The 144,179-nt window shown below is 37.4% G+C and overlaps 8 protein-coding genes across 12 annotated transcripts; 5 read left to right on the top strand and 3 right to left on the bottom strand.

Moving 5' to 3' along the window:
• The first annotated feature begins 8,641 nt into the window (after positions 1–8,641).
• On the top strand, positions 8,642–14,251 carry LOC100888895 (TLC domain-containing protein 3A-like). Its single transcript, XM_030991324.1, has 4 exons — positions 8,642–8,723; positions 10,348–10,549; positions 12,604–12,699; positions 13,778–14,251. The coding sequence occupies exons 1-4, from the start codon at positions 8,689–8,691 to the stop codon at positions 14,147–14,149; spliced, it is 705 nt and encodes a 234-aa protein (XP_030847184.1). The 5' UTR covers positions 8,642–8,688; the 3' UTR covers positions 14,150–14,251.
• A 2,946-nt stretch (positions 14,252–17,197) lies between these two features.
• On the top strand, positions 17,198–27,741 carry LOC115926406 (mediator of RNA polymerase II transcription subunit 15-like). The gene is made up of 5 exons (XM_030991091.1): positions 17,198–17,301; positions 22,512–22,599; positions 24,897–24,951; positions 27,124–27,183; positions 27,560–27,741. Exons 1-5 carry the CDS (start codon positions 17,198–17,200, stop codon positions 27,739–27,741), a joined length of 489 nt encoding a protein of 162 aa, XP_030846951.1.
• Positions 27,742–28,625: 884 nt separating this feature from the next.
• LOC115926707 (mediator of RNA polymerase II transcription subunit 15-like) lies at positions 28,626–44,521 on the top strand. Of its 4 annotated transcripts, none has more exons than XM_030991844.1 (12): positions 28,626–28,767; positions 29,378–29,607; positions 31,097–31,195; positions 34,180–34,233; positions 37,270–37,346; positions 38,325–38,470; positions 38,989–39,168; positions 40,138–40,277; positions 41,131–41,351; positions 42,030–42,208; positions 43,186–43,284; positions 43,729–44,521. In XM_030991844.1, the coding sequence occupies exons 1-12, from the start codon at positions 28,737–28,739 to the stop codon at positions 43,881–43,883; spliced, it is 1,611 nt and encodes a 536-aa protein (XP_030847704.1). In that variant the 5' UTR covers positions 28,626–28,736; the 3' UTR covers positions 43,884–44,521. The 4 variants fall into 4 exon arrangements, with proteins under 4 accessions (XP_030847704.1, XP_030847705.1, XP_030847706.1 ...); XM_030991845.1 differs by having other exon boundaries at positions 40,138–40,268; XM_030991846.1 differs by lacking the exon at positions 34,180–34,233.
• A 3,815-nt stretch (positions 44,522–48,336) lies between these two features.
• LOC100888169 lies at positions 48,337–65,651 on the bottom strand. The gene is made up of 8 exons (XM_030991848.1): positions 65,560–65,651; positions 62,977–63,195; positions 61,874–61,948; positions 52,100–52,153; positions 51,325–51,459; positions 50,430–50,558; positions 49,495–49,689; positions 48,337–48,979 (listed from the first exon to the last, which is right to left on the bottom strand). The coding sequence occupies exons 2-8, from the start codon at positions 63,193–63,195 to the stop codon at positions 48,854–48,856; spliced, it is 933 nt and encodes a 310-aa protein (XP_030847708.1). The 5' UTR covers positions 65,560–65,651; the 3' UTR covers positions 48,337–48,853.
• Positions 65,652–67,952: 2,301 nt separating this feature from the next.
• On the top strand, positions 67,953–70,782 carry LOC115926407 (tripartite motif-containing protein 2-like). Its single transcript, XM_030991093.1, has one exon. It carries the CDS (start codon positions 68,770–68,772, stop codon positions 70,780–70,782), a length of 2,013 nt encoding a protein of 670 aa, XP_030846953.1. The 5' UTR covers positions 67,953–68,769.
• A 7,940-nt stretch (positions 70,783–78,722) lies between these two features.
• On the bottom strand, positions 78,723–106,719 carry LOC115926709 (PHD finger protein 12-like). Of its 2 annotated transcripts, none has more exons than XM_030991850.1 (16): positions 106,257–106,719; positions 105,809–105,984; positions 94,885–94,957; positions 92,539–92,765; positions 91,500–91,780; positions 90,745–90,856; positions 88,218–88,350; positions 87,383–87,541; positions 86,803–86,943; positions 84,817–85,765; positions 83,990–84,106; positions 83,627–83,706; positions 82,569–82,929; positions 81,957–82,039; positions 80,815–80,943; positions 78,723–80,166 (listed from the first exon to the last, which is right to left on the bottom strand). In XM_030991850.1, exons 1-16 carry the CDS (start codon positions 106,305–106,307, stop codon positions 79,729–79,731), a joined length of 3,510 nt encoding a protein of 1,169 aa, XP_030847710.1. In that variant the 5' UTR covers positions 106,308–106,719; the 3' UTR covers positions 78,723–79,728. The 2 variants fall into 2 exon arrangements, with proteins under 2 accessions (XP_030847710.1, XP_030847709.1); XM_030991849.1 differs by having other exon boundaries at positions 91,500–91,813.
• A 3,360-nt stretch (positions 106,720–110,079) lies between these two features.
• Positions 110,080–118,119, top strand: LOC115926710 (probable protein phosphatase 2C 64). The gene is made up of 4 exons (XM_030991851.1): positions 110,080–110,569; positions 111,920–112,303; positions 113,414–113,604; positions 113,975–118,119. The coding sequence occupies exons 1-4, from the start codon at positions 110,110–110,112 to the stop codon at positions 114,875–114,877; spliced, it is 1,938 nt and encodes a 645-aa protein (XP_030847711.1). The 5' UTR covers positions 110,080–110,109; the 3' UTR covers positions 114,878–118,119.
• A 3,151-nt stretch (positions 118,120–121,270) lies between these two features.
• Positions 121,271–131,563, bottom strand: LOC590824 (replication factor C subunit 5). The gene is given in 11 exon segments (XM_030991852.1): positions 121,271–121,422; positions 123,116–123,170; positions 124,248–124,325; positions 125,069–125,198; positions 125,887–125,968; positions 127,134–127,185; positions 127,188–127,292; positions 128,119–128,272; positions 129,435–129,571; positions 130,751–130,815; positions 131,493–131,563. Coding segments are annotated over 11 exon segments (984 nt in total). The 5' UTR covers positions 131,528–131,563; the 3' UTR covers positions 121,271–121,331.
• Between the last annotated feature and the right edge of the window lie 12,616 nt (positions 131,564–144,179).

The raw sequence follows: 144,179 nt of genomic DNA on the forward strand, positions 1-144,179 counted from the left end.
TTGGATTGTTTTGTAATGTGTATTTGGAGAAACCTGCCATCTTAATTGCCACTGTAAAATAGAACTGTAAAATATGTATTTTATAGTTCTGGGATATGACCAGTAATTCCTAACTATATTATATACGGTATATAAGCAGCTTTTTTCAGGCTAAATTCGATCTTATCAAAGTTGTATGATATCATGCAGCTATATAGTTTTCATTTATTTGATTGATGTCAGACAAATAAAACAAATGGTATGATGGTATGGTATTTATTTGCCAAATCACAATATAAAAATAATGCAACAAAATAGAAAAGTACATAAAAAATCAACAACAATTTTTTTTTGAGGGGGGAGGGGGCAGAAACAAATTCGCATCACCACCACTCTTACATGTTACGCAGGCCTGGTAACGTTTTTTAAAGTGGGGAGGGGGAATAAAGTATTTAGGATCAGGTAGAGCAAAGCGAGCGAAGCAAGTAGAGCGTAAATTGGCATGGGGTCCAGGGACAAAGCCCCGGCGGGGGTCAAGGGGCGGAGCCCCATGAAACTCGGGGGTTCTAGGCATTTAATTAAGGTCAGATGAGCATCCAGGGGGCGATGCCCCCGGAAGCCCATGGGTTATAGGCATTCATTTAAGGTCAGATGAGCATCCATGGAAGCTCAGGGGTTTTAGGCATTAAATTACGATGAGATGAACATCCAGGGGCAGCCTAAGGGCCTTTGGTGGGGTCCAGGGGGGCAGAGCCCACGAAGCTCAGGCGTTTTAGGCATTTAATAAAGGCCAGATGAAGAGTTTGTACATACATACAAAATTGTACATGTTTTTACTGGTTATCAATTACATATATCAGTATATATAATTGTACGTCTTAAATTATATGTAAAACATGATCAGACATTATATAATATATTTGTCAATGATTGACTAAAAAACTATAAATCACAAAATTGATGTGCATTGTCACATTTGCTTGATCAGATCATGATGATTATGTTTTGTGTGAAAACATGCAAATTAATCATGAATATGCATAAGATACATTGAACTGGTTTTTCAACTGGTATTCTACTGGTTTCAACTGGTAAATCAACTGGCAATCATCAATTGGTTTCAACTGGTAAATCATCTGGTAATCATCTACTGGTTTAACTGGTAATTCAAGTGGTTATCATATATTGGTTTTCAACTGGTAAAGCAACTTACTGGTAATCATCTACTGGTTTCGAACTCGAATCAGCTGGGTTTACCATTAATGCCAAATGGTTTTAACTGGTCTAATAATATACCAGTATACGCCTATAGTTAATGGCTTTCAAAATAATGAATCAACTGGTAAAAAAAACCCATTGGGTTTCAATATGTTCCAATTGGAAACAACTGGTCTCAAATGGTCCACTTTGGTTTGGTTTTAAACTGGAATCAACTGGCAGATGTACCAGTAACGCATATATTGTTTTTAACTGGTGTCAACTGGTGTAACAATATACCAGTATGGTTAATTGGTTTTAACTGGAATCAACTGGTTTGTTTTCAGCATGTGCCAGTAGAGTCAATGGGTTTCAACTGGGATATACTGGTGCGTGTGAAGTTTACCAGTTGTGTCAACTGGTTTCAACTGGATTCAACTGGTACCAGTTGATTCCAGTTGATACCAGTTGAAAATCCAACTGTTTTCAACTGTTTTTCTGACCTGGGCAACCGAAGTGAAGAGCTGAATCAGGGCTCTCATAAAAGGTTAGCATTGACTATTTTGAAGAAGAATCATATTATAATAGTGTTTTGCGGATCGCGTGTATATAATATATGTATCAGTCACCTATTTAATTACCTTGTTTGTGATTATTATTTGCTGCTTGCTCAACCGGGGTGAAGAGCTGAATCGGGGACTTTCATAAAGGGTCATCATTGAATATTATAATCATCCCGGGGTATATCAATAGCCTATCGTCTACGTACACAGTGTGTACGTAGAAGTCGCTTACTAGAAAGACAGCGACTGAATATTGCGGCATTTTTTCAAACCCCCCTTACTATGGATTAGTTTAATGTGGAAGCGCCCCTTTACCCATTGCTATGGGCCCTTTTCATGGCGGGCTGCTTTTTCTGGCCGGGACTTTTTATCGTTTTCCAGTGGATCTTGTCGAGGAGGTACCCTCCACATCTAGCATACGGAACTGCCATGAGGTAACATTTGTTATTGTAAATATTTATTTAGTCTTTATACTCATAATGATAATTATGTAGAGTGTCGTTGTCCAGTGAATACAGGCGTCACCAGACTGTGGATTACAAGGTTCGCGGTTCGAGTCCCAGCCTCGGCGCTAACGTCCTTTGGCAAGTACGTATCGATATGTGAATGGACGCCAAAATGCTAAGAAATAGGACACCACTCCTGACGACGGATAGTCAACCTGTTCGAAACGTCGAGCCCCTTCTACTATCCATCTCCCAAGCAACCGTAAGCTTTATACTGTATATCACTGGACTTCATGAAAAACTGGATACTGAATGAAGTACCCTGTTTTTTTTTTAATTTGCGAAATATATATATTTTTCGATCAGCTATAATCATCATAAGCTACGACTCTCGGACAATTATAAGACCTACTATGCATGTAAGTAAACGAAAGTACATCTCAAGATGCTTGGTCTTCAACAAACAAGGAAGTTAAAAATACACGTGAATACACCGCGACATCTTTTTCTCCTGTTGGAATGCCATTACGCTACGAATGTTTCTTATACACCGCGACCAATCGAAAGCCATTTGAAAAGAGACGTTGATATAGTCTAGATAGACAAACCACAAATCTAGGGGCGGATCGACATGAAGGATGGAGTCAGGGGACGGGGTGGGGAGGGGGAAGAGGGGGTGCATAGAGACAGGATCAAGGCGCACCCGTATAATAGTTTTTGGGCCATGCTATTTCTTTCTAAATGCAACGAGCCATATTGCTCCGTTTAGTCTCATTTCACAACGCCCCCTATCGTCAGAGCATGGTCAGAGTCAGCACCATAACATGTTAGCCTATGGACGCTTTTTTTTAAAATCGTTAAAAATTCATTTTTTGTTTAAACGAAAAGCACATCCACCCCGACGTACGTTATCACTAGCTCTTTCATTGGAGCCCTCATGTCTCATTGACTTTTGAAAGTTCACCCATCGTAATTTTTCAAAATAGGTTGCAAGCTCGTCATTGCCTATAATACACATGTGAAACAAGTCTAACTTTGGACTCAGTTTGCTCAGCGATTTGAAGATTATAGGTCGAGCACACGAAACATAAAAAGCATGAATTATCATAGATCACTTCTGCCTATTTCATTATGTCCATTTCATCCAACCCCCCCCCCCCCACCGTAATTTTTCGATTTAGTAAAAGCAAACATTTAGCCGAGGTAAGCAAAAACATGAATATTCATGACACACCATGGACTATTCGGTTATTAACAGAGGGGTGCAATCGGTCATCACGTCAAACTCCCCTAATTGCCACCAAGTATTTCATATAATTATATAGTTTGGTATGTTTCTTTTACTCACTCATGAATTATTAAATATCAATGATGGTTTAAAGAAATGTAAAAGAAATTTTAGTTGATATTTATTAACAAAGTAATTTATATTTAGCAAAGCAATCTCACATACAAAATTACTATCAAGTGTCGTCTGCTACGCCGATTGTCGCCTGCTTCGTTAAAGGCACATATTTATCGTTTGGACTGTAAGGTATACCAGGGAGATTTGTATTTTCATACAGTACAACGTATAGCAGGAAAATGTTGTATATGCGGATCCTTTTAATGATTACGTAATGGAAGTGGCGAGGCGGTATGGTTTGAATAACTTAGGCAGGTGAAAGTTATTGTATTGAGAAGGAGAGGAATGTTCAGAAAGGCATAGAGAGGGAAGTGGGCGTGGTAGACTTTGCACCTACATATACGAGAATACACCCGACGGCGCGGTGGCCTGTACTTATAGCGCGCGAACACATCACACCCAATGGCATACACCGTATACCCTGCAACACAGTGGAACATTCTAAGAAATTAACAAATTATCTACAAAATGGACCTCTTGAATCATCTGAGAAGTAACTTACCCTATTCTGATTACTTCAATGAATGTCAAGATAACAATGGCTGCTTTTCCATCCAAAAATAAAACTAGTTTGCAATTAGAAATAGTCAATTTCTCGATAATTTCACAAAATATATTTGCCGCCGCATTCAATATGACGTCATTGACAGCTGATTGGCTAGTTTGGTAGTGACGTCGAACGAGCTATGTTTGTGCTGCAGTGATCGAGCGAGCGAAAATGAGACAATCGGAGCAATATGTATGGGTTTGAAACATCTTGTTTTCCAAACTGACTTCAAAGATTATAAGAAAGCTCGCAACTGAATAAAAAAGATCTTTATTTCTAGAACTCAACCTTCTCTTTAAAACTCGTGCACGACACTCCCTGACCGATCCTATTTCTGAAGGTTTTTACCTATCTCCTGACCATCTGGACTATCCAGGGTATACGGATAGTACCATACGCAAATGTTAGTTTTTTTTTCTGCTGAAAATACAATAATTAACAAGTTGTGATGATCGTATACTCTAGTTGTTAAATAAACTTTAAAGGTAAAGACCAGTTTTGGAAACGCTCCCCTCTCAAAAAATGAAACGGAAGCTCTTATTACCAATCATGTGAAAGAATATGCTTTGACTAATACGTGATGATACAAATTTTGCCGGGAAACCGCCTACTAATTGATATATTTGGTAAATTATCATATCTATGCGGCCTGGATTGATATCGCGTAGTCCCATATACATCTTTCTGTGTACAGCGCTTGTAACTTTACCAAGACTGGGCCAAATTTCTTATCATCCTGTTGATTCCAGAACCTTGCAGTACACGCCAAAATGCTAGATGATCAACCTTTTCTGATCAATTCCACAATTTTTCTTTCACAATGCAATCGCAGGACCAGAACTGGTCTTTACCTTTAAACCAGTCTATAGATTTGTCAACTATATACCACGGTTCAGAGATAAAAGGAGTTTTGGTATAAATGCCGGAATAAAACTTGTCATGTTGTAAATCAACGAATACCGCGAATATTATTGCCCATTATCCATGGCTTGGGGTCAGTCATGGCAATCGCTTGTTTTCATCAATGACGTCGAGATTGAGTGACCCTTTTGCTTTAAAACCGAATCGCTCTGGTGTTTATGCATTTATTACTTTATTGTTGGTTCGGATTACCCTTTTCAAGAACCTTCGACATATATTTAAAAGATGGGAAAATAGGTTATTATACAAATAATACACAGCAGTGAGTGCATTACTAAGAATTACCCACGCAAGGTACCTTTGGAACACGCCCGATGCGAAAGCCGAGGGTGTTTGGACTGTTTTGAAGGTACCGAGTGTGGGTAATGTTATATGCCCGAACAAAATGATGTGTATTAGGCCTATTTGTTTTATAAGATTATGTTTTATTTGTTATATCAGATGATGTTTTATAACATGATTTTACTAATGACCGGTCATTACCATTGGATAATGACTGGTCGTTTTCTAAATTACGCGTTAGGCAAAATAAATGCCTGGTCACGTGTACGCTCTCAACCAATCATTTGATTAGGATCGACGTCATCATCTTATAATAAAGGTTATTAGGATTTGATTTGTAACATTTATAGGCTTTATATGTAATTATCTTGGTTATCTTTCATGAGGCTGGCATTTCTCCGTCTCGGATCTACTTATTAATAATATTATGCATTTATAGATTTGATTAATTCGTTTGCACAATGTTTTTAAACTGAAAGTCGAAATACTATCAGCAACAATCACCCTTTGGGGGTAGGGTCAATAGTTTAACTTAATTTCTTTCTATAATATATTCGCTGCTTCATCGATATAGTTTGGTTTCACTCCAGTGGCCTTGCAACAAATACTGATGCTACCATAACCAATCAATCACCATCAACTTCTGTAGTTTGAACAATAGAAATTAAGTTTCGGTTTTATATTAAGTGAGTTCACTTCAGATGTAAAAGTGGAGGAGGTGATCAAAGATGTGGATGGTCGTTTTATTTTATTAAAAGGTTTAGTTTTGGATATTAGGCTCTTAATAGGGAATGTGTTTACTTCCCAACAAGAGGAAATATTCAGCAACAAAAAAAACTCCCTTGGAAAAAATAGACTCTCGTATTTTAAATTTGGATTATTTGAATTATTCGATTATTCTAGGGGAAGACTTTAATGTTATTTTTCATGAAAACATTGATGACATAAAAGCTACGAGAGTAGTTAGATCAACCGTTGTAAATTATTTAGAGACGTTTTTTGAGGAAATTAGATGTGTGATGTATCGAAGATTAATCCGGATTTAATTAAAGTAGTATGCGTTTAGGCAAAATACGCCATGGTTAATAGGCTATTGGTTTATTTCAAATCAATTATTGGAACAAGCTGTAACTACTTGTGAAAATATGCAGTTGATCACTCCTGACCATGCTGGAATTATTCTGGGAATTATTCTGGCAAATTAGTGTTTGAAGATATGAATGGAAGATCATATTGAAAATTTGATAATAGTCTTTGTTTAGACAAAAATGTTTTTGGAAGGTATGATAAATGAAATTAATTTGATTAAAAGAAATTGGGAAAATATATTTGACAAGAGAATGTTATTTTGGGATTATTTGAAAATGAAAATGACAGCATACGCAAGTAAATTTTCGAAGGAAAAGGCAAAAGAAAAGAAACAGAACATTCAAAGGCTAGAAAATGAAGTAAAACAGCTGAAAGGTGAATTAGTTAGGTTTCCATTGAAGTTGGAAGAATCGGAAGAAAAGAAAAAACAATTAAATAAATTGCATGAGGAGTCTATAGAAGGAATAAAGATTAGGTCACGAGCTGCGTGGTACGAGGAAGGAGAAAAGAACAAGGAGTATTTCGAGCAACTGCTTAAGTCAAAATAAGAAGAAAACCGTGGTAAGGGAATTGCTTGATGCAGGCCTGATAACATCCCGATTTTTGTTTGGATTTTTTTTTTTAATCATGATTTTTTTTCTTCCAAAAATGGACAGTTCCTGAGATCGAAGTAAATCCGGTTTAAAATTAGGGGGAGTGAGGTGGGGTGGGGGTGTTGTTCCATGACTTGCAAGCGCTCAGATTTCTAAAAACCTTTTTTTTAACTCTCACTTAAACCCTTTTTTTAGCGCTCACTATCACCTCTGATGATGAGAGTGAAAGTGTTGTATATAATAGGAACATTATTTTGGCAATGAATAGAAAGTCGTCTACAAATTCATATGAGGAAAAGATAAATGTTTTTTAATGAAGACACGGAAAATTTGTTTTCCAAAAATTAAGAGAAGATGGAAGGAAAGCATGCATGTGAAGTTAAAATAACAAAAGATTAGTGCTTTGAGGTATTAAAGGCAATTAAATTAAACAAGTCTCCGGAGAATAATGGCCTTACAGTTGAATTTTGAATTACGCTTTGGTTAAATATCGGAAATGTTTTGGTAGATGCTTTAAATGAAGGTTATGAGATGATCAATATCACAAAAAGGGGTTATTACTTTGATTGAGAAGGAATGGAAAGACCCTCGATACACAAAAAAAATATAGGCCAATGATATTATCAAATGTTGATTACAAAATGTTGTCAAAATGTTAGCTATATGAATAATCGAAATATTGGAGAAGCGATACTTTTAATTGATGATTATGTTCTGTTTTTTAATGAGGATTCAGATGATAAAGCTTGTAATTATTAGATTCAGTTGATTTGAAAAAGTATTCGTAACATTATCTAACATATTCAGTTTCTCATACTTTCCTCTTTAGAAATATTTGGGTTCGGTCCCTCATTTTGTTCGTGAGTAAACACTATTTATAGTAATATAAGCAGTTGTGTTATGAATGGGAATTTCGCTACTGGTTACTTTGATATTAGGCGAGGAGTCAAGCAAGGAGATCCACTCTCGCCCCATCTATTTTTTCTCGGAAGAAATATTGGCAGCAGTATAGTGAGGAATGATGAGGTTATTAAGGGCGTTAATATTGGAAGAATTACAGTCAAACAAGTTTTATATGCATATGATAAGACAATATTTGTTCGAAATAAAGAATCTGTAGAAAAAAAAATTTAAGGGGGGGGGGGGGGGACATTTGCTATTTACCCTCTTCCCTCAGTCCATGAGACGTCATAGAAACAAGCCCTTTGATGTGAAACAATGGTATTTTAAAATTTTACTTTAGAGGCGACTCTTCCTCAAACTCAAAGCCAGCTTTGGAGGGCTGATGAAATAAATGATTTTCATATTATGGATCAAAAGAAAAATGTGAATACATCATCAAATTAATCTTCATTTCTTCATTTCTTTTCCCCTACACAAATTTTCCCCCGACATATTTTGTTTCTGGGGAAGAGGCGCGGATGTTTCAACCCCCCGGATCTACCTACGTTTAACATTATATTTCCAGAAATGTTTTCATCTCTTTTTGAAACAACATAAACCCATTGCTTACTGGAACCAAGGGGTTCCCGTGATAAACCGATGAGAAATCAGAAGTCAGCTATAGTTAATTAGCCTTCATTTTTCCATGTCTTTTTTCCATTTCTTTGACAGACGTGTGTCCTGTGTTCAAGCAGCGTTTCAATTCATCCTCGGATCACTAACCATGTCAAGAACGTATACTGATATATTCTACAAAGAGTAAGTCCTTTTTTACGGAGCCCGGAAAGGGACATGTGAAAAATATTTGTATCTCATTAAAACGAGATAATATTTCATTTTAATGAATTAATAAATTATCTCTTTAAAACGAGATAATATCTCATTTGAGTGAATTAATTATCTCATTAAAACGACATTATTCTGAATAGGTGAATTTGTGCACCGTACCATATACCAAGCAGCTATAGCTATCTACGACTTCGCACATATTTTGGTCATGGCGCTGACGTACGTGTGGAGGGGATCGGGGTCGCTATTCATAAACATGACGAAGGGGTCACTACTCGTAAGGACCGCTATTCTTAATACGAAACGAGCGTCTCTATTCATAAAACGAGGAAAGGGTCGCTATTCATAATACGAAATAAGGGTCGCTATTCATAATAAGAAATGACGGTCGCTATTCATAAAACGAGAAGAGGGTCGATATTCATAAAACGAAATGAGGGTCGCTGTTCACAATAGGAGTAGAGGGTCGCTATTCATAATAGAAGTAGAGTGTCGCTATTCATAATACGAAATGAGGTTCGCTATTCATAAGATAGAGTTAGGGTCGCTATTCATAAATTTAAATAGGCCTAAGCAATAAACAAAATGCTTATAACAAAGGGAAATATTAGACGAAGGACACCCCCAAGGCTATGGTGTAGCTGTGGGGCGGGGGCGACACAAGGCCCTTGATATCTGTCCTTTTTAAGTAGGTATATTTCACCTTTCATCTTTGAAAATTATATGGAGACATCTCCCGCTCCTGTGGTAACGAAAAAAAGGAAAACATTAAATCATATTTTTTTTAAATAAAGCCTGTTTCCGAATAAAACAAAAATTCTGACATTAATCGCAATATGTTCATACACAAAAATTAGCACAGTATGTGTTGAAAATTTTGCTCTTTCTACTCAAGCACCTTGTATATTTTTTAGTTCTAAGAGCCAAAGTTAAAACTGTGGAATGAATGTCTTGATAGGTAGATAGATAGGCATCGTGTAAGAAAACAATTGGAAAATGTTGCTTATGCAGTAAGTAAGAATACTGTGAAGTTTTAGAATGATCACAGTGATGAGAAATTGACTCATATTTCCTGAAACATGTATATACTGCACACAGAAACCGGCCATCACACCATCTGGACAGGTGGCATAAAAGTTTTGTCAGAAATTTATAGCTTATTCTCGTCATAATTGAAAAGGAGGTTATTTGAAGAGTAATCCTTTTCATGGGACTAAGAAAAATGACACAAAAAGATAGAGAAAGCTCACCAATTATTTTTCGTCTTTAGTCAAACTCAGCTTTGTCTTTAATTCTTCTTTTTAAAGAGGAGAATGAAATGAATGCCTTTAAGAGGGTGGGGGGTGATGTGACACCCCTTCTCCCAGTGGTGTAGCGTGGCCCCAGATTATTACAATTCGATTTTTTTTTTAAAACTATAGAAGCTAAGGTTTTTTGTATGACTAGGAATTTATTTTTAAAAAACCAAAGATCCCACATTTCACCTGGGATCGTTTAGCATTTTTCACGCTCCCCTCCCCCCTTTTCCATTCACCTTTTCCCTCTGTTTTTAAAAATATTTTTCTTTCTTTCGTTCCCTTGTGTACCGCCATAGATGTAAACTGTTGGACCAAAGCTTTGCCTTCGCCACTTCGTATTGGTTTTACGACGTGGTAGCTATGTATATGGTTTACTGCAGGGAGAAACAACTGATGGAAACAACCTGGTCGACGTCTCTGAGAAGGTTTTTGCGAGAACATCCCTTGGTGTGTGTCCATCATGTCCTGGTCGCTGCTGGGGGCTACCCCCTCGTACTGGTAAGTACAGTCAAACCTGCTTCAGCGACCACCTGTATAGAAAGACCAGCTGTCTACAGAGACAACATTTTTTGTTTCCCATGAAAATGGTTTATCATTGAAACATGTAATTTAAGCACCTGGCTATAAAGACCACTTATCTTGTCTCCCTTGTGTGGTCTTTATAGACAGGTTTCACTGTCTAACGATTAAACCCATATCAGGCCAGTTTTCTAAAAATGTAAATAAATGAGCTTTTCGTCCTCGAAATCGGCAGTTTGGCACCATGCAATCATTTGAATTTTCCACAATTTCATAGTTAAAACATAGATGTATGTCACACGAGCCAATAAGAATAGAAATTATATAAAATCAACAAGAAATTAATAATAATAATAATAATAATAATAGCCTAATAGTCCACTCCAAATTTTATTAAACCGAAACGGAAATTCTTTTTGCCCAATTGATCGTGAGCCCGGCAGCCACTGTGCAGCGCCAGATCGACGTTGCTCTATCCCTTATTGTTGAACGCCAAACAAGGTAGCAACAACTCCCATCTTTTAACGTCTTTTGGTATGACGCGGCCGGGGTTAGAACCCACGACCTCCCGGTTGTGAGGCGGACGCTCTACTGACTGAGCCAACACTCCGGTGGTTAAGTTCTAATACATTATTGACGTAGAGATTTCAATGATTATATCAATTAAATCGCTTTTTAATTGCTCTTATTCATGAACAACACAATTTACTGCTACATAAGTTGACTTAAAATATCCAACCATAGTTTGTAGGCCTACTTTCTGCTCAGGTATAATTTGTAATTTGGTGCTTTCAGTATCAAAAAAGGGGAAAACAGAGAAAGCGTTCCTAAATTCTAAACGGTCACATTTAGCTGCTATATAATAATTAAGCATCTGATTTTTGTTTAAAGGTCGAGTTCCGATCAAGGAAAAAATGATTTATCTTTCTTTTTATGTCAGTTTAGAAGAATATCTTAGAAAAAAATAATGTAGTCTTTCGTCTTTTTTGTGCATGGCTGATCGTCAACGAAACGGAGTAAGGTCTTTTGTCAGCTCTGTTTGTTACTACGGCAAGCAGCCAGTGAAAACGGATTTGTTTAACCAAACTGATGGAAATGCAAGCATTATTTAAACAAACGGAACTTTGGTATTTCTCATTTTTCCTGATTGAGAAAGGGCAGAAAATGATCTTTCTAGAAATGTGATTTTCTCTTTGAAATTCAGATACCGTCCGCCAAATGAATTTCTGGTACCCTCTCTTCAAGTGTTTTAATCAATCGTGCGTGAAATGTGCATCATAAGAGTTGCATCAAATAAAAGAGGGAGATCTAAGCTTTACAAATATGTGTTATTTATTCATTATGATCGTGATTAAGTTATGAAAACACATCGATAATTCTCGGTTTTGTATATAATGGTCTACTCCTTCCAGCGACCACCCTGGTGTGTGTATGCGTGCATGTGTGTATGCGCATTGGTCTGCCTATACGGATAGCTGAACATTAATTTTGCTCAGAGTCAATTTCCTACACTAACCGAATTATTAACTTCAACCATGGACCAAACACTATATATACCTAACTCAACCCTAACTTAACATAAACCCCACTGACAACCCTTATTCTCACCCTAACCCTAACCATATTAACCCTCGACCAAATGCAACTGTCACCGGAACATTATTTTGTGGGATCACCTTACGCGCATGCAATATATCCTGGGGAGTGTTTCACAAAGACTAAGATCGACTTAAAGTTGGACTTAACTGTGGCAGGCCGTTCATGCCACTGGTTGCTCTCACCACTGGTCTCTCAATTATGATCTTTAGATAATATTTTTTCCTTCAATAATGAACTATCAAAAAATGTATATTCTGTAGATTTGTGACCACGGTTGGTACATCCATTGAGAAACCAATGCCAGTGAATTATGAGAGAAAATAGTGGCATGAACAGCCTGCCATAGTTAAGTCCAACTTAAAGTCGTTCTTAGTCTTTGTGAAACAGTCCCCAGGACATATATCGAATCCATTATTTGCTCCTTTTCTCCGCAGCATTATCGCTTTGGAAAGGCAGCTTTTATGATTGCTTGCGTGCAGGTCACCGAACTTAGCACACCGTTTATCAACATCAGAAAGATCCTAATCAAGGTAAGCATATCAATTAAGAACAAAAAATGAATTGGGGGGGGGGGGGGGGGGGGGAGGGGGCATTATTTTTTTTGGTTGTATCTTAAAGTTGTGTAATTCAGGTTTAAAGGGAGGGTGGAGGATGCCAGCGACTGTATAAAGTGCGGTCTTACCTTCGAGAAATAACTTTACTTATTCTGAGAGATTTATTATAATCTTGCCCATTAAACTACAAGATTCTCCACCAAAAGTGTATGAGAGAGAGGCATAAATCAAGAAAAGTGTACAATTTCTCAGTATGACATGGGCATCGTCATTTTCTTGATAACATTACGTACGATGTGAAATCGTTTATCAAGTAAATGTATACAAATGTATGGATGCTTCCTTCCTATAGGTGTGTGTGGTGATGAAGCATTTCATTCACAATACTATTATCCTTTGTACTACAATTACGAGAAGTTAAGTTGCATGAATAAGTTGGTGCTCTCCTGGGGTGAAGGTTTCTCATAAATGAAATAGATTTGTGAACTGCTATATTTTAGTATTTTGAATGATAACAATATATTTGTTCCTCTGTTATATGTTTTTCACCAAATATAATTTCAAATTTTTCAGCTATGATTTATCCTCATCGAAAAGTAAAGATTTTATTTTAAAAGTCTTTCCAACTAAAGCTTGGTGCATGGTACAATTACAACTTCAACTGGTATACGTCACATTAAATTTTTCCGAAAATGGCTGCGCCCATGTCATGCTTAAACGCATCACAATCATGCCAAGAATATCTTCATAGTTATTATATCTTGTACATTTTCGTAAGGAATATTGTACATCAAAGGGCAGGGGGGAAATCTCATTTTCAGAATACCTACACTCATTGTTTAGGGTGAGGTTTCCTCTAAAGACTGTGCTAGTTGCCGACGCACTCTCACTTGGGAGAAAGATTGGACAGCAGAGAAAACCCACTTAACCTAGAATCGGGTTGGAACTTCTGCGCTATAGTAGGCCTACCCATCCAAGTTGAAATTAGTATTCCTTCAAGTCAGTTTATCCTCACACTTATCAATAATGCTATGTCTTTATATTCCTTTTACAGCATTGCAGCATGGATTCGATGATGTTCAAAGTCAACACTGTTGTTGCCTTAGCGACTTTCTTTCTGACGCGGATTGTGCTCTTCCCAAACTTGTACGTCATCTATGCCTACTCATACCACCTGACTTTGTGGGAGGTCGCGACCTCGATGTATTTTGGCTGTCATCTTGTCATGTTCTGTGTGACGTTAATGCAGGTCACGTGGTTTGTGGGGTTGTTACTGCAGTTTCAAAAGATCACAAACCGAAGGCAATCAAGAACGGATACCAAAATGCGCACAGTGAACAGAATGGCCCGGTGCAGAATGGGCACCAAAACGGTCGTGAAAACGGGTATACGAAGAAATCGGAATAGATGTCTGCACTCTCGGTAGTGATTAATTGCGGTCATGTGATGCTTGACATCATATGCTTTTTATGGTTTCATTTAGTAATACATAGAAATTATTTCCTAATCATGTCAATTGTAATTATACCGAACTAGAACAAGTCAACTGCACTACATTTCTGGGACTTTATATCGATAGTGATTTATCTTGGAAATCCCACATTAATAATTTGAGCAAGGCCCTCTCAAGAAATACTGGTATACTCAATAGCCTTAAACACTTTTTCCCGAAGTAAAATGTTATCATCAGTTTATTCAAAAACCAAGTCACTCCCTTCCTCCATCAATTTAATGTATGCACTGTATACCTAGTGTTATATCGTGACTTTTACCATACAGTTAGTTTTGTTTGTTTGTTTAATTACTGTAGTCTGTAGTAGTTTTATTTCTTACCTTTTACCCCTTTGATTTTATATCTATGTTTATGGCATGTGTATTTGTATTTTTGGGGTCATTCTACTTTGTATCAATTATGTTTAATATTTTAGGCCTTATGTTCATTTTGATCTAGTTTTTAATTTGTTTTTAGTTTTTAATTTGTTTTTTATTCATTTGATATAATTTTCTCAATGTCTTACTGTATGTTGTTTGTCTTTGTTTTCTACAATGTATTCTATTTTTTTGGGGGGGGGGGGGTAAATCTTTGTATGTACAGGGTTCTTTTGTAAAGCAGGCCTTTGGCAATGAAAAGACTACCCTGTTTTTAAATAAAACTGATGATAAATAAATAAATAAATTCTGCTATAATGACTCCATACCTCACCTATATGGAATTTTTGCCTGGGGTAACACTTGTGAAAATTTAGTGAATATGCTTTTATGCATTCAAAAACGCGCTATATATTAGAAATATAAATCATGTAGGATATCACACCAACAACCTGTTCCATGAAAACAGAATCTAAAATTACCAGACTTACTCTACTACAATGTTGGTATATTCATGTATAATTTATCTGCTAATAACTTACCTGAAATATTTTTACAAAATGTTTCGGAAAAATAGATCCCTATATGCTTATCCCACACGTCAGAGCAACGCATAACACCTTCCACGTAGCCGAACTGTTTTTGCCCCCAAAACGATGTTTACAGGACCCAGATACTGGAATGCCCTACCGTTAGAGTTAATTGAAGTCCTTCCTTATAAACGTTCAAACGTTAACTGAAGGAACTGCTTTTCAAAGCATATCTTGATGTATAACTTTTGCGTGCAAGCGCGTTGGGTTTGGCTGTCGTGCTTTTGAAAATACGTCTAAAAATAAAAATAAAAAAAACAATAAAACATCCTTACTTTTAAATCCGAGAGTGCGACGGCTGACACAGTGTGCTTGCTCGCTTCGTTATTCTTAATTGTATGTATGTAATATACAAATGTAATCATTTTATTATTATCTGTAATGTTCGTTTACCAGCTGAGCAACCATTGTACAATATTTAAATACGTGTACTTTTGTCTACACTGTAAGAAAGGAAGGGACAGTATAAACAGCACCACTGCATGTTTCTTTCTAATTTCCCTTTTTATTTTTTGATTCATTTAGACTGGTCACTAAATAAAAGCCTATAAATGTGAAAGAAAACACGCGGTTTAATCATTGGTATGTTTTGTAAACGAAAAACCAAACCAAACCAAACCAAGAAGGTGGAGATAATGAGCACGTAAGAGAAAAGTAGAGAGAGGGGGAGAGAGGGAGAGAGAGAGAGAGAGAGAGAGAGAGAGCTAGGAGAGTGAAAAGAACAGAGACAGCTAGGCGGTGCGTCAATCAAAGTGGGGGAGCCGATGCACCAACACAAAGGGCATCTTTTGGAAAGAAGGGGCTCCTGCAAAGTGTAACCTCATAGCGACAAAAATATGATTTAAATTTGAGATGTATAATAAGATTTTACATATAACCCCTGCAATTCAATCTACAAGGAATCTTATTCCAAGATTTTCTCTCTTTACGTTATCAAGATGCTGCTTCAGCATCGTCGGCTTTGGAGACGTGAGTTTTGGTTTTCAAGATTCATTTGCGAGTGAATAAAGTGAGCGAGCTAATTAAAACAATTTAAATTGTGGAGTATACATGGAACGGCTTGTCACATAATTTATGAAAAGTGTTACGGCCGGGAGACCTAGCTATTATCGATATATAAGACTCTGAGGGAAGAGGCCGGGCACTTAATTCAGAGGTGCAAATTAAGGAAATGCATGGGCACACGGTTTTTAGAAGTAAAATGGGGCACTCTTCCTGAAAATGGGGCAGTTTTGGAGGTAGTCTACTCTGTGAAAAATTGGAAGAGGCACGACCTTAATTGCTCGATCCCCGGCCTCGAGCGGCCCCTTCTTAAAAAAAGAAAAGAATTAAAACATGCTCATCGTACCGCGTGAAGAGTTCTATAATTTTATAAGAGTATAAATTAGGCATGCATGTTAGAAATATGTTTCAAGCTTCGGCGTTCTTTAAGAAAATAAGTGTTCAGTGTCGGGGAAAAAGTTTCTATTTAAAAATAGTATGATTACCATAATAGGCCCAGGTTCTAGTATAGAAGAGCGAATTCAGCTACATTCAGAAAAGAAGCCAGTAGGCCTATGGAATGAGATTGAAAATCGGTTTCATGTATGGTTTTTATTATTACGATTGAGAAATATTTGATAGGCATTATTATTAATTCAGTTGAAAAGAAAGGTTTCTAAAAATAATTAATAGCAACGCAACCCTAATTTCAGTGACCCCAACCTAACCCTAATCATAACCCCAATTGTGTATACGGCATGGATGCAAATTAGCTACCGAAGCTACTTACAATTTACGTTGTGGCTATATTTTGTATAGAAATAATGCGTCTACCCATTTTAATTGAAGAAAATTGTCAAGATAAAGGACTTAGATAATTTGAAAAATAGTCAAATTGGCAATGCGGGTTTTCTTACCGTTTTCTCTCTTGTATTTTAGCGGACATCTTCAGCGTTTGGCAAAACGGGGCTTTTTTCGGACATTAAATTAAAATATTTAAATTTTATTGTTCGAAAACCTGTAAATTCCACGAAATGACGACACCTGGAGCAGGAGCAATGAGTGCTGCGGCAGCGAGCGGAGGTCCCGATGGAAATTGGAGATCGACTCAGTTTAGATCAAAAGTCGTCGCACAAATGTAAGATTAAGAATCATTATGATTTAGCCTCGGCTCGGCTCTGGCCCGGGAGCGTTATTTTTTTATGCGGCACAGATTGGGGCTTTTTTTTAAAAGGGGTCTTGATTTACAGACTAATACTGGTCGTGTGCGTACTAGACAGTATAAGTAGTAGAGGTCAGTTTTTAATAGTGTTATATTTAATCCACTACCGCATGGAAAATCATTATATCAACAATTAAAATCAAATTGGAAATCTGAAGAGGAGGCAGCACGTCAATAAGGAGAACATCACAATAATTAGTCAATAAAACTTAACTAATTTAAACGAAGAGGAATGTTATCTAAACACATAGTTCGCGATGGATATACAAACTTCTTCGCAGCGCTAATGCGCTAGCTATAAACATGACTAGTCTCACGTACGTGCAGACACTATTCAGAAGGGAAAGAACGTACTTCCCATAGGTTTAACACGCGCCATGCCCCAATCTGTGCCGCATAAAAAAATAACGCGGCCCGGGAGCGCGGCCCGGGATCGGAAGCGAGAGCGGAGCCCCTGCGCATCCCGTCCCTGTGGTGGCTATCACGATCACACTGCACTGGGTTAGGGTCCCGCAGCGATGGCGGACTTGTTTTCCAGAAAATATTTGTGTGGGGGGAATAAAGCCGAGTTATTTATTCGTGAACCAACAATTTAAGAATTTAAAATAAAATGACCATGATGAGGAAGAATATGTTGATCAATCTTACCGATCACCATTCATCAATAAATTTGTCATTCTCATTGGGAAATTGACTTGAGCTGAGCTAAGTGAGATGAGACATATATCATTGGCGCTTGGCATGGCATTGGCACGGCATTGGCACTTTCATTTAGTCTTTTACTTATTTTTTTGTCACTTTTGAGTTTGAGTTTGACTTTGTGAATTTGTCAACCTTCGTGTTGGCACAGTTGTTTTTTTATTAACATGACACCACCCATATATTGATATAATCTTGCTTCATTTAACTTTTCCTTTTGACTGGTTTAAATTGTTTGTTTTCATTATTTTAGAGTACATGAGTTCAAGTTGGTGTTAGTGTATGTGTGTGTTGAGAGCGTGGAAAGGCTGCTGAACTGAGCTCCAACACTGACGGTCAGTTTAGAAGGACAATAGCTCAACACTGAGTGACGTCCTACTCTACAGGCGAAAAGTCTTGCAATAAAAGCATAATCCATTCAGAAATTCAATAGATAAAATGTAATTTCTCTTGAAAAAACATATAGCTCCCATGATTTACAGCTGTTTTGGATAATGGATTTTACGTTTTTACCTTGGCATGATCGTGACGTTCGTGCCAGATATTTGCATAGTTACCTGCGGTATACTGCAACACCAACACCAACACCGAACTTGAAATCATGAATTTCCCAATCCCTAGGGCAGTAGGGGTTGGTGTAGACCGAAAGCTTCAGTCTCTATATCGTCGGTTGTTCCACTGAGACTACGTCTGGCTCCACTAGACCTTTGGATATACAGACTGAACGATCGCCTATGCCATCGTATGTTGAAGATATCACGGCTAGATTTTAGCCGTTAGGCCCCTCCCACAAACATGACAAACTTGAGGAGAAATACATCATTTATCTTCAATTGCAGTAATTTTCTAGGCAATTGTCAGTCCCTAAAAGTTCCCTTTTTACCCCCCTTCCCCACGAAATAGAAATATAAAAGAAATAAAAGGACTTACCGAGCTTTTGGCTGCTTCTCGATGACCCACGTCAAGCATTCTGACCGACGGAAATAAAAATGGCGGCTAATGAATATACAAATACGATAATGGGGATGGTTGACCTCGCCTCGGCTAGCTCCTCCGCGCGGCACATCGAGGATAGCGCGCGCAAGTGAAGCAGACAACACAAGAACTCAAACGATGCGAGATGTACATGTACGTGCACGTACGTGCACGTCTATGAATGAGGTCAATGGGGTGGAGACTAAAAAACTTTGTCATGAATATTCATTACTTTGATTCAAGATGGCTGACGTCTGAAGACAGTCAAGTGGAAGAGATAATAACACTTTTTTAAGAAGATTTCATATGCAGAGGTCCAAGGTACATATTTTCTTAATGTTTATCATGTGTGGTTTAATTCTAAATGTCAATTTTATATGTTAGTGCATGCGATTATAACAAAAAAGGATTTAACTTAGCGTCAGGGCAGTATCGTCTTATCGTATACCCGTAGAGTGTATCTTCAACGTACGATGGCATAGGTTCAGTCTCTATATCCGGAGGTCTAGTGGAGCCAGACGTAGTCTCAGTGGAACAACCGACGATATAGAGACTGAAGCTTTCGGTCTAGGGTTGGTGTAGCCTATAATCTAGGCGGAGTGCCGAGCTTTTTTCTTTGCTGCTAGACTAACCCTGAGCAGAACGTCTGATACGGCGAGACTACGAACCGTGAGTCGCGAAGCGGCTCACCGCCTATAATCACTGGTCTAGCTAATCAATATTCATATATATTCAAAATGGCGGATCTATGAATCATTCAACAGCCCTACCAAATAAGGTACACCTATGTTACGTTCGACCAATCAGATATAAGAAACCGCAACGAAAAAAGATTGCGCTCGTCCATTACTCGAGTAATCATGATCATAGAATCCGTGGTCGCGTAGAAAATCACAGCACAAGGGGATTGCTTGGTATATTGCACTCTTTCCAAAACCAGTAGGTAATGCAACAAAAATATCCCTGCCGGCTTCACTAACGCTACGAATAGCGGATTCCTGCAGTTCTCTGAATTTTCCATTAGGAATGCCTAGTTTGTTGGCCGCATATGATAAACTTTCTCGCAGAAGATCGTCGTCGCATGAACTACCCGTCATCTTGGATGAAGAAAATGACGTATGTCACGTGATTTATAATATGCATATGCATAGACTCTTCTCCATACGTGTTTCTGATTGGTTGAGTTCATTTCGTATTCATGAGGTTTTTTCGTACGAAAAACTGCCACGGATTCATGGTCGATAATAAAAAAAACAACGACTAAAGCTAGACCAGTGATTATAGGCGGTGAGCCGCTGGCTCACGGTTCGTAGTCTCGCCGTATCAGACGTTCTGCTTAAGGTTAGTCTAGCAGCAAAGAAAAAAGCTCGGCACTCCGCCTAGATTATAGGCTAGGGTTGGTGTTGGTGAATGAAAAAAATTGTCAACACCAACCGCGATACTCGGTTCAGCAGACGACATTAAACACTAGCTAGCCAATCCTCAACACAGACTACTGGAAATAAGTCATATTTCCTGAGGTCAATCCCAACACCTGCCTGATTTCAAGTTCGGTGTTGTAGCTGGTGTTGGTGTTCTCACAACACCAGCACCAGCTTTCAACACCGAACCTCAAATCACTCCGTGTCTGTACACACATACCGGTAGCTGCATTAAAATCCTGGTTGTGTATTAAAAACTGTTCTATTGATTCTCAACAATTCAAACACCACTTTACAAAACTCAACTGAGTTCACTCAAAATCAGTACTTTAGTGACAATTGATGACACCTAAATAGCAGTAAAATACAATCTTTTCAACTTACCAATGTTAGAAAGAATATTTTGAAAATTCAAATCGTGAGTCTACTGTCAAAATTGCAGATCAGCCACATCGTATTCATTGTGTGCATTAGTGTGCAATTGTGTACTGTGTTTAATTGCTGCCTCTCCGCACGTAGTACAGCGCTAGAGGTCAATACGCATTAGCATTGATTTGACTCTATGCTATGCTAGAGTGTGTCTGTATAGGTCTGTAGCACCTTCTGCACTCACTCTAAGAAAGTTGTTTTGAAGACCTTAATTTTCACGTACTTGTACCCTGCTGTGGTAAAAAATTGTGAGATGATTGATATTGCAAAATAGTGATTTACCAATTGAATTTGGCTAGCATCTATAGAAATTGACTGTTGTACAAGAATCAAATCATAATTCAAAGAATTAAAGAGAAATCATGGCAAAGTTACTCTTCTTTTTTTAAACAATTTTTGAGAAAATGAAAAAAGGATCAGGAAAGGGATTTTCCACTCAAAAATTGTCTTGGACTAATAAATTAAGGGGATTTATAGATGGAACAAGTGAAATAGAGTCCTAACTGTGTTATGATCTTTTGAGATGTGGTACCATCGTCCAATCATTCAATGCTTTTCATTGAAGTGCTGCCACATGCTAATTTCAGAGGAAAAGATCTAATAATGGGTATATCACAACTAAAGATGATACCAAAATATATAGCAAATAAAAATCTTTTAGAAATGAATATAAATTGTTTTGTTTTTTTTACAGGCTAAAACTGTTTGGAACCTAAAAGTTAAAGAAAACTTGTACTTGCATCCTTAAATGATGTGGCAAGATTTGAGTCCGATGAGGCACTTAATTGCCACAAAAAGGTATCACTGGGCTTGCAAAGAGCTCTGTGAACCATATTTCAGATTAGTAGAGGGAAAATATTCTTAATCTAAGGGTGCGTTCATCATCTTTTGCCACTCAGAAACGGTGTTTCTGTACATTCATATTAAACCCACTATTCGAACATGATTTGCAGGATGTCGCGTTTACCAACTGTTCACGATTCAAAGGCCTTGTCTCTGCACAACTGCTTTGCGCCATTTGACCTGTGAAGCAGAGAGTTACTAGGAGGTCAACTAGGGCACAGCACATGGCGGGCACTATTTCTCCGAATCGGAAATTAGCCTGGGAAGGTCTGATATGTATGTGTGCTTCAAAACAGCCCCGCGCTTATCATCTCTCAGAAACGTGATTCTGGCTCATTCTCACATTCAAAACACACTCTTTTTGGGGCGTTTTGATATACCCCGGTACCCATATCTGAAGACATTTAAAACAGGCTTGCGTTTTTCACCATCCAAATTCGCCTGAAACACGTTTGAAAACGCTGATTCTAGGGATGATAAACGCACCCATAGAAGAATACATGGAAGGTTTTTTGTAACAAACCCCATTTATGAATGTAAATTTGGATGTATTGAAATGGAATGCAAGATATTTTTATTTTCATGGCTCACCATTGCCCTCATGGCTCTTCTATCTGATTGCATGTAGTTTTATTTTTACCAATACCTTTACTTTTTGTTGTTGGACTTGTAGCCATGATGCCATGAGAAATGTGCTGATAAATTCAATAGTTTGTTGCTTGTCATTACGACACTCCCTTTTTTGTCTTCCCTTTATAGCAATGATGCCTTACGAGATGCATGCAACCCAATAGAGAAATCAGGCAGCGAGCTGGAGGAGCACATCTTCAACAGGGCAAGGGATAGGGTAAGATAGAACCTTATTTTATTTCATTTCATTTTTACTTAGAACTCAAATTGATACATGTACATGAGATTACCCTGTGAAAGAAACTGTCTAGAAGCAAGTGGGAAAAAGTTTAATAATTTATAAAGAATATGTAGTACGTTCAAAGTAAGAGATTGTGAGATTGTGAAATGATCAAAATGGAAAGAAATTGTTTCTGTCTTGCTGAAAAAATGACATTGTCATTCTGCACATGTTCTAAATTAGTATTATCTTTCAAATGCCATTGGAATTTAACCTTTTCATTTTTTTGGCCTGCAAAAGGGACATAGTACCTTTAAAGCCCCACTGCACTACTTATAGCTACTTGCGCCCTCTATACAGCAAACAATGCTTAAGCGGTACCTTTTGATCCCCCATGATGCCCTTTTTCTTATGTTAATTGAGAGCTGATTTGATGAGATAACCACCTGCCAGTGACCTTGCAGGGAGGTCTAATCCCTCCATGCCAAACTAGTGCAGAGGGGCTTTAATGATGCAATTACAATTAATATGCATGAAGGTAGTGCACAGTGTTTTCAATTGCTGGATGAGAGTCAAACAACTGCTAAACAGTTTGCTCCAGAATGTCAAGAAATTAAATTGTTTAGTATTTAGTTTTTAGGATTTATCTGTGATCTGCTACCTACAGTGTATCAATACTTTTTGTGTCTCGGTCCATCTGCTTTATTATGATGTGCATGATATTGTTTTTGACACTCTGAATCACTAAAGAGCTTCTATTGAGTTGATTTTCTTATTTGAAGAAAGAAGAAAGAAGAACAATTCCTGAAGAAGAACTACATATAGGAAATACATGTAGAAAATAGATTGTCCACCATTGGCCACCTAGACAGCCAGATAAACTAATTTATGAATTATTTTGTTGCAGGAGAAACTACATTGTCTTACGGACATGGTTAAACTGACATTCGGCCACCAGATGCCCTGAGAAAAGCGATTTTTGTCAAATCCATAACCTTGACAAAATGAAAAACACCCTGCATTAACCTTTACTAGTGGTACTGAGTATAAATTTCACATACAGTTTGAAATGAAGATGGTACTATAACTTCAAGTTCATTAACAACAAAAAATGTTGAAAAATTTAAAGCAAAACATTCATTATTGAATACCGGTATGTTCAAAGTAGACTTTGCCTCTTTGTTTTCATATCATTATTATAGCGAATGCTCAGACAATATTTACCCTTGATCGTGCCCCTACCTACATGTATGAATTCAATATTGTTGAAGATATTAGATTCAGTGTTTTTTTAATTGAGATACATGTATGTTGCATCCAAACAAATGATAGGATTTGTGTCATAGCCAAATGTAATGTATTGAATAATATGTGTTGGATGGCAATTACCACATCATATGAGATTTTGTATCATGTTTCTTTAATACCTGGTATTTGAAATACCATTGTAACAATGGGTACTGAAAGTGAAAGATCGTTCAAGTAGATTGAATGATAAAATCCCTGTGTTAAGTAATCACTTGTTTCTGTTGCTTCTTGAGTGCTTATTTGACATAAATCCTGTAGTATTCAATTTCTAAGAAATATGCTTTACTGCGTGACAGAGTACCAGTAATTCATTTATTCATGAACTGAGAAATTGTATTATATTCTCTTGTTTTGTTGTTCTTCCAGTCCCATGTGTTCAAAACTGTCACAACTAACCTTTGAACCATCATCACCCCCCTCCTTCAATAACTACTCCCCCCCCCACCCAAACCAGCTAGACTACTAATTGTACCTCCCCCATCAACTCCCCAGTCAAAACTCCCCCTAGGTATAATTATAGATGGGCAAGGAAAATTGAGGTAATTTTTAAGGGAGTTGTCTAGCGTAGCAGGAAATTGTCAGAGGGGATATGTGTAATTTTACTACTGGAAAGTTATAGTGAGTAAGTAAGTCTGGATATAATAGACCAGACCTAGGAAGAGGGGGGGGGGGGGGGGGGGGGGGGGGGTGGGGTAGTCATCCTGATGCAGGTAGTAACGGGCATGATGTACTTTTTTGTCCAAATGTTTTTTCTTGTTATTTAATCGTCCTGATGTGAAATACCCTAAAAAATGCTCAACCGTGTCGGACCATCTGTCTTTTGGTAGACCTTATTTACACTGTATATCACATGCATCCTGTTGGAAACCAATTCTATCCTGCCTGTTACATGTAGTACGTAACCCAAACCAGAGGCCTACGTTTAGAATGTGCTACATGGTCAACTTCCTTTTCCACTTCTCTTCCTACTTCCTCCCGCTTTGTAGGACAGTTACCTGAGTCTCGTAGCTCGTCTTATCCTCCATATGAGAGACAGTAATGGTAAGTATATTTATACCAAATGTTCACCATTTCACAGAGGTAATTCATGCTCATATATTTATACCAATCGTTCACCATTTCACAGAGCTACATGTAATTCATGCTCATATATTTATACCAAATGTTCACCGTTTCACAGAGCTAATTCATGTTCAGTTGTATTTATCATTTGACTGTTCATATATATTGTTGTTTTCATGTTGTGACTTTCTTGTGTCAAGTTGTAAATTCATGTTTCAGTTCTCATGTTGTAAATTTATTGTTTTTACTGTTACAACTGTAAATACTGTATGTACCTGTACTGTACATATTATGGATTATATGCTGTAAATTTCATGTCATGAAGTTATTGTGGGCAATTACATATTGCAGATTTAATGTTGTTAATTTCATGGTGCAATGTTCATGTCATAATTTTGTTGTACAGACTACCATGCAGTTTGTAAACAATATGATTTTTAATGTCTGGCCAGGCACCGTGTTTTTATACAAACATGTATATGGTCATAGGATGGTCTGGCAATTCGGCTGAAATAAAGCAGAAAGAAAAAACAGATCAGGAAAGATTTTAGGCAGATCGGTTCCATTGAAGAATAAGCCAGTTTTTAAGTTGAAAATGAAACGTTTATACTTTGGTTTTCCATATATGTACAGCTCTAATTTTTTACTTTGAAAATCCTAAATTTTCCTCAAGAAAATATATTACCGGCATTTTTCTTTTGTGTGATATACAGTGTATATAGTTTTACACCCAATGTAGTAGATTTTTTCTTTTATCTTAAACCAAGAAGAGGGACATATTCTCAGTACAAACAAACACTATAATGCACACGCTCCGCACCCAGGGGAGTATTCTGGCTAGGCACTATTTTGCAAGTGTGCACATGCGTTTCCAACCACATTAACGTCTTACCAGGTACCCATTTAACACCTGGGTGTTGTGGGTATGTGCTGCTGCAGTTGGCATTTAAGCAGCTGTTAAAAGATGAGGAAGTGTGTAATTATACAAAGTAATAATGACTGCCATTATGTGCCATTAAGATATGAATACAGCATTAACCTTTCAAGTTCCAGCCAATCATTGGTAAACACATGTAAGAACCATGACCTTGGTCTGTGAATATACAGTTGATTGTATTGAGAAGGAGCAGGATGTAACTCCATCAGCATATAAAAAAAAGTTATTGAGAGATAAACATGGTGCTTTGATAACTTTAAAGGTCAAGTTGAGCTATTGCTTTGTGAAAGAAACTGTCTGGAAGCAATTGGAAAAGGTTGACTATGTGGGGCATAAGAATCAGTGTATACTCTAGGGTTTGGGATCATGAAAATATACCAAATGGACCCAATCTCTATGAAAATCACATGCGTTGCACACAGAATGGGCATATGGGACTACATAAATACTGTATGTGGCATGGATGTTTGGTCCAAACCTTTGAGCTTTTTCACATCTATTTCAAATATGAGGGCACTCTAGGAGCAATCCCCTTCAGGAGACTTTCCTACAGTAGATAACAATCTTCCGAAGTCACGTGCAAAGAATGAGAATGATCACAATTTTGTTGTTGACCTTTGTCAGAACTCGGCTTTCTCTTTAAAAGACTAAATCTTTTCATCTTTGCAGGAATCACGTGCAGTCAAACCTGTCTATAAAGGCCACACAAGGGAAACCGCCAAACATGGCAACTGTTGAAAGTGGCCTCTTTAGACAGGTTCATCGATCAACACACATTCCTTCTAGAGGGGGCCAATATGAATTACCTCTCTTGACTGGTGGCCTTTTTGTAGAGATGGCCACTAAGTGAGGTTTGACTATGAAGAAAGATGAGAACACTTTGTCTCTTAAACTTACATATTTCAATTCTACCTCAAGAACTCAAAACCCGTTTTGATGAAGTTGTGCCTTTCTTCCTCTCATGTAATCAATGTCTATCATGCATAGAATTGGTCTCGATATCCAAAGAGGAAGCCACACCTTTTATACTAGCAGGAACAAACACAGGCTATACTCTGCCAAGGCCAAGACATCAGGTTTACTGAGAATTTTTGAGGAAGCAACTGTTTTTTTAATGGGTACATGTATGATGTAGTTTCATAAAGCAGCCAAGCTGTGTACTTTCAGTTGTTGTGTGGAGACATTGTAAGTTTGTTTTTGTATTTTCATTCCAGCTGCCAAAGAGAAAGGTCTAACTGGTAGAATGACTCCCAACATGGCAGGTCAGCAACAAGGTCAGTTTCTCATTCAATTCCTAATATTTGATATGTCATTTATTAATTAATTGCAATTAAACATACCTGAAATATACATTGTTATTTACAATTTTGATAAAGCCAGGTTCTGTAGTGCATTCACGCAAAATTTGCATGGTGATATACATGTAGACGTTACATGTGTATTTTCAACTGAAATTGTACGCGACGTGTAAGTATTTTTCTGGAGTAGATTTGTGTTGTTATCTATTAAAGGTAATGTTTGCTATCAGTTTCACTGAAGACATGTTTTGTGAAAAAGGGCCCTGGATGGCTCTCTCGTTAAGTATAAGAGACTGAGAGAATTTCATTTTTCACCATCTTAAACCATTTACCACCTCTACCATGTTCCTAGATCCAATGGTAGCTTTGCAGGGGCTAACTCAGATGGGCCAGTCCCACAGCCCCGGTGGTCCCAGTCTCCAGATGCAGCCCAACCCTAATCAGATGGTTCCCGGAGTCGGTAACCAAGGCAACAGGCCCATGATGAGGAACCAGATGGGACAACCACAAGGTCAGCATCTTCAATATTTCTAATACAGTCTTGAATAGGCCTGAGGTATAACAGATTTTAAAGCCCCTCTGAAGTGTTTGGAGCCCCCAAATTTGCCAACAATTTCACTTAAATTGTATCATAATGTGTAAGAGGATGTCATTGAAGACACACTTCTGCATAGATTGCCCCCTCCCCCCCCCCCCCCCCCAGAAAAAAAAGAAAACAAATTGGGGTATTCTCATGTTGTAAGCAGAAAAACCTACATTTTGTATTCTTTAATCAATATTCGACTTCAAACACATTTGTTTTGAAAATCCTTGCAGAAATGGTAATACCCATGAGTGATCGTCAAGTTGCCTGCTTCACGAACTACAATATACCCATGAACATCTTTAAAACAAAGGAGAGGAAATATTTTTGTATTAAAGGGATCCAGTAACTTTGTCTCAGATTCTGAAACAAAATCCTGGATTTAGCCCATGCTGCAATAATAATTATAAACCTTTAGGTCAGTCAGGAACTCCATGACTTTTACAAGCCGATCATCTGTCTGATTATCAAGATATTTATGATTGGAAATTGAAACCAAATTTTGCATTTTTTAACGGTTTTCATAACACTACAGTCTTTTAGAGAAAACGAGTACGGTAAAACGGGTCACTCAAAGATTTTTAATTTTTTGAGGCACTTCATGATCATTTTGAGGCACAATTTTTTTAGGGCTTCAATATAACATCATATCACAGACTCTGGTAGCACGTAGGGCTGTGCATGTCAGATTTAACATTGTTAAACGATGCCTTTAAACAACTTTGTCAACTTCTTCAAAGTCCCATTAAACATTCTGCTCTGTGTTGATTCCAGGGGGCAATCTGATGGACCAGCGTCAGCAGCAGCAGCTCCAGAACCTTCAGAAGCTCATGAGTAACCCCAGCCAGCCCGGTGGGGGTGGGATGGCTCCAGGCTCTGGTGGCATGCATCAGGGCGTCTCACAGCAGGCGGGCAGACACAACAGTCCCAGCAACAACCTTCCCAGATGCCCCACTACCAGGGAGGGGCAGTCGGAGGTAGGGGTTGAGCAGATTTTTTAAAAAAGTGAAGATCAGTTTTCCCAATTTTTATCATTAACAATGGTCCATTTCACTCAAAATTTCAGATGATCTTTTATTGTACATCTAGCATTGAAGTCACTACCTTAGCACCATTTTCTCTCATCCAAACAATGTTACCAAGTCCCTTTAATGGAAGGGGCTGCATCATTAACCAAAGCTAATTCAGAGTGATGTTATTTTGCATGTAATGTGAGGAAAATTTACCCTTACATGACCGTAGAGGTGCTCCAAGTTTTCAAAGCTTGTTTGAAATGTGTTATTTAATGTAACAGGTTAACATTTTATAAGATCATTGTCCTATCTTCATCTCGATACAGATACCATGGCATAATATTTGACTTGAAAATTCTTGATCCCTTTTTGAATTTTTAGATAAAAACATGCATTTCTTTGCTAGGACCATTTTACACAATATGAAGAATTTGCTTTTAAAACTACCTACAGCAATGAAAGTATTAAAAACTGTAGAAAATATGAATGACATTTGTTAACCAATTGGTGATAGTTATATTTGTATGTGATGTGGATTTCCAAATTATTATCATTATTTTCTTGTCATTTCCAGGAATGCAACAAACTGGCTTTCCAGGTCCTCCGGGAGGGGGTGGAAACATGACCCCTCAGCCCCAGACTGGTGGCATGCCCGTGGGTCCCCAGGGGGGTCCAAACCAGATGCACGGCATGCAGCAGCAGGGCGGGGGCCAGATGGGCATGCCCCAGAACAACATGTCCCAGAACAACATGATGCCACAGCAGCAGATGAACCAGATGGTAAGACCACAGCAGAACTTTCAGGTAAGTCCTGGTCCTACTCACTCAAGACCAACTCTATTTCCACATCTTGTTTTACTCTCACAAGTCCATTTCCACATCTGGTCCTACTCACCCAAGACCAAGTCCATTTCTACATATGGTCCTACTCATCAAAGACCAAGTCCATTTCCACATCTGTTCTTACTCGCCCAAGACCGAGTCCATTTCCACATTTGGTCCTGCTCGCCCAAGACCAAGTCCATTTCCAGTAGGGTCAGTTTGCTGTGTCCTGTAAGAACAAGGCTTTTTTCTTCTCCTTTTTTTTAAACACTATGTTAGCAAAGATGAAGGTTATAACCTTTTGGTTTAGACACATAGACCAACAAGGCAACCCTAGACTAAATGCTCTGATAATTTTGGCGATGTAAACGTGACTGTACCCATAAAATGTTGAAACAATCCCTGTAAAAATTGAATTAGATCCAAATTTCATTTTATTCATTTGCTTTTAGATTGTCATCGTTTTAGACTCGTGATCAATGCCATTGTTTTGCTGAAATGTCTATCCATGTCATGACAAAATAAATTGAACATTATTTTGTCACTCATTTCTGTGTTTCAAATCAGGAAACTCAACCATATTTCAGATTAAGACTAGACATAAATCTCACAAATGCAAAACAACCTTTCACGGTTACAAGAGTGTGCAAGCGCTGACATTAAATTACAAGTAAACAAAGTTGTTTACTCGTAATTTAAAATGGCGCCGATGTCAATATGATGTGAGCGCACAGCGTAGGCAGTGATGCAACAATACATGCGCATCTGAAAACATTGATGACGCAATGTTTACTCGCAAATTAAAATGGCGGCCTTAACCGTGAAAGGGTGTATTGTGTTTTTATCAAAATGTGTTTAACAACCTTAAATGTGTTCTTTAGGATACTATGTCCCTTTTGCAGCCAACATAAAATTCTGTAGAACTTTGCATGAATTATGAATATGTCATGTATGTCCTATCTGTGAAATTTAAACATTAGCAGTGTCCTAATATTCAAATTATGCAGGGAAACCAGTTTACTTGCTAGACTTCATTTGAGTGACTGACTGGCTTTTTTCATCTTTGGTATTAACAAACATAAAATGAGCTGTAAAGGGTACATGAGCATTTGTCTACATCAATAACCCACTTCTTGTAATGGCCAAAATTAAACTGATTGAATCTTTGCGCAGCATAAAACGTACGACCATCCGGTACAATGGTACAAGCCCCCCCCCCCCCCCTAGGGACGTTATAAATTAGTATTATCTTTCAAATGCTGTTAGAATTTAACCTTTTCATTTTTTGGGCCTGCAAATGGGACATAGTACCTTTAAAGGGAAACCTATGAATGTAGTCTCCAATTATTAAAACGACATCAGTGGAGGTCTGCATTGTATTATACTTTGCTTGTGGCTTAGACATAGTCTGTTCGTCTTGTATTGCTTGTACATGTATGCATCTGTAATCATTGTTTTGTTGTGTTGGTAGAATACTATGGTGATGCAGGGCCAAAAGCCCCAGGCCCCGATCCCGCCCCGGGCTCAAGTACCCCGCTCTTACCCGGTCCAGTCCACCCCGCCCATACAGGTAAGAATGGTGGTAGTCCGCCTAGAAGTGTAGTAATGTGTGTTGGTATCGGCCGGACACTTTACTGATCTCTCTGCAATCCCGTCAAGGGTTCTATGACACATGCTCCGTCAACAGTTTCTCAGATGTCATTTTGTAAACCTAACCAAATTCTTTTCTTCGACACTAACCCTAACCTTGACCATAAACCTAACACTGACCCTAACCCCGATCTCAAGTACTCTGCTCCACCCTACATTTAGGTACGAGCAAGTATAGAGTGTCACACCTAGAAGTTTAATGGGTGTTGTTATCATCAGGTTCCTTTAATAACTGTCTATAATCCCTACAAGGAATCCATGACACATGCTCCGGCTAAGGCGCGTACGCAGGGGGGGGGGGGATTTTTTATGTGTGTATTTTGGAGGAAACCCCCCCCCCCCTTTGTTTGTTTTTTTAATTTAAAAAAAAAAAAAAAAAAAATTATACCAATGGCTGACCTAAAAAGGTTGACCTTACCCCCCCCCCCCCCCCAACGGAGCAAAATGTCAAATTTTCAAACTTTGAGACCAAAAAAGTGTCCCCTCTTACCCCCCCCCCCCCCCCCCCGCTTATTCAGCGGCTGGCTGAGTCGTTGCGAAATTTTTGGCCCGATTTAAAATGTTAAACCCCCCCCCCCCCCCCCCCCCCCCCTGCTCCGGCAACAGTCTCTCTGCCATCATTTTGTAAACCTACCCAAAGACTAAACCTAAAACCCTATACGTAGCCCTGACCATAATTGTAGCGTTAACCGCAATCCTAACCCTAACTCTGACCCTAACCCTAACCCTAACCTAACCCTGATTAATTAATCATCTGTCACCTTCCCCGGGTCCCTCCCTGACCATGTTATTTTGAAACATTCTGTACATATCCTATGTTCATTAATTAATCATTCATTCAAATGTTGAGTCCTGTTTTAAACCTCATTCATTAATTTTCCTTCATGTTAACTATCTTCAAACATTCCTATTAGGTAACTAGCATTTTATCAGTCTAGAATTTAATTCATATTCGTTCGCACAAACTCTTCAGACTTCACCTGTGCTAAATATGTTTCCAATGGAACCATACCCTTTAATTGATACCTGTTGTTATTTCGTTACCATATTCACCCATCATAATATATCTCTTTCACTGTTTACATGTATAAATTCTAATGCATGTATAACTTATTCTCCTTTGATACTAGCAATAAGACTTTTTAGTACCTAGTCATTTACAGATCCAATTTCGTGATTCTGACCCCGTCTTTCTTCATATTGCCCCATTCTAACCCCAATCGTACCCTGTCCATTCATCAATCCAAAAGTTAGAGTAATTCAATACTCTTTCCACTTTAACATATGGTCCCATGTATTCATCTATTTGTTATTATGAACTCTGTACTGAAAGGATCTGCAAATAGTGTGTATATTTGTGTGCATAAATATTGCAGTGTACCTCCTCTTTGTTCATAGCAGTGTTTATATTTTCTTCTTACATGAATGTTTTGCTGTGAATTTAAATATCAAACCAGTCTTGACCTCTAGCTTTGCTAACATGTTTATTCATTTAACCTCTATTTCATTCTTACAGCCATCTTTTTAGAAATGATTGATTTGTGCAATTGTTAACTGTCTTGACAAGTGTTGCAAAAGGTTCATTTCAAGCTAGAATATTTATATAGAGCTTGTTTTTCAGAATGATTTCTCCATCTGTCATTCATCACCGTCTAATCACATCACTATATTTCTGACCTTTAACAATCTACACTTTTCAACCCAGCATATAATAGCCTGAGGTTTTGGGTATGGCAATACTAAATGGTAACATGCAGGTTTTTTTCTACAATATAACTTTCATAGTCTTATTTTCTCGACCGAAAGTTTCCATTGAAGAGGTTTCAAGTTTATTTTGTATTTGTAATTAAACAGCGTTTAAAGTAAATTCTCAAGAATATGCACTTTTTGAAAAGACTGCTAAAGAAATTTATCATTGTATCTTTTATGATATTTATGATATATGTAAATGTGCAACAAATTACACAAACCTAATTGGGTCCAATGACTGAGAACTCTAGAATGAAATAACAAATTATCCTTTTTTTTTCCTGCTTTGTGTAGCCAAAGGTTACTTTGATATGTGTAATAAATTAAGTTTCTGCAAATGTTTATTGTAGTTTGGGCAAATTTCTATAACTAAATAAGAACACCAGTAATTATTGATACTTTGTTTGATGGAATACTCAGAAGATGTACAATGATGGAGTTGAAGCAATAATAAGTGTAACCCATGAGAACTAACCCTAACATTAGATCAAATGGGATGAAAACTAGGGACAATAGGCCAGTTCACACGCAAAGTAAAACTGAGGTTTGAATCGTGATTCAGATCTCACTATTTTTTCAGTACAGGATACATTTTGAGGGCTAAGTTGATCACAAATTGTTCTTTAGATTGGCAACAATAATACATTTCTTTTGTTCCTACATTGTTAAAATAAACTGAAATATCTCTGAAAACATTAATAGGTGGGTGAGAAAAGCCGAGTATGTTATCAAAAAGTTTTTTAAATGCTCAATTTCGATAAAAAACATCGTTTTGAATCTCTCAATGTTTTTGCCAATTTAAGGGTTTTAAAGCTTATTTTCCTTTTTGAAATACTTGCCATCAAACACAATATGGTCTTGAAATAAAAATTGATGCAGTGTGTGCAGAAAATTTTGCTCCTTTTACTCATGCATCTGGTATATTTTATAGGGCTTTGAATCAAAAGTTATCACCCCAAACCACTAAATGTGGAATGATTGTCGTTAGGATTAAAGGATTAAATTAAGACCCTCCTCATTCTAAGAATTCTGAGAATTGTTTGTTTATGAACAAGCCTATTGTCATAGAAACAAATGAGTTGTGACCCAAGCCGTCAACTATTAGAAGCCTATTAACCGCAATCACTATTTAATCTGCTGCTTTATACCCCGCAGTCCAGGGCACCTATGTCTCCTTATGGTGGCTATCCCTACATGATGTCCCCTCAGGTGTGTAACTAGTCATGTTTTAACCAGTTAACTATTTAACCCATTCACCATTGCTAGTCAACTGCAGGTTTGTATCAAATCTAGTCAGCCTGTGTATATAGTTGTTGAAAATCATGGATACCATGCGGTTTAATGTCTTGTCAGGTCTTGTTTTATTATTTTTTATTTTTGGTCTGATCGTAATGTAAGTAGAAATAGCACGGACTCCTCATTTCCCCCCTCCCCACCACATCCCCATATTGTTATGAATTAATGTAATAGTAATCATGATCATGATACCTAACCTCGGCCTGTTGCCCACACTCATGACCATATAAGTACAATCATTTTTTGATATTTTTAATATAAGCAATGTTGTCATGCACAAGTTAGTGCCTGTTGTTAGTAGATTGACATGGTTTTCCCCTGCATGTAACCACCCTCCACCCTCCCCTCCCCCATCAGCCCATCCTCACACACATAACTATAGATGCATCGTTCATCTATCTAACCATTACAACATATGATAGTATCATGCTTTGCTATTGTGTCTCATGCACTGATATGATGAATATTAAATAGTATTCAATTTTAATGGTAAATATGCAATTAAATTGATCATTTAATGATGTGTTCAAGTGTTATGCACACATATAGATAAGCACTCTTACATTTGATATAAACTTCAGATTTAGTGATATAAAGAGGTAGTAAATTAAGCCATTTTTAATGTGAAAAATGACGAAATGATAGTGAAGATAACAATTAAATAAAATCATACCTATCACGATCAGAAAGTCATGTCAATGGAATTACACTATTCTAAAGCATTGTCACCGCCATTGCATTTTTGCCCTCTATAAAATATACATAGTACCCATATTCAAGTTGAATTCATGAGTCATTTTAGTTTGTGGAATGGATTGTCATGAAACGGAATGTTCTTTGGTTCATTCATATCATGTATCATGTTTGTATGAATGTTTCATGAGTAAACCACAAGAATGCTGCCCAGCGAGTAAATATATAGTGCACATATGTTGAGGCATGAAATTATTCTAAATATAGGGCAACGGGTAGACATTACTTTTAAGTGTACTTATTGCAAGAATGGATGAAAGTTTGTCCACTCTGTGAATGTTTTATGTAGAAATGTAAATTGTATTATGAGAGGTGTAACTCCAACTCTTCACTTTGAAACAATATATTGAAGTCCAAGGTAGTCAAAAGCATGGATAATTACTGTCTTTTGTGCAATTCATCATGGATCTAGTCCTGAATATGAAGTTTTATTTGTATTTTTTCACTGCTATTAAGATTGTATTTTTTTTTCTTTCTTGAAAATGAAAACCTTTTGAAATACATTTTAAATCAGAGTTAGTCATAAATCCATTTTCAGATATTGTTAAGATATCAGAATCATCTGATGAACCGCTTACCATGTAACTTGAAAGAGCAACATATCTAAGTTTGCTAGAGAGATGTAGAAAACACGTTATGTATTTGAACAAATTTTTAAAAAGGTAACGCCATGGAAGTTATTTTTGTTAATGCACAATTTGCAAACAATCCTACAAAATGATTTAATATCATTATATGTTCAACGATATATAAAGTAATTAAACAGGCATGAAAAAATGTTCAATATTATTTTAACTTCGGCTGAAATAATGTTATGTTACTTGATGACAACATCATTTATTTTCTTTCCTAACTTAATTCTTGCTTTGTTCATAGTCTCACCTTAAGTATTTCTTTCAATATGATTTTTCTTTTTTGTTGTGATTTTGTTTTACTCCTTTCTGCCTTATTTTATTACTGCAATCCTTTTCAAACTTGTTTAAGCACTTCAAAGCTAAGTTAATGAAGTGTCTCATCTCGTAATAATTACATGTCCAACGATTTCTTGGTCAGATTTACTTCTCTTAAATGGTTTCGATTTTATTATTTGTGCATTCTACGTTAGTGTAAATTTCACTTTCACTCTATCATACAGCACTGCATCACTAGTGTATGTTGCACCTTGTCACTGCATGCTGCACTTTTCTGCAGATTTTAACATTGAATCAATTCTTATTTTAGTCTCTTTGATCAAACTGTTTCACATTTTCTCATGTTCAGTGCATGTCACAACATTCGTACAAGACTTGTTGTATTTTTTCTTATTGTATTTTTACAGGTTGCCTTCTTTTTAGTGTAGTGTAAATAAAAGCTAGTGATATTTAAAGTAACAGATTTACAGTACCAGTTTTAGCCTTGATGTGCACTATTTTTCTCTCCAGAAGTCCCTTATTGGGGCCTGTTTATTCTAAGCATAAACAGATGAAAAATAATAAAACCACAGTACTTATAGAGACCATCCATTTCAGGTGCACACAAATAAATAATCACTATGAGAAATGTTCATTTAATATTTATCTTTCTTGTTAGTTTTTAACATCATGTGGTGCATGGGAAACTATTAATCTTAATATCACGCAACCACCATTGGTATAATATCATCCAATGCTAAACTTCATCATAGTGAATCACCATTTTACAGTGCACACAAGTTTATAATCGCTATAAGAAATGGGCAGAATATTCTTTTAGATGTGAAAATGGATTGTGGAGCTTTTAGTACCCTTATGAGTTGGGTTTATCATTTAATGATCACCTTTCTTATTAGTTTCTAACATCATGTGATGCATGGACACTAATAATCTTAATATCACTCATGAACCATCGGCATAATATTATCCAATGCTAAACTTCATCATAGTAAATCCACCATTTTTTGTTTGTTCTAATGCATTACCTGAAACGTAGAAATGTTTGCGGTACATTGATTTTCGCAGATTTCGCGCTCAGATCGGCAAGCTCCTATTTTAGAACTCACGAAAATATAAGCATGACTTCTTATGCGTGTTTTGAATGGGCTGAATTGCATGCAACGCAAATTTAAGAACCTGTGCATATATGTTTTAGGGTCGCTCAGCGCGAAAAATTAATCACACGAAAATAAACAGCGTATACAGTCGATTCTTTAACCGTTTTTCCTTTTTGTTTGGATTGTAGTCTGTCGTGACAGATTCCCCGGTGTATAGACAGCAGCCGTCACCAGCTCAGCCAACTCAGCAGGGATCAGCTCCAGGGTAAGAGAAGATGCAGTTGTCATGGTGATGATGATGATGGTAGTTGTGAAGGTGATACTGATGTAGGCTAAGTTTGGAATAGGGAAATTGGAGGGTCGATTTTGGTAATGTCATGATGATTATGATGAAGATAATAATGGTGTTACTGTTGATGATGGTGATGATAATGATGATAGTGATTATGATGAAGATGATGGTGATGTTAATGGTGTTACTGTTAATGATTGTGGTGGTGATGATGGTGATGATGGTGATGGTGATTATGATGAAGATGATGGTGATGTTAATGGTCTTACTGTTAATGATTGTGGTGGTGATGATGGTGATGATGGTGATGGTGATTATGAAAATGGTGATGATGATGAATATGGTGATGCAATGATGATTACATAATGATGATTATGAAAATGGTGATGATGATGAATATGGTGATGCAATGATGATTACATAATGATGATTATGAAAATGGTGATGATGATGAATATGGTGATGCAATGATGATTACATAATGATGATTATGAAAATGGTGATGATGATGAATATGGTGATGCAATGATGATTACATAATGATGATTATGAAAATGGTGATGATGATGAATATGGTGATGCAATGATGATTACATAATGATGATATAACTGATGGTGTTGATGATGAGGTTCATGATGACGACAGTGATGTCAATAATGGCATTAATAATAATGATGATGACATAAGTACTGATGAATATGGTGATGATGATGATATAACTGTGATGACAGTGGTAGTGATGATGATGATGGTTATGGTACCAGTAGAAGTGCTTATGGTTATAATGATGATTATAAAGATGACACAAATAGTGCTGGAGGTATTATGGAGAAGAGTTACAGATAAGATGATCAAGAGGGTTTTAGATTTACATATGTTAACCTTTGTCAAGAGAGCATAACATAAATTCATTAGATAATCCAGATTTCTTATTCCTCTCCCTATGACAGATCCAACGCCATGCATTCCCCAGCCAGCTATTTACAACCATCACCCTCCCCTCAGGGCCTCTCCATCCCCTCCCCAGCAAGTGCAGGCTCCCAGAGAGGAGGCCCTCCCAGTGTACCTTCCCCCAGCAGCACACTCAATACACCAGGTGAGAGGGGTGGTCAGCATTGTTATGTGTGAGGGTGAGGGTATTCCTTGAAAGCGACTCTTTCAAGTCAGTTACTCAATGTGGCTCCAGCGAAGAGCAAGAATATTTCGCATGAACCTGATATAATTTAATTTTTCTTCCCATGCTGCTTTGCATTTTGTGTTACTATCTAAATGTACCTTCTTCCTACCATTACATTTGCCTTCCTGCTCTACTCCCCCAATTTTTTTCAAACTCGCTCATTTCCCATCTTTTTCTTCATTCTTCCTCCTGCCCCTAGTACCAAGACCCCCTATGTTCTACAATAAAACCAAAAATGTATGCATGTATGAAGTGATCCCGAATTTCGGACTGGTTCATATTCATGAAAGTTTAATTAGTAAGTGATGGAATAAGTGAATAACAACTGATACAACAACAATTTTTTACAAATTCACAAACATTTTCATATTGTGAACATTTCTGGTTCATCTCGTCAGTAGATGTGTATGTTAAACATCCTTTGGTATCATCTACAGGTAATCCAGCATCAGTGGGGAGCATCAACCCCAGCCCCGGGGGAGGAATGAGAGGTGGACCGGGGTCCAACCAGGGCCAGGCAGAGCTGATTGCCTACCAGGAGAAGATGAGGTTCCTCTCAAAGTACATTGAACCCTTGAAGAAGACCATCCTGGCCAACAGCAACAGAGAGGAGTCCGGTAAGAGTCGTTTATTCTGGTATCTCATTACACCGAGGCCCTGTTTTCATTACCGTATATAACGGTGTATAAACCGCACTTTTTTGCCGCCGAAAAAAATTCAAAGTCGGGGGTGCGGTTTATACACGGTACACCAAAAAAAAAAAAAAAAAAAAAAAAAAAAAAAAAAAAAAAAAATTTAAAGTTTCAATTTATGCCCCTCCACCTGGCGCTATGCCTGGCAATGTCTCCCAGCTCGGTAATCGGTGTGTTGACTCACCACTCGGAAACTAGAACAACACTCAAATTTGTCTGTCATCTTGGTTTGAAAGTAATCTTTCTGATAGATCTCAATATGTAGTTTATAATAATAATTCCTCCAATTTTTCTTCTATTACATGGTGTACCACAAGGTTCTATCCTAGGTCCCTACTGTTTTTTAATTTACAGTACCGTAATGATCTTACACAAAACAAAAAAAAATCTCGGCAAAAAAAAAAAAAAAAAAAAAAGTTTTTTTTTTTTTTTTTTTTTTTTTTTAAGGGCGAAAAAGAGGGGTGCGGTTAATACACGAGGGCGGTTTATACAACGTTATTTACGGTAAATTTGTTATCAGTGACCAATTAAAGTTTTCTGTTATGAGCTACTGAAATCCTTGCTTCTGATTGGTTATCAGCAGATTTGTCACTGATTTTTGTCATTTGTCATTGATAAAAAGGCCTTGTGAAATGGATCCCAGGGCCCTATTTCGTAAAACCTTGTATCAATACCGAATGCTAAATTTCTGTGAGAAATTTGCTCTCAGCCAATCAAATGCAACGATTTATTATAACTTGTAATCCTGGCGTTGGGTGGAACTGAATAACATGAACCAATAAACTCAGTTAACTTGTATGTAGTAATGTACTTACTCTTCGACTGAAAAAATTGAGAACATTCATAGAACAGATTATACGTTATACAATCTTCTATATCTTTAATGTTTTGTAGGTGGACTCAGCGCAACCGATGTAAATAAGATGAAGGGTCTGCTGGAGATCATTGCCAACCCCAACCCTAACAAGAGGCTCACTCTCCAGCAGCTCACCAAGTGTGAACAGTACCTGGAGGGCTTTGAGCAGGTGAGGAATGTACGTTCACACCGCTTCATTCTTATTTCATTTCATTAGTTTAACTTTAATCCCCCTCCATATCGCCATGATCATATAATAAGATGAAGGATCTGCTAGAGTTAATTGCTAATCCCATCCCTAACAAGAGACTCACTCTTCAAGTGTGAACAGTACCTGGAGGGCTTTGAGCAGGTGAGAAATGTATGTTCACACTGCTTTATTCTTATTCCATTCATTAGTTTAACTTTAATCCCCTTCCATATCCAGCAGCTCACCAAATGTGAGCAGTACCCGGAGGGCTTTGAGCAGGTGAGAAATCAACGTTCACACCGACTTATTCTTATTCCATTCATTAGTTTCATCATATCTATCGCCATGATCATTTTCGCCTCAAAGCACTTGCTGTACTAAACACATTTGGGCTCGATTCTGATGTGTATTGAAAAGTTTGTATCATGTGCAGGATAGACAAAGAATGTTAATAGGTGTGGGGTGCAGAGAAGGGGGGTGGGGGTAAAGGGGAAGAGAGAAGGAGATCGTAGTGAAAGCTAGATGAAGTGGAAGAGAGATGCAGAGAATTTACCAAATATGAACAGTACTTGGAGGGCTTTGAGCCGGTGAGGAATGTACGTTCTTAGCCCTATGGGGATATTGGGTGTTTGGGGTTAATGAATGTGGCATAGATGGACCCAAGTTGAATCTATTTACCGTTTTATTACAGGAGAAAATGGCACTGATAAGATTTGTCAGATATGACAGTGGGTTCTATAGTGGGGTCGAAAAGGTCAAGAATCATAGATGATCATAACGAAACTGCAAGGTAGATTTGTGCGCCTTTATAATAAACATCATTGTCTTTCTTCTTATACAGCAACTCGCAACCTCTAACTCAACCTCCGCTGCAGGGACATCGACAACAGCCACGTCCGCCAGCGCGACGTCGACATTGGACACGAGGATCATGGGGAAGACGAACATGTTCCAGCCCCTCTTGGACGCTGTGAAGGCCAACATCGATTCCCCTTACATCAACCACACCCTCCAGAGGACGTTTGGCCCCGCCCTGACGACCCTGCAAGGGAACCCATCCCAGTGAGTGGTCAATCCATGTATCAGTTAGCTTGTTGTGACGTAGAGGGAGAGGGAGAGGGAGAGAGAGAGTGAGAGAAAGAGACCTGTTGCGAAAATTATATAGATATATCGATTGCTTTGAGAAGCCTGGCCGTTTTATAGGCTCAAGGGGATGTGCACGTCTCTGAGAGCCAACAGCCAGGCCTCGAATATTAAAGCAGTCGATTTGTCTTTTATTGACACAAAAATCTACCAAGAATTCTTACCTTATCCTTTGATTGAGTAAAGATTGGTTGAAATATCACAGGAGCTCTGAGACACTGTCTGTCAATCTTCGCTGGAAAGATGACTGAAAGTTACAATTATTTGGGAATCGCAGACAAAAAGCGCTGTTTGGTGTCCGCGCTCGCTCAAAGACAATTTTAATACGTAAACCAATGGGGATCTCATCAAAATTTTACTATTTTCCCGGTACCCGTAATCTTTAGGGAATCTCACTCATGACTATTGACCGTTACTGGCATTGTTCGTTTCTTTACGGGAATGGCTAAAATCAAAACTCCAATTTTGACCAATCAGATGGCTAGATTTCTAAAGAGAGGTATATAATTGCTTCTATGTGATGTAATTTTCTCCTTACAACTATTGCTTTCAACCCCAAAGTCATTGTTTTCCATGGCTTCCGTTTCCTTGTTTCAGTTTCCCATCCCCGCCTGCCAAGAAGTTGAAGACAGAGCATGACCGTAGCCCGACCACTCAGACCGCTATCCCTAACATCATCCAAGGGGAGGTGGCCCGTCTTGCCCCTAAGTTCCGAGTGAACCTTGACCCCATGTTCCACACCAGTAGCAAGGATGTCCATCTCATTTGCAGACTAGGTAGGAATATATTTAAATATCTATGATATATATGGAAATATTTATTTTATATTTTTTTTTCCTTCTATATGGTGCATCTCTTTGCTTTAAGTGGGGCTTTAATCGTGAAATGTTCCATTTTCAGGCATTAGCAACCTGTTCGAGATTGGGTTCATCATATATCATGCTTTTACAATATGTATATTCCAGACTTATATTGTGCTTTAGACTTTCAGGTTTGGTAACAGTTCGAAAATAAATTTGAACACTATAGGCTACTTTACTAACATATTCAAATTATATGCATACTTTTAAAAAAAAGGTTGTTCTCGACAACCTGAATGCTTGTCTGAGGCTTAATCAACATAGCAACAAGTAATTTATGCAGACTGGATTCCAAGTATTGCAGTTAATTCATTAATAACAGGTTAATGGAATAAATCGTCACTAGGTCCCTAGGAAAGAAACATTCGTAAATTTGAATGTGTCAGTAAACCGATCCATTACCACCAAGTTTTCATATGTATAGATGAATCACATCTGCCAAATGAATCTCACAGACAATGTGTGTAATGAGCAAATTTGAGACATTTCACAAAATGTTTTGGTGATGCCCATGACTTGTATGTTACCTTCTTTTAACACTGTTCCATTTGTACATAACCATGCTGGTGCATTTTCAGCAATATTCTGCTATGTTGTTGTGCACACAGTGTGTGCGGGCAAGCACTGAATCTAATGACCGGGGTAATAGTATATCTGTAAAGCGCTTAGAGACATTTGTAATAAGCGCTATATACAAATTATTATTATATTATTATTATTATTATTGTTAAAATTTGCCCCACAGAAACTATACCACAACTTGTAATGATTACACAATTACATTTCACAATTTCCTTTTTTTAATGAAATATTGAAATGGAGCTTCATTACATTAATTGAAAATTAGCTTTCATGACCTCGGGAACAATTTTGATCTTAATTTCCTCTGCTAGATGACAAGCATCTGCCGAGTGTTCCTCCAATCAACGTTGCCATACCAGAGCAGTATCCAGAACTCAGTCCAAACTATGACGTCTCGCAACAAGAATATGGTGAGTTTAACCATCAGTATTTGTTATTTGTTCTAATTTTCTCTTGATGTATGAGTAATTCTGTCTCACTCCTTCTCTTTCTGTGTCTATCTCTTTCTCTAAATTTTCTATTTTCTATCTGACCTCCACATCTGTTTCTGTCCAAACTCTTCGTCTTTTCTCTTTCTTTTACCTTTTCTCTCTGTTTCACATCTTTCTGTATCTCTCTCTTTCCCTCTCTCTCACACACATCTCTCTCTCTCTCTCTCTTTGTCTGTCTGTCTCTCTCTCTCTCACTTCTCTCTCTCTCTCAGTCTCTAAAAGTGATTTCTCTGATAAAACCTACATCCTGATAATCACTTTCTAATAACCTTCCGTTAATGTCCAATATTTAATTTCTAAATTTGAACGTGTTTGGTCATCATTCTCTCTTTCTTTCTTTCTTGCTTCTCATTACTTCCGAAGGTCAAACCCCTTTCCTGAAGCTAGTCCAAGCAGCCCTTCAAAACCAAGTCATGCGCATGCCTGACCGCTACACCCTCACACAGATCCTCGATGCCTGGGAGATGAGCGTCAGGAAGTCCTGCCTCAAGATGATCGCTGCAAGAGATGCAACATGAACAGATATTCCTCAGATGGACAGGATGAAAGTTTAATGGACTGGAAGTTTTGGGGGCAGGCAGATTGGTGCTTTGTATGCCAGGACTGAGACAGGAATACTGAGAAGAGGATGTTTTATTTGCAAAAGAAGGACTGAGGTGCTATGGATTTGTGAGAAGTGGATTTGAGCTCGTTGTAACAAAGTCTTGCCTCTAGATGATCGCCGTGAGAGATGCGTCATGAGCAGATAGCTTCAGGACGTCAAGGACAAACGTGTAATGGCCTGGAAAATGAGTGAGATGAACGGGTCGAAATGCATTAGAGTAACAACCAGAATGCCAGGAAGAGGTTGTCTTGTTTGATGAAGAAGATGCGTTGAATTTGTTCGACAAGAAGATGAGCGTAAGATAGGAGGTTAATCCTCAACGATTGCTGCGAGATATACAACATGAACGCCGGCAGATGGCTCTACATGTTTCCGTTCAAGGACAGAGGTTTAATGAACTGGAAAAGTTGCGAGACAGGCAGATTTGAGTATATTGTATACTTGAGAAGTGACAAGAATCCTAGAGGAGGTTCCGTGAAAGAGCCTAGAGTTGCAATGAACTTGTTAGACAAGGAGGGGATTATAAGAGAGTCATGCCTTGAGATAATCGCTGCGTAATGTGTGACATGAAGTCGGGTATTAGATATTGCTTTATTTGTCCGTTGAAGGATGAACATGCATTGAAATGAAAGATCTTTGTGACAAGAAGATAAATTTTATATTGTAGAGGAGTATCGTGAAAGCTGGAAAAGGGATGGCATTTGTAGCAAGTATTGAAGGTGAAATGAACTGATAAGTTTGTGAGATAGGAGATGGGTGTGAAGATGGGTATGAAGATGTGCCTCAAGATGGCCACTACCAGTGATGCAATATGAAATGCTATGGGGGGGGGGAGATAGCATTTGCTGTGTTTAAAAGACAAGGTTGTAATGGATAAGACTTCCCTTAGACTGAGGTTGGATCTACGGATGGCCCTGCCATATGATGGCAACTAGAAATACATGGAAAGCCAGGAAAGAGAGCTTTGGTAATGTGTTCAAGGGCGAAGATGCAATGGGTTCCTAGTCTTAGGAGATTGGGAGATTAGTAACATCCTAATTCAAGTGTAGGAACTGTCGATGGGCAGGGTAGATTGATGATAGCCATCGAGGAGGACAGAACACCTTGAGTAACATGCCATAAGAGAGCAGAGCAAAAGGAGATGCTGGTTTGGTCATTTCAAAGACAAGGTGTGCATATCACATTTGAAGCCTGTCTGCACAAGTTTGGCCATGGGGGATTAGACCTCCCTGCAAGGTCACTGACAGGTAGTTATCTCATCAAATCAGCTTTCAATTAAACATAAGAAAAAGGGGATCATGGGGGACCATCAGGCACCGATAAGGCATTGTTTGCTATATAGAGGGCCAAGTAGCTATAAGTAGTGCAGTGGGGCTTTAATAGTACGTTGCAATCTTGTACATTGCAAGAGAGACCTGCGGAGGTGTCCTGCCTTGTGGCTTTGCAGTCAGAGATTAGAACAGTGCTACAGAGATTGAAGCAGATGAAGATCATGTCGGGAAATATTATTTTGTGCTGGCTGTGCTATATTAGCATGTTGAATTGAATGCACATTGATTTTTTTTTTGGAACCATCATTTTATTTGAATTAAAAAAAAAAAAAAACACTTTCAGATATTCTGAAGGTGCCTCTGAGGTGTTTGGTTTGCATGATTTATACAAAGATGTGACAAGGTTAAGCTACTAGACAGTACTGGCTTGGAATGCAATGTGACATGTACAAAATTGCACCAGGACAACTTTATTTAGAGTTATAGTGTATCATGTATCCAGAAGTGAATATCAGCAGAAAGTTGGGAAAGCAAGGGCTAATGCACTATGTAGGGAGATAGATACTTTCTATCTCCAGAAAAAAAAAAAAAAGAAAGGGTGAAATATTCTGGATATCTCTTTAGGTTGATTATTTTTGTGGCTGCTATTCCATACTATATAACTGACTGCTAAGTATTGTATTCAGATCATGTCATTAAGTCTGATCACGTGCCTCCAAATTTGTTTTATTCATCACACCATCAAAGTATTGCCTTAATTGCCAAATCAATCTTCAAGCAAACTTTTGGTGTCAAATCTTGTAACCATGCATTTTTTTATACATTTTCATGAAAAGGTAAGAATTTGTTATAGAAATAGTATGATCAATTTGTAATACAATCTTACATGCCCCTTCCCCCTTACTTATGTTTTTCTCACCTTGTCATAATATTTGTGAATCGTGTATAAACAAACGTGTCTAACACGCTTGTTTATATTTTCACCTATTGTTCACCTTCCTTCATATGTTCAGTTTGAACTCGTTATAAAGAGCTCCGATATCAGCGGTTGATATTCATTTTATTTATTTATTTATTTACCCATTGATATGCCAAGATGCCTGAGATAAAAAGTAATTTTCATGGTCCCAATGTATCCACTGTATTCCTTTCTCTTCTTTTTTAAAATCTGAAGTAATAAAGTTAGTGGAAATCACTAAGAAATGAATTTCATCTCATTTAAGAACAGATTTAACACTCAAAACGTGAAGGGTATAAAAACTGATCTGAAATTAAAAATTAACAAATGTTATTTGTTGCATGATTTAAGAATTAAATTCTTTTTACTACAAGTCACTACATCTGTGTGTTATGCGTGTTGCTTTTGGAAATTTTGTATCTATTCAAATTGTGATTCAGTGCTTAATTGAATTAATGGACTTGGACATTGTAGCAAAAAGGTCTGTGGTAAAAACAGGAAAAGTGTATTGTCTGTTGAGAAATTTTGGATGGAAATGCTTGAGTGAAAGAAAGATATAGGGAAAGAAGGAGGGAAAGATGGGGGGAAAGATGGGGAGAGAGAGGAAAGGGAAAGGAGATGGAGAGAGTGAAAGAGGGATGAGAGAAAGAGGAGAGAGAGAAGGAAAATGGAAAACTAGAAAGAGAGAGAAGGAGGGGGTGGGACAGAGGAGAGAGAGAGAAAATGGAAAACTAGAAAGGGAGAGAGAGAGGGGGAGAGAAGAGGAGACAAATCAGATCACACTATTCATTAAATATTCAATAGCATTTATTAAATGCAAACATACAGGTATATAGAGAAATATATTGAAAGGAAACACATATGTATACTAAGGCAAATAACTTAACAGCTTACAATTTAAATTTGATAACGGCATATTCCTAAACAATGAAAGATATAGAACAAACTCCAAATACGAGGTATACGTATAAATATAGTACAAGTTTAGCTGACTGCATTACATTTTGAATCTTAATACCATACAGAGTTATACATGAAATGTGGATAAACAATTTACATTACATAGTATTTCTGAATCAATCAAAAGCAACTGCGACACGGACGTTTCTGTTATCAGAAGCTACAAAATACATTTTCTGTATACGGACTGTATGTTATGCTACAGGGCTAAAACTGTCATGCGAGTACATTAAATTAAATAAACCACATGAAAAAAAATGGGAATAAATCAGTATATCATTATCATTCACGAAACAAGTATACAAACATACATTCAAACCAGCCATGTATAGATACGTACACAGCGGCAGTATGATTACCTACACATTTAACGACAATAATGCTTGATTTTTATAGCGGGATATTTTTGGTCATAAGTTTGAAAGCTTGCACATAAATGCTGCGTCTTAAAACATGGCAAATATTCACGGTATGCCAATCTATAGCTTAGTATAACACGTACGTGGCTGAATACTGAGATGAGTATATACGAGATGAACATTCTAAAAATACTTTCCTAAAGCTGGTAGAACCTACACATCGAATGGTTGATGTGAGGTCGAAAGACAAAATAAAATAATAAACAGTAAAGTGAATGAAACTTTAAATTTGTTATAATGCGGGTATAGTTTATCCTTAGAAAAATCTAAACATGCATTTGAACCTTTTAACTCAGAGTAGATTTTTTTTTCTTCATCGAAAAATCTTGTTCACGCTCATACCCTGTCATAATATACTTTTTTTTAAAATCACATTTTATCATGGAAATACCAAAAAAAATCATAATCAAATATGTCGAGGCTGATTGTGCATTTTAATTGTGTGTTTTGTAATTATGTGTGTTATCTCTGTTGTACCTATAGCATTATTGACTAATTTGACTTAGTATTTGGTTTTATGTATTTATTAGGGACTGAATTTACAATCGTATAAAATATATGGTTAAACCTATGTTTTTAATCATTTGAAATTCGTAACCCCCAAAACTACAACAAGAAGGCAATACTTCGCAAGCAACATAATGTATAATGGTATTGCCATTTTTGTGTGTAATGTGATAACGAAGTTTCACTGATTTTATTGCCACAACCCGCCCCCCTTCCCCCCCCCCCCCCAAAAAAAAAACTCCACCGTAAATAATGAAGAAATAGAACTCGTTGTTTTATTGAGACCAAACAATTCGCCCCTGAGTAGCAACATATTAGAATCAAAGCTGTGTATTTACCCCGTCTTTTGCGCGACTCGTCATTTCTATAGGTCGAAGATGTGCACTGATCTTATTGTACCTTATAATTTCCTTGTCCCAAATCGTAAATAATGAACAGATAAACTTCTCAAAGTAATGTTTAACCGAGAAATTAAACTCCCAAGAATCTATTCTCCGTCACCATAGCAACTCAGTGGATAGCATCCTAGTCAAGTATTTGATTTTTCACTCTCTCTCGCATGGTTCAAAACTCTTGTATCGGTTTTGTTTCGTTCATTGATGTCTACTGATGATCGATGCATTATTCCCCCCAAACAAAAATAACAAGCAAGATAATGAGAAAGAAAAAAAATCAATTCAGATATGGTTGTTTGATCGAGACTTTTCAGCCCTCCCCCACAAATTGTATTCCCTCTTCGCTATGGTAACGGAATCGCATCCAGGCCAGGCTAGTCGTGAATTTTGCCTTGTCTCTTGCGTGGCTTATCATTCTTGGGTCGATGATGCGCCTTGTTGATCGCCTGTCTCGCTCGGCCAGCATGGGTGTGGTGTCCGGGGCAACCCTCGAATGGTTCCTGGGTAGAGAGAGGAAAACAAATAGAAGTTGTGGTTTAGGATTGATGTTAAGACGAGATGGTAAGAGTTTGAGGGGCGTAGGCTAACTGGTGGGGGGATGCAGGTGGTGACACCCCATCGTTAACAATTTCCGTCGGGACAGTATGCGATCATTGAGAGCAAAATAATGTCCTTGTTTCGTTTACATACATATTGGCAAATCGGAACAAATACTATTGATCTTTTTTTTAATGTTGTTGTTGTGGCTGTTTTGTTTTTGTATTGTGGCTGTTTATTAAAATATTTAAAGTCTCCGTCTGATAGAACTTGTTTAAGTTGTCGGAAAATTTGATAAACTGAACATCGAATGAAACAGAGGAGGGGAAAACGGGATCAGGAGCAAACGGTTTTTCTGGAATCTGTTTCGTTTTTTCTTTCTCCCCCCCCCCCCCTATTTTATATCCCTGGAGGAATGCAACTCCCTCGTTCGTCGGGATCTACCAAGTGTGAAATTAAATCATTTTAGCTTAATTACCGCAGGACAGATCATGCAGTCGTTAGCATTCGAGATCGTCTTGGCTCTGTGGATCTGCTGCACGCTGAACTGCCCATCCTCGGCAACCCTCCTCTCGGGGGCCTTGCCCGCATGCTCCCTCAAGAAATCCCGTATGCGATTGGAAACAATGTAGGGTAGTTCCAGTTTGCATCCGTATGTCAGGACTGCAAACGGCTGAAAAGAAAGTAAAAGATATTTAATTTCATTTCATTTATTTTCATATTTTCATGTTACATATACATTTCGAAATACCCTACAATTTAATGTTGTTGTGATGAAATCACAATCAATGATACATAATAAATAATATAAAGATATACATTCAGCAAACATTTATATTCACTTGTATTTGATGTTTACTTACAATATATCTCGGCTAGACCAGATTCCTACTTTATGTCCGATATAAAACGAAAGCGCATAATGGTTCTGATTTGGTCAAGCTGTCTCATAATTTTAAAGACGTTAATTAAAGTAAACTTAAGATTATTCCATGTTATGTAGAAGCCTGTTTCCTAAACGTCTCTTTTATAGAGAAGTAGATGAACGCCTTGTCTCAGGAGCTTGATTAATATATTATATTAAAAAATAAATCTTGTGCAGGGATTTGAATTTACAACCCACGTAAGCCTTTACTGATCAAAAGTCCCGAATTGATGCGCTCCCCCCCCCCCCCCCATTTCGCCAGTGATCCCAACTTATATAATTCTTTAGTGCGATGATAAGTAATCATGAGAGAACATCAAAGCTTGAAAGCCCTTTTTTTTTTTTTTAAATGTCATCCTTGCATAAGTTCCCCCTGTCTCTCTTGATGTAAAATTCGTTTAAAAATGAAATTCTTGGCGATTTTGTTATATCAAACTTTTAAAAATAATTAATAGAACAATAAATAGTTTTCATCCATCTGTACTTACTCTTTCCTTAGTGAGTTCTTTATAAGGAGTGATGATGTGTTTTCGTAGGCAACCTCGTGCGATTCTTCTAAATCTCGTCACTTCACTCATATCGGCACATGGATGGTAGAGAAAGACAGCCGCTCCATGCTGTGATAAATTGTTGAAGAAAGGTGATTTATGTGATTTATTTTTCGTTTCTGCATTCCATAGAAATATAAACAACTTTCGGTAACAACAAAAAAACATAATATACAAAAAAAATACTATCTGACAATCATAAATAAGCAAATAAACATATCATTATTTATATTAAACAATTATTATAGCAAACAAATACTGTCAAATTCTCATATTAGACAATAACATGAAAGATTAGAAGATTAGATGTAGAGGGGAAAAACAATGTACGTGCATGAAAAAGACGATGCACTGTTAAAATCATTCATTTTGCCAATCAATGAATTCAAATTGCCCAAATAATGTTTGTTCTCCGGAGCGTCCATGAATATAGTTTATCTTGATACTAATTTAATCTGTCATTACATATTGTATATCAAAATGAATGATACAAGAGATAACTAGTCCTAATTGGCTTGACCTAAAAATAAATCAAAGTGAACGCTTATTTCAGTCATTTGAAAGTTGATCCCTACGATCATTCCTAATTAAAAATGAGATCGACTGAAATGAAATTATGCAACGTTTTTGCTGTTGTTCTGATGAAAGCGACTGACACAAACCTAAAATTAGATCAGTTATCATATAATATGAAATGAAAACATAAATAATAGTGATTTCTTTAGTTAAAACAAAAAGAGCCATAGGCGATAACAACTTATTGTAATAAGTACTACCTTGTTGTTTATATTGTTTGTTTTTGTTTTAATTAATTAATCTAAAATGTTATGCTCACCTCTAGATTATGTAACCATCTCTGTTTGGGTAGATACCTATATTCTCCATACTTGGCCCAAAGAGGGCGATGTGCTCCGCTAGTTGGGATGACGTCATGATATACGATGGCTCGATTCATGCAGACGTGGATAGGCTGAAACGAAAGAAATATGAAAATATTATTACATTTTTTTCTTCTTCTTTTTCTTCTTCTTTTTCTGCTTATTTTTCTCATCATTCTACTTCTTCTTCTTCTTCATCTTTAATCTTCATCTTCGTATTCTTCTTCATTATCACAGGCCACCGTCTGATGAATGGTCGTATTCATCTAAACAATGGATCACATATCATTATGATATAATGTTAAGGTTATGTAATATGCCATAATAGTACTCTCACAGTTGAATAGATGACGCAAGAGGCTTTTGAAAAGCAACTGCTTAAGGTTGATTTTTCGAAAGTCTATGCTGTTGTGTTAGCTTCTCTTTTAAGCCCCGACTGCACTACTTATAGCTACTTGCGCCCTCTATATAGCAAACAATGCCTAATCGGTGACCATTGGTCCCCCATGATCCTCTTTTTCTTGTGTTTATTGAGAGCTGATGAGATAACCACCTGTCAGTGACCATGCAGGGAGGTCTAACCCCCCTGGCCAAACTAGTGCGGTGTGGCTTTAAAGGTACCGGCATAATTGTCAAATACACTCTATTTTTATTGCTTTTATTAATTCAAACCGACAATTAAATTGTATCGTTATTATTACATTTCCCCCATCGTTCTAGTATAAGACTTACGTTGTCGGTTTTTGTTGAGCAATGCTCGTCAATGCTTGATGTTACTTTGCTCGCCTGTGAGGGACAGAAAGAAAGAAAGGAAAAGGAGAACGGTTAAATCAGTGATCTTTACTCTTTTTTTAAAATCATTCATTCGCACTAAGACTTACCTATATAATCACATATATAATAGTAGTTATTGATATCCCCTCAAATGCAAGAAACATGACTGTATAAGTATTAATGGAAGAAGCTATAGGCCCCAAAGCCCATGCAACCCACCCCCCCCCCCCCCCCCCCAACCCTCTCTAAAAAAGATTCTGTAACTGCTTCTGCTCATAAACACAACAGCGTCGTTATGAATACAGATCGATTTCAGAAAATTACTGTGTTACTTGATACTGAATATAGAATGTACAATATCAATATAAGTGTTCATTGTTTGACTACAAAAATGTATTGTAGTTATTAAGTCATGTACTTATGTATATTAAAATAGAGGCGGATCCAGAAGGGGAGGGTCACAAGGGGTCCCTGCTCCCCCCCCCCCCCCCGCTAATACTTTGGAGCGTATTATTGCGCATGCAAAATTTGATTCCTTCATTTTGTGTGCCTCTATTTTTATTTCATATTATTATTTGAAACATGTAAGCCCCTGTATTTATACCTACATTATGTACTCATAATCTCCAACAACAAAAATATATAATCAGCATGAATTCTATGACTTTAAATCAAATAGTTTTTTTATAACTGAAATAGGGCCTGCGTTAATGCAATACAAATTATTTAATCAACCAAAAGTCAAGCGTGGAACATACTAATCTTAACGCTGACAATTACGTGGCCTATTAAAGATCATCGCATTATAAATTACTCATAAACAATTAATACTGTCACTCAATCACTTCAAATTATTGATGTATAGTGTTTGCCTTCTGTCTCCTTGTTTGATCAAAAATGGCGACAGACGGTGACTTAAATTACTCAATTTTCCGGCCAATATTATGCGCCAAAATTATTACCACAAATCAACACACTGTGTGGACATTTTTCCTTTTCGTTTTCCGAAATACGAAGTATGAAATGTAAATTGTTGTCCGATTATGAAGAGCAAAATAATCCGAGCATGAATATGCCCTGCCCCTCTCTCTATTTCTTCTGGTTGCGGTTAAGCTGAAAGTGCTTTGACTCATACAGATATGCCACAACATGATACTATAATGTCATGTTTGTGGCATATCCAGAAATTTATCTAAGAGAGGGGCGTAATCTTCCTCAGACGGGAGGGGCGTAATGTATTTGAGCAGCACCGCGTCCATTAGACCATTGCAAATTGTAATGGTTATTTCCAAGGCCTTAAATGTTTTTTTTTTCGTAGGGGGGGGGGGGGGGTGATATGTCGCTTTCATCCTTCTGCTATAGTACACTATAGTTGAAATTAAGACAGTGTCTTCCTTTTCTTCCCCTTGTTCTCCTCCTTATTTTAGTCATTAAAATGCCAAGAACAGTGCTTTACATTCAATGAATGCTTTGATCCCATCCTAAATACCTAAAAAGCTCATCGTAACATACAATCACGTATACTTTTACGTGCCGTTTGCTGTGATGTCATGAAACGGGACACCAAAAACCGCCATTTTTCGGATTATGATTTATTCAGATTCCATCGTTAATGACATGTTTGTGTGACAACCCCTACATTACTCATGAGTTATGAAATTTTGAATTGTTATACGATACCGCACTGCGGGTAAAGGAAGAATATATTTTGTACGTACATGTTGAACCAGTAGAAAAAGCGCATTGCTTTTATAGCTGTTTTTGTGGTTGAATTTTCATAGTTTTTTCCCCCTTCATTTTCTCATTCACATCTTTCCCCCTCTCTCTGTCTGTCTATCTCTCTCTTTCCGCCTCTCTCTCCCTCTCTCTCTCCCTCACCCTCTTTTCTTCCTGTCACTCTCTTTCATTGTTTTCCCCCTTCCTTTCTCTATCTTGTAACTCATATTTGATGAATGTATAATAAACAAGACAAGCCCTGCATGCTCATTTTGTACCGCTAGTTTTTATTTCTAAAAAACGATAAGAAACGAGAACATCGAAAATAATCGAGAAACAAATTTAAATGACACCGCAAAACCAATAATATTGAAGCAGGGTATTTGCAATTTTGTGTACCACCGATATAATATCGTTATGCGCGCTGCACATAATTCGCTGTTTCTTTCGACTATACGAAACAAACAAAAAAGACATTCCAATATAAAACACATGGCTTGCCTACATATTAAATCGCTTTCTGCTAGCTATTGGATAAGTTTTCAACCATTTCTATAAATGCAGCTTGTGAAAACAGCTGCCAAATATCCTTGGTATGATCAACCTTCTTCTGACTGAGGAGATATTATCAGTTATAGTTCCAAAATGATACAAGCTTTATTTATTTTTGGTCATTGCAATTAATTTCGATTGTTATGGGTCTCATTGTCAACAAACATAATTATATGATACGCCTATAGACTGGCATTATCATCAAACATTATTACGAGAATTAATATACGCACTCCTGTGTATGCATGCAGTTTAGGCCTTTATCAATGTTTCACACATCTTAAAATCAAATAATAAAAATTAAGTTATGATAATTATGCAATATAAACTGGTAAAAACAATTTTGTTGAACAATGTTTCAGAAAGCCCGACCTTTCCCAAATCCATCTTCATAGAGATCAAACTGATTGAGCCGAGCAGCTTGACGACCTATATCCATCGCCCTTGTACTGTTGCCTGGCAACGCAATTTTAGAACTCCGAGATAGGAATATTCCTTCAACGTACGCATATCAATCCTGATCGTCTGCTCGATCAAATTTCCAACCTAACAAATGCAGTTGTCTTAAGTTCTTCAATAAATCTCCATAGTGCGCTCTCATAGACAAACAATACATGCATTTGATTGGATATATCAATCGTCATCAATTATTGATAAGATAAAACTGAACAGAATGGCCCGCCTTGAAATGTCATTTGTCGCATTCGAAATTGGGGTAATACAGTGTAATTGTATTGTTATTATCTTCAATTAATTTCAATTCAAGAACGTTTATTAAATTAAGAAAAAGATCTACGTCATCAAAGCAGTGTCCTAGGCAAATATGAAGCAAGTTGTTTTGATTATAATCTGATTCGTTTCAGTGAAGATCATTATTATCAAATTCTCTTGGTCTGATAATGAAGATAAGTCAATTTAATATATATATATTTTTAATGGTTTATATCTAATAAATCGTTGCAATTCACATTAATCTATGAACGTTCACATAAGTCAATGGCCCAATACCGAATATACGACCTTTCTATTTTGTGCTCATAGTACAGATTTGAGCTTTTTGTTCTCAATTTGCTGAACAAATACACGATTATTGAGTACGGGCGTTGATCCATCTCCGGGATTGGAGGTGGGGCGGAGGTTCGGGGGGGGGGGGGGGTGCAAACGCACTTATTACAAAAAAAACATACGTTCTGTACCACTGGGATGGGGGTGGGGGGGGGGGCAAGTGACATCTGCCCCTAGAATAGATACCCATTGTTGTGTATGAGCTTCATTGAATATTTGGGGGAAATAATTATACAAAACGCAAAAGAAAATGTTTTATTTTTAACCAGCTTTTTTCTCCTGTCCTCCCTCCTCTGTATTTTGTTTCCATGCTCCCTTAAAGTAATTTACTGTATTACTTTAATGAATCAAAGTCATAGAGAGATACATTAATAAGACTGTTAGTAGTATATAGCTCTATGATCAAAGTACATATACCTTCAGGGCCACCATACATAATGCATTAGTGTGTTCACATCCTATATCTAAATTGTGAATTCTACTGCAAGTCAGTCCTAGCGTTGCAGAAGTGTATTTAGTATTCATGAATACAAATTCAATCCAATTCAATTACTGCAAGAACAAGTGCAATATGATTATGTTTATTATCAAGAACAATAGAGACTCCATTCGTAAGATAATCATTGTTAAGAGCAGTGACCCATCTTCTGAGGAGATAAATGGTTGTTGACAGCGTCTGAAAAAATAGGGAGAGGGGGGGGGGCGGGGGGAGGGGGCTATATTTACCCGTGCCTCGGCGAGCACCTTATTGGCCCACTGAATAGATTGAGAGAGACATTCACTCAGGCAGTCTCTATAATCTTTGCCGCGCACGAAATCTTAAAAATCTTCAGCCTTCTTTTCAGACGGGCTGTTTTCCTCCACCCCTCTCATTAATTTGTTTTATATTGAAGCAAGCTTCAATGAAATAATCAAAAATCCTGTCAGATGATTTTATTTTCAATGTATTGCAATTTTTGCAGAGTCAGCTAGAACAATGTATGTGAAAATATATTGTCAGTTGTTTTTCAGATAGAATGATGTTTTTTTCTTTATCCCCCTCTTATTTCTTTGACTGCCGGCTAACATGAAAATAATGACTACAAATGATGTGAGATTATTGTTAATGAATTGCAGTTTTTTTTTTACAGCGTTTTAAATATGTCTGTGAAAATATATTGTCAGTCGTTCTACAGATAGGCTGATACCATATAGGGCTATTTATTTTTATAGCAAGCTTCAATAAAATGATTTGACATTTTGTGAGATCATCGTCAATGAATTGCATTATTTGCACAGTCAGTTATAGTGCGATCTCCATGAAAATATATATTGTCAGTCGTTCTTCAGATCTGCCAAAGTTTCCCTTTTCCCCTCCCATATATTTTTCCCCGATCGCGGGCTTCAATAAAAATGATTACAATCGTTATATGACTCCATTGTTAATGGGTTACAGTCCTTGTACAATCCATTATTATTGTCTATGTCTATGAAAATAATGGTCATTCTTCAACATTCCGTGTCTTTCCAATGGGGATGTGTACTACAAATTCGCCGTAGGCTGTTTAATAATTAATATAATCATACATTGACATTTGGCAATTTATCAAATTGAACTTTGGATTTCCTACAAGGGACGTCGGGTATACACGTATGTATGAAGCATAGATATTCCATTCAATTAGAAGTATACATCTTTTTATTCCATACATGTACATCAACAAAATACTAAAGTAATACAATTCGTACTTACAAAATGACTAATCATAAGAGCAGAAACAGTTTTAAAAACAGGAAGAAGGCATAAATCCTAAAAGGCTAAAAGCATAGATTTGTCTCGGATTCGCCTAATATCGAACAATAAGCAACTACACAATAAACCATTTTGACATTTGTTAATTTCCAACAACAGACGCTGTGTTGTGCATGTATAATTATGTTATTTGACTAAAAATTTAACATAATATTTTATCGACAGTTTAGGTTCAGCAAAATAAGTCTGGAAAAGGCTAGTGGTATATGCATTCGAGTGCAATGTCACGTAGCGCGTGTAGTCATGGTAATTCTATGTCGGAGTTATTTATCTAAAAGGTCGGAGAATACTCCTATCTGATTGCAAATTTAAAGGCGCAATATTGGATTATTGTTTACAATAGTGTGTTCTTACCAGTGGGGGTTAATTTTGCGTTTTTTGTGTCCTGGCCGTCTATTGGGTTAAATGGAGAACATTTTACATTTTCTTTTGATGTTAGAGGTGAGTTTCCTAGAGACGTTGCTTTGAACATGCAGCCTTTGTTATGCGTCATCATGTTTTATGGTCATAATTAAATACCGTGAAAGTACAACAATACGCTTAAATTGTTCTTCTAATGAACACAAATCGCAAAGACATTCAAGTAGACAGGTGACTAGTGGATACGTCGTCGGACTGTGGAACACAGAGTTCGCGGTTCGAGTCCCGCCCAATGTCCTTTAGCAAGACATCACTCTACATTTGCCACATTCCACCCATGTGTTAAATGGGTACCGGTAGGATATCGGTAGCCTATAGCAGAGCTGGGTAATATTATGTGCCTCCAGCGCCTTGAATGGTGCATAATTATGTGCGCTGTAGAAATATTTAATAGTATAGTATTATTAAGAAATCAACTCATGGGCAATTCGAATTCCATATTGTGTATCCCATAGAAATAATGTTCAGATTACGTAATGTGTTATGTTTGCACTTTTCGACGGGTGAGGAGAAGGCTAATTAAATTGCCTATAGGGTTAATTTTTCGAAAGGTTTTGCGATGATCCTTACGGTGAAGCTCAGAGAAAGTGTCATCACCCAAACGCGGATCTCCATGGCATTTTTTTTTAAGACGATTTTTTAAAAATAATTTTTATTACGTAATTTTTATATTTTAATTTAGTGCTCACACTACCCCCCCCCCCCCCCACCCCCTCCCCCACTGCATGAGGTAAAATAACGATCTGCGCGATATGCAAATTTCCGGGGAAAAAATATAGTACTCACTGAGCGAAATATCGGGCGGTGCGATGTTCAAATTTCAGGCTCCCCCCCCCCCTATTGCCAAATCCTGGATCCGCCACTGTCATCACCTGTTACCAATATCGAGGAGGAATATCTAAATTTCCTCGGGACATGATGACATAATGATGGAAGGAAGATAATTGTTTACATCGTGAAAGTCTGTTCACTCTTCAAGGTTCGAGCTTTCCGATAAATTTTAATTTGTCTAATTACACTCCTCATTATATTATTAGTGGGATGTTTTATTATCTTTTTTTACTACAACTAATTATCGCCTTATCTGATATAATTAACTTTCAAGGCAATATCATCTACAATGATAATCTTGCATGTAGAATTATTTATATCCCACCAAATCAATTCGTATACATTGTCAGCTGCATGATATTACCCTCATTTATGTGTTGTTGTTTTTTTGTGGCTGTTTGAGAGATTGAAGGAAAAAAAAGGGTTCCTTTTTAAAAGAATCAAAAGACAATGTATCGGTTAAATTATAGACCTATTAAATTTCTTGAGCCAGCAAAATAAAATTCTAATTTGTTAGTAATTTCAAAATATGATCTCATTAAAGAAAGCCAGAATAGAATAATCAGTATATCTGTATACCTAATAAGTGAGCAAAGCAAAATAATATCGGAAAGAAATAAAAAAAAATCTGATCAAACGTTTTGAAAATCCCAAAACACTCAATATTTCACAGAAGAAAAAAAATGGCCAAGCTCTCTTAGGGATTTATGGAATAATACCTTTAAATATCTAACTAGCAACAGACCGTGTACAGGCATACTAAATGATGCATTCAACCTTACCGCTGTATATTGGGGCTAGACGTTACGGTTCATGACACCTCTCGCCTTCCCCGAGTCTTTCATATATATATATGCATAATTATGTTAAAACGTTTCTATCATACTGAAATGTTTAAGTGTCTCAATCAAAATAATGAATTCCATTTTATACTATATTGCGTTTACATTTTGTTAAACGCTTGTCCATTGAGTCAATTCAATATAGTGTATCAATTTAATTTATTTCATTATCGATCATAATGTTGTTATATAGATACGAGTACTTTAAGTCGCAAATGTTTTATTTCATAATATGCCAGTAAGGATAAACGCTTTTGTTAAAACGTATGCTTTGTATTTATTCTACTTCTTTCATGTTGCATCTGTCATGTTTGTCATCATTTTAAATAAAATTAGTAGTATATAATTATAGCAACCGCATCATGCTTTGCTTGTGTGGACACAAGCTTATGTTAGACGATTAAAATATTGTGGTATTAATTCATTTCTTTCATTACGCATCTGACAAAATGTTTGCACATCCCGAAAGATATCTATGGTAAACCAAATCGTACAATAGTCGGGTTTTTCTTTCAAAATCATAGTCGTTTTTATACCTTGTCAAATTATTCTTACATTGTTGTATTCAAGAAAAAATCAGCAAGATCTCTTTTTATGCATAGCTGCTACCTCTCTATTTCCATCTTACATACTTAGCCCATATGTTTGCCGCAATAAATTTCCATTACAAAACACATCACATGCGGTTTCTGCAATTCAGTCCTCAGTCAAGTGTACTTTGTCGCAATCAGCCCCGCACACTTGAAAAGCAAGCCAACATGATTACCAAGCATTGGTTTAAACATGGACCCTATACTACAAATAGTTTAAAGGCAGAATCTCGCGTTTAAAGTGAAATGAAAGTTGTTGAAACGTGCTTAAAGTTTCACCATGAGAAACTTGAAATAGGAGATTGCTCAGCTTCAAGTAATGTGATTATCATTTATTCTATTTCCGATAATATTACATTCCCTCATTTTGTATTATTGTGGTTAAAAAAATATGCGTATAATTATGACTGAAATTAATTATAGTTAAACATATTCCCTTTTTTTCTTTAATGAATAAGATTCTGCACGATTGTCCCTGAAATGATGTGACACGATTATACCTACAAGGTCAGAAGACACAACTGAACCCTGTTTCATAAATCTTTTTATCAGTAACAAGCTACAATAATGAATTGTTATAAGCTGCTGAAATCGTGGCATTTGTCTGGCTGAGAGCCATTTGACAGGCGCCTGGTTAGAATATTTTTTTCTGGGTTCTTTCTTCTCTTTACTTAAACACGTATTCTGATCAAATGTAATTTTTGATGAAAAATATTGAAATTGGCAAAATGAATAATCTTGTATTCTTTAAACTAAATCACTGGGACGATCAATTGTCTGTGATGGGGATTCTATCTCTAAATCCATTTTTACCGCACGTCAAAATCACATTAAAGTCAACACGGAACAAAATTAATGTTCATTTATATAGAAACACATGCAAAAATACTTCATCGTATGTTTTCCTTTTTTTCCTTCTTCTTCTTCTTCTTCTTCTTCTTCTTCTTCTTCTTCTTCTTCTACTTCTTTTATTTCTTCTCCTTCTCCTCCCTCTTCTTCTTCTCCTTCTTGTTCTTCTTCATTATTGAATTATTCATTTAACAACAACATGACAAAGCATAGATAGTATATTCTGAATCCGAATCTACAACGTAGCAGATTTCAAAAAACAGTAGTGTTCTATAAACACTGCTGAATTGGGCTTTCCACCGATTTTTGTCTATGTACATGTATAAATATTTCATTTTGTATATTTTACTATGTATAATATTTTTATCTGATTTCGGAAATAAAAACAACAACAAAAACAACAACAAAAGATTAAAAAACCCACATGTTCCTCCCATGAATGAGTCTGCACAGCTGAAATCAATTAAACATGATCCTTTTCCGATTGTTCATTGCTGATTCTAATTCTAATTTTTCATAATACCCTCAATGTCAGAGAGTTAAAGAAATCTGAATAATGCCAATAGAAACATTATGCCTGTTTCTTGTTTGTTCGCCAAGTATTGTTTTCGTTGATAAGCTTGGCCCAATTGCATAAAACTTACCATTGATGGTAACATGCCATCAATGGCAAGTACCATGGTAACAGGGCTCAACAGCCAATCAAAATCAAGGTTACCGTGGTAGTTACCATTGATGGCAAAGTTACCATCAATGGTAAGTTTTGTGCAACGGGACCAAGTTTATCTTTATTTGACCTGTCCTTTATAACTGAAGGAAAAGCTGTGATATTTTCATCATTTTCGCTTCGCAGATAAACAGATATAATGGAGAATAACATTTCTAACTCTAAACCTAAACCTAACCCTAGACAAATTTCTTAGCAGTTTATTAAATACGGGCCCATGTTCCTGCAGCGGTGCAAGTACGGTGGTGTCGCATGCTGGGATTCGAACCAGAGGGTGCAAAACGCAGTGCTCAACGAAAACCTCGCTACCTTTAACTTTATGAATGGTTGTAGATTATTTTCTCTTACCTTGTTTGAATTCCATCTTTCTGTGGTACACGCAAATGCATCATGGGAACCGTCCCAGTCAATGGTCAAATTGGTCTGCAAAGAAAGAAAATTCTAGAAGTTTTAAGACTACGAGCAGAAACATTTGTGATACAGCATGATAGCACACGAGACAGAATCATTGAAAAATAGTTTTTAAGACTTGTTTTTATTCTGAAAAAGAAGAAGGCTCTCATGTTTTACAGCTCTGTTAAGTTCAACCTTCCTGATTATGATGTTTAAGGTGGGGAACCTAAAATTATTTTGTATTATGTTTGTTTATGAAATTTTCCCTCGAATATTATTGTTGTAAAGACATCTTTAATGTAATGTTTAAATACAAAAAGTAAAAAAAAGTGCACCATTCGCAAATGAAACTCGCGCTTAAACTGCATGTGCGTTATTTTAATAGTGAGAATTAGAAAGGGATGCAGAGAGGCAAATAATGCCCTGTGCCCGCTTCATTTTTTATTCACATTAAGTAACAATAATAATTTCTTGTGTAGCGCTCATGCCTGTCAAACTGTCAATAAACAATATAACATTTTTATCTCTCTAGGCTTGGGGGAAAAGAGTGGGTAAAATGCAGAAGAGGTGAAGTGTAAAGAATTAAGGAGAGGTGAAAAGGGAGAAGGGGGAGGAGGAGGAGAAAGAGAAGTGGGATGGGAAGGAGGCGGAGGAGAAGGCGGAGGAGAAGGCAGAGGGAAAGTGTTTCGTCTACATGATATGGAAGAAAGGAGGTGAAGAAGGAGATGAAGAGAGAGGGGGGGGGGGGGGGAGAGAGAAAGGCGAGAAGAAGGGAGAGAAAACAGGGGCGGTTCTGAAAGCTCACTTAACTTTCCTCTAACTTTCCTTTTAAATCTTCATTCATTGAGCGCTCATGCAGTTGAAACGCCGACAATCATCCTACGTTGAGCAATGGGGAGAAGAAGTGGGAAAGATGAGGTGAAGGAAAGAAATAATATGAAGAAGCGGAGGAAGAGGAGAAGAAGAAGAAGAGAGGAAGAAAAAGAAGAAGAATGGGGTAGAAGAAGGAGAGAAGGAGGAGGGGATGATTAGGAAGAGGGACGCATAATAATTGTTACCTTTCCATCGTCACACTTGGCGTTTGAGACTCCCATGGGTATTCCACCATGTTCATCCTGCCCGGGTGCCAGTGTTCCACTGTAACTCAAAAACGGAGGCAGAGTTACCGTTGCTAAGGTAACATCTGCCAGGAGGATACTGCTAAGCGCGAAAAGAAGGAGGAGCGAGATGTTCGAGATAAATCGCATGTCGCTGGCCCATTCAGTTGATAAGCTCATCTGTATGAAAAACACAGCATCTTATATGTTATAAATTCAATCACCATGACTGCGCTACGTGTACGTTACAATAAGAAGTATAGAATCAACACCGTACGCGCAGTGAAGTTTTTATGACGTCACCGAATAAAGACCATTATGCGCGCACATTCAGGTTATTATGACATCATAGAATAAACATCGCACGCACATTAACATTGATAGTATTGTGACATCACAATAGAATACACAACATGCGCATTGAAGTAATTGTGACATCATAATACTAATAAAGACCAGCTGCGCATAAGAGTTATTGTGACATCATAGAATACACACCTTAAGCGCATTGGAGTAACAACGAATGAAAACACTAGATTTGTTGTTGTTACGATAACAGACGTATGAGCAGAAATAATTGGCTGATTATACATTTGATTCCAAATGTAGAGCAATAATAAATATCAATAATATTAAAATGGGACATGCCATGAAACATCATTTCTCTTAGGCCTCGAGGGAAAACAAATTGGTATGTTATGATTATTTTTTTAATAAATTTGGCGGAAGCATATTTGAGGCATTTCATGATTATTCTAAGCCATTCTTTTAAACAACCGCACAGTTCGAAACTCGAATCCACGCCGCAGCACTAACGTCCTTTTTGCAAGACATCATAACCTACATGTGCCACCCTCGACCCAGGCGTAGCAAGTCTTTACCTGGTATGATTTAATCCCGTAATGCACGGATGCCGGTTCTCAAACCTAGGTAATGATATCCAAAGTTCCTTTGGAAGCGCATAGAGACGTTATGCTGACAAGTCATGCACTATACAAAAACTTGAAGTTATTAATATTATTACCATTATTATAATTATTATTATTATTATTATCAATATTATTATTATCATTATTGTTATGCTTTCTAGTCAATAATCAGGATTAAAAAAAACATTTCTTAATATATTCATCAAAATATAAGCAAGAATATAAAAGTCTTTAAGTTCCATTATCTCACTTTGTCTTCATTTTAATAATGCAAGTGAATTCACTATAATAGATTTAAAACGTTACTTAGGCGCAAGTTCGTATTTTATTTCTTGCTCATAATTTTGATATTTTAGGGGAATTAATTAATCATTTTTTAATTTTTGACATATTCAATCTATTTTTCAAAATATTAAAAAAACAAGGCAAATCAAAGCAAATTCAGCTTATCGGTATAAAAAAAAATGGTTAAGCACAATAGTTCAAACAAGAGGAGGGGGAGCCAGTCCGTGAAGATGTACAATTTAATAATGCTTATAATTTATGCCAGCATACCGGTGTAATTCACAAATATTGCAATAATAATAATTGATGGGTTTCCGCCACATACCGACGTCTGATCTACCTCTGATGATTACAAACGATCGTTCGGAAGTGCGAGTTCATGACATTTGCCATTTCATTCATTCTAACCTTTTATCAGACTATTTACAAAATGTGTGAAAATGTATAGGCCAACACGTTTACCTATTAGCGACGATCAATTACAATGTCCTGTTACATATCCTTGTATCTCAAAAGGGAGAATGCAAAGTGCATTAACGTTCCTAGATCGGACAAAACATTACGCTTACCTATGTATGCAATTTACAACCTGACTACTGAAATACAATTATTCGTAGCAGGTTAATGACATAATTCGTCACGAGGCACTGAACAAAATACATCCAATTGTTGCCAGGTAGGGCAAACATTATGGCTTGTCTTACCTAGCAACAAATTATATGCAATACACATTCTGAATATTGAAATACGATTAATCGTAGAAGGTGAATGAAATAATTTGTAACGAGGCACTGAACAAATTTTTTTGCTTTAAATTTGATTACATTACGGACATGGCCTATTTGATTACATCACGAAAATGCATATTCTTGCAAAGCTCTTTATCATAAAATATGCTACGCAAGTAAGATTCCATCTCTTATTCTTCCGCCTGTAGATCTCTTATCCTCGAAGGTATTGGGTTATGAAGTATGCATTACATAGAATACATCTGACCAGGCACCAGTGGGGCTGCTCTTACAGCTGTAGGCCAATTTTTGATGTTTTAAAAAATTCAGGAAACGAAAGATCTATTTTCGAATATAATTATAAAGGCTCAATGAAATGTCTCGGAAGCGAAAGATATAAATAATCAGCGATATGCCCACATGCATGTTTGAAATGTTTTGGGTAAAATTGTTCTTCTTTTTTTCAATCAATCAAAAAAAAAAAAAAAAAATGATTACATAGATAAATACGAGAAGGTGGCTTTCCTCGAAATAGCTGGGAAAATTGGAATGTATGTGCCTTTAAAATGTGAAAAGTCGAAGATGAAGGATTAAAAACTTACCTGAGAAAGTAAATCGTCCGAATGTACTAACGATGGGAACAAACAGACTGAATATCTCAGATAATATGCAGCAAATCGTCTTTTTATTAGAAATCACAACCGCGGCAAACCGTAATGAGATGCGATCGATGCAAAGTCAGTGAGCATATGCTTGCCGTAAACAGAGCTGTCATTTGACACAATGCAAGTATCGCATCTCTGGCGAATCGCCCTGGGTTAACAAGGCAATACGGCACAGAACAATGCGGGCGGCGTAATCAGATGAATGTCGTAAATGCGAGCTTTACGCCTTGTGCTCGCTGTCGCCTCTCTCGGGTATCAATCAACGCGCGAGGAGAGTTGTAAAAAAAGAGTGCATTGCACGCCACGGATCGGAATTTGTCATGCTTTTTCGTACAGTTTACGCGGACCGTTTACGATGTGCGGAGTGTAGGTGGCGCCGTGCTTGACGGAGTTGATGAAATATCAACTATGGGCTGGTTATGAAATTTGAAGTTTTCTGAGGTTTTCTGGATATGAAAATGTTTCATTGTGAATCATGAAGAGCTAATGGAATTCGAATTGAGCAAAATTGTGACTCGATAGGGGGACCGGGGGCGGGGGTAGGGGCGGGGTTGGCACTTTCGGTCCGTGCCCCTTTAAAACCCAACCCGGAATAAAAGAGACGTGGCCCCCCGGTGGGGTCACTCAATGTGACTGTGTTCCTATATCCCTCTTAAAATCATTTGACCTCAATGCTACCTGGAAAAGAAAGAAAACTTCTGTTCAGAATAAAGTAGTGCCCCATTTTCTTAATATTACAAAATCAATGGCTCGCCCTTTCATTACAGTTCCTTTTCCTCTTAGTTATTGATCATCCGCGTCTCTATCCCTGCCCCCCCCCCTCCCCTCCCTCTCTCTCCTCTCTCTAGATTTGGCTAAAACTTTTTTATTTTTGGAGTGGAGTAGGCCTTTAACACATACGCAAACACAGAAATTCTCTCTAACCATAATTAATGTCTCTATCAGCCCCTGCTTCCCCAGCACCAACCTACGAATCTCACTGACAATGAGATACTTCTAGAACTTCGAATATGACAAGATTCCCATGCCATTAGACGTTATATAGTGTTACAAGCCAAGTCATCATTTTAGAGTTTAAATTGTTCACAATTTCCCTTATGAAACAGATGCAGTTATTAGATTTTGTGTGATTCACGATACTAACCTTTAAAGGTTAAAATGTGTGATTTTAACCGTTGCTAGATCTTTTATTATCATTATTCTAAAAATCGCATCACTGTTTAACCATCTTTTAAATTATTATAAACTAAGGATTTGTCTTTTGCATTCATTTCTACTTCACATTACATGCACTGCCCTTCTTCCTTAAAATCTCTTTCACTTCACGTTTTGTTTTCAATTTTTTCTATTTTCATCAACGAAGTTTCAGTCTTCTAATTCTAAGTTAGTACACGTAATAATTTGAGGATTATGGGAGGATTCATACATTCATCACATAGCAAAGTATGCAGGTAGATCCGATGGTAGTCTCGGGTCAACTGCCCGTAAGCTCGAGGTCTCTTTATTATTAATTTCCTCACTTCCGTTCTGCCTCCTCAGTAGCACACAGAGGATTTACGTAAACAGTCCGATGACTCACGGCAGACGACCAAAGAGTTTTTATTCGGTGATTCAGAGATTTATCCCGCACATTTCCCCTTTACCCACTTACTTCTTAGATGCTTTCAAATCTTATACAAAGTTTTGGGAGAATCGAAAGTGCATCGGGCGGATTGAAAACAATACAGATACTCGAAGCGATGGAGATGGTTTATCTTTTTGATGACTGACGTGTTATCGGTATTCATCGTACTGTTCTTTGCGCTGATCGTGCCGTTATCATCGTTGATCGTAACTTTGTGTCAGGATTTGATTGAAGTTTGATGGACTTGATTATAAACCCTTCATCACCGCCTTAGTGTTATCGGCAGCATCAGGTACGAAGTCACCGTAAAGTCAGTGGGGGTCACGTCGCATTTCATGGATATTAATTCAACTTTCATCACATGGGTCATCTGCCTATCTCCTATTGCAACCTGTATTTGTGACTGGTCTACTGTTAATTAATTATCTTAATCGTTCGTCTATAAGGAAACAGAGCAAAACAAGCCTGGATCTATATAATCAAAATGATGTCGAAACTACTAGTATGCTTAAGACAAAGTTTCAAGTTTTAAACTGTGACTTTTTCTTCTTTAGTGGTTTTCTTTTAAAAATATCTTAGACATTCGCTGGACACGCGAATTTCGTAGCAATTGACAAAGACTGTTTGGCAGCCATTTTGAACTTGAGTCTGGCCTGAGGACAATTATTGAGTTGGGACGCCGACGATTATCTTACGTTGAGTTAAGTAGAAAATAAGCTGGAGTAATTAGAAGTCTAGCTTAGGAATTACATGTTTTGTGTTTTGGATGAAGAGATCAGTGACCCACTATATAAGCGAGCACATGTTCGAATGTGGGAGGAGGGCTGACGTCACAATAAGCTCAGTGAGAGAGGGGGCTGGTGAAACGGGTCAGATAAAAATCATTGTGACGTCCGAACAGTATCAGCAGGTAACGAAAGGTGAGCGTCGAGCACACACCCAGGCACAGACGGACCAAGGAAAGAACCCTCTTTCGAAGAGCTGCCCTGGATCGAATAATTCAGCTGATGATTGTGATGCAAAGAAGACGGGTTTAAAAATAGCATAACTGTGGAGAACTTTCACGGTGAGCAGCCGCAACTAGCTAGATACCCGACTTTGTACCCGGCCGCGACAGAATGCTGTCTGTATTTCTGTTTGACATTTTGAGATGCTATTCATAACTGAAAAAGAGGCCGTCGTGTGAGGCGATGTCTGAGGAATTCTTCCGAATTCTACACTCATGAGACTTTGTTCAAGACAAGTTAAAGCAGTTTAACCAAACCTGTTCTCTATTTGTAAGAGTTTACTGTGACACGTGTTGAGTAGTTCCTGAAGTTTGCGACATCACTTGGCCTATTGGATACAAAAACCGTTTGAGCTTTGCTTTTTTTTCATTTTGTCGACGACTTGTTTCTTCGTCGTCTTTGAGTTTGGAAACAAATCGTCTTTGAAGAGTGATTATATGGTAATGATCAGTGAATTACTTCTTCAATTTTTAAAGTGACATTTGAACTGTGTAAGACAATTTCGCAACATTCAACATGAATCGGTCGATTACAAAGAGTTTTCAGACATTCGACGAAGAGTTGGAGTGTGTTATCTGCACAGGCCGTCTGCTAAATGCCAAGTTCCTCCAATGCCTTCATAGTTTTTGCGCCGAGTGCCTCGAGCGATGCGTGACAGTTCGAGGTAACATAGAAGGCACTTGCCGCCTCCGTTCCATCCCCTGTCCTCTCTGTCGCGAGGAAACCATTTTACCTGATAATGGAATCAACGGGCTGAAGCCAAATAACCTGGCAAACAAGGTTGTCCAGGCCTTGGAGGGCAATGACCACTGTGCCAAGTTGATGGATTCTGAATTGTGTTGTGAGTCGTGCCGTACGAAGCGTTCTCGAGCAGTTGCCTACTGTCAAGACTGCCGCCATTTTATCTGTCGTGATTGTGTGGGGTCGCACTCCTCCCTGAAACAGATTCTGAGTGGACACCGCATTAAGCCTCTCAATGACCTTCGAAGGAGTCTGGTAAAGACCAAGAACGGGTACAAGGACGCCAACCACGGGAAGACATGCTACCAGCATAACGGACAGGTCAAGACGCACTTCTGTGAGACATGCTCAATGCTTGTGTGTATCCGCTGCACAGGAGATACCCATCCCGAACCGCATCACGTGTGCGTTGAGGCAAAAGACGCGGTAAAAACGCGATTACGTAGCATTCAAGAGCTCGTCGAACAAGGCCACGATAAGCAGAAGGAAGTTGCAGACGCGCTACGAACGATAGATCGTCAACGCAACGAGGCGCGGCACGTCGTCCGCTGCCTGCAACAAGAGATAAACGATGCAGCTGACGCCGCGGTTGAGAACGCTCTCAAAAGCATTGATTTTCAGCGGTTAACCCTTCTCAAAGAAACAGACAGGCTGGACGAGTTCCTAACCGGAAAGTATGACGAACTTGAAGCAGCGCGACTTGGTGTAGGATCACTCCTTTCTAACGCGAGAAGCTTCGGTGTCAAATTGATGAAGAACCCAAGTGTCAAAGTACTTCTGACCTTCGACAAACTTAACACGACCTTGCACAATTTAGTATCGGAGCAGTGGGACAAAGCGTCGGTTGACTACATCCATAGTATCACCAAGAACGTGAGGTTTGAGTCACAGGAGAACGCACAGTGGGTGTCGGTCGGGACCCTTGTCGATCCAAATCAGTGGTCACTCTCTAGAAGTATCCCTATTCCCGAGTCTAAGTCGGGCGAGGTCTCATCGATGTCGTACTGCTCCAGCGGATCACTCTTCCTCGCCCACTTCAACGGCGTCGTCGAGGAGATGACCGTCGACGGGAAGATCACCCACGTCCTCAACACAGGTTCCGACATCCGTGACATGGCCGTTCTCTCCGACCGCACGATCGTCATTCTCGACGGGACATGGCAAATCGCGGTCTACGACCCAACCGGGAAAAAGTCCCGCATGATCCATTCGAAGAATGGCAGCACGGGTTTCACATGTCTTACCGCGGACGCAGACGATATGATTTTCGCGGGAGAATTCCATCGCGATACGATATCCGTCTTCGCGAAAGATGGGCGCCAAGTCGAATCAATACCCGCCGGTGGGATCACGCCGTACCGCATCGTTGTCGCAAACTCGGGCCAGATTGTTCTGTCCCATAGCCCTGCTTCCGTGTCCGTCTTGAATCGCGATGGAGATGTAGAGTGCACTGTCCATCGCAAGCAATGGCAGTACGCTCTCGTCTGTTGCGACACCAAAGAGAACATTTACATCCTCTCTGGGAGTCGGGATGAAAAGAAACTCATCTCAGTGCACAAATACACACTGGAGGGTTACATCGTCGAATGCGTAGTCCGACATGTTGAAGTCGACGTTGGCTCGTGGCATCCGAGAATCGACTGTACGCCTGACGGTAACTTGGCGCTTGTGACCAAAACGAAAGTCGACATCTACAGCAGCAGGTCTGTGATCGAGCGGGAAAGGAAAGAGCTGGAGCAGGAGGATTCTGAAAGAAATGAAATGCAAGAGGAAAATTCACAGCCCTGAATTATTTTTCTCATATCATTTTTTGCGTTTACGTCTCCCCAGTGACGAACTCTTGAACACCGCCATGACAGAGGTGTCGTGGTCGAGTGGATACGTCGCCGGACTGTGCATCACAAGGTCCGCGGTTCGAGTACCGCCGCGGTACTAATGTCATTCGGCAAGACATTGATCTACATTTGCCACACTCAACCCAGGTGATTTAAATGGGTACCTGGCAGGAATCAATTCCTTGAAATGCTGGAGCGCTGTAATGGCAGCTAGGCTAAAGCCGGGGTAATAATAAATGCGCCTCGGAATAGAACTTCTAGATATATGGCGCTATAGAAATGCCTATTATTATTGTTATGATTACTGCATGGACAGCAGAACCGTAAACGTGCCAGTTATTTAGGGCAAGATTATTGACAGCATAAATCAGTCAGACAAGAGGCAAGCTTGGCTGTTTTTAAAAGCGTTTTCTATAAAAATGTTGCATGGATCAAAACGACATCAATATAAAGGAAACTGTTAGAGATTGGGTGACGAAAGGTGCCGAAAGGTGACGAAAGGTGATGAAATTATCCAATCAAGACGAAGATGTTATATTCCTCAACGAAGTTTGGGAATGTAGTTATGATGTGATAAGTAATCCAATACAAATAGATGGGCATGCAGTACTCCCATATTTTAAAAACTTGCTCGGAATGAAACGTGATTACAAGACTATCTAATGAAATGGAGCAATGAGCACAATTTGTTGCAGGAAACGATAAATTTAATTTAATTTAATTTCGGCAAAAAAAATAACCACAGTTGTGATTAGAATTGGGAATACAAGACAATAGTGATCAAAAATTTGTGACCTGCAAACAATTCTGAGCTATATAAATCACAATGCATGCAAATGTTGAATGACGATAAAAGTGGTCCTTTAAATTCATGTGGTGTTTATCAAGTAATATGTATCAATGTCTTAAATGTTTTACATACGTTTCACCAACTTAGTACAGATATTAAGATATTATGCAGATCGAATAAATCTAAAACCTTGCAATTCGTGAAAATACAATTAAATCGGTACTCCTACATGAGTCAGCGTTTGGTATCGAATGCCCCGATAGTATTTCTGTTTAAATTTAAATTTATCAAACGATCCGGTTGTACGTATGGTAGTTTCTTTTGTGAAATATTGTTCACATCGACATGTCATTTGGTTAAAGTTGCTCGATAGCCCTACAATGATGTATTTTGAGAGTGCAATGATTTTCGATGGCCTATTTTTAGCCCATAACATCACTCCAAACCTCGGCGCGGCCGGTCAACTAGGGCAGCCAGTGACGTATTTTATGACGCATGGCATCGTCCTCCAATTACCTAATCAAGATTAGGTAATCTATTTCATTTCATATTGATCAATATACCTGTCATCTTTTGATGTATGTCATACTTGTGATGATAACTTTCATTTCCTACCCTCGATGATGGATACAATAGAGAAGTTTATTAATCTGGTGAAATTTCGACGACCCTGGGTGTGTTTCGTAAAGCTGTGCGTAAAGTTACGTATGACTTTACGAATGACTTGAATATGAAGAGCTAAATGGTATTCTCAGATCCTTTTAATTGTATAAGCTTAAGTTGAAATATGCAGATGTAGATTAACCTTATCATTATTAACACAATATTTTAACGCAAAGTGTACTTTGGGCTACAATTTAATTGAGATTATGGGAAATACAGTCACACTTTGTTAAAACGTCAGGAAAGCTTTGGGCATCCCATTCGGGTCTTCATATTCAAATCATTTGTAAAGTCATTCGTAACTTTACTCACAGCTTTATGACCCCCCCCCCCCCAGGTACTGTGTTCTATGAACCGCATGACCATGTTAACAAGAATTTAAGCATAACTTTTTAAATGGCTTCCTTCTATGATCTGCTTGGCACAGAACGTTGGGTATTTGCACTTTAATTTCTATGTTTAGACAGGTTATAGAACACCGTCTCTGACGAGCTTGCCCAAAACTTGGCCAAAATGCCAACAAATGCTTTCAAGGTGGAATCTCTCCCGATGTTCATGGGGTTATGGGAAGAAAATTCTTCAGAAATAAAATAACTGGTCTTCGAGGGTTGGTGTGTTCTAATTTCTATGGTATGCGTTTATTCAACGTACATGTAATCATTGACAATTGTACATACTGCAGAGAGTAGTTAAGATTGGTATATAGTTCATGTTTCATATCTTTAGCAATCTTATGTATTCATGGCAATCATGATCATAATATGGTTATCAATTACATAACAAAATTATCTTGGTTTTTAGTCTCCCGAGGAGAGATGATATATTTATATCAGTAATGTCATAATCGATCATGATACATGCATTTAGCTTTCAAATGATAATAACAAATATTTCCTTCAAGTTACTCAAAAACTGCACTTCATTTTCAATGTTTAGTTGAGTGTTTAAAGATATTTTAATGTATGAAACGTGTACATTATCTCGTTAAAAATATTCTGTTTTTCTTCCCCTTTGAAGAAAATGCTTTTTTCCCCCCACAACAGAGCATATTTCATCTAAATGAACATGCCAGTTTGTAGGAATAATAGAACAGGTGTAGAAATCGGATGTGGGTTCCGCCACCCCAAGGTTTTATTTAATGACGATATCATGTGTCATTTTGATGTTATATTTTCCAAAGGAAGTGGTTTTACTCGCAATGCATATTCCTTCGTTGTGGAAAATGTATCCTCTTTTTGAAGAACAATCATTATGAATGCTTTCATATTATTCCTTATTTGTTTACATCAAACTATCAATATTATGACCTGATTTGTACTTTTCTCTGTTTATAGTGGATGGAAGGTCTTTTAAACTTCTATGTATAAAAAGGCAAGACGAATAAGTGATCGTGTATCGACTAACAACTTATCAATATTTGACAGTTTCGACATCAGTGTACATGTATATACTAGTTCATGTTTTGTTACCGTTTGTATTAAAAGTTAGATAGCACACACACAAAATTGCTTTATTGACGATATTTATGTTTTGTTTAAAGCAAATCAGCAACGAACCATGTAAATTAACAAGTGGATAATGATGAAGAGAGTTTAGAGTTGGAGAGACAGCTAGAGAGACAGAGAGCGAGACGGAGAGAGAGAGAGAGAGAGAGGGGGGAGTTAGGGAGAGAGAGAGAGAGAAAGAGAGAGAGTGAGTGAGTTAGAGAGAGAGAGAGAGAGAGAGAGAGAGATAGGGGTGGGGCGGATAAAGATAGAGGGGAGAAATATGGAGAGAAAATGATTAAGCAAAAGTACAGCCAAGAATGGGACTTCCAAACCCTCATCTTTTACACCCTTGGAAATATATGTAATATTCATAAGATATCATAAGTCCCGACCCTCAAACACAGAATAAGTGTTAACTTGTTTTTGTTTCTTTGTTCATTATGATTTAATCCGGGGATTTAATGTTCCGTCTAGCGATTGACCAGATTGTGAAAGCGCACAATCACAAATCGCACATGCGCAGAAGTTTCCTGAATGGTGAAAGGGGTTTTCCCCCAATTGAAAAATAATGACCAGTGGGGAATTTCCCGGAAGAAGCGTGCAAACTGCACGATTGCTACACTTCCTTCTCATATATTTCTGTACTAAATGTAATTGGTGATGTAATTCGGCGTAAGTTGTTGTCTGATGGGGACAACTTCAAACTACACCCGTGCCGTTTCAGTTGACCAATTCAAAACGTGCATCGTTAACAGATAAGAATCTTTATCAGTTGAGCACGTGTCTGCCTTATATCAGCAGCATTGATATTAATTTTTCGTGGGGGGGGGGGGGGGGGGGGGGGGTTGGGCCCAGGAAATTTCTCTCTCAGTTGGCATGCTATTTATTTTTTCCGATATTCTCCCTTTCTGAGTAATTGATTACTTGTACATTTGTCATTATTCCCACTACTATTCATCCACATTCATAATGAAGAAGGAAAAAAAAAATCATCCCATGATTCAACTCTTATATGCCGCACAAGCAATATCCCTGTGCCAGTGTCTTTATCATGCGATACATATACCAACGGCTTCCGGACTACTTAACTGCCCAATGTAAGCTTAATCTGTGCAGGTGTTAAAATTGTTGTCATAGACCTAACGAAGACCGGAAATTGGTAATTTTGTCAAAGTCATTGTGTTGCACAGAGCAATCTTTCTGTCGATTGATACTTATTTTGAGTGTGCAAGATTGCAAGTGTGGCAAACGAGCGGCGACCGTGCAGAGAAGCAACGAAAGCAACCAAAGTGTTAATTCACCCCCGCACCGCCACCTCTCTTGCTCTCTCTCATTTCTGTTTCTTGTTTTGTTTGTTCCATTATATTTGTCGTTTCATTGCTTATTTTTTTTGGTGATATAATCATTCTTGTATTATATTTTACATGAGAAATAAAATCATTTGAATCAATTGAATCAATAAATATCCGTTCAAATTTCACACAATATCATTCCTTCCTCCACACTGCTACTAAACTCATTAAAACAAAGAAACTCACTTAGCAACGATGTAAATCTTTGGATAATAATGCATGTTGTTCATTGTATTTTTTTCTTCAAACCATTTACAATCAGCTTTTTTTCTTCAATTTCTTTAAAGAATGTACAAGTTCATTTTGTAACATTATCTGTACAATAATTCGACAAAAGAAGCTCTCATACTGAACAAGATTCATAGTAAATTTTGAAAGTGAAAAAAATTTCTTCACAGCACTATCTATAATTCTATACACATTTACAATTATCATTGGCATATGATATGATATAGAAAAAAAAATTCAACAACTCTCCTGTATCTGACATTCTGACTTAGTAAAAGAAAGCCATTACATCAGAACCTTCCAACACAGCTGCCCTTCTGTTTCTGATCTCTCATTTTTATCGCAGCTTTACTATAAAGCAAACCATTTTTGATCTCTTCTTGTTACACATTTCGAAATCATATATCATAATTATATACTGAAGAGAAGGCAATTTCTAAAGAAATCTTAAATCTATGACTAAAGAAGCAAAAAGCATCCCTCATGCTTTTCCTATCTCACACTCATGACACTGTTGGCAAACATCTCATGAAATTATTCCCGAGATAAAATTGTCAAAATTGTTGAGCTTAAGGTAAGTTACTGGCCAGTGGTCGTTCATTTAAAAGGAATTGGAATAAGAAAAATATGACTGCAAAGAATTCAAGAAATAAAAGTATAGGATATTTAAAGCCTTGTGTATCCCCTATTAAAATGTGTGGATATTGCAATGACATGATACACAATGGGGACATGATACACAATGGGAACATGAAATTTCTATGGGCGATTTGATGGAGTGCAAACATTGCCCGTGAGTAGATTTCTTGAAAGTCTTTGCGATCATGTTAAAAACAAAATCAGTGTCCAAGATCATTTAAGATTCAAAATACAAAATCAAATTGGCAACACCATGATCCATAGCCCGAGAAGTAGAGATAAGAAGGATTTTCCTCCACCATTTTTTCTGAAATCAAGGATTTAGGATGATTTTCTTGCAATTCTTTCAACTTCTTTCTCTACTTCCTGATGCAAAGTTTAATTTAAATCCCATATATATCACATAGAATCCTGGGATATTGATCTTTGTCTCCCTTTAATTGTTGAAATTCCTGATTGTGCATCCTAAAATGATCGATGTGGATGCAATTTCAATGCAATGAGAAAAATTGTTAACTTTTGGTCCGTATTCTACTTAAATTTAACCCTGATGCTGGGTTAAAGCTTTTGTTAAAATCAGGTTTAACAAAAAGAAGGTCCAAGTTTTCCTTTGTTAAATGTGATCCGAGACCCAGTTAACTGAATCAGTAGAATACAAACCAATTTGTGGAATAGACTATCAAAGAAAACAAGTGAAATATGGACCGAAGTTGAAACAGAAAGAAACTGAAACAATAACAAAAATATATCCCTTTGCACCGACATGTTGATTTTTTGACAAAGTGAACACACCCTGAAGATGACATTACATCTCTAATCAATAATACAGTACCTGTTCACACACTAAAACAAAAGCATCTTTTAAACAGTGAATATCGATCTGCGATCATCAATGGTTACGGTAATATTGTATGTATGACACGATCGTTTTATCACAGGTTTCGCTACTTTGATATTGTGCATAGTTGTTGACAGCTTATTTCCCTGAATACTATTACCAAAAAAATATATTAATAACCGAGGACAGAGATTATGGAGATACATATCTTCTACATATCTTCATTTTTAACTGCAGGGTACATTTACAGAGGCCTCTTGCAAAAAACTAATTAAACTCAAACAATAACATTTAAAGTGTGAAAACAATCAGCTTCCTATAATTTCTCTAAGTGTCGTAATGTTGGGTAAATGCAACAACGGCATCTAACAGAAGTTTGAATTGATTGCATAACTAAATGCATGTCCCTTGATAAAGTATCTATACAGCCGGGGTAATAATATAATTGCGAGGCCCTTAGGGAGAACAGTTTTTAGACTGATGAGGCTACCCTGGGTAAACAAGACATATTATTATTATTATTATTATTACATAGATACCACTCATGGTCATAATCTACATGTAGTCTTATCAGAAAACATTATTAGAAAGCTTTGGCTGGGAAAAAAAGTACCCCAGCAAATGTATGACCCTGTTAAAAAATTAAGAGTTTTCTATTGAAATCTTCATGGTTACCTAATTCATTTTAAAAGTTATAGGGTGTTATTCATAATGTTTGCATAATTTTGTCATAATTTCAATCACAAAATAATACAGTCAAACCTGTTTATTAAGGACACCCAAGTGAAATGGAACAAAAACTGTTGACAAGTGGCCTTTCTAGGCAGGTCCTATAACACACATTTCTCCCTAGAGGGGAATAATATGGGCAACCACTATAGACAGGTGGCCTTTATCAAGGTGGCCACTAAGACAGGTTTAACTATAGCCACTAAAATGTTAAAGAGTGATGCAGATCTATCATTAACCTCTTATCCAGGGTTCAAAACAACAGGACACTGAAAGTTTCAATTAATTTGAATTTGTCAAAGATTAGCAAATAAACAAATATTTTTTGCTTTCATCAAAACAAGACCGACAGCATTCTGCAGGAAAACACTTTATAAGCACACATTGTGGATTAAGCCTCTGAGGTAATTCATCTACTGGGGTTTACATTCACACAATTTGTTCACATTTTGATGATTCCAATACCAAACAAACAAACAATTGTTCCTATGTCCTACACAATCAACTTTTCCCCAAAACATTGAGACAATTCTGTCACAATGTAGTCACATGACCAGAACTCAAGCTGCATTTCACAACCACTGCATGGAAATAATTTTCTACTTACAGGTAGATTCTACCTATATTCAGATGGTGTTTGAACTTGAACTACAGAAAGAAAGTGTTTTCAGTAATGTTTTGAATATGGCACATGGTTATAAAATGCCCAAACGCATATATATACGGCAAAATACTGTTGGTGATTGTCCCCTTTAACACCGTGGCCATATCATCAAGGGGTTGCTCCTAAGACTGGGCCACGGTTTGTGCACACAACGCAGACAGACATGCCGTGCATTACCCTTATCACGCCCATGCCATGTTCCTCTAGCCTCAACATACCCTTCTACTGTCACCTTCAGGCCTTCAGGGGCACGGATGCAGGAAGCAGACTGCCCTGTCTGGAATGGTTCCAAGAAAGATTGGGAATCTAGGAGGGAGGGGGAAGGGGAGGGGGAAGGGGAGGGGGAGGGGAGGGGAGGGGAAAGGGGGAGGGGAGGGGGAAGGGGGGAGGGGGAGGGGGGCTGGGCTGGGTCGGGAAGGATAGGCGATTGTCGATAATCATGGAGACAAGGGGTTGCAGGCTTATCCAGAAGAGTCTTCTGGATAAGAAACAAGAGACTTAAAATGTAGGATGGGATAGTTAGGGTTTGGGAGGGTTACAAGGCTATTTTGAAGAAACTTTGAGACAAGAAACGTAAAATATGGGAGGGGAATAGGCGGAGGAGGGATGTGATACAGGGCTGTCCAAATCAACAATTTTTGAGACAAGAAACTTCCAGTGTAGGAAGGGGAATATGGTGAGGAAGGGAACCTGGCTGTCCAAAACAACAATCTTTCAGGAAACTTTGATTGTAGGAGGGAGAGAGGAAGGGGAAGGGCGAGGTCGGAGAGGGGTACGGGCTGTGCAGAAAACTTGTTGAGAGAACATTAAAATGAAGGAGGAATACACAGGGGAATCTAGAATGCATACTCTATACTTTCAGAGCTCATACTGATATAACTCATCCTTCAAACTCCAGGAAGTAGCAATGTCATCAGGATATGAGTGAGAATGTGTGAACATGCCATGATGTAATGTGAACACACCACGATGTAGCAAGTAAGTCTGAACCAGCAGACCGTTGAATACTTATCACCCCCAAAGAGGTTGCACAAGACATCATTGACCTCTCATAAATGAGATTGAGCCAGAGTATCATATTTGTATCTGACAGGAAGTTTACATTTTGTAGAAAAAAAACTAAAATAATGTTCAAACAAGAATATATTTACTGTAAGACCAGAAACTTCTGCGACCTTAAGCTTTCATGAATGTTATTTTAGTGGCAATTGGCAACAAGAATTGCAAAATAAAAGTTAGTGTTGCCATTCATGGATTTTGCTGCATGAAACTTCAGCGAACTTTGGCCTCTCGTGAAAGTCTCGTTGGATTTGAAACATGCAAGAGCTTCTGGTTTTATAGCAGCTCTCCGATGATAATTCCTTTGGAAATAAACTTTATTTTATCCACGAGGGTTGCCTGATGCTTCAAAAATTACATCTTCAGTTGAAAAGCCCATGGCGATCTTGGAAGTTTGAAAATGCCTCACATACTTGGTCACCGAAGCGGAGAAGTTCTAGAATTGCGTCACTACGGTAATGACGTTGCCGATTGTGACCTCACAATTGTCTGTGTAACTGTTTTCCGAGCAGGTATTGACGCTGATGATGAATTAACGACGACCGACCTCTTGTTATCCGGATGAAAACTCGCCGAAGACGATTTTGGCGCTTGCGTCATTTTCGTAATGTTTTCCGTAATACTGAATACAAAGCCGAGGCAGCCGATTCTGATGAAGCTCCCATGATGCAACAGTGCGGTGCCTTCCCAGCCTGCCTTGCTGTCGCCGAGCAGCGCCGAGCTGCTGCCGCCACGGCAACCGCACGGATGGAAATGGTTGTTGGTCGTGGCACTCATGCGTGTGGGTATCTCCGGTTCTTTCTCTTGTTTGATCTCATGACGACTCTTGCCATCTTTCATGAGTCTCTCGCTGAACCGCACTTTCCTCTTGTCGATGATCTTGCGAACCTGAAATATGAGGGAGATGAGATCATTTATCTTGATGTGAAACAAACTTAGATTAAGTTCCAAAACAAAACAGGAGAGATATGTTGCGCATCTTAATTCTCGAAATCTCTAATTGGAGAAATAATTACAAATACAGTGATATTTGATGTAGATATATCAAAAGATGTGTTCCTCATTATGCAAAATCTAATTCTTGAAAAAAGGGGAAAATAATTTATCTTTAATCTTGTGAATTTATTTGGCCTTTAGACAAAAGTAGGTGACGTTATCAAATGTTTGTTGATTATATCAACAGCTTTATTTGCTCAGGAAAAAAAATGTATTCAAAGCAACACAATGTCTTGTTTTCATGTAGCTTACACCATACAAATAAAAACTGGTTGTGCAAACATTGAGGTAATAGGTTTACTCAGAATGACTGTGAAACAAACCAATGATTCTACAACATTCAAACACCTCATTTTTCTCATCTCTCAAATGCACTACCCAATACATTGCGTTCAACTTGGAAAAGCGTGTTTAAAACATATACATAAGAGTCTGTACACCATCTGAACACCTCTTAATTTCAAAACACAAAACATGCACATTTTACATGCTGTGTTTAGATGGCAAGCATTTAACAATTAAGAAACGTAATTAACTTACATTCCTGACCATAGGGGACGCTCTTGGATGGTTGGATGACCATTTATCTGATGAGTCACAGGAGAAGATGACATTATCTACATTGGTGCCATACTCACTGTAGTTGATTAACTCATACAACCTCGTAGTCTGAAAAAGTATAAAATGGACAAAAGTTTAAAGATTATTTGTTAAGAGCCGGAAGCTGCATTTCTTTATTCATGTGGTTCTATGCACATCCATCGTCTTCGATCCCAATAGATTTTTGCATCAATACAACAAAGATCAAATACAATCACAGTTGAAATATAGGGACTGAAGTGATGAAAATCTAATGAGCTATAATTTACATTATTCATTAAAAACATACAAGAATATACATACAGTACTTCAAAAAAAAAAAAAAAAGTTTCATGTTATTCATACATAACCAGTGCCTTTTTATGCATACATGATGGAATGCTCACATTTTTTGTTACTAATTTTCTAGTTCCATTTCACAAACCTTTTCCCCCTCTATCTTTGTATTTTCTTATATTGAATTTGCCGATGGAAATCTAAACTCAAAAACATATTACAATATATCGAATCAAAACATGCTTTTGGTTTATTCCATTCTGATTTTTTTTTCTTCTTCCTTTGAAAAATCAAATGAGTCTTCCATACTTTTCAATTCTAACCCTAACTGAAAATAATAATCTAATAAAAAATATTCCCAGACACAAAAAGCAATTTGAGTCTATTATACAGGGTCGGTATTGAATTCCATACGTATGTTAGAAATATGAGTATTTTACTAAGTTTTCAGCTCAGATAAAATACTTAACGAACTATGGTATTCAATTGAAGCTTTTGGTCAAGTATTTTAACCTCAGTTTCAAACAGCTCCCGAGCAGACTTAAGCCAATAACTTTGGAGGCTTCATTGGGAGGCATATGGTTATCATAAGCAGTTATCTTAAGCGGCGCACAATTACTAGAGCTTGCGTTAATTGCGCATGATTTTTGGATAGACAAGGTGACACTGCTCACCAAGTATTTTGCCTTTACCGGTAACTCAACTTGCTTAAGTAAAATTCTAAGTGAAATATTAACTTAATCCGCGTACTGAATTGATTACGTCCCTAGGTACCTAACTGATCTAGGCTTTCATCCAAGTCTTACCTGATCATAGAATATACATGCGTGCTTGGGAGATACAAAATTACAATGCCCATAGCTCCCTGAACAAACATCCATGTCCTTTCCTGTGAAGAGAGAAAAAAAAGCATACAGAGACAAAAATATTAAAAAAACATCCAGTATATCTGCATTTATGATCTAAATATTCTTAATGTAATTACCTGGGATTAAAATTAACTTATTTCACACATTTTCCTAGCCATTGACTCTTCATACATGTTGATAGAAACAAATGAAATGTGGTATGAATCACAATATGATTACAATTTTTTGTCAACTACTGACAATGACAAGTAAATTCAATCACTAATCTAAATTTATGATTAAGAACTGGCACAGAAAGTCTCCACTCCATGAAGAGTGGCAGACATTATATTTCAAACCATCCCAAAGGTTTTCTAGTTATTGTCATAACATATCTATGACTTCAGTATTACACAAAACATAACACAGTAATCAAAACATCTAACTTGCCATTGAAAGTAAGTTTTAAAAAAAATATCTACAATACAACAGTACATATTGGTTGTATCATCAAGCAACAAATTTTATCTCTACAACCCTCCCCTTGTAAAAAAGGCAAACCAAACTGACCTGATCCTATATGCAACGCCCTGAAGCACATCGGTACTGGCGTACCGGGACCTCTTCCATTCACAGGACACACCATGGCCCTGGCCCGCACCGTATGTGATAGCCCGGTGGAGGGGACACCATGGTCGGTACCTGGTGATGGCAATGTGGAGGTGTGAAGCGGTACACTACCGACTGTGGTGGTACCGCCTGTGTTAAACGAATGCAGTGATGAGGTACCCTGGTTGATGACGGTGGCGTTGGTGCTGGGAGATGAGGAGTAGGAGGATGACATCGACGAGGATGATGATAATGATGATGATACTGTGTTGGTGTTGGTAGTGGTTTTTTTGTTGACTATTGTAGTCTGCAAGGTCTGATTCTGAGAGGGGTACAAGAAAATAAGATAATATAAAACCATCCACATAAAATCTGAATTGGCTCAAGAATCAACAAGGAGATATGCAAAAAATGTGTAATCTCCATTACAGTCATTACAGTCACTTGGCTTTGACATAGAATTAATGCCTCATATATTTCAACATCTCTAAAAAAAAGACTTCTGCTGAAAGAAAAACAATATTGATATGGTTTCAAATTTTGCTGTTAATAAAAGGCCTGTTGAAAACAGCTTCAAAGCATCATCGACACAAGTTTGGTCAGGAGCGATTAGACCTCCCTGCATGGTCACTGGCAGGTGGTTATCTCATCAAACCAGCTCTCAAATAACATAAGAAAAAGGGGATCATTGGGGACCAAGGGGTACCGCTTACGGAGTAGCGAGTTTACACAACTGGCGATGCGACCTTCTACAATGCTAATCTTAGCGGGGGGTCGCACTCAGAGCAAAAATGTCTGCGTAGCGTCCAAAGCTACGATGGTATTCAGCCATATTAGCATCGGGAGTCGAGCTAGTACGGGGTGGCGAGCTCATTTAAATACCCCGTAGTCAGCACTTGCGTCGTTGTGCGAAAACTCGCTATTGTTGGCTATACAGAGGGCGCAAGTAGATACAAGTAGTGCAGTCCCGCTTTAACAGAAATACAAATACAAATACGATTTCAAGAAAGTTGGGTTACCTTTTGAGGTAATAGTTGCTGCAATCTCTGCCAGGCAAGAATCTGGACCAGCCTCTCATCCAACTTACTCAATTCTACTTCTGTAAAGGCAATAACAAACAAAGAAAGAATGAAAGAATTAATTTGTCGTGACTGAACTTGCATCAATAAAATGTATCTTCCTCACTACCATGAACTACTCTTAACTTATTTACCATAAACAACTAGATGACATCATAATCACAACCATAATCATTATCTTCAAAAATAAGCAGAAGCATCAACATTGTAGCAGCCATTATCATCATTAATGGATAATTATAAAGACTTTACAAATTACTGAGAAGTAAAGTAAAGTAAAGTAAAGTAAAGTATAATGCATACCTCCAGTGCCATCAATACATGACTGTAGAGAGCTGTTGAGGTTGATGATAGCTGGTGAGGAGCCGAGGGTAGCTGGGGTGATCTTGCCAGAGTTCAGGGGTGAAGGGCTCAGCTTACCTGTGAGGGGTGAAAGGAGGGTGTGACCAAAAGAGAAAAGGATGTTACAAAACAATGTTACAATTTAGACAGAATAGTACAGTGGAACCTCATTATGTGCCAAATCACAGGTCGGTCGGTCAGAATTTTTTTTCTTTCTTTTTCTCCCTCTTTGGGCTGATATTTATCAGTTTTGAATGCTTTATAATAGATATTTTTTTATATACTAAACTTTTTTTTTCTAAAAAAAAACGGTTAAAATATTAAAAAAACCTTTTTTAGAAATCCGACCATAGATTTCAATATTTTGGGGTCGGTCGCAATACAACATCTTTTTTTAAAACGCCTTATAAAGAGCTCTGATGCAACCAGGTATCTGATATAACAAGGTGATTTTGCTGGTCCCAGCTCTTTATATATTTTTTTTTTAAAACTCTGATATAACAAGGTATTTTCTATAGCCCTAAGGACCTTGTTATAACGAGTTTCCACTGTATATGAAAATGTAATGTTTCTTTGCAACTAGAGGCAGAGTGATAACAATCCCCCATCATTACCTGAGGTAAACCATGGATTTGCCTCCAATGAAAATACAGAGCAGATTCATGAAAGAGAAAGTTTGGTTGGTACAAATTTCAAAAGCCTTCCGCCCTTCAAATAACCTTTACAGGTCCAACAATAATTCATTGACTGTAACTTTTGTTGTTGTTGAACAAACTAATTTTACTCACCAGAGGAAGCTGGTATTGTCACTACCCTCCCCGTCATTCCCGGTGACCCTTGACCCACACCAACGGCCATCTTCGTTGGCATGGTGATAGTGGTGAACTTGAGGTTCCCCGCCTGCGTCGTAGACACCACCTTGGCAGACGATGGCACAACCACACTCCCGCTACTAATCATGACCGTTGAGGGCGTCGCATTTGTCTTTGCCGTTGTGTAGGTCACCGATGGTGGTGACTTGACCCCAGAAGAGGTCACTCTCTGTATGGAGGTCACAACCTTTGACTCAGAGTTATCAATATTCGTTATACCGCCATTCACAATGCTACTCGCCGCAGGAGAGTCATGTAACGTCTTATCCTCAGGAGAGGGCGATGTTCCGTTGCTTTTCGTCTTGACCATGACATGATTGTTCAGGTGTTCAGCTGCTTCTAGGACGAGGTCCGTCTTGCTCTTGTACAAGCTCGACGGTCCGTTTGACACAATAGAGTTGATCGGTTTGAATGGCCCATTGTGCAATGCCTTCAAATCGGCGACCGTTCGAATTTTTGGTTCTCGCGTATCAATCAAATCATACTTGTAACCATCCCGCTTAGCAGTCCTAAATTCTTTACTCAAAGACTCAACGACACTTGCGGCATCTTTTATGCTGCTAGGGTTCGTGGCGGTTGCCGTAACCGTGGTAGTGCTTTTTGTTTCCTGGCTGGTGGACGCAATGCTTGATGACGTAACGCTGGATGGCGCAATGCTTGATGATGTAACGCTCGATGACGTAGCACTGCTGGATGCTGCGCTGTGATTGGACGGTGTGGACGTGACTATGGGCGGAGCCGATGAAGACTTGGAGAGCATAGACGCGGTGATGATTTTTGGTTTGATTGTCGGTTCTTTCGGTAGTGCCTTGTGAGCCAAATGCCTTGCTATACTCGTCTGCAAAGCCACTACACCTTTCAACCACTGATGATTGAAAAAGAAAGGAAATCATATTTCAATTGGATAATAAAATATCATTAAGTGAAAAGAATAGAGAAACAACAAATTTCAAAGAATAAATGAGATTCACAACATATAGGCATAGGAGACACTGGACAAAATGAATAACTGAGAACACAACAATAACACATACTATCCAGTCGCACCGTTAAAGTGACCTTACACAAACTAAATAAAGAACAACTCTTACTCCAGCTTTTTGATGGTATACGATCATTTGAACATGCTTTCATTTAATGTGCAGTCTCTTGACAAATATAAACATAATCACTGGTTTCTCTCTCTTGAACCAAATGCAACCATGAATGTGATTTGTACGACTATATGGCATTCGTTGTTAACCTCAAGGCTGTAACCATCCCCCATCCTTTCCGAGAAGGGGGGGGGGGGGGCAGTCACATCAAAGAAATGACAACTCCTATCTAAACCCATGTAAATTTGCTTACTATAGAAGTCACTATGATCATGACGGACAATGAAAGCGGACAAAATATACAGTTCCTCCGGTAGACAAAGGAACATCCCTTCACTGTTATTATGTAAAAATGTGTAGAACAGGTGATTATGTATGTGACACCTGTTCTACACATTTTTACATAATAGCAGTGAAGGGATGTTCCTTTGTCTACCTGAGGAACTGTATATTTTGTCCGCTTCCATTGTCCGTCATGTTCATAGTGAGTAGCATTGTTTTAGTAGCCTAAATACATTTAGGAAGTAACAGCTCAGATAAGGAAAGTCAGATGGGGTGATGGGGTCATAGGTCTGGGACCTGTTTCATAAAACTTATTATCAATAAATAAGTAAAAAATAACTGTTATAAGCTACTGAAATAGTGGCATCTGATTGGCTGAGAGCAGGTTTGTCATAGAAATTTAGCGTTTGTTATTGATAACAAGTTTCATGAAACAGGACCCAGACCAATGACCCCTGACCCAATGACCCCACAGGGACCTGTTGGTTGTATGGCAGTATTTAATCAAAAGAAGGTGAATACAGACCTCTTCTTGTTCCTCCTGCGCGGTGAGAGGACCCGGTTTCCTGACCTCATCCACAGGGCCTATCATGGGAGGGGGGCGCTCATGGCAAAGAGGGAGTAGTGGAGGAGGCAGTGCATATTGGCTCTTGATCGCTCCAGGTACCTGGTGATAAAGATGGTGGAGCGTCTTAATCAGTGATTCAATTTGCCAAATATCATTGATGGCATAAAGGATAGGAGAAATCCTCTTCTTTACATTGAACTTACAGAGGAAGTAAAAGGAACGAGCACATAAATTCATATGAAATTGGTCAACAAGTTCTAGATGCATTTATTCTTAACCTTAGGGGAAGTAAATTTGAACAAAAATCTAATTGTTTTTAGGTTCAAGTTTATATTTAAGTTCTGGTAATGGAATTGCTTTCAATGATATTGACTTTTGAGTAATTTTTACCAGCATTAATTTTTTGTTATCACCAGACCTCCATTTAACTTTTTTTCTTAAAAGGCTTCAAAAAATGGATTGCGATGCATATTCCTGCTCTTTGTCAATACAAATATCCAGTGAGAACAAAAAAAATAATGCAGAGGGTTTTTCCTACCTTGATTACTTTGCGCCATTTACACTTCTCCTTCCAGGGAGGTCCATTCCTATGTATCTTGTTGATGAACTGAAGCTTGATGGCCTGCTGGTCCACCTTGCCCTGGAACTGATTGAAGATCTTCACCCGCTCTGTGTGACCTCCATTCTGGAATGCTGGCTGTAAGGTCAAAGGTTGAACAAAATTTGTATGTATTTTTTGTTCATTATAAATGAAAATTTATGATATCACAATTTTGACATGGTACAAGCTAACTATAAGATACTTGTTTGTCTAACTTGTCAAAGATAATAGCTACCTGACTGGGATAGAAATGTATTTACTCACTACGTAGAAGCCTGCGTTAGACACACATATGAACAGATTTCCACACAAACTCCATTCTGAAATGCTGGCTGTAGGGGCCAAAGGTCAAAGGTCAAAATATGTTTAAATGCTTCTTTTCTTCATAAAACGGCAAGTGTTTACATCTTTTTGCAACAGTAGAATAGAATCATATCTAGACTGTACAAGATAACTGTGAAATAAGCAGAGAAGTTTGTGCAATGATTTACTCAAATAAATAAGTATCTGCAATTATGGATTGCAAAACCTCTGCTTTTCCTTTAACTAATGCTTTCCTTTCAATATAAAATTCAGACATAATCCAAACATGTGAAGAAACCTTACAAAGAATTTGGACCAAAGGGGTAAACTATTTCTAGTCACATTTGAAACATGAAAGCACAAACCAGAACAAGCTTTTTCATGTGACATTGTTACACGTTACAAGTTTTTTTTTTCTTTTTTTTTTCTTCAAAATTCACCATAAGTTCAATATTTCTCCATCACTTACCAGGGCAAATTCAGGGTGGTTCGGACACATCCATCTGCCCGTGGGTAGGGAGGTGATAGGGGGGTTCATGCAGTCTCGATGGAACAGCAGAGGGCAGTAGTCACACTGGAGAAGGGGAGCTACTCGGCATGTCCTGTAGCACAAATGAAACGTGGAAAGAAACGTTGAATGAAACGTGGAAAGAAACGAAAGAAACGAAAGAAACGTTGAATGAAACGTGGAAAGTAACGTTGAATGAAACGTAATAATAATAATAATAATAACTTTTATTTACCCAGGGTAGCCACTTCAGTTATGAAACTGTTCTTCCAGCGGGCCCTGCATAACATAATATGTTATTACTACCCTTCTCCAATCTAATATGCTGAGCGCCTAGCTAGAAGGCAGAAGGTCCCATTGTTATAAGTCTTTGGTATGACTCGGCCGGGGTTCGAACCCACGACCTCCTGTCATGAGGCGGGCGCTCTAACGATTGAGCCACCATGCCCGGTTAGACGTTGAATGAAACGTTGAATGAAACATGGAAAGAAACGTTGAATGACACAACAAGGCATTAATAAACTGTACGTGAAAAAGGATATCAAGTATCTCACACACAGCAGTTTGAATCCTACACCAGATTTAAGTTGTATGAAGATACTTGTTGGAATAAATGTGGCATTCTACATCACCTTGTATGAAAAAAGGTAAAGGTAAACTGTTGATTAAAGGGCATTCATGGAAATTACACTAGTTCATCCCAGAGCATTAGAAGGTCATTGATCCATATGTCTTTTAAGATCTGTCTGCCTTACTTCTAGCCGAAAATGCCGAAAATTAAAAATTAGGATCCCTCAACAAAAAAAACCTTACAAAAACACATTCCCCCCCCCCCTTTTTTTTTCTTCAAATATGATTTTGAGAAAAAAAAACATTGGTTCTGACTAATCTTTTGTTCAGAATAAAAATCAGACAGGTGGATTCTAAAGCTTGTTTCAAATGATATTCCCATTAGACAATTAACTTGCCCTGTACTAGTATCCATCGTTATTATAGCAATCCAAGGCTCGAAACTAAAATGCGCCCAGGACATATTGAATTTTACAGAAGGCTCATACATACAGAATGTAAAAAGTTCAATCCCTTCAACAACAAAAATGTGTAGAGCCTTGGGTCAATCTGTTCAAATGTGTGTCTAACGCAGGCTTCTAAATAGTAAGTTAATCCATGTCTATCCCAGTCATAGTGCGGTCAGGTGGATATTATCTTGCAACAAGTTAAACAAACAAGTACATCCTTCCTGCTTGGAGCAAACCTTAGCTTGCCATCTCTCTAAAATCAACACAAACAACCAGTCCAGTAAGTGGACCTCACACAAATATACATATTCTGTCATGTTTTATATCTCTGAGAATACAGTCAGACATATATTCTGCCATGTTTCAAAATATCTCTGAGAATTAAGTATCATGCGTGAAGTCAGTTTCCACATGGGGTGGTAAACTGTCGCAGCGGGATGAAAAGGGATAGATGTTTAGTCTGTGTCACACATGTACAGCACCCAACACAAGTGAGTACACCTATATGGGTTAAATATTCCATTGTAACTCCTTGGTGTGCTAGTCTGTTTTCATGGAATAAATACATGTATGTTGTACTTATACATATTATGTATCACAGAGTGACAACACTATTGCTTTACAGCTTGTGTTTTTAATACAACTTTGGAGAAAATTACATTAAAATATTCAACTTTTTGAAAAGGGGTGTTTTATTCATAATGTTTGATATTGTATATTAGAACACTCATATCAGTCAAGCGAAGCCTCAAGTTTAAACACAATTGCCCTACCCCCCCCCCCCCTCCCCCACACCAAGAAAACCTCTAAAACAACAACACAACTCCTGCCTTTCAAAAAAAAAAATTGATTTTCACTTTACCATTTCAGCAATTGACTGCTGTAATGGGAATTGGACTCAAATGAACACCAAGTTGTGTCTTAAACTATACCAACCACCCTCCCCCCCCCCTCAAAAATAAATGCATTCATCTGATAAGGCACTAAAGAAAAAAATCTAGCTAATGTTGCTCAGAGTACACTCTGAACTCTTGAGCAAAGATAGGACAGCCCCTTTCACACCATGAATTTTAAAGCGATCATTAGCAGCTGTCTGCTGTCTGCATGGGTTATAGCCCGATGTAAAAACCCTTCCTCGAATCAGGGGTGTAAGCTTTAACCTGTACCCGTAAGCAAACTGAAACAAATTCTGCATTTATCATGAATATCTTCATGAAGCATAACTCTGTGAGAGTGTTAACACCTCTGAATTGACCTCCATGACCTGGCATTCAGGAAGTGATTTGTTTGTTTTCTTTTGGCTCTCTTCAAGTGGTCCCTACAAGTATTGCCTTGACTTCAATGTGAATTTCATGTACAATTCTATCTGTTGGGGGAAACTAAACTGCTTTTGAATAATACCAGGTCTAGAAAGATTACTAAGAAGTGTATTGTTCAGAACTTTGCTGCTTCCATTAACTGGAACTTACTTGTTACATGTGAAGCAGACTTTAGCTGGCAGCGGGATCATCATGTTATCCAATTCATGAGGCTTTTTGTAATTCTTGGATAATTCTTCTTTCTTCTTTTTCTTTGTTGTCCCTGAACATAAACAGATGATGACAATACATGCTTTTTTTTTATACAAGAACTATTGTTTACCTGTTTACATATCAGGAATTTACGTTAATATTGTAGACCCGACAAATGTTGTTCCTGTAATATGTAGCTTTCAACTGATATTTTGAGAATTTTTCAGGAGTAGATAACAGATGGCTAAATTCACAATATTGTTAGTCTCCCGCAAGGCTCACTAGAGCAAAGCAGAACATCTACTGCTTCAAAGAAAGACTTTAAAACACAAATAGAATCTGCAATTTAAGTTAGTCATTGCCAAATGATTTATATTGTGTTCATGGGGCATTCCTTTAAGTATCATTGAAATTTCCTTGCAGTAGTTTCTGTGTACTTCTGTTCTCAACACGATTGCAACTCATGTCTACAAATAATATCAGGGACAATTTCACTATCCTCTCTCTCGTACAGTCCCAAAGAAGTCGGGTGCATATTACATACTAAGTCATTGTAATGATTGAATATCTCAAACGGTGATGGACAAAGCGATCATGATTTTTTTCCCTTCTTTTTAAAAACACTGCAAAGAGCTTCCCCCCCCCCCCCCTTTCAATAAATGGAACCATCTAAAATACATTTTCCTCATAAAAAGTGGGCCATCTCCACTTACCTGGCAGGGGTTCATGCTTCATCATCTCCGGAGGGAGAGAGAACTGCTTGGGATTCTGAATGGCCACTGCTTTGATGAGGTAGCTAAGAGGGTTCTCAAACTTGACATATACCTCCTCTTCCTCCTTCTCCTTCTCATCTTTCTTCTCCTCCTCCGCTTCCATCGTTTCCTTCTCCTTGTCGACATCCATCTTCTCTTCTTCCGTTCCATCAGTCATGTTGGTGTTATCGCCCTCTTCGGGCGGCTCCTTTGGAATGATCCCAGCCTCAATTTGTGCCTCTCTGGAAATAGGAATAGATTTCATAGAATGCATGCTACGTTTGTGGCACACAGAAAAGGAGTTCAATGAAAAAAAATCAATTCCTACAATATAAAATAATATCTTTAAATAAAAACTGAAAGCACATCTTTTCAATTTACTGTAAATCTAAGCATATCAGGAGCTCTTGTAGCGCAGTAGAATATATACTTAATGTTGGATAGTTTTTGCGCTCTATAAATGTATTATTATTATTATTATTATTATAAAGACAGGGGTTATTACGATAATCTCTGAAAAAGAGCAATTGATTACCATGACATTGAGAACAAAGCTGACAAATAATGTAAAGATCAAGACATAATTTTCAAGTCCCCTTTAAAATTGTCGATAATTGATAAAGAAAACTTAAGAAGTCCCACTTTGTGGAAACTGATCATAGTTATCAAGGGTCGAAGCAAATCAATCAATTCCAAGTTTTGTGTGTTTCATTTTAACAAAAAATTTCTTACTTATTCTGTTAGTTGCACTTGTAAGGTAAATTGCTGGTTTACAAGTTTTCCTTCGCTCTTGTCACCAGTTATCCACTTTCAGAACTCAACTAAAGACATAGCTATTTCAGATTGCTTACAATTAGTCATTGCTTTTTTGTCTTCCCCAAATAGAATCATGAACAGACATTTTTGGTAGTTTTTCAGTCTCATCAGCGCCTTTGATTAGGCAACTAGATATTGGCGCTTTATAAATACCTGGGTTGGATTGGAATAGGTAAATGCTTACTTGTAAGCCTGGATCTGGGCAAGTCGCAAACATGCTCTTCCCTCTCTCATCAGTCTGTCGTTCAGTCTATCATTGAGCCTTAGTGAGGCGGAGGAGGCTTGTTTCTCCTTCTCCTTGGCGGTGGCAGCACCAGCAGCAGCCTCCTTCTGCTTCTTCTCTCTCTCGGAGCGCTCCGCCTTCTCGATGGACTTGATGGTGTCGGAGAGGGTGATCTCTGTGTTCAAAGGCTATATGGTAAGAGAAAGAGAGAGAGAGATACAGTCAACTGGACTATCGAACACATCTGCTAACAGTGCATTTTCCTTTCATTGACTTTCTTCTCAGCGAGTATAAAAGATGGAAATGGATACAGTCGACCATATCTGTAGCCACCTGCATATGAAGGCCACAAATCTCCGAAGAACTGCAGTTTTCTTTTTCATATAACACACTCTTCAATGAGCATAAAAGATAACCTGTATACAAAGACCATTTTTCATAGAGATTAATGGACTTTGCCCCTTGAAGGCATCGTTTAACAATGTTAAATCTGAGATGCATCAGTGTCTGTTTTATGGTGTAATATTGAAGCTCTAAAAAACTTGCGCTTCAAAATGATCAGGAAGTGCCGCAAAAAAGTAAAAATCTTTGAGTGACCGGTTTCACCATACTCATTTTCCCTAATAAACTGTAGTGTTATAAAAACCGTTAGGAAAAAAAAAATGAAATTTTGATTTCCAATCATAAATATCTTGATAATCAGACAGGCAATCAGTTTGTAAAAGTCCTGGGTTCCTGACTGACCTAAAGGTTTATAATTATCATTGTAGCATGAGCTACAGTGTAAATCTAGGAATTTGTTTCGGAATCTGAGACAAAGATACCCAATCCCTGTTACACAATAAAGGCCACTTATCTTTAACTAGTTAATACGTAATTTACTATCTTGCCATACAAACTGAACCGAAACAAGCATATTCCCACAATCGCAACCACAGTTTCTATGTTGTGTCAACTGACAACAATGAACAAATTTTCAATAACAAGCATATCTAATGTAGAGAAATTATGGTAGATTCAATTATCGATACCATTGTAATGAATATATATTGGACTTGTAATTAAAATTCCATAAAATACAAAAATGAAGATGGACCCTGTTGAAGGAATGGTCACTATAACAGTTCCATTCTACATTCATTGACAAAGTAATTGACAACACGATGGTCAAGAGTGCAACACTGATTTTGTATATATGTATTCATTTGAATTTATGTTGAATGCATACAGCACATTGACATCAAAAGCATGCATTATGAGAACATCCCTGTATGAATATTTCTTATACAATGACAAAAACACTTGAACACACCATTTTTCAATCTTTTGGGGTGAAATTAACATATGATATTAAAAAGATGCAACAAATCTGTAAAATGTTCAACATGTAAACTGCCATCAATGAAGAAAACATGTTTATGATTTTCGTCTTCAAGGAACGATCTCCTAGCTCGGCTGCTACATTCTCTATGCACAGTAGAAGTATTAGTTACATGAAACTTGTTGAGGAATATGAAATCACCAAATCAAATGTGGAATAACATTAAAAAGATAATAATAACATTTCATCATATCAAATTGAAAATTGCAATCTTCTTCTACGTAAGGTTAGCTCATCTCTACGATCTTTGATATTTCACTATCACAAGATAAAGACTCAATCCTTTCATAAATGACGAGTTTATCATTCATTGCAAAATTCCTAGTGAAGCGGAGACCAAAACCAAAATAGAATGATCTTTGACATTTCCTTTTGGCGACTATTTCACATTTTAAAAAGAAAAATATATATTTTCTGCATTTTGGATGATTTCAGTTTTAAGTAGAAATCGCTGAAATACAGTAAAGACCCATTTTTTTTTAACCTAAACAAAAAATCTTTTACATGTATATTTCACTACAGTGGCTATGAGAGAAAAACAGAATAATAAATCGATCCTTTTCTGCATCTAGGTCGAGTTCAGATTCACATAGAAAATTGCTCAATGCAGCAGAAACTCAGTATCTACCTAAATCAAATGATCTTTGATATTTCTCTATCGTGACTATTAGATTAAAAGGGAATAGAGAATCAGCATTTTACTAGTACTGGGAAACATTGTAACAGCACACACAAGATTTAGCCACGGGGAAAACCTCTTTTTTTTTCACCACTGCATGAGGGAGTAGAGTATAATTGAATGCACTCATGTCATGCAATGATCAATGATTATGCCAGGATCTCGTGCATCCTGGCTAGTACCTTACTGGCATGCTTGGCCACCCCCGTGGAGGCACAATGGTTCGATCCATGATATTCAATCTTACCTGGGGTGCTACTGTGCATCTGTGGCACAACCATTCTCCAGAGGGTAGATCCTCTTCTGATATGGGAGGGTTACTGCAGAAAGAGAGGTAGAGGGGGGGGGGAAGAGAGAAGATAATGTTGAAAGTGAATTATATCATATCAGAAAACTTGAAAGTCATATCTGAGGGAAACTTGGATACATGAAACAATTCACATTAATATGAAATATATTATTGCAACTAGGCACATTGATAAATCCTAGAGTAAATTCATTATTGCACAGGCATCTAACTCTAATGATTTTCAAGTGTAAGTGAAGATGAAAAATAAATAAATGAAATAAAATGACCATGCATACATGTACCCCATTATGTTCATTTATAATGCATTAACTTCACAAGTGGGTTCCAAGGATAAATTGAAGTGCCAAAAAGCCTTTATAATGCAAGGCTTTTGTTGCAAGCGCCGGTGAACTGCTATCTCACATAATTCATAATTTATATATGCCAGGTTGACATTGAAATATAATTCAAGCTAGGCCTGGCCAGCATGAATATCATGCTATAGATGCAGGGCAACTGATGATTGCTGAAGATGTTGAACATTTTGGTCTGCTGAATCTGTGAGAGAACAATTATTACTAGTACTTCACATCATTTTGCATGGAATTTATACCCTCCTGGCTCTTAGCAAATGATATACACTAAGACGAAAATTTGAGTCTTTAAATTCTTCTTCTACAAGTACAAAGGGAGTGTCATGCCATAGTCTTAGTCATTTGAATAGGACTAAAAGTAGTAAGTCATCTGGTCTACATCACTACAAGCTATCTGTACTTGTTTTCATAGAAGTCAGGTTAAGTAATATTGATATTGTAAAGTACAACGACTTCAGTGAAAAATATCTTCACATAACATGCATACATGTACATGTAAATGAATGAATGGATGGATGTATGAAAAATGGGCCAGGAATTTGACCTAGAGGCTGGGAGCACAAGGCTAACAGTCTGCAGCGATTGACCCCATTGGGCTTCCAATGACCTTCTGAATATCCAATCCATTGGTTTGGAGCCCAACAAACTGCAGTCTGCACAGTAGATAGAAGTGCATGTTTGGTATACATGTACAATGACCCTGCCCACCAAGTTTCATGATTTTTTGTGAAATGTTTTTCAGGAATGATTCGAGCATCCATGTGGATTTGTTTAACCTTATTTGTTTATTGCATCTCCAAACATGTGCCTGCTAAAGAAGGCCTGCTAAAGAAGGCTTGAAGAAGAAAATAAATCTTCAGATCTGTTCATATTTCAGGAGTTAGAGGATCATGAAGTTTGCCAAAGGTTTACCCTTATTTGTTTATTGCATCTTCAATGCTGTGCCCGCTAAAGAAGACCTGAAGAAAAAAAAAATACTTAGATCTCTTCATACAATGAATGCATAAAACTGTTGCAAATTTCAGAGTTTGAGGTCCTGAGGTTTGCTAAAGGTTTATAATGCATGGTTGGATCAGACTATTGAATTTCTGCAACTCGTGAAAGATTCTTGAAGCAAAAACATGGGTCTTCAACAGTCTGGAAATGTTCTGGAATTAAATTAACAGCAGGCTCTTTCCAATTATGTGGAATGAACAAGCGGTGGACAAAAATCCACTCAATCTATTTACAAATGTGATTTTTTCTCCCCTCCCCCTTCTTAAACTTCATTGGTAGCATGTGACATATAATGGAAATGAAAATTTAATACCGAATATTACAATGTAAACTACCGTAATTTACAACCACAAGACTGAATATACTAGAAACAGTCGTCCATTGATTGTATTTCAAGGGCAATCATGCCACCGTGGTTGATAAAGACGTCACAAATGCAGACTCCTCCAAATGTACACAAACAATACAAAGAGGTGTGGAGTTGTTAAGTGATAACAGATGACTATAGATTTGTTTCAAATAGAAATGAAGAATTATTTGGTATAAATTATCATTACAGTGCAATTCGCATACAATGTGCTTTGTGCGTAATTTCTAAGAGAAAAAAAGGACAATCCTTCACCATATCCCATAATACAATGCAGAAAATCCACCTTTACAAACTAAAAACTTACAAATTATCCTCCATTTAGCACTTAGATAACATCCTTTTTTTCTCTCCAACAATCAGTTTTGGTTGAGTTCTACATTACCTCACACTAAAACATGTTACAATAATCAAATCAATGGAATTTGTTGATTGAACAGATCTTTCTATGGTAGCCTCGAAGAAAGAAAAAAAAAATATTCTGCCCATCCAACCAATAATAAAGTCTCTGCAGTCCATAGTGTGAGGTCTACCTTACATTAAAACATGATACACTAATCAAATCAACGGCATTTGTTGATTGAACTGATCTTTCTATGGTAGCCTCAAAGAAAGAAAGAAAGAAACTAGATGGAATTTTGACTGCGCGCAGTCGAAAATGATGCCTCCGCCATAGAGCAATTTAAACAAGTTTGGAGTTTAAATCTCCAGTGGTTCTTGAGATATCATGATAACAATCTCAATGTATGGAATTTCATAAGTTGACCTCTGTGACCCTTGACCTTTGACCTACGTGCTCCAAAATCTAATCAGATTGTCTTCCTATGGTGATACACACTATCATTAAGTTAGAAGTTTAAATCTCCAGTGGTTCTTGAGATATTATGATATGGTGATACATACTATCATGAAGTTTGAAGTGAAAATTCTCCAGTGGTTCTTGAGATATCATGATAACAATCTCAATGTATGGAATTTCATAAGTTGACCTCTGTGACCCTTGACCTTTGACCTACGTGCTCCAAAATCTAATCAGATTGTCTTCCTATGGTGATACACACTTTCATTAAGTTTGAAGTTTAAATCTCCAGTGGTTCTTGAGATATTATGATAACAATCTCAATGTATGGAATTTCATAAGTTGACCTCTGTGACCCTTGACCTTTGACCTACGTGCTCCAAAATCTAATCAGATCGTCTTCCTATGGTGATACATACTATCCTTAAGTTTGAAGTTTTTACATCTCCAGTGGTTCTTGAGATATCATGATAACAATCTCAATGTATGGAATTTCATAAGTTGACCTCTATGACCCTTGACCTTTGACCTACGTGCTCCAAAATGTAATCAGATTGTTTTCCTATAGTGATACACACTATCACTAAGTTTGAAGTTTAAATCTCCAGTGGTTCTTGAGATATCATGATAACAATCTCAATGTATGGAATTTCATAAGTTGACCTCTGTGACCCTTGACCTTTGACATACGTGCTCCAAAATCTAATCAGATCGTCTTCCTATGGTGATACATACTATCCTTAAGTTTGAAGTTTAAATCTCATATGGTTCTTGAGATATCGCGCTAACAAACTCAATACAAGGAATTTCATAAGTTGACCTCTGTGACCTGTGACCTTTGACCTACGTACTCCAAAATCTAATCAGATCGTCTTCCTATGGTGATAAATACTATTCCCGAGTCTTAAGTTTAAATCTTAAATGGTTCTTGAGATATTGTGATAACGGTCAAACGGGACGGACGTACAGACGTACGGACGGACGTACGGACGTACGGACGGACGTACGGACGTACGGACGTACGGACGGACAACCCGAAAACATGATGCCTCCGGCACCACCTTCGGTGGCGGAGGCATAAAAAGCATATTCTGCCCATCCACCCAATAATAAAGTCTGTGCGGTCCATAGTGTGACTTCCTCCCGGCAGAGTCACCAAGATCCCTTCCCAAGCGCAACTAATATCGTGAGTCATCAAACATTCGGTAAGTCTCACTGCCGCAGACGAAAGAATCCTCAGCCAATAAGAACATGTAGGGCTACTAGTTGGCTGGAGCATTAGATCGCTGATCAAGAATGATAGACAGACGTTCAATCTCCCGAGGAAAAAAATGTTCCGGACTTCATCAAGTATTAAGGATAGGAGCCTATTCTTTATCGCCACAGCTTGCTGGCAAAGCTTTCAAGACACTTCTTCCACGAGAGAGTTTAGCATGGGGAAGTCGTACGTCAACATTGAGAAACGGTCATATTAGAGTCAATGGAGTGCGTTTGATAATTCATGAATCTCAAGAACTCTTTTACACTCTCAACTCTCAAGTGTTCTTGATTTTTAAGGCATTTTCATCTCCAAAGATCTGTTAAATACAGCCCCAATTGGTGCCACTTCATGCAGTAAACAGTGGCTACAAAAGTAGTACCAGCAACATGGAAAATTACAAAGCAGGCCTTCTGTGTATGCCCTGTATAATAAATGGCACACAGCGTAAATCTATTTTATCATAATTAAAAACAAACCTTATTGTCTAAATGGTGGTTAATATCTTTTTGATAATGCTTATCATTCCAATCGCTGCACCACAAGAAACAATGAATATTTTATTTGTCTTTTTGTTTTGAATGCTAATCATAAAATGGTTAATGCAATGACCTGCATGTTCACTGATCAGCAATTAAATACCAATTAGTGATGATGCTAAATGATGTAAACAAAGGTTCACAGTGAAGAAAGCAGAAAAAACATAATTCAAAGCATTAGCACAAACAGTGTACATGTAATGTATGTCACTTTTTTTTTGGGGGGGGGGGGTACAATCAGCACATGCCCCTCTTTTGAAAGACAGACAAAAACTAAAAGGGACCAGAGACATGATAATATAAAGAAAATTATTATTAATTTTTGTTTTGCTTGCTTGCTTGTCACAAGAGATTTTTCAGACTTGTGCCCCCCCCCCCCCACCCCTGAATAATACTTGATCTACCCCAATTCAAAGTAAGATTATCTACTGTTTAGGGAGAGCTGACATGAGTGCATCGGACGTGCCAGTGCTGGAGGTGATTGGGTATACTTAATGCTCAGTTTGGGAAGGGATACCTCCTCGGCAAATGTTTCGTCTCTGGGCCTGCATAATGCATGCATGTACAAACATTTCTCGCGTGTGTGTGCAGGTGTTTGCTGCCGAGTTTCGGGCAAATAGTCGGAGCTACTTCTTCCAAGCTTTCATGCCTTGCCTTGTTGGAAGAACAGAAACCTACATCATTATGTACAAGCACAATCCATACCAGAAATACCACCTGTATGCAGAGTAGCAACACTACTACCTACACACCGATTTTGCTCACAAACCTACAGTATCTGCATGCTTCTCTTCCTCTTATCAGTTATATTATGGATGAAGGAGAAATTATTCATACTATTTCATTAAAAAAAAATTAACACTCCAATTGCCAAAACATTATCAAAAAAATGGACTTGTCGACTTGTCCAATATATATGGAAATGCTGTTGGTGAAATGCAGGATTTTTAAAGGATAGTATGTGAACATGTAAAACTCATGCTCCGGTTAAACCTGCTTTTCGGACAGTTTTTTAAACTAACATTATTCCTTCCTGTCACTGCAACTCTGGATCTACATGTAGCTCTGAAACTAAGCCATGTTTTCGTGTTTGGGTATCTTAAACATCAGATTACGTAGCTTTATTGTAAAAGTAAAGTATTGTTAACTACTTTTATATCCTTTTGTGTGGAAGCCAAGCAATGTTTGCAATAAATGAATGAATAACAACTTCAAATCCATTACTACAACCCTACAAAATAAAGCCTGATGTAAATGTCGCGGGAGCAACTGATTTTTAAGATAAGATTCTTTGTAGTGCTATTTTGGGTCAAATTTTGACCATAAGCACCGGAGATAGAAATCAATTGATCAATCAGACTTCCCATGCTACCCATTGCAGAGAAATGAGAGAACGATCAAAATGTCTGCCTGGCTGACACACGTTTCCCCTACATAATTGGGCGAGAGTTTACACTTTAGAGTTTAGGTAGCACCCCATGCATGTGTGTGCGCACTTCACAGTAGCACATGTGGATAGAAAAGAATGTTTGGTGAGTGACAGGTAATGAAATTAACATTCAAACAAAATGATGACAATGCAACCTGCAATACATTAGTATGCTAAGTTACATGTCTGTCCACTTGATGACCTTCAGGTGTGACCTTGATGACCTTCACGAAGTTCAATATTTCTTGAATCATTCAGAAATGTTTAATTTACTACATGCATGTTCAAGCACATATTGTACAAGGATATCTTGTAAAATGCAGCAATCAGGCATCAATACATGTAAGTGTTTTTCTTTTCATTCCTCAAAATATGAATTATTTTATCATTCAGCAGAAAAGAACATCCACAACTTCTGACACCATACAGTGTACATTATACGGGCATGATATGCTCTTTGTATACATAAGTTGATATTCCATCCATTATACACACTTGTTTATTGTCCATGTGTTCTTCAAAACTTGTGTGTATCATAGAAAATCTTACACACTGCATATACTTCAACTCAGATCGGCATAATGTTATAAGGTGGAATATCACATGTTCTTTTCCTGTTACAAATAAAAGATCTTATCGGAATTTAATTTAATGCACATTATTTTCTATGCAGTTATACATACATGTACATGTACACTCAATACAAATGCACACAGCACTGGTATTTTATTGGCATTTTGTTCCCTTTTTTATGACAGAAATGTGTAAGTAATTTAACAATTGTAAACCCTACAGGAGAAAGAAGAGACAAAGCCATCCACTCAATTTATGGATGTCTGAGGCATACATGTACATGTAGGCCTATGAACAATGTACAACTGTACGTACCTTTCTCTCTGTCACCAACTACAGCAGTTATTTTTTTTAAATACTGTAAAACCAGGAGCTTTCGCGTGGATGAAAATGTTCATGAACTTTGTAAGTGGTTAAGGTTCACGACAGTTTCATCCTACCCAGTCTTTGACATAACACTAATTTTTGCAATTCGCAAAAGTTTTTTTCTGTGGAAATAGCTGTCCTAAAAATTCATGATAATGTTGACGTCATGGAAGTTTCTGGTTTTTACAGTACGCCGAAACACAGGTGAGGGCACTATTGCTTTGGTAAACTTTTCATGAGCTTCAGAAAAATAAAAGGAGCTCTGGACAAAAGAGAAAATAGAATAAAAAATGAAATAAAAGACTCTCAGTAAGGAAACAGAAAATCCAAAAAGAGCTCCCAAGAACATGAACAAATAAAGTATTTTTCACACTGAATAGTGTTTGACAACTTTCAACTTCAACGAAAGTTGAACCACATGTCTTCCATACAATGTATGTCATGCGTTTTGCTAGCCAGTCGTAATACAGCTGAACAGAATAATCTATGCTGACAGGTGGCTAGTTGCCACATACTGAAACTTGGCAGACAAAGCAGTGCCTAGAACCTAATGCCTTTTCATTTCTCACACACTGTGCACATACACTGTATGTGAACAGCATGTGAAAAGTAAACAGTTTACAATGGCACTTTACATACATGTACCGGTTCTTCTTTCATTAAAGGCTCGTTCAGATATGACGCGACAAAACCGCAACATTTTTTTTTTAATGATGACGTAAAGAGTTGTAGTTAATATTCTTCACATCTCTGTATCTTACAACACAGAGCTCGCCGAGTGAATATGCGCAGGTCCTTTGTAGAACCCATGTGACATTCATATAAAGTTTATTAAAAACAGAAACGTGGCATCCTTTTTGTGGCGGTTTATTACGTGACACGTCATATCTGAACAAGACTTAAAAGTTTGAAAAGAATTACTTCAAGCATACTGTGATAAATCCTGTAAGTACTAATAAATACAAATACAATTTGGTTGGTCTCCACATTTTTTGTTAACCTGTTGACTGTTAAAGTCTTTCATTGCCCTGTGCTTCAAATGTTCAAGTACTATAGCACATGAATGACATGGATTCTGTAGGCTGTGGGTTAAAAAATATGCGATACTGCTTGACTACCTGTGTGTACATGGAATGTGGAATTGTGGATCACACAGTATGTGTGTACTGAAATGGACATGTGTGTCAATGGATCTTCGAACATGTCCTGATGATGGTTTGTTTCGTGAAATGCTGCCCTGTTCTTCAAGCTCAAATGAAGAACTTCAGAATTCCACAGGTATTTAAATGTACATGTTCGTACAGTGTAGATGAAATCTACTATGGTTTGTGAGTATGTCATGTAATTCTGTAGCACCAATCACTTGCTATGTTCCATGCTGTAACTTACACTTGTGATGAAAACTACATGCGAGTCGATTTCACATTCACTTCATTCTCTGCTTACAACATTCATGAAGACAAGAGTAGATTTCAAATGTCTATTCAAGCCAGTATATTTTGCATACAGGTAGGAAAAGAGAATGAATCTAGAATCTGAAATAAGCTGAACTGCATTTTGAAACAGTTACCTGTGGATTGTAAATTTACATGTCTCCAAGCAACCGTAGCAACGCTGACTAATGGCAAACAAAAGGCAAATCTAATCAACTTTTTCATAAGTAATTTCAAGTGTACACACAAAGCTACGGTATGCATACATGTGGTAGATGGGCTTTTTTTTGTATATAGTATTCCAAACTACAATTGTAGGCCTTCTGCATGGAACATTTAGGTGGACTAATGTACATGTACAATGTACATGTACAGGTATGTAAATATATTATTTAGATGTCTTGCAAGAGTCTATCCATAGTTAAGGCATATCATTTTTTTTTTTATATATCTAGAGAATTAATCTACACAATATACCCTCAAGGTTTGTTCAGATATGATGGGTTACCGTAAACCATCGCATAAAAAGCTGCTGTTTTTTCTTTCTGAAAGTTTTTCCCAAACGGCTCAAATGCTCGCCAGACAAAGTAAAGCCTAATGTATTCAAAGTGTAGTCCATCATTGAAAAAAGGCTTTGTGAAACACCCTCCATCTGTACAGATGCTATAATGTATAACAAATGAATTAAATAGTTTGTAACCGGAAGGTTCTAGAGAGAGACATGCATTAATTGAGGTACATTAGTAAACAGGTTTATGGTAGACATCTGCACCTAAGGGTCTCTTTAGCACACATGAATGAAAAGCTGCTATTCATGTACATGTATTCATGTATACTGTACATACAGGTGGTCTTTCACTCTATGTGGGTTGTTGTTTTATTTTCAGAATGGAACCATTTTCTGAACAATGAGCTCTACCTTTAAGGAGGCCCACATACCAGAGGTATAGGGTTTGTACTGTTTTTTTTTCTTATAAAATTATAACAATCTAGATTAATCGACACGTATAGAAGACAACACCAGCGCACCTTCCTTTTCTACAGAAAGAAACTGAGTAATTACAAATCATGAATATGTGCATGAATTGAGAATAATTCATGATTCCTCAGTTAAATGTTATTATCGTAAATTACCGGCAAATTACTGAATTTTTACCCCCATATTTTCTCAGGAAATGGATATAAATGCGCTTATATAGTGCAAGAATAAAAGCCACAAACCTTTAAATGGGTTTCACACCGAACCATGACTCATCTTTAGGTACAAAAGTTATCACACAAAGGCCATGGCTTACATTTGTATTCAATAATGTTAAATAGTGTGGAGTCCAAAGTTTAAATTCTGGACTGGACTAGGGTCGAGAAATGTGTTGATATACATTTTGTCATGCCTTCAATGTTCATTTGATATTTAGAAGAAAAAAATGATTTATTATTATTTTCATTTTTTTTAAATATTTTTTTTTTTTAAATCCTTTTTTGTAATATCACGCGATGAAAAATGTCAAATTGCATTTATTCCTGTACCAAATCCTTACAGTCTTAAAGGAAAAAGAAAGAAAAGACACAAGACCTGCTATCATTGCAATCACTTAAAGTCTGCCTGTAGCAAAATGTCTCCCTTTTTGTTCATGAAAAATATAGAGTTGATTATGCCTAATCTGGGGGTTGCATGTTAAGCTATAGGCTAGCTAATCATCAACACTGCAGATCCAGGTGTAGATTGATGAAAACTGAGGAGCCTAAGAAGAAAAAAAAACAGTCTAGTTTTTCCTCCCACCTACATCCTTTTCCCCCCGCCCACTTCCTTTGTCATTTATTTAGACATGGAATAAATTTGATTCTGAGGAACCCAACATCAAGTTTTAAAAAATCTGTACAATATCGTGTAAAGAGAGACAAAATTTAATGAGTGAACATGTAATAAAATTGTCCCGTAATGTGCATGAAAAATATCAAATATGAAGCCTGCTTAATCACAAAGAATCTCGTAAGAAACTTGAAATCAATTTTACTTGCGTATAAAGACCCGTCATTCAACATACATGGATATACATGTATACTGAGAGAGAGAGAGAGAGAGAGAGAAAGAGAGAGAGAGAGAGAGAGACCACCAAGGAGACTATTTGGGTGTGAAACAGAATCATGAAAGACAACAACAAAAACTTTTTGAAATGGAACTGTGCCTCTTCATCCGGCAGTTTCCAATCTTTGAAGCATTCACTAAACGTTCCAAAACAGAGAAGAAGATCATCCATTACTTTTGTTTGAAATGCACAAATGTTTCCATATTTACCAATAATATGGTAAGCTTTCATTATAAAAAGATTATATGTAAAGATCAATGTACAAATGCACATGTTATGTGCAAAACTCAACACGAGTCTGATATTTTAAAGAGAAAATGAAATGGATGATTTGGCAGCAAACCATTGCATGTTTCCAGTCCCATGAGGTTTATTTCACCAACAAGATATGTGCACAGCTTTTTTTAATTGAGCACTTAGAATTGTTGTTCTTGGATTTAGAAAGACATATTCGGGATTTTCTCATCGCTTTAAGTCTTAAGGTCTAGAGTATGTCAATTGCACAAAAGATATTCATGCACGTATTTAACACTTGAAAATTAACACTTGAAATTTCCCATCAAAAATGAAATTATGAACAAGATCCATTCATTAATCTCGAGTCCGACAGACCTTCAATTCGCAGACTTAACGAGTCTGAGTCTAAGGAAATAAGATTTACCAGCATTGAAGGTGAAAAGAGGCAGGGCAACGATCACAGCAAATAAGATCTCCTCCCTCAGTACAGCTATCACAAGAGTCTCTATTGGTTGCTCTTCCTGTTCTCCTTGGCTCTGTTCTTCTGTATTTTCTTGGAGGTTCATCACTTTGTGGTGGGGCAACCAAAGCCTGAATTTGCTGCAAGTATGACATGAAAACAGTTATGGATAGGTTAAGTAGGGTGACAGCACAATGTACAGGACGCACAGCAAAGAGCTCTCTTTCCTGGTACGTTGCGTCGCCATTTTGAAAGAAAAATAACGAGTTCTGTGTACAAGGGACGGCGCAGCAAGCAAGTTTTGTTGTTCGCACGCGTTTCAATGGCTGTGTATTAGCAAACGAGAACATCTGTCAAATCGAATTCGCATCACAAACAAGTTGTTCAACGGCAGAATTTCACTTTCACTTACCATCATGAGGCCTCCAGACGTGTCCAGATCATACTGGACAGTCGTAGCCATCTCGCAATTTGGTTTGCTTGTCTGCTGGTTGAAGGGTGATCCAGAAAACAAGATGCAAAAGAATCAATGATTTCCAACAAAGTCTCCAGCCCCGTGTGGTGATGCACGGTAACACATCCCCACAAGTAGCCGCCGCCGTAGTTATCGCACGACGAAGGTGCACCGAATATTATGCTCGGGTCGAGAGGAGGGTGCTTGATGGAAACTCTTGTCCTGAAGAAGTGAAACTATGAATTTTCTTCAAATTACGCACAGGCAAACATATTGTATACAGCTATCGAACATGTGAATTCGGATTGAAAACACATTTCCTACATTCAGAAATTCCCGAAAATATAATACAGCCTGACTGTACGATTTGATGGAGAGAAATTTACATCTTCGAGGAGCCCCGATGGTGGCGCACAACTGCGCATGCTCAGCTCATTGATTAGCATTGCGCATGTGTACCAGCCCCAACTTCAATAAATTGCGCGAAATCGAATTCATAGACCATGTGCATGGGTGAAAATAAAGATAATAATAACCTTAAATTTATTGTAAATCAAACAAAGAGAAACTATGATTATTTGAAAGAGCATAGTCAACCATGTACTGCTGCAGGTGGCTTAGAAGACACAGTATTCGTATGCACGGTATTTGTTAATGTTTGCTTAACGTTTGAAGTTTAAGAAACACCCCTGTCATTTTAAAGTTTATTCTTGTTTTACTTTTTATTTTACTTTTTAGTTGAGTGGGGGTTGAAGGGGAAACATTATCCTAGCTAGTGGCTAGTCTATTATACTTTTTTTTAAATTTTATCATTTGTGTAGAGGGAGGGGAGTGTGGGGATGGATACTCAATCCTATTTTAAAAATACAGCTTGATAATATTATTAATATTGAGATATTTTGCACAATATATTTCAGACTTTGCAACGAAATTTGTTATATAGGCCTACTTGCGAGTTGGTTATAAATGCCGGGAATTTATGGCTACATTTATTTCTAGACAGGTTCTTGATCAAAGCATGACTTGTTTTGAGATTTTATTTAAAGTCATATAAGAATTAAGGCATCATTCAACCGGGTCTGTTTTTTCCCCGTTCGAAGATAGTATATGGGTCCAGGCGCGTACACAGGGGGGGGGGGGGGTAAACCCCCCTTTGGTATTTTTCTGTGTGTAAACCCCCCCCCAAAAAAAAAAAAAAAACCTAACCCCCCCCCTTCAGATTTTTTTTTTTTTTTAATTTATTTATTTAAAAAAAAAAAAATATTCCCATGGCTGACCTATAGCTGACCTTACCCCCCCCCCCCCAACGGAGCAAATGTCAAATTTTCAAATTTCGAGACCAATAAAAAAAAAAAGTGTCCTCTTACCTCCCCCCCCCCCCCCCCCCCCCCCTCCCCCCGCTTATTCAGCGGCTGGCTGAGTCGTTGTAAAATTTTCGGCCCGATTTATAAATGTTAACCCCCCCCCCCCCCCTTGAAAAAATCCTGCGTACGCGCCTGTATGGGCCTATTTGATTTATTTGTTGTTTTCTTCACTCGGGTCGTTGTGCAAGATTGGCTTTGCTCAGCAGGTAATATGTATTATTAAAGGTACTATGTCCCTTTTGCAGCCAACCTCAAATTCTGTAGAACTTTGCAGGAATTATGAATATGTCATGTATGTCCTCTCTGTTAAATTCCAACTGCATTTGAAAGATAATACTAATTTAGAACTTCCCTAAAAAAGGTGGGGCTTGAAAATGTCTTCAAGTGGGAAAATAACGACTATTGTCAAATCGACTTTAGGGCTATAGAGCCCAAAAGTAATAGTCTTGATTTTCAGACAATAATTGTACCGAATGGTCATACGTTTTATGCTGCGCAAAGATTCAGTTTAATCTTGGCCATCACAAGAAGTGGGTTATTGATGTAGACAAATACTCATGTACCCTTTACTACTCTTTTCATGTTTGTTATTAACAAAGAAAAAAAGTCAGTCAGTCACTCAATAGTGTCTGACAGTGAAGTCTAGCGAGTAAACGGATTTCCTTGCATGATTTAAATATGAGGACACTGCTAACGTTTAAATTTCACAGATAGGACATAGGCTACATGACATATTCATTATTCCCGCAAAGTTCTACAGCATTTGAGGTTGGCTGCAAAAGGGACATAGTACCTTTAAGCTACAAGGAATTATAATATAATCATTATCATACAAACTAAGTTAAGAAAAAAGAATATCAATTTCGGGATACTAAACATTCATTTTTAACCCATAGTAAATCAATGAAAACGCCATGTTTGAACAACGGGAATCCGAAGCCCTCTCTCGCATAAACAGCGGTATGTCCGTAAAATTTTCTATATAGCGCCCCAAAGGGAACACGTAATCATTTTTCCGCCATTAATTTTTTCTCCATTAATTAACTTCTCTCTCTCTCTCTCTCTCTCTCTCTCTCTCTCTCTCTCTCTCTGTCATGTCCCTCTCTCTCTCTCTCTTTCTCTCTCTCTCTTTTTCACTCGTTTTCTCTCTTTTGCATCCAGTTGAGTGTGGAAGGGGTATCATAGTTAAACTATATAAACTAAGTTTACCTTTCATATAGTTGTAACTTTATGTAGATAGGTCAGCCCCAAAGTAAGTTCCCCCCCCCCCCCAAAAAAAAAACCTGATGGATTCCCGACTTGGAAACATTTTGGGACAGCCATTTCAGATAGATTATGCAGAGCAAAGCAGGGAAGTTCTGAAAATTAAATACAACATCGACATAAATGCAAACATGCATGTTTATACGAGGCGGGGAATCCCCACTATATACAAAAACAAAAATTGATGAGGTATATGGAGGTGATATATATATATATATATATTTTTTTAAATTATTGTTTATCTCCTATTTAGTAGGCCTATATCCCTTTGTCTTATTCGGATTAAAGAGACTAGAGCCCAGCCCTTGGCGAATACAGGAATATATGGGCAAAAGACCTGCATATAGGGACCGTGGTACTACGCAATTTGAGTTTACTGACACAAGAGACAAGAGCACTGAATTAATTAGTGAAACATTATTACGTCTAAAACCAAGTTCTACCCGGTCTTTCGGAATGGGGAGAAGAAAAAAAAGAATATAAAAGAAAGAAATAAAGGAGGAAAAGAATAAGAAGAAGAAAGAACTGACATAAGCACTGGGCTATAGCGGGCGGGGGTGGCAATTAAGTGCCCCGTACGTACAGCCGCCAACAGTTCATGAACGAACATGTTATTGTTATGGGAGGGCGTTGGCTGTCATGCACCATTTTGCTTAATACACAAATGACATGTGTGGCCAATAGTATATCATTTAATCGAATTTTGGGTCATTGATGATATGAAGACATCTCTTATTAATTTTAAAAGAAATGCGATATATACACGTCCATCTTTTAGCATCATTCATAGCTTCAAGCAAGTTTATTTCGTAACGAAAAAAACCTAACCGTGTTTTCAACAGTATTATTTTCACATTTTGCAGTGCACTTTAATTATCAGAATGTTCACTCTGACTGTTTTGTGACTTTATTCAAGTTCTTAGCTATTTTCATGTTAAATTTATTTTGAGTCCTGAACATGCAGGCAAAGAAGTTATGGTCACCTCCCCCTGAGTTCTAAACAACAACGACACTTTTCATGTATCGGCAAGTCATTGGAAAACGTACATAAGCCATTTTTGTTTATATTTGTGAAACGATGACCTTTGATCAATATATTCATTCGTCACTTCCGCCTTGGCATTGCTCTGCATTCATTGAATGAAATCAGCGAATGAGAGGCGCGGACAAGAACAAGTTAGCGCATGATTCAACCACAGCGAAGTTTACGTAGACGTAATCAACGTTCTGTGTGTGAAAATTGGCGCGATACAAAGAACATTTTCGATAGGAAACGGCGCGCCAGGAAGACCGAAAACATGGAAAGTGTGGAACAATATCGGACTGTTTCTAGTCCAATGAAGAAAAATCCGAAAAGAAAACGTGTAATAGGACTTAGGGTATCTAGTGATTCAACTCAGGGAGGAAGAAAATACATGGAAGACATGATCTGTATCGTTTTCGACAGAGAACAAGAAGCCGACTATGCATGCTTTGCTGTGTTCGATGGACATGGAGGGAAGGAGGCCGCAGTGTATGCCCGTGATCACTTGTGGCAAAATATCAAGAATCAAGATGGGTTCTTTTCCCGCGAACCAAACGCAGTTATGTCCGCGATTAATGAGGCATTTCGTGTCACTCAAGAGGGCATGTGGAAGGAGCGATGTGAGTATTAGTAGGAATATCAACTTTCATTCAAACTCTTTCAAACGGTCGCTAGAATATCACTGTCACAACACAAATTGAATGAATATCTCTAGAGCGGTAGTTTTCCACGTAAAGCTATTCGGGGTCACTGATCAGTGACGTAATGCAGCAGTTGTCCGAAATGGGTACCGCCGCGGTTGCACCGTAGTGTACTCATGTCAAATGGTACTTTGACTTACACTTTTTTAAGGGGGGGGGGGGGGGGGGGGGGGGGGGGGGGGGGGGCAGAGGTTCTTCTGATTTTGAGGGCAAGGCAACATTTTATTTCAATTTTCATTTTAGATCTATTTCTAGATTCTATAGGTCTAGAGTTGTGTGGCGTCATTTATCAAACTAAAATTCAATCTGTGTCAGTGTGTGTGATATGCGCCAGGTAAAAATTAAGTCATGTTTCAAAATTCAATCCTTATTACATTAGGGTCTAGAAAATCTACATGGTCTATTTCATACATGATGTAGATCTAGGATTAGACCTAGATCAAATTGTATTGTCTGCACTTGATCATGTCATCTGCTCATTATTTTATGAAAAACATGAACATTTTGTAAGCCTAAGCCAAGTTCAAATTTAAGAGAACATTGGTGACAGGAATTAATGTCCAGTCTAGGTCTACTCTAGATCTAGAAATCTATTTTTAGAATTTCTATATTTTTTCTGCATTTGGAAAATGAAGAAAAAATTGAGAAATTCTAGAAATAGATTTTTGATGATGTCACACTTCACCACTCTATTTGATGAAATTAAGTTTTGGGTAATTCTCCAGATTCTGCCCAAAGTAGAAAATAGCCTGGAAAGAGAATGGCAGTCGCGATACCTCACAACGCCTTAAATTCAACCTACCCTAAGCCTAAGTGGGTAAGGTAGCCGTGAAGGTGAGGTTTCGCAAGTGCGTACCTATTCTCTTTCCAGGCTATTTTTCTACTTTGGGCAGAATCCGGAGAATTACAGTTTTCTTCACCCAGTCCTAATAAAAATAATTAATTTTGCCCTCACATTTGCACCCATGATTGAACTGTATTTTGTGACTGTTCCAAAATCTCTATATAACTACATAGATAATCAAATAATTACAAGTTAAAGGGAATAAAGCTAAGTCATACATGTACATGTACCAAGTCTACATAATATCTACATGTACTCGATGAAAGACTAAACTTGTCCAATCATATATGGTGTAAATATTCACTTCTGAATGACAAACGCCTTTCGGTATACACTAAAACAACAAAATATATTGACATTTTTTGTGAATGTAATGAAGAATCCTCTAACCCTAGTGACCTCTTCCTTCTCCTTCCTTCATGCAGCCTCCTGGCCAAAGACTCTTTCTGGATATCCCAGTACAGCAGGCTCAACCTGTAGTATGGTCATCATATGTGGGAATGACATGTACACAGCTCATGTAGGAGACTCCAGAATAGTGCTGGGAAAGAGTGAACCGAGGGGCCTCAACACCACTAACGTCTACGGCGTAACCAGCCACAAGATAGTCACGGAGACGCTGACCGTCGATCACAAGCCAAGCGACATCGAGGAGATAGAACGCATTGAGGAAGCCGGAGGTCGGGTGCAAGACAAGGCAGGCGTGCAGAGGGTGGTCTGGTCCAGGCCTAAGCTAGACCACACTGGTCCTATCACGAGAAATACAGAACTGACAGATATACCGTTCCTGGCCGTAGCCAGATCTTTAGGTAATTATTCCATCTTGGAGAAACTGTGAGAATCAGCGAATTCGCTATGGGATTTACAATGACCTGTGAAATGACTATTGTTCATGCAACATTCGCACACCAAATAATTTTATCAAAGATAATTATAGGGTAAAATATGGCTCATTTGTCAGTTGGGTTTTTATCCCTCCGTTACGAAGTAGCCGGAGGCATTATTTGATATATTTTAAATCTGTTTAATTTCCAATGAACTACTTTTGTTTTATTGCTGTGTTATGCCTTAGGGCATTGTAAGATAATGTTTTGCATTTAAACACAAAAGAAATCAACACACTGCTGAGAGCCAAAAGGAATTTTCTTGTATGTAAAATGCTATTAGCTGTTACTATTGCTATTAGCTATTAGTGCCTGTTTTGTTGTCAAGGGATATTTTCTAATAGAGTGAACTCCAGATTGATGTTTTTATAATTTGATACATGTGTGGGTTTATGACATGTACTGGCCTCGAGCAGTCATCCATTCAGGGCTTGATGCCAACATGGGCCTCCAAGAAAGAGTTCAGAGGGGTGTTTCACAAATCTTGTCATCCGTGACAAATGACAGTTCTTGTTCTACTGAAATCTTTGCTTCTGATTGGTTATCAACAGATTTGTCACTGATTTTTTTTCATTTGTCATTGAAAAAAGGCTTTGAGAAACGGGTACCTGGTCATGCGATTACATTATGAAAGAAATGTTGTTAAATCGTTTAGAAAAGGTTGATCATCTAGCATACAAGTATTGGTGTGTACTGCAAGTTCTGGAATCATCAAAATGAGAAGAAATTTGGCCCAGTCTTGGTAAAGATACAAGCACTGTACACAGAAAGATGTATATGGGACTAGATGATGTATCTGATGTTTTCCACGCTTGCATAAAAACATTGAAAATGCTCACAAATTATTTTTCACCTCTTCCCAGAACTCGACCTTCTCTTTAAAGTTTTCTGAACCCTTCTTTTTTTTTTCACCAATAGTCTTATCCTAGAATTTTTGTTCTTCGTAAGTCAGGGCCCCTGTAAACAAAATGTCAGTGTGAAGCCCTGTATGAAGAAAATTGACTTTAATACATACCACCGTTCTTTCTCCTCTAGGTGATTTATGGAGCTACAACTTCCGTAGTGGCAAGTACATCGTCTCTCCTGAGCCCGACATTATGCACAGGGTCATCGATCCAAAATCAGAACGGTTCCTTATCTTAGGCAGCGATGGTCTATGGAACATGGTCACAAGTGAGGCCTCGGTACAGATTGTGGAGAAATACGACAAGACTCGTATTTTGCAGGTAAAAAAAAAGTTTGGTTTACACAAAAAAAATCAATGAAACTTGGTGCAATGACCAATGAGAAATGTGACCGGCTTATACTTGTAGGAAAATAAATCAATAAGTGTTTATAAAGGTTTTGGTTTACACATTAGACCAAATGATTAAGTGAGGTGTACTAAATAAGTTTTGGTGGTTCTATTCTAAGTAGAGGCTAAACACAGCTATGCCATACTTGGTGATAGTGTCTCTATCTTAAGTTACAGTTCTTGATATTTGTGTTGAGTCTAGATAACATTTTAAGTAAAGGCCATACAATTAAGGTACATGTACACCCTCTCCGATCAAATAGCAAAAACTTATTTGATTTGTTTGATTCTGTGCAATACAGGGAGAGCAGTCGTCAGAAACGGTTTCACATCAACTGGTAAAACGGGGAATGGATCTCTGGAACTACCATCTCTTGAGAGCAGACAACATCTCAGTCATCTGCGTCTTCTTCGAGTACCCAGACGTGATCGATGACGAAGGTGACCAGATCGACCTTGATGCCGTCAAGGAGTGGCAGAACATTGGACTCAAAGTCACGGGAGATGGCGATGACGAAGAGGTGGATGAGAACGGGGACAACTTCACCAGGCCGGCGTTGATCCGCCATCACGCCTGCACCAAGCTGACGTCCATGGAGAACTACAACCGTCTTTACTGTATGTCCAACAAGGAGCGCAGGCAGTACGGGAACATCCCGGCCCCTCAGTACAAGCGGCGCTACACGGACGGCCTCGAGCTGCCCAAGCCGAAGAAGCCTAAGCCCGATCCGGTGGTGGAGAAGACCAACGTCGGGGAGCGTACGAAAAGCGGCGACAAGATCTACAAGGTAATACACACCAAGAAGTGTGGCATCAGGGTGGAGTACACATACGATGTTGACAGGCAAATGCGACGCAAGGCCGCTAAAGCCACCCCGGTCAAGGCCAAAAGGACATTCTTGACGGCGAACGGACCCATTGAGGTGCTGTACGAATGTGAACCGCCCACTCCTCAGCATGACCGGAAGAACGCCCTCTCAGCTCCGGCCAAGGGAAGCTCATCAAGGCAATCCCCTAGGAGAAGGCTGAGTCTAGATGATAGTTCTATCTCAGGCTCGAGGTTGACCCGGTCAGCCACCAAGAGGTCAAGGGTCTTGAACATGCATATGACGCGGGCGAGGAGAGCATCAATGAAGGGAAAACTTTCACAAATATATGATGATATGAATGTGAATGGTGCTCAAAAAGCAGTGAAAATGAGATGAAGTTGTATATCTTAAGTGGTAGACCGACAATTCAATGTATTTGGATTCATATCGATGAGCAAATGCTGCATTGCTTGTATAGAAATCCTCAGCGGTGATCAAAAGAGAGAGTTATAAATATTTCTATAAAAAAATTTCCTTTGGACCGGAAAACCTCATACTTACCTGTGCCTCAAAATTGATATGAAATTGAAATTCTTTTATGTATGACTAAAGGTGAATAGGTCACTGAAGTGCACGTGTTTGCAAAACTCTTCAGAAGTGATGAAAATTGTTTGGAAAGAATTATCGTCTACCTCTACGCTGATCTTTTTAAACAGTTGTACATGTATATTTTCTCATATTTTATCCTCTCAGACGTGTGTGGTGTACATAAATGAAATTGAAGTACGTGGTGATATATTTAGCAACACGTGCTCATAAGGCATTCCATACCTGTCGCAATTATATGTACATTCAAATTATTGAGGACCCTTTTGTAGCATAATGAAATGAATTATTTTTCTGTAAATAACATTTGTAGAAAGTCCATGGTGAAATACGTATTTTATGAGGTGAGAATAATTCTTGGAAATATTTGTTACCCATCTTGAAGGAAAATTCAGGGAATCTACTTTCATTTTTATCAGTAAATTGTCAATGCCTTACAGTGGATACACGGTCAAATTGAATTCAAGAATTATCTGATTTATTCTTGAAAAAAATAATGCTTTGTATAAATGACATTTTGGAATAATATTCAAAGCTGATAGTGTGTTTTTAATGACTCTGAATCCTATTTCACTGTACTCGAACATGATATGAACTCTAAACTAATTTCAGCAAATTTTACCCATGTTGCGTCAATGAATTCTATTCTATTCAATACATATTGAAGTGAATTTTTTTGTATACTTCCCTTTAAATAAATTGATGCAAATTTTATGACATTTTTAAATGACCGGGAATTCCTTCCATTGAATGTCTTCAATTTTGTAGCCCATTCATATGAAGTATTCACTGAGCCCAATACATTTCCTATAATGAATCATGCAACTTGTGCATCTTGACTTTGATAACTTTTTTTTCCTTCCCTTTGCGGAAGACAAATTTTGAAGGAAACAATCAAGTCCTTTGCATATTTAATCCAGTGTGTGAAATTTGATGTATATATAATATATCCCCCATTTGTGTACTATGATGCATTTTTAAAGATACCAAATATTGTATTTTAATCTCCCATGAATATCATTCATACACAATGTAGTATTGTCAAGAAAACCTTTCATTTCTGAGCCGTATACTTGCTCAGGAAGCTAATTCATTAAGCATGTAATGATTCAACTCAATCAGAAAATCAGAAATTCATTGATCTGTATAAGAAATAGAACATTGGCCTCAAAGTCTCAAACTTGTAATATCACTGGTACTTCTCTGAGGAATTTAATATCTTTACTACTTTTTCATTTGACTTTTTCTCTAATTCTGTAGATTGAACACATTTTATATAATTTATTCCTGTTTACTGTATGTATCCTATGGATGCCAGTTATTATTATCACAATTATTGTCCAATTTTCACTCCATTTGTAGAATAATTAATAATGCAGGACATTACAGACCCCATTCCAACAGTTTTACCAAGTTTTCTGTACATGCATTCCTGATTAATGTCTAACATGTACTTTGCAAGGATTGATATTTCTCTGTAGTACTGTCTTCATATCGGTGACCGATGTTTCACAAATGTTACCTCATAATGATGATGCACAAACTACATTTCCAAACAAAACAGTATGTCTTCAATTGTGTGTTGAACTTATTATATAGTTCAAACATTTGCGTTGTATATGATTGATTGTGTCATTGTGAATCGTGATTGTGGTGTATTTCAGTTTAGGGGGTTAAATGATGGGTCGGCCGGCACCCTCGTACCAAGGAAGTCACCTACTTTTTGTGAAACCTTGGTAGCATCAAAGAGGACTTAGACTATTTGTCTATTATGAACTCGTACAACCAGTATATTGAGTACAATTACACTTAAGAGGCATTTCCTGGCTCTATTGGACACACATTTGCATCAGAAATTTAACATTTCCAGCTCATGTTGAAAAGAAAAGGAAAAGATTGGAGCGAGAGTGCCCATCGAAAGGCTGCAAGCCAGCAACCTTTTTGCAGTTTTCTTCATCTATACCACAAATTGCTGGACTATTTTCAGAGAAGTATACAATTGGATAGATTTTTCTTATTCTTAGTGTGCTTTCTTACAAATAGATCAAGAGGGGAGGAAAAACAGTAACAAAATGTCACATTTTGAGAAGGAAACAAGTACTGGTATGCACATTTTTCATCAAAAGTAGTTGTGTTCAAATTCGTTTTGTTCTGTCTTGTTCCTTTTTTTTTTTAAAGGGAAGAGCTTCTGTACATTGAGGTTTCAACTCCTCAAAAGAAATCTTGTGCATACCCCAAAACTTGAATTTGTGTTCACATACATGTACCGGTAGGTACTTGCTGGATCATGCTCGTGTCAGAGAAATGTATTGTGTAACCAAACTTACGACATGTGTGAACATGCTGTGTATACATGTACCATATGTGTACTATTTACATACCGGTATTTGTTCTGGTAAAATGGTTACAATTACGGCATGAAGGGACTTGATTTTGTGCAGTCAACCTTTGTGGCATTTTCTCAGATTAATCTCATGAATATGTATGAAGTTACTACCATAAGTGTTTTGAATATTCATTACCGGTATGTCAGTACAAACTGAAGTATTTGCTGTAGTGATGTTGATTTTCTACATTTTTACTGAGAATACATTGGCAGGAACATACAAGTATATTAGGTTTTGTCCATTTTTCTCTCAATAGTGGAATTTGCATGAAGATTTTTTTTTTTTTTCTTCTTCTGTTGCTTGGTTTTTTATGTTTTTATCAATATTGGGATATAGTATTTCTTAATTTTATTTTTTCTATGCAATGATTTTGTTTATCTAACCTTTTACCAATATTTTTTTAATTTTAAATTCTGCTTTTTATTTGTTTGATTTTTCAATCAGTACAACCTTGATATTTTTTTGTTTCATTGTAAGCAATGCAGTCTTTCAAACGGCCATTTTGTTTTGTTTGATGCAAAATCTTCCAATATTGAATGATTCTGAGGAATTCCATCCATTTTTTTGTAGAATGATTAACAAATGATACAATTCATTTAATAATCATCGTACTATTTTTATTGTATTTTTGAATAATTTAGAATTTTTCGTTCACCCACTTCATGTAGTCCTAGCTATTTCTTTTTAACAAAAGCTTTGTTCTAGAGCCTGAATGAGACACTGTGCAGCCTTTTTAAAACTTTGCATGTTTACTTTAATTGCAAGTTTGCTTCAGAAAGTGCTTTTTAGCAGAACATGTGCATACATCTTCCTTCTGTAACCTCTCATTTTATAATTTGCTTTATAGCATGCAACAGGCACAAGAAAACTTTGTATCGGTGATGAAGTGTGTGAACTATTTGGATACACAATGGTACCTACCTGTCAACTGTAAAAATTGCCTTCTGAATTAATTTATTTGGGAATCTCACAACAGATTTTGTGTCCCTTTTCCAGTATGTTTCATTCACGTGAAGGTCATTGTACTCTTGTGTGGATAATGTGATGAAGGAAAGTGAACTGCAAATATTAAAAAGTATAAAAAACTGATGAAATTTGTTACTGGTAACTGGATTTGCTGTGTGTGTGTGGGACATGTAAATGTTAAGATGGTATAGTAGAATAGGGAAGATATTAGAGATCAGCATGCAGTTGAAGGAAATAAAATCATTGCAGGATAGGAAAATGAGAGAAGTTTAAAAGGAAAAGGTAATTACATGAACTGGCAAAATATCAGTAATCAAATAGGAAGAGAGAGAGAGAGAGGACGAAGAAGAGGAATGAATTACATGGAAGGAGTCTTTACGTTATAGAAAAAGGAGGAAATTCAAGAAAATTAATCAGATGGAGAGGGAGAGAATATAAATGAGAGATCAAAGTAGGAAACTGTAGAAATAATAAAAAGTTCTGAGGGAATAGAGAAGGGAAAAGAAAGGTTAAGAGGAGAAAATGGAGGAAGGGGAGTTGGTCAGAAAAATCAAAAACAAAAAATAAGAATTGAAGAACCGTGATTAAATATAAGGAGAGGATCTTGAAAAAAAGAAAGGATGTGAACAAAAATTAAGAATTAAAAAATGCTGAAACAGCCGTTGGCGACACAAGCAAAGTTAAAGATGTTAAACAAAGGATAGCTCGATTCAAACTTCCAGGAAATCACATCCACTTCACTCGTAAATGAACAGAGACCGATTGACGACTAGTCTGCAAGCACAGACCTTTTTGATCTTGGTCATAGAAACAATTCTTGCTGGAGCCTAGCCTATTACACCATTACTCAGCTGAATGCAGATACTTATTGAAAACATTTTTCCCATACTTTGTATTACCGGTTTACCTTATATTTTCAATCTGGAAGTTTTTAGTTCATCACAAAATACATGTATATTATAAAAACAGTACAAAGAACATGGGTCTGCGCCTGTAGACAGTGCGCTTGGACAAGGTCGTAACATGTCTAAACAAGATCACGATGAAGACACACAACAGACCCACAACAGACCCACTCACTCAAGTCAAAGATTACGATAAAAGGGTGTGCGATATTTTGTTTACATACAAAATTTTATTCAAGTTGCTATGTACATGATATACAAGGTATTGTTCAACATGACCTTTGAACTCTCAGCGGTGCTCAGTCCATACTATATTCTCTGCCTGTGTTTATTTGCTTTCAGTGATAACACACAATAATTCGGCAATAAAGCAAAGTATGTATGTGTGAACATGTACCGTACATGAATAGACATGCCTATAAATATTGGTCCAACTTAAATGGATTATCAGCCCCCCCCCCCCTCCTCAAAAAGAATAGAAAAAAAATAATAATAAGAAAATGAACAAAATAATAAAACATAGATAATTGTATCAATTAATAAAGAAAGAATATCAAGATGACAAATAAATTGTTAAACAGAGGGAGGGATTCCTTCAAGATATGATTTTCCTTTTTTGTTTTTCAATAGGTCTGCCTTGAAATTTAAACCAACTATTTTGGGAAATCTTTGCATCATGTTTGGTAGTATATTATAGTAAATGGTGAAAATGGAGGCAAGCTGAGACAAGAAACAGAATTTACTTGACTGGGCCACATAATTAGGGAGAATTCTAAAAATAAAGTCAAAGAGTGGAAGAAAAACAAATCTTGAGAAAGAGTCATAATACTGATTTGGAATAATCTCTGTAAAGTATTTGCAATAATCCGTTGGAACACAATTCTCACTTCGCAATCCAAGTGTCATACAAAGAGTGAGGTAAGTGTCTTAACAACTTTTTTATGCATATTTTACTAAAATGTTGAGATTACAAGAATCATTATAAAACCATCTTTTTGTCATATTATTAAGAAATGAATTATTCACATAACTCCTTTCTTCCAAAAATGCATTGTCCCCCTCCCCAAAAATCTTGTGTATGAAGAGTGTGCTACTTGAGAGTATAACATTTGTGCAGGCTTACTCTCCCATAAATAAATAACTGATTTCCTACCACAAGTTGAGGTTCAGTTATAGTGTCAAAACATTGATATACATGCACATTACCCGTACTCTATTACCTTTGGTAAATTATCTGACTAAATTTTTTTTCATACTCGGGCTTTAAAAGCCCCATTTTTCGCAATCTAAAACCCAGGACTACCCATGATATTCAAGGAACAAAGCATTCCATATTTTAAGCTTATTGACTATTCTTTTTCTCCTTTAAAGGGATCGTTTAACAATGTTAAATCTGAGATACACGGTCCTACATGCTATCAGTGTCTGTGATATGGTGTAATATTGAAGCCCTAAAAAAAAATCGCGCTTCAAAATGATAAAGAAGTGCCTCAAAAAAGTAAAAATCTTTGAGTGACCGGTTTTACCATACTCGTTTTCCCCAATAGACTGTAGTGTTATGAAAACCGTTCAGCGAACGGGTTTCAAAATTTGTAATTCCAATCATTAATATCTTGATAATCAGACAGGCGATAGGCTTGTAAAAGTCATGGAGTTCCTGACTGACCTAAAGGTTTATAATTATCATTGCAGCATGAGCTAAATCAAGGATTATTTCTAAATGATCTAAGACAAAGTTACAGGATCCCTTTAAAGACCGTCTGCACTAGTTTGGCAAGGAGGGATTAGACCACCTTGCTGGTCACTGACAGGTGGTTATATCATCAACTCAGCTCTCAAATAACATAAGAAAAAGAGGATCATGGAGGACCAACTGGTACCACTTAGGCATTGTTTTCTACATAGAGGGAGCAAGTAGCTACAACTAGTGCAGTGGGGCATTATTTCTTTCATATCTTTAAATATATTTGAATAGTACGGTCATGCTTATGCAGCCACCATCTCTCGTGCGGTCTGGAAGGCTGCTACCAAAGATCCAAGCTGTAGCTTTTCGCTGGTCCCTGCTGCCAAGCGGTACCTTCACACAAACAAAAAGAATATTTCATTTTATTCTTGTAATATCACTTTCAAAGTATTAATAATTGAGGTCAAACACTTTTATGCCAGTCACACGTTCATATACAGTTAGCAACTAAATTATTCATACCATTACCAAGTTTTGCAATTTTTGAAGCATGTGAAATTTTTTTTTTTTTTTTTCTTCCTGATTTGTTTCTTGAGTACATCATACATGACATATTAAAGATTACATCTAAAAGTAGTGCTGTAACATCACGGATATCTCCAATTCCGTTTAACCGCCAGTCAAAACCGGACGGTTTTCGGTTAAACGATTTAAAAAAAAAAAAAAAAAAAAAAAAAAAAAAAAAAAAAAAAAAAAAAAAATCGTTTTTTTTTTTTTTTTTTTTTTTTTTTTTTACCGACTCTGTCGGCAACTTTCATTTAACTGCGAGGTGCATTTAAAGGGGCCGATTTGTGCTTGTGAACTTGTCACAAATAATAGTAACAATGTTATTTTTAGAAGAATGTGTAAGATCATTAATGTAAATTAAAAACAGTAGAGGACCTAGGACAGAACCTTGTGTAAAAGTTGGATGAATTATTATTATAAACTACATATTGAGATGAGATCTATTACATAGATTACTTTCAAACCAAGATGACAGACAAATTGGAGTGTTGTTCTAGTTTTGGAGTGGTGAGTAAACACACAAATTACTGAGCTGGGAGACATTGCCAGGCATAGTGCCAGGTGGAGGGGCATAAATCGAAACTTTAAAAAAAAAAAAAAAAAAAAAAAATTATTAAAAAAAAAAAAAAAAAAAAAAAAAATTAAAAAAAAAAAAAAATCGGGAAAACGAAACCGTCCAATTGAAAACGGAATCCGCCATGGGCGGTCGGATACCGGACGGTTAAACGTTTGACTACAGCACTATCTAAAAGTATTGAAAAAGGCCCTAATTCAACAAGTCCACCTTTAATTGGTGAGTTATGAAAAACATTAAAAACACCAAATTTACATGGGGTATGGATAATTAAGTTGTTAAGTGTAAGTATGAAATTCTGCAAAATCATAAACATCTATTTTTTCGACTGCTAGGAAGTTAGGTTCCCAATCCATCCGACTGATCTGGTTTTAAAAGTGATCATTTAATGCAGGAGAAAGTTTGTAATATTTCTACTACAATATAAACCCAATTCCTGCTTTACATGTTCATACACAGGTATGATCTCCTGTGTAAATGCCCTATTATTTCAATTCATATCCCCATCTAGTTCACTGCTTGAAAAAAATGAAAAATGTGGTCTCCAAGAACAATTTTCAGATCACTTCCTTTTCCTTTCCCTATAAATAAAGGGGTCATTTCCATCAAGAATTTTTTTGTGCTTTTCATGATCCTGCCACTATTATTCACAATAACAATTTTTCACTGATTTTTTTATGTGTTGTTTTACAGTGAAAAATAAATGAATTGAATAAGAAGGTAGTCATAACTAGTAAAATGATGAGCTAATAATTTTAAGATCTACCACACATATCAGTGTATTTTACAGGAAGACTCATTAATCTTCCATGGTAAGTAATCATCTCAGATTGATCATTACTCTTTGTATGTTTTGTTGTTTGTTTGTTTGTTTGTTTGTTTGTTTGCTTGTTTAGGAGGAATTGAAATTGGTGACAATCTCATTAAGTGGAAGGGGCAACTTACTCAATATCTGACATCTTGTCCAAGAGGTATATCCGAACCTTCTGTGGAAATTCAACTGGAATATAAACAAAATAGAAATGTGTTATCAACTTTTATTGACATGCATGTACATGTACCTGTACTTAAACAGTTTTTCTGAAGGCCTGAGAAGATTACTTTTTGACAAAGCTGCAAGATTATGGACAAATTGTTATGTTTCTTTTACAGATTCAGCAAGCACTGCAATTTTAGATACTACCCCTTTTAAAACTACTCAGGAACCTCTTGCACACAGAGTTTTTAAAGGAAAATTAAGAAAATGCAAGCAGCCAGAATGCAAAATTCTGATTCAGTGCAAGTCACGTCAGGTTTAAATTTAAGAATTGCTTCAATCAAAACCTTTTCATCTGCAAAAGGCCTTAATAACAAGCTCAAATATTTGTACATTTTCAAATAATTCACATAACTGAGGGATACAAAAGTTCTATGTCCAGTGGATAATAATTAATTTTGATAACTTTACAGGAGGGAGGGGGGGGGGGGGGTAGTTGTTTGGCAATAGCTACCCTAAACTTGGTAAAATACAGCGTTGGGGTTCCCATTTATCTCAATTTGCATTTAAAGTATCAACTGTCATCTCTCAGGATATCATAGACCTACCCTACTGCATCATATGTGTGCAAACCAATTTTGAACTCTACACACAATGAGTGATTTCAAGTTGGGTGTTAGTGTTAGTGTTAGTGTTTAGAGCAGTCAAGAGCTCTTAAATCGAGCTAAATATTTGCTGATGAAATTGAGAGCTCGATACCAATATCAATATCGATTCACTAACACCGAACTGGAAATCAACATTTGCTTAATCCCTAGGGGGAAGTGTTAGTGAATAGGACATTTGTACGTAAATTATTAACACCAGCCACAAAGGTCGGTTAAGCAGACGACAATTTTGCATAATCAATAACACTAGCTACCGGAAGTTGACGATATTCAGAGGTCAAAGCCTTAACACCAGCTGATTTCCATTTCTGTGTTTAAAGCTGGTTTAAAGCTGGTTTATTAAACACTAACACCAGCCCTAAACACCCAATTTGAAATCACTCGGTGCTTTGAGAACAGTTACGTTGCGCCCGGCATGCAGCACTCGACTTACTTCTGTGTACATAGGTATGGACTTCTAACAGGATATCTAGAAGGGCCAGACCTTTGAGTGTCTTTAGCTGGTTGATGTCTGGATGAAGGCATGGTCAAGGAAACACAAGTTCTACAACAGATGTCCAACGACCCCTTTTGGCAACCCATGTGAGCTCTGTAACCCTCAAACTAATCTCTAAGTCAGTGAAATATCCTGTGTAATCCAATGATTGTTGATTTGACAGTGTACTATATTTTATGAAATCATTGCCCATATTTCATCCCTTGGAATCCCAAACTACCTCTTAGAAATCAAAACCCCAAAGTTACAAACAACCGCCTTGCAACGAGAAAGACAATAAACAGGAAGTTCATAATTCCTCAATAAAACAAATAAGAGACATTCCTAGTTCTACCCAACATGCATTTCCCTTTGATTTCTTCTCAAGACTCCAACAATGTATTCTACATTTCCATAGGTTAACATACCTGCCAACCTTTCACAGCAAAATTAGGAATCTCTCAAGGCAAAATTAGGAATACAGTCTATTTTGTATACTTTTCACACAGACTATTTCAGAAATGGAGAGGAATCTAAGATTTTTAAAAATAGCTTGAAAGCCAAATACAGTCAAACCTGCTTTAGTGACCACCTGTCTACAAAGACAACATTTTTTATTTCCCTTGAAAATGGTTTCTCATTGAAAAATATACTAAAGGAACCCGTCTACAAAGACCACTTTTTGTGTTTCCCTTGGGCGGTCACTGTAGACAGGTTTGACTGTAGTAAGAATCATTCCTCAAAAATAGGAATGGCTGGCAACTATGGGTTAAGGATACGGTTGAAAGCGGCAGTAAAATCTTCATTCAACATCCAGTTGACGATGTTCTCGATGTCCGTCCTGAGAGGGTGGCCGGTACACAGGTAGACATTCTCTTCCGTTACTTTCTCATGTGCCATAGATGTGCTCTGAAAATGAAGTTGCAAGAACAAAATGAATGAATGCATCGCATCAAAGGTGTTGTGGTGTAGCGACTATTTTAATGGTTCTGTGTTAAATTATTCCGATTACTTCACCTAAATGTCTCCTTCTTCTTCTATTTCAAGCTTGTATCTCATCTGCTCTTTTCATTTCCCTGTCTTTGTTCGTTTCCTCGTTGATTTTTTTGTGCAATGTTATTTCTACTTTGTATATTACTGTGCATATGACTGTATTTTATCAATTTTATCAATCGCCACTTATTTGTGATTGATATCAATTGCAACTATGTGTACATAAGAGATAGGGGACTGCAAACTGGCAGTCGATTGATTGATTTGGATCAACCACAATTCTTTATAAGACGGGCCTAGAGGGGGAGGGGGTGTTTCACAAAGAATAAGATAGACTTTAAGTTGGACTTAATTATGGCAGGCTGTTCATGCCACTGTTTGATCTCACCATCAATTGGCATTGGTCTCTCAAAGGGCGTACAAATCATGGTCACAAATCTACAAAATTTACATTTTTGGATAATTCATTATTGAAGGAAAATATAATATCTAAAGATCATAATGGTGAGAGCAATAACTGCCATAACTAAGTCCAACTGAAAGTCAATCTTAGTCTTTGTGAAACACCACCCTGGTCAGAGTCTGGCTAGCTATGAAGACATACCTGCAAGATGTTGATGACTCTTCTCATGTCTCCTTTGGCCAACGTGATGAGAGCCTTCTTCCCGTCCTCCGTCATGTCAACACTGCAAATACAATCAAATATAAAATTATCATTATATAACATCGCTGGACAAACAATGCGGCATTTATTTATTAAGCAGGTTAAAACTCAATCAGAGTCAGTCACCTGATTTATTAAGGAGAAGAAGAAGATATTGTAAACTAATAAAATAATTAACCACTTGCAAATCAATCATAACACCTATCATACAAACCACTGCCAAACTCACTCAGATCCTCTCTCCTAAATCTCCCACTTATATATATATATATATATATATATATATATAACCGAGCCCTAAATCAACACAACTCACTCAGAGTAAGTCTCGTGCAGGTCTGCATGTGTTTTAATGCCAAGTATCTAGCATGCTGTTCATGTGCTTCATGCAAAGTATATTTAAATCCTATTTTGCTATTGGTTGATAATGTATTTGATTTGAATATACTTTGCATGAAGCACATGAACAGCATGCTAGATACTTTGCAATAAAACACATGCAGACTTGCACTGGACTTACTCTGAGTGAGTTGTGTTGATTTACGGCTCGGTTATTAATATAAGTTGGAGACTTAGGAGAAAGGATCTGAGTGAGTTTGGCAGTGGTTAATTATTTTATTAGTTTACACTGGTAGCAGCGGTGTTTCTGTGTTCTACCCGGAAATTTTGAACCACCTTTGCCATCTTTGATTTTATTGCCCACACCCATGCACTTGTTTCACTGCTGCTTTGCTTTCGCCCTTCATCTGTAGTCCTCCCGGTCTACTAGGTGTGAATTTGCAAGCTTCATTTCATCCTTCATTACCTCTCCTTAGAAGTCAGAAATAGCTACATATCACTTTAATAAGAGTAGAATCGAATCTACAGCCTCTACCTTAACATAACTTTTCAATGTCCAACATTTGATAGTTCATTATTTTGAGTATTTAAATAATTTTGTATCAAACTTTAAAACTTAAGAATTAAGAGATTACAAATAGCCTCCTCACTACCGAATCATGTGACGATTGCCCGAATATTGGAAATCACAAAATTATTTTGGGGTCTACAGCCCCCAGTCCCATCTACTTATTGTAGTTCATTCATTGGTAACAGGTTAATGGCATACCTTGTCACTAGGTCCCCAGGAAAAGAACATCCATAAATTTGAATATGTTAGTTAATCGGCCTACTGGGCTCTTTCTTACTTTTCTTCCCTGACGACATGCTCCAGCCTGGGTACAATCTGCTGGTTGTCAAGGGACCGAATCGGAAGCGGGTGCACCTGGACTGGAGGGCAGGGATGATCTTGGACAGGTAGTTACAGATGAAGCAGAACCGGGTGTTCTCTGTGAACTTCTCAATGACTGCAGAGAAAGAAAGAAAGAGGAGGTGGTGGTTAGAAGAAGACAGAAAAAAAAGGGATTGGCAAAAGAGGAAGAGTTGAGGAGGCAGAGAACAATACAACAAAGGAAGAGGAGGAAGAGTAGTAGAGTATGGAAGAAGGAAGAGGGAAAAGGAAAGGGAGAAGGAAGAAAATTGGAAGTAAGAAGAGTATAGAGGAATGAGAAGTAAAATGAAAGAAAAGACAGAAAGAGGCATGGTAGGTGGAAATGAAAAGAAAAATGAACAAGGACAAGGAGAAGCACACAATAACAGCTACATGTGTGTAATTGAAAGGTACTATAGAACTTTCAAAAAGACATGATGAAAATGGTGATGGGAAGCAAGATTGAATTGGGGACTTTGGGATTACCTGTACTGGACATGAATAGAATTCTTATTACCTTTATTGAAAATGAACATTTATTTTTGTATTCTTTTGATTTAAACAGGGCAACTCTATCAGAATCATAACTTTTTTCCTGAGAGGCCCTGTACAAATTATAGGTTACACATACAGAGGCAATTGAACAAGTTAAATACATACATATCATGGATTATTTGTTTTTGTTTTTGTTTTTATACACTATGATGTAAACATGAAAAATAATAGACTTTAATTATTCCCTTACTTAACAGAGATTATCTGCTTTTTCTCAAATGTCTGCCCTCAGGGATATTTTGACATTACATTCTTATCAAAATCAACAACTATTTGACTACTTTTCAATAAGACCAAGTCAAAATGTTCACTCGCACCTTTTTTAAAACTAATTAAATAAAAATAAATTGCTTAAAATGTATTTTTACCTCTCCTGAGTGCATTCTGTGCATCGTTGGTCATGGCGTCGGCTTCATCCAAGATGACCAGCTTGAAGCCCGATTTGAAGATCGTCCTGGTGCTGGCAAAGTTCAAGATGCTACCTCTGACAATGCCGATACCTCGGTCATCTGACGCGTTGAGCTAAGAACGATGACAGGAGACTTTGTCAGTTAAGACTGTTTAAAGCCGCACTGCACTACTTATAGCTACTTGCGCCCTCTATATATCAAACAATGCCTAATCGGTGCCTGTTGGTCCCCCATGAAGCTCTTTTTGTTATGTTAAGTGAGAGCTGCTTTGATGAAATAACCACCTGTCAGTGACCTTGCAGGGAGGTCTAATTCCTCCTGGCCTAACTAGTACAGATGGGCTTTAAAGGAACTCATGATTGTTGTTGCAGTCACCGTTGCAAAAGAAAAACGTTTATTCTTTTCAAGTCTTAGAGGTACAGAGTCACCTTTAAGTGACATTTTGCAACTTTTGATCAAGAATAATATGACTAATATAGGAGGAGACAGATCGAACTTATCTATGAATGATTAGAGGTTTTAAAATTGTTATACTGCATAACCTACAGTCACTTTTTTTAGTATACATGTGTGTTAGTAGCAAATTTGTATTTCCTTGTTGTATTTTGAAATTTCATTTTGTCTGTTGAGAATCGAAGGGGCATTAACTCACTTTTACACATAGTTAAGGCCCTTCTGGCTCTCAAAAGATGATTTCGATACATTTCAATTACTTAAAAGAGTGCAAGAGTGAGAGACAAATGTCATTGTTGCCAATTTAAGGAGGGAATTAAAGATCAATCATTCAGACTATTGGACAATTCTGAACCTCTATGGGTTAACCCATTATGAGCACCTACCACACAGGGAAAAAATTAATATTTATTTTTCGGGGGCTACTTTTCAAGCTTGCCTGCATAAAAACAACACTCTAAAATTTGTTTTGCATTGATTTACTTTATTGATGCAAATTTACGGAGGCTCTTTTCTGATTTTCGGGGGCTCTTTTGGGCATTTCGGGGGCAAATTCGCCCTGAGCCCCTGTGTATTTACTGCTACCACAGCATGGGAAACATAAATTATGCAGACAAGGTAATGACAAAATAAAAAAGACCAATGGTACAGAAACTTCTGTTGAGGATCCTGGGCAGCGTTTCTCGAAACCGTCATAAGTACAAGTTCACCGACATCCCATTGACACGCGTGTATTAAGTTTAACACACGTTTCAATGGGATGTCGGTGAACTTGTAGTTATGACGGTTTCGAGAAACGCTACCCTGGAAACAATACCCACCTCCAAGACCATAGAGTTGAACTCCTTGGGAGCGTAGAGTTGCTTAGCAACCGCCAAGATGGTGGATGTTTTCCCCGTTCCCGGAGGTCCATAGAAAAGAAGGTGGGGCAGGCGATCTTGCTTGATGAACTTCTGAACTGCAATCAGAAGTTAAAAAGAAAATACATAGTGTTAAGTCACACGGGTGCTATACAAGAACCCACTTTTGATTACGTTGCTGTTGTTGTTATCCTCATCAACATCATCATCATCATTTATCATTCTGCCTGAGAATGTAAAAAAAAATCCTTTGAAGATTTTCAGAAATATGGTCAACTTTTGGTTCAGAAAAATGAATGTTTATTTTCATTTAGCATAGCTAGGCCCTACTAAGAATTCTTTTCTCACATTAGTACAAATAAAGCAAAAATATAAGCTACCACCCCCCCCCCCCACCCATGAGTAAAATGATCCCTTTACAAGTGTTGTTTGACCACTGCTCATCTATACTAAGGCCATGCAGGCAAATTTCTGAAACATCTTGGAGCCAGGGAGAATGGTTCTAAGATGACACAGAATTTGCCTGTGGCTTGGACTTAAGTGGGCAGTTTTTTCAACCCCCCCCCCCCCCCCCGCCCCCACCGTTGTTTTCTTCTCTTTTGATTTGATGGTTTGTATTACCCCACTTCTAACAAAACATGTGCATGCTTGTATTAAAGGTAAAGACCAGTATTGGAAACGCCCCAATTTAAAAAAATGAAATGGAAGCTCTCATTACCAATCATGTGAAAGAATATGTTTTGACTAATACATGATGACAAAAAATTTGCCGGGAAACCGCCTACTAATTCATATATTTGGTAAATTTGTTTCTCTCATGGTCTGTGAGAGATATAGGGTAGTCCCATATACATCTTTCTGTGTATAGTGCTTGTAACTTTACGAAGAATGGGCCAAATTTCTTATCATTTTGATGATTCCAGAACCTTGCAGATGCTAGATGCTAGATGATCAACCTTTTCTGATCGATTCCACAACGTTTCTTTCACAATGCAATCGCATGACCATAACTGGTCTTTACCTTTAAAGTAATCAAGGAAGAGACAGCATTAAATCCTCTCCGAGGGACTGGTAATGTGTATTAATGCCTTCCAAAAGGGCACTAATGAATCAACTTGGTTCTGAACCCAGGACATCCTAATTTGGAGACCACTGAGCCCTTTCTTTGTTTACATTATTAGTTTTTACTTTTATTTTTGTTATAAATGACGAAGCCTCTGTCTCTCCAATGGATTAAAATTAGATCTAGAGGCAAATATTGCACTACTTTCACTTACTGGTGTTGATGATTTCTGTATGTGAGATAAGGTCGTCTAGTGAGTTGGGTCGATACTTCTCCACCCTGTAAACGGAGATAAATGATCATTGAAACACATTTTTTCATTAATGGCCAAGAAAATGCCATGCCTGGTATTACTATTGGTAATTTATCGAGTTTTCTGTACAACACAAAAGGGAGAGGTGCTCAGATTAAAAAAGGTACATCACAGAGTTAAAAAATGAAATACTAGGCCTAGACTAGACTAGAGGTCTATGCCTTTAAGTTTTTCACTTTAGCCTAGACTCTAGGTAGATTTTTTTTCTAGGGAGTAGATAGACTGGGGCCTAACTAAGCTAAGAGTAAGACCTAGAGTCTAGACCAGTTTGAATCTTTTTTGATCAATTATAAATTACATTTTTGAATAACTTTCTTCTTCTTTAGACTTTATCAGACTTTCAACAAACTTCCACTGGTCTTTTTTTGTCATTATTTTGTCACTTCAGTATAATTAGATCCTCTAAAACATACAGCCAGTCCCACTCCCGATCCCAGTCTTCAAATCAAAACACATCGTCTGTACAAAAGACTGTCTGTAGTCCCGTCTACCGTGTTTTGTGTCATTCATTGTGTCGAGAGATTAACAATCAGCGACATAAAATCAATTAAGAAAGCTAGTGGCTGAAAGTTTGAGCCACATTCGTGTGTAAATTTACTACACGAACGTTTAAAAACCATCAAATTAAAAATGAAAGCCTTACCATGGTAGATTCTTGTGTTCATTTGCACGACTCATTTTCACTTTGCTTTTGGCGCGCCACCTGTGACCTTTCTTCTAGCTGGGACCTTTTTTTTTCCAGGATGGAAGAGGAATACCGTGATTACAAATTAGAGGTACATGTACAGTGCATACGTCTTCATCCTATAAACTCCTTCAAATAATTTACCGACTTGTCCCCCCCCCCCTTTTTTTTTTAGACAAATCAGTCTTGTGCCGTTTCAAAAGGCACAACGGCAACTCACAAATAAACGCCTAAAGTCATGAAAATCCAGTAATGCAGTATAGGGTAGACAGGGAACCCCCCATCCCCTCACACAGGCATAGCGGCCTATTTAAAATTTAAAACACTAAGGAGTGAGACAGTTGGAAGCGGTAGGAGTGCAATACTTATGACTCAGGTACCACCCCCCCCCCCCCCCGGCCCACAAAAGGGGTCCCTTTGAGTAGCGCCTTTGGTTTTACGTTTTGTAAATTTAGTTTCAAACTCTGCATTGGAGAGTAAATGGCAAACCAAACTCTTAGCTCAATGTCTGTCCATTAAACAAAAAAATCTTAGGAAATAGGCAGCTTGAAAATATCAGCTATATACCCTTAGAACAACTTTCCCCTATTGAGCTAAAGTTTTATCTGATCATATTATATCTGATATCTGAGGCCTAAGCTTGTTTCCAGTCAAAATGATAATTTTCATCCACAAATGAATTAAAGAATCTCCATCTTGGTAAACTAATGTGTATATACGGGATACTGTGTTTCTTCTTTTATACCAAGAGGCCTCTTAGAATTGTTTGGCAACTTTACATAAAAATTATCATCTTTTCAAAGTTAAAGTACTCTATACGAGAAAGTTTAGCGACCGAGGAAAAAGTTTTCCATTTTTGAACAGTTAACTTTGCATGTTGATGTGAAAGTCCACCTAAATATTTGGTCGGTTTCACTCGGATGAAAAGAAAATGAGGGAAACACTCGGATATTATTGAAAGTTTGCTTGACATCCGATTAAAATTAAGAAAGTCTTGAATTTTCAAAGTTGTTATGAATGAAACACAAATGGGTAAATCCCCGGTTCGTCTTCCGCGATCCTCTGAGTTTTTCCTCTCACATTTGTATTTAAAAATTAAAAATAAAAAAAAATCTAAAATTTCCACTTTCTTATAGTTATCGATCGGAAAATAGAATAGAGAAAAATAAAAACGTTATGTAAATTTTGATAAATTATAATTATGTTTAATTGAACACAATTTCTAGATATAACATATTAGATGGGGGATGATCTCAATATATATTTCAAAGAGTCGCCCATTTATGTTTGATCGATTGAAACTTAAAAATTCTTGCTCAAACTTTCACTGATTTGTTTCAAACCAACTTATAATAGGATAACGTATTTGGTATCAAGGTGGATTTCCATTTTAATGCAAATATATATTTCATTTTTAAATGTGTGTGTGGAAGGTGTCCCCCATTTCCCCGTAATTGATGCCCTACTTTCAGTAATATATTTTACAAGTCTTCCCTCAGCTTTGAAAATAATTGAATGATGGATGGTAAAAAGGGGGGGGGGGCGGGGCGGAAGGGCTGCGCTTGAAAATTCAAGATGTGTGAGGTCCGAGTGTGGAAATTACATCTTATAAAGAAGACAAAAAACAAACCCAGGTGAGTATTAAGCACAATCTAATGAACAAAGACTGGACATTTCATAACATATTATTACATCTATAAATGCGAGCGAGCGTAGCGAGCGAATCCTAGGGAAAATTATAGAAAAGGGGACTCTAAGTCACCTGAATTAGAGGTGCATGTTAGGGAGAAATGTAGGCCACTTATCAAAAGGGAAAATAACAGTTATTAGAAAAAAAAAGGTGCTCGTGTCAAAGTAAAAAGGTCAATTATCAGAGGTGAAAATGGCACTTCTTGCACCTAAAAAGGGGCACTCATGACAGAGATGAAAAGGGGCACTTGTGAGAATGGAAATGGGGAATCTGTTCAAGAAAAAGGGCATCTATCAGATTTTTATAGGGGCATTTATCAGACATTAAAAGGGGCAATTTGAAATAAAGGAGGGTTTCATAAATAAAAAAGAAAAGGGGCACTTATCCGAAAGAAATATGGTACTTATTAGAAAGAAAAAGGGTCCCGTGTCAAAATAAAAAGGGCACTTATCAGAGGCGAAAATTGGCATTTGAGGAAGGGGGTTCTTCTGATCACGAAGGAAAAAGTACACTTATTAAAATGTAAAAGGGGCACGAGCAAAGCAAAAAAGGATGACACTATCAGAGGTGAAAAGGGGGATTTCTCGCACTTGAAAAGAGGTGAAAAGGACAGTTATAAGAAAAGAAAAGGGGCACTTGTCCTATGTAAAAACGGGAACTTGGGGGTACCTGAAAAAGTGGGGGTACAGTGCCCCCCCCCCCCACCGGGAGTGCCGCATGTGGCATTACGGGCAAAAGTGAGGGAAAATCACGTCATTTCAGCAACAGTTTGTAAATCACTGGAACCGAATTAGAAATAAACAACCTTTGGTGTTTTTTTTTTTTTTGGGGGGGGGGGGGGGGGGGGGTCAACTGCCCCCCTCCCCCCTCAGTACGTCAGTGCTCATTTAACAAGAATGTCACGCCAACGTCGTAAAGCCTTGCTGGCGCGAACACAAAAGTGTGCAGGGACATGTTTGATGAGGGCGCCTGGCACAGATTACAGCTCTATTTGACTCTTTAGATGGATTAATAAAGTTCTGAGAATATAAACTCTATCTATCAAGAATAAATCATAGTTTTACAGTCACTTCGTGAAAAGAGATTACATTATTATTATTATTATTATTATTATTATCATTATTATTATTATTATTATTATTATGATAAACATTAGTTTACATTACACTTCGAATGTTTTTACACCTTTCGGGGAGCTGCAGCCCCAAAGAATGCTTGATGGGCCTTACAGATCCTGCGAAAAAAAAGATAAATTTAATTGACCTTAACATATGGGAACAGTCTATTAATGAATAAGGTAACTTGTTGTATATGTTTTGTATAAAAATTAATATACTATTGTTTTATGTATATTTTAAACAAAAATATTATAATTTCTAATAATTTGAATAACTATTAATGGAATAATACGTGACAAAATACAGAAATGTAGATCATCATATTTATTTTTTTATAAATGATCTCCCTCAATATGAAATCGACGAATCCCGTCTATGCTCTATACTGTAAATGCCCTAGCTCTCGCTAACGAGCCGCAAAGACTACAAGCGCCGAACGATAACCGAGGCTCCACTGTGAATTTCTGATGCGATGTACTGTTCGGATAACATTTTTGCGTAGAATGCATGATGCGTGCGAACCATGGATAATGCGACAACTCTTGGTGGATATCTAACAGAGAAATGAATGATATTTGGATTTATTCGTCGTTCCTAATCTTTGTTTGCATACATGTGGCTTAATTAGGTATCCCTTTTTCCACCGATTGTCCACGAGAACGGAATTAAATCATGTCTGGGGAGTCTTTATCGTCGCTGCAACTCATGCAACTTCAAGACATGCAGTCGGTGATCGAAGTGCGGATCACAAACTTGAATGGCCTCCGCAAGTTGCCATCCAGTGAGCTAACACAGTATGAAATACGGAATGTCGAAGTGAGTAAACAGTAAACACCCATTGCATATTTTTGTTTGCCTTGGCACTGGTACAGAAATTGAGATTAACCTAATCTAGTGTGTGGTCCTGGATCTATATTTTGTATTGTTGAAGTTTAGAACGGGGGGCTAGGCTAATCTAGAATTTAATCATTATTTATTTCAAATAAAAATATGAAAAATTGATTACAAAAATCAAAAGTTGATCAATGACTTGACTCTCATCGACTAGACTAGCTTAGTGTTACTGTCAGTGAACAAGCCTCAAACTCCTTTTTCACTCAGATTTTGCCAAGCATTTTCCTTATTATTACTCGTAGACTTGGTGCATTGTTGACTTTTTGAATGACGGATGCAGAGTTTTTTTTAATAATAGACCTAGACTAGTCTAGAGTCTAGGTCTATGACTATGAGTTTGACTGTAGACAAGTTGTAGTCCGTAGATTTGGATCAAGATCCAACTAAAATTAGCATTTTCCCTTTGTCATCATGAAAAATATTTGATCTCATTTGCTTGATTTGCTTGATTTGCTTCCCTCTTCTAACTACATGTACAGTGTACATCAGATTATGTACACGTACAGTAGCCTACTAGTACTACATCATGTACAGCTTTATGAAAAGTGTGTGGTGGTTGTGAATCGGGAAAGCAATAACCAGTACAGTACTACACATGTAAACATGTTTTCACAGTTTCCCACTGAATGTGTGCGTACTGATGAAAGTATTTAAAGTCAATAAAGTCATTGATTTGTTTACAATTGTATGTACCCGGGTACTTGGGTTTGCATTTTTATTAGTCTAAACAGAAAAAATATGTCTGCTTGGATGACTTTTTAAACAGCTTTTGACTTTTGATGCTCTCCTCAGGCTCAGGCTCCGAGTCTGAGACTTGGATAGGGATTGGGTGAATCCGTGCATAGTCTCGGAGGAACAAACCCCAGAACGACATTTAGGTTATAGACTGATTTTTCGGTCTACAATATCAAACACCTTTCCAGTTTCCAATCCAATCTTTGTTACAGCAATGTACATGTATATGGTAGAGTGTAGAGGGCTGCAAGTTTTCAATCACCCCCCCCCCCCTAGAAGGACTAGTTGTTTCTCTTCCTAGATAGGTCATTTACCCAACTTGCCCATAGAGGTGACTGCGCTTGTATTCTTGTGGTGACCTACATATCTAACGCAATATGGTACACTTCATGTTCAACCATAGTCCTACAATTTTTTGTGAGTGTGATTTTGGTTGGTTACAAATAAATTTACTATTATTTTACATTTCATTAATTTGATCATTGCCTAAAAATGACCACAGCGATTTATTTCCTCCTTATGGAGCTTCTGCAGTTGTTACTTACAGTATGTGTTTACTGTTTAGACTAAGTCACTATGGTAGTATGGACCATACATGTACATGTAGTTCCTTAATTCCCTTTGAGGGGACAAAGTTAATGTACTGTACATTTGTACATGTACATTGTAGATGTTAAATTTGAAAAGAGCCGATGAAGCGAACAGATGGATATATTCAACTTTTAATAAAGTTTAAGGTTTGATTTCTATAATAAGAAAGGCTAGGAAGTGTTACTATTAATTATGAAGTGCAAACATTTTTGTGTGAATTTGTCCCGTTTTATATAGTTTTTAATGAAAATATACATGTAAGGTAAACAGAAATAGTTACTGTTAAATAATAAATATTTAGGCAATGTAGGTTTATTCCATTAAAGTTATAGACTACAGTGGACCTTGTTAGTCCTATTGTCATAAATAAAAAGCTTCAGCAACTTTTCAAATAAGTAAGCAGGCATACAATATACAATATATACACCTACAAATGTTCATCTTTATTTCACTGGGCATCCAAAATGAAATCCTGTATATGTATTATCTCACAGACTGCACTATTGCAATAGTCCCATTATCAGTCAGACTCAGTCCTATTGTCATAAACTACAGCATAAGCAACTTTTAGCTACTCCACTACAATGGACACATGTAATGTACAGGTCATAAACTTTTTTTTCTTTCTCTCTCCCTCTAACTACATGTACATGTACACCTTTATAATCTCCTGAAGGTCACATTGTTGTAATCCAGGGGAGTGCTGTGTCCTTTCCTCAAGGCCTACTGGCTACACAGGATAGGCCTACAACAACCAGGCCAGGGTAAAACTTAAAGGCACACTGTCCTACTTGTAGCTACTTGCTCCCTCTATATAGAAAACTTCCCAAATTGGTGCCTGTTGGTCCCCCATGATCCTCTTTTTCTTATGTTAAATGAGAGCTGAGTTAATGAGATAGCCACCTGTCATAGTGACCTCGATGGCTCACTGGGTGGTCTAATCCCTTCTAGCTGCAGTAGTAACGCCTACCTTTAAAGATAAAGTACCGTATTTGCCGGCGTAAAGGCCGCACCGCCGTATAGGCCGCACCCCCGATTTTGACATTTAAAAAAAAAAAAAAAAAAAAAAAAAAAAGTTTTTTTTTTTTTTTTGGTTGTTGTTGTTGTTTTGTTGCCGAAAACCCACGCGGGGAAGGACCTTCATTTAACATCGAGGTGCAGTTAAAGGCGCTGATTTGTGCTTGTAAACTTGTCACAAAATAATAGTAACAATGTCGTTTTTAGAAGAATGTGTAAGATCATTAATGTGAATTAAAAACAAAAGAGTACTAGGTCCTAGGATAGTACCTTGTGGTACACCATTTGTTATATAAAAAAAATTGAGGAATTATTATTATAAACTACATATTGAGATCTATTAGAAAGATTACTTTCAAACCAAGATGACAGACAAATTTTAGTGTTGTTGTAGTTTCCGAGTGGTGAGTCAACAATGATTACTGAGCTGGGAGACATTGCCAGGCATAGCGCCATAAATCAAAACTATAAAAAAAACAAAACTTTTTTTTACTCTTTCGCCGCATAGGCCGCACCCCGACTTTTTGATATTTTTTCTTCCAAAAATACTGCGGCCTATACTCCGGCAAATACGGTAGAGCCCTGGTCATTGTGCCAAAAAAGGGGGAGGGGGGGGGTGGAGAATGTCTAGAAGTGATTGGGAAATGATAATTATCATCAAATTATGTAGTTAATAATATGTAATGTATATTTTGATGATTTGGATTCACCAAAATAATAAGAGAAAATTAAAAAATCTAACTGTAAAGTACATGCACTACATACATGTACATGTACAGGAATGGTATGATATATGGGACTGCACGTGAACATTTTGTCCAAAGTATTGTTTATTCAGCAGATTCTTCTCATATGTATTCCAAAATGTGAGGGCATTTGAAAAATGAAAAGCAAACTTTTTTTTTATCTTCAAGGGACATCTCCTATCCTATATATTGTACATGTATGTTGCAGTTCAGAAAACTCACAAATTTTTTCTTCTATCTTCACCATAACTCAATTATCTCTTTAATGACGTGTTCCCAGGTTGACACAATGGGATTGAGGCCAATAAGCCTAGTGTTCAGAACAATTAATGGATTCATCCAGCACATTTTCCATTGTGGGGCAGCAGGCCAACTCAGTCCAACTTGGTCCAGCCATTGTGTTTTGATTTCGGAGCAGGGACATTGATTAGAAAAAAGAAGGAACTGAAAATTAGTCTAGTCTCCAAAAACAGACTGAAGTGAAGAGGCAGAGCGTGTTGTCATAATTGTTTGTTAGCTTTTGGTCTGTGGTCACTCACTTGCTACAGTACAGGTATTGTATTGTTTGTTTACACTTTACACCTGTGACTTATTCAATCAGGTGTTTGGGAAAATAGATTTGTTGATGTGGTCCTACATGTACATGTAGATAACAAAGTTTTGAACTATCTAACATACATGTAGGTATCCATGTACTTGCATAGTCCTGCATGTACGTGTAGGCCCTAGAAATTCCATAACATGCTTTTCTTTTTATAACAGACTCTATAACAGGCTTTATGAAGTGCCCCTACAATATGTATACCTGATTTGTTTACTTTCTCACAATGTACAAAAGTTTCCAAGAAGTGGCCAACTAGTGGGACTGTGTTGCATCTAAAGTTTGGATGTGCTTGTAAATTAACTTATTTTGTAGTGACAGGTCTTGAGTCTAAGACTAAATTAGTCTTGTGGTGAGTCCAGTGACAGACATAGGACATTGGCCTAATTGCCGAGCAGTCAGGGTTCTGTCTTGAGGTGGCTCATCAATGCCTTGTGGTAACACGGCTAGACAAACCCCTCACAGTTAATAGGCCTGTTTTCATCAGCTCAAGATTGCCAATAGCCCGCTAGTTCTGATTTAAGAAATAATCCTTAAGTTACAAATCGCGTCTTCATCAGCTTGCGACTTGACCTAGAAGCTTGAAACTCGAGCTTGAGAAATTAACTTGAGATATTTTGCTCGGCATTTTCGCATAGTGTGAGTCTTTGGGCTGGTGAAGACGCACCGGACAAATAGCAGGATATTTTGCAAACTAGCCAGAGATATCTTGGGATGATTATCTCAACCAAATATCCCACTAAATGCAACTTCGGGCTGATGAAGACGCAAATTGGCTGTATAATTTGCGATCGGGATAGTTAAGATAGCAGGATATTTGGCAATCTTGAGCTGATGAGGACAGGCCTATTCAACCACTCCTGCCTCGCACACTTCAATAAATCAATTCTTTATTCCCTACTTATCCACTTCTTCTTGGAAAAGTTTAAGTCGTAAAGTTTTTGCATAAAAGGGTTGATCTTTACTAATCTTTACTCATCTGTACAGTGCACAATGGTTTACAAAGCATTGCTCATGCTACATGTAGCAGCACAATAAACACAAAAGGCTAATCTCCTAGATTCTTGTACATGTATGTACTGTAGATACAAGATGGAAGGATTACATCTTACAATATACAGGTACATGTACATGTAGGCATACATACAGTATACAGTTAATAGCTAAATTATTCATATACTGTACATGTACACTGTACATGTACTTAGCCTTACCAAGTTTTGTAGTTATTGAAGTATGTGAAAAATTAATGTTTCCTGATTGATGTTGCTTGAGATTGTGACATATAAAGCTTACATCTGAAAGTATTGAATAAAGGCCCTAATCCAGCCAGTCCACCTTCCATTCTTGAGTTACGAAAAAGACAAAAACTTCAGGCTTTCAGTAAAAAACATTATTTTGTACTCTATATATATTTAACATTGGTTTGAGTTTTTTTCAGGGTTTGGAAAGAAGAGAATGAAATCATTTTGATGCCCATTAAATAAAGACTGATACTCCTGCACTGGTACAGGGTTTGTCAGAAACAAAGGTAAACAACATGTACATGTACATTGTACATATTGTGTCATGTGGTTGCAGACCCACCCCCAAAATGTTCAAATTATAATTGGCATGTACTATACATCGTACATGTACAAGTACGTTGTGTATTATTTCTGCAATTGCAAGTAGACATGGAACTTGCTGACATTGTAAACAACACATGATGTTTGAAATATGTTTATTTCTGTGTCTGTAGACACTAATTAGTAGGTTTGTGATTTGCTCCAGTTACTCCAACATGTGTACACACTGTACTAGAATAAAGGCAGTCATGAATGTATTCAACATAATCCGTCGAACTGTCAGTCCATTGGGACATCATGCATGTTGTTCAACAGCAGAATGCCTTTATTTTACTGGGTGTGGTAGTGAGTGACTGGTACAGTGTACATTTGTAAGTTGACTTGATGTACTGTTTACACAAGGGCATTTGATAACAACCAGGATGAAGATAAATGTTTCTTGGTAAAAGCCATGTTCTTATCGAGGAATCATTGACATGTAGCGAGTCCTAATATACCTTCAAAACATGTTTTCTACAATAATAGGTCTTGCATATTGTTGTGCATGTAGATCGTCATGTATGGTGGAACATGGTTGAGGTCACAAGTTGTCAGTCAAAAAGGTGTGTGTTTGTTTTGTTTTTATTTCTGCGTTTTCAGAATAGCAGATAATCATGTACATAAATTAACAATTATTCTTCATTATACATAATTATGAAGTTTTCATTACGTTAAATAAGATGCACACAAACACAAATATTTTTCAATGAAAAAAGATATATTACAAAAAAGACGCAGGAGACCGCCATCATGTGTTCAGACTGAATGGCAATAAATCTTCAAACCAAAATGTATGTACACCACATAAAATGATTGCATCCTGTACATGAGTCCTTTAGAGTTACATGTAGTCAAATTCCAGAATCACGCCCCCTCCCCCAAAAGAAAATAATAATAATTCGGATCCCCCTTTTAAATACATTTAGATTATTAAATATTATGTAGTTGGAGTCCTGATCCTTTATGTTTAAAAACGTACATGTACTAAATTGTCAAAAATCTTCAAGAAAATTGTGACTTGCAAAGTACAGGTGAATCTAACTGAATGTGTAGGTGTAGTATTGATGTGAATAACATTGACACAATGTATTCTAAAATGTGGTTGTGCTCCAGCTGAACATGCCTCCACTGGCTGTGGAACCAGGAAGTGAGAAGAATAACCTGTTCTCAATCAGGTGTAATTATCAGTTCTCGTGCCATTATCTTCCTGTGAGAACAGTGCTCTAGAGAGACCACAGGTACTGCCATGTACCAGACACGATGGGTTACTGCCACAGTGTCCATGCTGCAATCACATGTACATGCTTAGAATAATTGTTTAGGGAGAACATGAGGGAGAAAATGATGGATAAGCAATAATTAACACATAGGGAAACACAGTCAGATCTTGACTCTTTATGCTGACGGTTGTCCAGGACACATGGGCACCCAAAATCAAAATCAAACTGGACCGAAACCCCAATTTGTTATAGTTTTAACAGAGGGACTAGAGCATAAGGACTCTTATTCACATGTTCATATATATGTCAGCCCACCTATCAATGTTTATTAAAATTTATTCCATTATGAGTAATGTTACAGTAATACATGTAATGCAAGGTGACGCAGTTGTAGTAAATTATTAATTTTCATACATGTGTATCATTGGCCAAGAGCCAGGAAAGCGATAAGTACATGTATGTAAAAGTAAATGGGTGCAAATGCCTCTCTGGCTTCTAAAAAATGATACAGTAAATGTTTCAACCTGGCTTGTAACATAGTCCATATGTGCGTGTATCTTTGGCAGAATATGCCTCTGATCAAAGTCCTGAACAGAAATACGAATGATGAAAAAAAATGAAATTGTGAGTCTCATTGTGGTTTGAAATATATTCATCATTTTCTTTCTTTCTTTCATATTGTCCAAAAAAAGAGAAATGTTAAATTTCCTGGGAGGGAAGTGGTAAAAAAAAACATAAAAGAAATTTGATTGAATTGATACCCTAGATTGGATGAGTAATCAGTGATCAATCTAGCAGATGACAAATAAAAAAGAAGTAATCACCCTGAAACTGCATTACTCATTGCTCGCACGGAAAGAAGAAGAATACGTATAGTAAATTACATCACGACAGAAAATAGCCTTCTGTACTTTCTGACACTGGCAGTTGTATTAATAATGCCAGTGGCATTTGGCAGTCATTGCAATGGTATGCCAGGTATTTGAAATGCACTGTAAATTGTATTGCTTGTCAGTATTAAAAGTTGCATTTGTACTTGTGTACTAAAACGTGCCAAAGATTGTTACGGTGAGCACTTTCAGTTCGGGGACAATAGAATTTCATGCCTGGTTTATTTTAATGTCCAGGTATGCTGTCTGTCTTGTGGGACACCTTGTTCCCAAGAGCTTTGCACCTGGAGCTCATGCGTGAAGTTCCTTTATTCTTTATCCATGGGCAACTTGATATTGGGTGCGATTACAGATGATCATGTGCTTAACGTACATGTACCTAAATGTACTGTACATGTATTAGGCTCAATGTGAAATGCAATGTAGATGTAATGATGTATTGGTATGGTAATAATACTAATAATATACTTTTATGCTTATAAAAAATGTCATCATATAATTGTACATGATGTAAAATATATGTACCGGTACATGTAAACTGTTCACCCAAACGACATGTACATGTTCATGAACATGGATTTGTTTATCAGCAGTACATTTATTTTTATGTGAATTGAAATAAAACAATGTTTTTTTTGCTGTGTTTCGTGTATACGATATAATCGTGTGCACACACACACAAATGTTTGTCCTTGTACAATGTACTTGTCTGAGACAGAAGGAGAAATGAATGAAGACATTTTGAAATGGAAGCACAAATAATGAAGGGTTTGAACTAGGTTTGAATCATTGAGGTACATGTACGTCTGGGTTAAGCTTAGAAAACATGAGGCCTTTTTCCCACTGCGGTAACAATATTTCAATTTATTTCACATTTAAATTTTAAGAGGTGAATACAAAACTTGGAAAACTTGAGCCCTTCCTTCCACTTTGGTGACAATATTTCAATTTATTTCACAATGAAGAGGTAAACAAAAAACTTGGGTATGACATCATTGGTATTTGTAGTCAAGCTGAATAATGAGACAGGGCATTCACAAGCCAAATGTCACAAGAAATTTCACAATGGCAAGTCGTTATTAGATTTCATACACATAGTGAACCATTGAAATGAATGATATCATATTTCTAGGCTAACATATTTCACTGTACTGGGTGACTGGGTCCAGTAATGAAAATAGTATTGATTACTGTACTTTCGAAGAAACAATTCAATTGATGACAACTTCCAAATTACAACAGGTTTTGTAAGAGAAGGAATCGGGAGGGGGTGGGGGTACATTGATGTGATGTAAACGTTGGATAACGAGCAAAATACAGTGAGTCATAGTGAATCGGCTCTGTGTGTACAATTACATTACCTCCATAGTGTATGCAATCAACTTCAATGGAAAACACAAAGCACTGCCCTCCCTACATCCTGGTAGCGTCGTCATCGTATCAAAAGGGTTCTTTTACGATGATGAAGTTTTACTCTCGTATTCCTTGGGTTTTTCATAGAAATTGGCCCCTGGGCATGAGAAAGAAAATGATGCT

This window comes from Strongylocentrotus purpuratus, unplaced genomic scaffold, assembly GCF_000002235.5.
Source record: "Strongylocentrotus purpuratus isolate Spur 01 unplaced genomic scaffold, Spur_5.0 spur5_scaffold_2, whole genome shotgun sequence".
Taxonomy (NCBI): domain Eukaryota; kingdom Metazoa; phylum Echinodermata; class Echinoidea; order Camarodonta; family Strongylocentrotidae; genus Strongylocentrotus; species Strongylocentrotus purpuratus.

Excerpts from the sequence above, each read along its gene's own strand:
- LOC115926707 (XM_030991844.1), top strand. The coding sequence starts at position 28,737 with ATGCCCCACTACCAGGGAGGGGCAGTCGGAG. Across the intron at positions 29,608-31,096 it reads GACCACAGCAGAACTTTCAG|AATACTATGGTGATGCAGGG; the intron begins GTAAGTCCTGGT and ends TTGTGTTGGTAG. Across the intron at positions 42,209-43,185 it reads CCATCTCATTTGCAGACTAG|ATGACAAGCATCTGCCGAGT; the intron begins GTAGGAATATAT and ends TTCCTCTGCTAG.
- LOC115926406 (XM_030991091.1), top strand. The coding sequence starts at position 17,198 with ATGACGACACCTGGAGCAGGAGCAATGAGTGCTGCGGCAGCGAGCGGA. Across the intron at positions 22,600-24,896 it reads TCAACAGGGCAAGGGATAGG|GACAGTTACCTGAGTCTCGT; the intron begins GTAAGATAGAAC and ends CCCGCTTTGTAG. Across the intron at positions 24,952-27,123 it reads CCATATGAGAGACAGTAATG|CTGCCAAAGAGAAAGGTCTA; the intron begins GTAAGTATATTT and ends TTTTCATTCCAG.
- LOC100888895 (XM_030991324.1), top strand. The coding sequence starts at position 8,689 with ATGTCAAGAACGTATACTGATATATTCTACAAAGA. Across the intron at positions 10,550-12,603 it reads GGGGCTACCCCCTCGTACTG|CATTATCGCTTTGGAAAGGC; the intron begins GTAAGTACAGTC and ends TTTTCTCCGCAG. Across the intron at positions 12,700-13,777 it reads TCAGAAAGATCCTAATCAAG|CATTGCAGCATGGATTCGAT; the intron begins GTAAGCATATCA and ends TTCCTTTTACAG.
- LOC115926710 (XM_030991851.1), top strand. The coding sequence starts at position 110,110 with ATGATTCAACCACAGCGAAGTTTACGTAGACGTAATCAACGTTCTGTG. Across the intron at positions 112,304-113,413 it reads GGCCGTAGCCAGATCTTTAG|GTGATTTATGGAGCTACAAC; the intron begins GTAATTATTCCA and ends TTTCTCCTCTAG. Across the intron at positions 113,605-113,974 it reads ACAAGACTCGTATTTTGCAG|GGAGAGCAGTCGTCAGAAAC; the intron begins GTAAAAAAAAAG and ends TGTGCAATACAG.
- LOC115926407 (XM_030991093.1), top strand. The coding sequence starts at position 68,770 with ATGAATCGGTCGATTACAAAGAGTTTTCAGACATTCGACGAAGAGTTG.
- LOC100888169 (XM_030991848.1), bottom strand. The coding sequence starts at position 63,195 with ATGAGCTTATCAACTGAATGGGCCAGCGACATGCGATTTATCTCGAAC. Across the intron at positions 61,949-62,976 it reads CCAAGTGTGACGATGGAAAG|ACCAATTTGACCATTGACTG; the intron begins GTAACAATTATT and ends CTTTCTTTGCAG. Across the intron at positions 48,980-49,494 it reads ACTGCATGATCTGTCCTGCG|GAACCATTCGAGGGTTGCCC; the intron begins GTAATTAAGCTA and ends CTCTCTACCCAG.
- LOC115926709 (XM_030991849.1), bottom strand. The coding sequence starts at position 106,307 with ATGGCTACGACTGTCCAGTATGATCTGGACACGTCTGGAGGCCTCATG. Across the intron at positions 88,351-90,744 it reads GTCTGCTTCACATGTAACAA|GACATGCCGAGTAGCTCCCC; the intron begins GTAAGTTCCAGT and ends TTTGTGCTACAG. Across the intron at positions 84,107-84,816 it reads GACAATACCAGCTTCCTCTG|GTAAGCTGAGCCCTTCACCC; the intron begins GTGAGTAAAATT and ends CACCCCTCACAG.